This window comes from Camponotus floridanus, unplaced genomic scaffold (genome assembly GCF_003227725.1).
Source record: "Camponotus floridanus strain SB8 unplaced genomic scaffold, Cflo_v7.5 scaffold2, whole genome shotgun sequence".
NCBI lineage: Eukaryota > Metazoa > Arthropoda > Insecta > Hymenoptera > Formicidae > Camponotus > Camponotus floridanus.
The window spans coordinates 1,247,309-1,378,890 of record NW_020229325.1 but is presented as its reverse complement, the minus strand read 5'-3'; the positions used below and the strand labels follow the sequence as shown (position 1 = coordinate 1,378,890).

Here is a 131,582-nt window from a genome sequence, read left to right as displayed (position 1 = left end):
TCGATTTGTTTTATGCTCGCGATATATACTTTAAATGTTAAAATATTTACTTTCATTAATACAAGAAAAAAATATATGGAATAATCGTCGTTATACACAAACAAATACAACAATAATAATCAACATCTAAATGAACGCGCTATGTTTATGATCACAATGTTACTCTGTATAGCAACTTGGAATAATTTTTTCCGTTAAATATTGAAAATTACACGCAATTCGGCATCTCTAGCAGCAATGTAGCGATATAAACTTCGCAACAATGTTCCTTACACATCGCACTTTAACATCCAATGTATTAATGATGGCGTAACTTCGTATTTCTTTCACTCATGTGAACACCGGTTGCTTAACAGTATCACAACATGTAATACAGCGATATTTGGACAACTCTACTAGATACATTGGATAAATATATTGTAAGTCATATATATAAGTTATATGACGCGCATATCATAATATTGTACATATCTTCTCCATGGAAACATTAAGAAAGGAAGTGTAAGTAAAAAGGCACTATTTCTGGGTATGGGAAAGAAGTTTCTTTAGGCCTCCCTGACTTCTATCAAAAATCCCTCCGTGACATCACAGACCTCACATTGACAGAAGTTACGCCGCTGCGAAACGTGTCACCCTCATTTCACACACCTGCATACTTATAAAGTCTTAATCCATTATTCATCCATCACAGAATACATATCGATTTTACTAAAGTAAATTATAAATACAACCCCATTCTTTTAAATTCAACATGCTCAAGCATACCCAACAAATATACTGGAAGCATAAACTTATTGTTAGTTGGTTTATAAACTAGACTGGAATTCAATATATGCTAAAAAATGATGGAATTTTCTCTTATTATCGCATACAGTTGACTAGTCATTGGGAAAATTATTAATTGGCAAGAGAATGTTCAATTGTTTTATGCACAGTTTCAGCATGCCATTTTTTTAGTCACAGTGAATATCAGCTTGTTGTAATCGCATATGTAAAAACACCGGTGTTACTTTATATTGACTGTCGAGGATGACATCGATTTGATAATCCTTCCATTAAACAGGTGTTTCATGATCAGTCTCTTCAATTCTTCCCAATCTCCAAGCATTTGGATCTCCTGCCGCTGTAAAATAAAAATAAATTTTTTTGAACTATCTTATAACATATTGTTTACCATGTAAAAATCACATTTAAAAATAGACTTGTTTGAGATACATATTATATCATAGTTATATTTCCTTATCATAAAGAAATTGTACAAATTGTACATTATTTTTTAAGATCGACATTACATAGATAAAACAAGTCTTTATAATATTTTTGTGTTAATAAAAAAAAAATAAAGAAACTAAAAGATAGAGCAAAAATCTAAATACTTTAATATAATTTATTCTTCTTTTTCAATATTACTAGTATTGATTTTTAAAATTAAATATGCCTTTAAAAATACTATTATGTTTAATAAATCTCTTTTATAAACATTGTTTTTCTCATTTATTATGGACAATAATTTTTGAAAATATAGAAAACTCACCTTTTAATATGATATCCAGGAAGAATAATAAATGATGTTACTCTTTGACATTTGTATAATGTATACGCATCCATTGCAGGAACATAACATGTACAGCACACGATTTGTGCTAGATTGCACAATTGGTAGGCAAGGATATTACAGTGAAGTCTGAACATTGTACGACATAGGATGTGAAGGGAGTGTATAGGATGGTACACGTAAAGGATTTGTATGGTGTAAGGTATTATTCAATACTTCTTGGCTCGTGTATAGTAGTGGCATTCTCTCTTCTATTTCCGAAGCAAAATCGAAATTGATGCAAAATTAATAAAAAAGGTGCATATAAATAAATATGACAACACGTATTTACAACACGTATTAATCATTACTATTTCAATTCAATGACAAAACATTGTATTACTTTGAAATAAATATGATAATATATTTCATAAAATGCTAAATATAAATTTAAAATAAAAAAATAACTGTCTTAATAATTTTTTTCTTAATTATTTTGTATTTATTCGATTTTAATTAATATAATGTATTATGTAAATAGTCACTATATTGATTGGTGCAAATTATAACAACATAATACAAATTAAAAAAGAAAAAAAAAAAAAAAAAAATATATATATATATATATATATATATATATATATATATATATATATAACGAATAGAATTTTATTTATTATAGAAATTATATTGAAAATAAAGAAAGAACATAAAAATGAATTAAAACATTGGATGCACATAAGACATGCTCATGCCTGAATTCTAAAGAATGTGCATTTTGCAAACTATAGGGAAAAGATTGCTAATAAAAACTAATAAAGAAATATACAAGGTATAGATACAGTTTCTTTTTAAAAAGAAAAATAGTGTCACACAATATATAATAAAAAATATTGATAAAAGCAAAGTTCAAAGTAATACAAAAAAGGAAGACAATTTATCATGTACATTTTTGGTTAAATTCTTCAATAGCAAGAATAAAAATCGTAGGTAAAAATGAACATACATACCTTGAAGTTGACGACTAATGAGAGCAGTAATGCCTTGACTGTCACCAGTCTTTTTTACAACAAAAAGTTTCGTATCAGCATCATTTTCTAAGGCTCCTATTCCACCCAGACCAATTATCTGTCCATTTTGCTGCTGATGATTGCTAGCAGCCATTGTTTCACTGACCTATTACAAGTAAATATAGCAAATACAAATATACAAATATATTTGTATTTTTATATATTTTATTTTTTGTATATTACCGGTTTTTTTTAACAAATGATTTATTTTTTTTTAATTACAGAGCACAAAAATTGCTCATTTTTTATGGTTTTTTAAAATAATTCTATATATTAAATATATGATAGTAATTATATATATTAATATTTTAGTTTAATATACAATAATAAAATTGTACCTGCATCAATTTCTTAACTACATCTCTTCCCAGGATGTGATCAAACACTGCCTGCAGGAATTGATCGCTAATTATGCTTAATTTTAGTTTGTCCCTATGCCATAATAATATTCTCGATTCTTCCATAGCTGTTATGGATACCTAAGTAAATATATAATGTTTATTTTAAGTATTTATATCGACATCTATTGGAAATATTTGATAAGCCTGTTGAAGAAGCACTAACTATGGAATAAAAGAACTTGCTGATATGACAAATACATATTTTATTTATATTATATATTTATTAATAAATTTGATTAAGTTTGGTAATTTACCTGGAAATATTCGTCTGTCGAAACACCAAACCATTCTGGAGAATCCAGGAACTGATGTGGGAAGACAATATGCAATGCTCTCCCACTTTGTGAGACAACTAATCTAAATAATGAAGATAAAAAAAAATATATATATATTTCTAATATCTAAAGAGCTTTTATAAATATACCTATAAAATAAATACATTTAAAGGATTTAAATAAGACTTAAACAATGCATTCTTACTTTCCCGACAGCACCAATGATAAAGAATCGACTTTGGTCACTTTTTCTTGTGCATAAACCTCTTGATACTTCAACTGGCGAATGACCTTCATGCAATTTAATACTTTTTTGAATTGATGACGAGAAACCCGTAGTGGCTGGAACACTGCAATGTATACCTATGTAAAAGAAGATGATTGTTGAACATTATTAATCCTGATTATTTGAAATGTGAAAATAAATTTAACATATTGAGGGGATGATTTGCATTATTAAACTACATTGTAAATATATTAGTGGTTATATTGTCGTTATTGGTACTTGCTTATTATTTAGAAACAAATTCTATCACATCTAAAACAGAATTGATAGCGATTGATCTCAGCCACTAAATTTCATAACACTTGATCAACAAACTTGATTTTAACAGGCGCAAAAGATATATCATTTAATAATGTATTTGTAATAATGGTGCAAAAATAAATATATAAAAAATTATTGTGTATAATACAAATGCTGCAACCAGACAAGAAGCAAATTACAGAGGTCATCATGTATTTCACTATTTTTCAAGTTCTTAATATATCTATTTATATGATATACAATAATTAAAAAAATTCTAAAGAATATATAAATAAACGAGAATGTTTCCACATTATCTAATTCTATATGTTATATTTTGAAATATAAATTATTTTATGTATAATTTTTATTGTATTAGCATTGCAAATTATTAATATAATTAAATATATCAGTATTTTATACAAGATATTATATCTATAATTAAAAAGAAATAAACATGCAAATTATCTATAAGCTGGAGAACTATAAATATATATATGACACTCTACAAATTCATTCCTCTAATATCTCTAAAAGGAACAAGATAGATTATTAAAAATAAAAAATCGTAAATATTTATGAATCTTAAAAGAATCTAATATGATTTTTAAAACCAGATATTGACACATTATCTTTTAAATCATCGTCTTCTACTTGTTCTTCACTTACCTCTTCAATTTCCCTGGTAAACTTGATAGGCCTGAGCTTGTAAAGAAGCGTGCATACATGGACGAAGTTGATGGCAACAAAGAGAGCATTCCAGAGAGCAGCATCCAGCCAGCAAGCTATTGTCCAGCCCCACAAAGCAAGAAAGGCACAGCCCACGAGTAGAGTGCACCTTAAATAGAGTACACCATGTATGCCGCTTGGTGCAAGGTGAGACAATAGGAAGAAGGCATTTGCGAGTTGAAAGTAGATGTGGTTCACGTAAATTCCTTGATAGGGTTGGCAGGTAAGAGCTCCGTACAGAAAAGTTGGAGGCACTATCGGCGAATGAGGATAACCGGATCCATGGCTGACCACTGACAGTCCAGTACCTGTACAAACATGACAGCAACATATTTCGCCGATAAAATAGTCGTCGCAAATCGAAATTCATCCTTCGGATTAATTGCAAACGATGAATTGTCAAATGTACCCTCTCTATTGTCAGTGGTCACATTCCTGCATTCGTCGTTATCGTGGTGTGCCGACGCTGGTAGCGATACCTCCGACGTGACGGTACTATGTGGGACATTGGACGCGGCTGCATTTGTTAAACTGGCATCGATGGTAATGGAGGTCCAGTACAGAAGCACAACAAATGAAATGGAAGTACCCCAGCCTACTCGGCTTTCTGTTGGGTCGAAGCAGATCCACATCCCCGCATTACCACCAAGCTGGACCGATTTCGTTTCGCTCTACAATTAGAGAAATCATTTGCATATTGTAACTGTATCATTAGTGTATTAATAATATTTCTGTTTATTTAAATATATATTTATTAATATATATTTATTAAATATATATTTATTAAATCAAATCGAAATTACATTTTTCCAAATTATTAAATACTTTTTTATTTAGCATTGTTGCACTTACTTTAAAAATTATTAATGCATATTAGAGAAGTGTATGTTATTTTAATTTTACATATATGATAATCTTTTCAATCATATATTTATATTGCTTTAATTTTTATTAAAATGCAAGTTAAGTTACTAGTAACAATTGCATTTCATACTTATTCATAAATGATGTAAAAGTGAATGCTCTGTGCCATTTGTGAATATGCAGTCACTGCTCACATTTCTATATTACTCTCAGCTAAAATTGGAACTGGATGACGAAAACCATCTTGCAGATTTCAGATCAAGGAAGAATATTTGCATTACCAGTGGCTCTAGGAAGACAATATTAACATCTGTAATTCAAACAAATAGATGCTTAATTAATATATACAAATAAAAAAAAATATATATATATATACGTATAAATGAATATATTTATATATATACACATACATACATACATATATAGATGTGTGTATGTATGTGTAAGAGTATATCTCATAAAGATATGAATCACAAAATCATATTTTAAAATTACTAGTTATTCTTTTTTTATTATATCTTTTATAATATTTGAGTAATAAGTGAGATAAGATTATACATATTATTATTAGTGCAACGAGATTGTTTTCAACAAATTATCAGTATGTAACAAATATAAAAAACATAAGTTAATTTGAAAAATACAGTTTTATTACTAGCTAATAAATATCCCCTCATCCTGATTCGCAGAAAATCTAATTTATCGCTTATCTAGAAAAAAAATTGATATCTCAAAATTAAAACACCTGCAAACAAGGTGAAAGATAAAGATATTCAACACATCATTGTATCACAAATACAGGAGTGCAACAGTAACTTCAATAACATTTAAAAACACGCATAGAAACGAAAGGAGGTGATATAGTCGCTCATTCATACTCATCCTTATAAGGACTCGAAGGCAGTTTAAATTGCCGGGGAGCACGCAAACAATTTAATCCAGTTTCCACGATCCCATTCCCTGTTTCGCTCGAAGCAAAATACGTGATGTATGTATATAAGTACTCTCTTTGACCTGCCATTTTACACAGTCTACATTTCTACATTTCTACCCAAGATATATTCGGCTACGGATTTCGAGTAGGAAAGCGCACGAGTTTCGATCCGCGAGCGTCGTTACATGAAATTACACACCGGACGGCACGGAATGTCTCGTTCGTGCTCGCAAGCTCTTGACAGTCATCGGAGGAGGGGAAAAAAGAAAACTGGAGGTCGTCGTCACGCGCGTATTATTAAGAAAGTATGTCCCTTTTGAAATCAATAAATAACTTACTCATGGAAAATCGGTGACGGTGGGGGCGTACGCGAGGCATACAGATGAAAGGGCGAACGGTGGTGCGACGGTCGTCCTCGTCGTCGTCGTCGTCGTCGATCGCTCGCGAAAGAAGGGAATCGTCGTAGTTGCCGATGCTCCGAAGCTCGCCGTAATCGGGAGAACGCGCGCGCGCGCGCTACGTACGAAATAAACTGCGAGATCGCTACCGTTGACCGTTGACCGTTGACCACGATCGCCCACGATCTCCCGTCCACTCGATTGTAACGGAAAACGTCAGACTAGCGCCGTTGGGAGCGCGCGACGTTACGAATCCGATTGGCGAGGGGGGAGGGAAAGCGAGCGAAGGGGGAGAGGGAACGAAATGACATGAAAGGGCAACGAAGGCGTCGAAATAGATTTGCCGCTCTCTTGAGAATAAACAAGAGATTTGTTTTTTATTCTCGAACTGAATACTTCCGCACTTTTTGTTTCTCCTCTCTTTCTCTTTAATTTCTAAGTAGATCTATTTTATTTTTAGCATACATTAGTGCAGAAAGTTCAGGTTCACGCAAAACCTAAGTACATAACTTGAAGTGACAGTTCAGAAATCCATTCGTCGCGGCAGAGTACGATCGACCAATCAGAACGAAAGGAGCAAGGATCTCTTGGCTCTGATTGGTCAATCGAACGCTATTTTATTTCGACCGTGATTCCGACGAAGGATCTTCGAACGCAACCCTGTCAAGCAGGAATTTTGAATCAGAGGCGGTATTTATTTTAATTACATTCTAACCATATCTAACATTTTATTTCGGATTTCTTCGAGAGATATTGCGTGAAATACAGCGTGAAATGGCAACGGAAAAGGATTTAATTAATGGTACATAGCTATGTAAATGTTGCATATTATAAATATTACGAATCGAATATTATCGAGGATTGTTTGACAAGTAACCTTCAATTTCTCTCTCTACAGTGTACATTTATTACAGCAGAAGAGATTTCGGATATTTTTGCACGTTGTATTTATTATTTCTTATTATTATCTTTATTCAAAACTACATGATATGTATATGAGATACTTTATTTACTTTAATGACACGTGTTTAATTGTTTTCTATATAATTTAATTTTTCAAGAACACAAACATTAACAGCAAAATTATAAAACACAAAATAAATATATTTACATTTTGCAGCTGTAAGGGACTCGCTAAAGGCTGAGGGAGATCTTAATCGTATAAAAGCAGAAATGCGTACAGAAGTGATAAAGCTATTAGATTGCTCCAGTAAAGAGAATAAGTCAAAAATTGTTAAACCTTCTCATGACATTATATTTCTCAATGAACTTGTGAGAGAATATTTGGATTGGATGGGATACAAATATAGTTCTACTGTGTTTATCGCAGGTATGTTGCTAGTTTAGAGAATATAATAGCCATATATCATCATATTAAAGATCACAATAGAAATTGCATTAAATATAATGTATTTTTATTAACATCTTACAAGTAAGAATATAAAAATGTTATTCCAGAATGCGATCTCCCAAAGCATTCTTTGGATCGTACGCTTCTTGCACAACGTCTAGGAGTAAAAGACAATGAGAAGAGCAGGAACTTACCACTGCTGTGTGGTCTTGTGCAAACATTCACTAATTTGAAAAATACCTAATGATAAATATTCCATATATATAAATTATTTAATGTCCAATCGCGCTTTTTAAATGCTATTTATTTATTTCAGATATATGTTACATATAGATCATTTAGATATATCTTTTTATATATGCAAATACATGAAAATGTATACACAAATTGAACTGTATACAAATCATACTCATTGCAATAAAAAAAATAATCTAAGGGAGACTGTATTAAAGTCTCACATTTCATTATATATATATATATATATATATATATATATATATATATATATATATATATGTGTGTGTGTGTGTGTGTGTGTGTGTGTGTATATAGATTATAGTCTCCTTAAAATATATTACAAGAAAATTATAATAAACAATAAACTATGATAAAATACGATTGGTTTGTTTTGACGAGATAAAGAAAATATTAAAAGAATTTTATTTTTTTATTTCGTGACGTTTTTTTCTTACATATTGACATTAGATTATGAAAGTACAATATAATGCTGAGAGCAGAGATCTTAAATGATATTGTTCTTGATTCATTATATAATTATGGATTTTAAGACTTATATATGTATATATTTTTCGATAAAATTATATCATAAGGTACACACATGAGCTAACAATGTACATTACTTATTGCAATAATAAACTTACATACATTATTTTAATATACCAAACCGGAACGTGATAATTATGCAAAGGCCATATAATGTTACCTGTTCCTCTTTTTAAGTTAGAGAAACTTTTCTCTATATCTTATATATGTATATGCTGCTTTTTTTTCTTTTTTTTCTACTATTTCATTCATCAACCCACTTTGTCTCACTTGTCAAAAACATTTTATTTTTTTTTCACGCCAATAAATAATCTACTGCTAGAGATTATTCTTGTCTAAAATAATTTTATGTTGAACTGGACAATATTACAAGTACAAAATAATCATTATTCTATCTGAAAGATATGCGAATAATGCATATATCATTGATTGCATAATCTATTCATAGAATTGATGAAAATAAAATATCCTCATAATATTTGAAAGCGCTCAAAGAAAAGAAGCTCTTGTTTTTTGCGCTTTTTTAAAATATGTTTTTATTTCTCAGGTAAAGTGTTTTTTGATGAAGCATAAAAAATATCTAGTGATGTCATTTATGCTTAGATTTTTTCTTCTTCTTCGATTGCTTGCTCCTGCTCTTTGATTTTTTTGACTTCTTCTTGTGTTTCTCCTCGTCGCTACTGCTGTCAGACGAGTCCGAATAAGTGTCCGAGTCTGAGCTACTATCTTTCTTAGCTGACTTCTTTTTCTTATGTTTTTTATGTTTCTTTTTCTTCTTCTTATGCGACTCATCGCTACTGTCCGAGTCGCTGCTTGTTGTGTCGGAACTGCTGGATGTATCCTCACTACTACTAGACTTAGATCGCTTCTTCAAGGACTTCATTTCTATCTCTTTGTCTAATTCCGTTTCGTCCAATTTCAGTTTCTTTGCTGGTTGCAACCCTTTCCCATCCTCACCATCTGATTCCGAGTCCGAGGCAGAGTAATCGGGTTCGAAACTCGCCTCGTCAAGTATACTACGCTTGCGATCGGATACCAATCTTGGATTCTTTCTCTGTTTCTTCAATGACTCTGCCAGAGGCGGCTCGATATTCTCGTAATTGATTTTGGTCTCGTTGCCATCTGACTTTCCATCTTTTGAAGTTGCACCTTCCTTGTGCTTCTGTTTCTTTTCCTGATTCTTATCTTTGTCTTTCTTATGTTTCTTTTCTTTGCGCTTTTTGTGTTCTTTAGATTTACTTCTGCTACGATGTTCCTTTTTCCTCTTTTTCTCTTCTCGCGGCTTCTTATCACGTCTTCTTTCTTCTTCGTCATCTTTCGATTTTAATAAACTTATTTTCGTCATATCCGTTCTTTTGAAAGCGCAAGACGGAGGAGGCGTTCTACCTCTGCGTTCACGATCTCGCTCCTTATCGCGATCTTTTTCCACGCGTTCCCCCTTCATATCATTTCTATTTGAGCGAAAATCTGTCCTACAATCAATTCTACTCTCTCTCTCTGACCGCAAATCGCCACCGTGCCTGTCGCCTCGAAAATCAGACCTTTCCTTCGATCGGTCGCCTCTATCTTTGTTGTCCCGTTTTCTCTCATCCAGATATACCTTTCGTTCGCCGCTTGTAGCCAAACCCAACGAAGATGGCTCTACACGTCGTTCTAGAAGCGTAGGAGAAATCCTCTTCTCTCTTCTAGGTGATCGACTTCTCGACTGATTCTCACTTTTCATGTCGCGCCTCTCTAGAAATCCTTTTACAGGGCTGATCTTTCTCTCTTTACCCTCCTCGATCTTCTCACCTAGTCTTTCTTTGGCGGACAGCCTGGTTGGTGAATAAGCTGTCTCTGGAACGGGCTTGAACTTGGTACGGTCAAGCTTAGCTTTCTTTACTGGCTCTGTGATCTCGACATTTCTCTCGTTTCTGCCAACATTAATCGTTACATTGACGCTCTTTCGCGGTTCTCGGTTAGGGGTTGGTTCTACCGTTTCTAATACTTTAGGTTCGGGATTTTGATATAATATCTTCCTACTTTCGCTAATCTTCTTAATCTCGATTGGTCGAATCGCATTGATAGCTTTCTGAAATATGGCATTTTCTGCTCGCTTTAGAACCTCTGAAGTAACCATCTTCATTGACTTCGGTTCGTCCTCTCTCTGTATTTTCTCCGTTGGTGATTCACTCGTATTATTGTCATCGGGCTTTTCAATTGTGTCGTCTCTCTCCCACTTGGATAACTCGGGTATGGGAGCCAGGAATTCATCCTTTTTCGGGGATTTTTCTGTTGATAACATGGTGGTTACTTCTTTCGTCTCAGTCTGCGAATGTTCCGATAATAGAGAATACTTTTCTGTGATCACAGTGTTGATCTCCGTGTCATCCAGTCCGCCATAGAGACTATCAATTGGTTTTATGTCCGATTTAAGTTCTGGAATTGGTTTGAAATTCGGATTCGGTGGATTAGTACCAAATTCTGCGCGATCAAGACGACCACTGCCGGGACTGAGCTCATTGAATTCTGGCGGTTCTGGATTCATCGCCAGAGATTTATCCTCGAATTCCTCTTTGATTGGTACAATAGGTGCCTCACTCGCGATACATTCTATCCTGTTCTCAATGTTGTCCTCCTCGTTGCATGTTTTCACAGCATCAAGTTTATTAAGTGGCGAAGACGAGGTGTCATTTGTCGTTTTATCTTCGACCAATAGTGCATCCTCCATCTTGATCGTATCATCCTTGGGTGTTTCTTTCTGGCTAGACTTCTTGTCCTTCTTCTTTTTCTTCTTTTTCTCTTTTTCGTCACTATCTTTCTTCTTTTTCTTTTCCTTTATTTTCTTTTCTTTCTTCTTTTCTTCCACTTTTTCCTCATGTTCCTTTTCCTTCTTCTTTGTACTTCGCTCTGGCGATAAATCCTTAGGATCGCCTCTGGATTTCTGCGAATACGGGCTTAAACTCTTTCTGCCCTTCTTCCGCTCTAGCGAACGTCTTTCGTATCGCTCGTGACGATCTCTATCCTTCTCCCTTTCGGATTCGTATTCGCGCTCGCGTCTTTCCTTCTCTCGCAGTCGGCTCTTATCATCTTGTCTATGGCGATCTCGATCATCTCTGTAACTGTAGCAAAAAAAAAACATGGAGATATAGATAATATATATTTCCAACAAAGAAACCAATTTAACAAATTGCTATTATGTCTTTTCATTAAAGTTCATATATAGTTTACATATCAAAATATTTAGTGTATTGAAATTTTTAATTTGATTTGATTATTTAATTTTTTTAATTAATTAAATAATATACGCATTAATTCTACTTGATTATTAAAACGCACCGATCTTTATCATAATCCTTCTTCTCAATGTGTCTATCATCATCTCGACGATCGCGAATATGTCTATCATCTCGTTCTTTTTCCTTTTCTCTCCTATCACGTTCATCTTTTTCTCGTATCCTGTCTTCGTGATCTCTCGGCGGGATTTGTCTATCGCGATCCTCGCGATCTCTGTTCACGATTCTACGATCTCTGTCATCTCTCTCGCGCATACGATCTTCACGATCGCGACCCCTTTGAAACATATATAATATGCATGTCACAGATACATCCCTTCAAAATAAATTCTTTTAAGATAAAAGATATCCTCTTTTTAAATGATCAAAGCAGAACAATATTTTTATAAAATAAAAGAGTTATTTCACTTGACGCAATATTTAACATTATATACCTATCATCTCTTAATCTGTCACGCTCTTCATTGTCACGATCCTTTGACGAATGTTCTCGATCTTCTTGATCTCTCAGGGAACGCTGCCGCTCTCGATCTTCCCTCAACGATCTGTCGGAATGCTCGACGCCCGGTGGTGAGAGATCGTAATAGCCTTCAGTACCAGGTGGTGCGACATCTTCGAATCTCTTATGAGGCGGAGGATCCCTCAGAGGACTACCGAAACGCTGTGAAGGAGGTGGTCCAGAATATCTGTTGACAGAAAATCAGTACAGCGCTTGATACATCGGTCGTATAGCAAAAGGCATAACTCTATCTGCTTTTCTTTTTTTTTCTTTTCTTCAATACATAGTGCGATTTTATAAAACTGGCATAGCGCATATACAGAATAGTTGTTAGTGACGAAAATTTTTTTTGGAATCCCAAGGTGTATATCGAGAAAATTAATCGTGTTAAGATACTCGTAGAAAGAAAAGAAACTTTATTTGCCTTTCAAATTTTCTTTCTTACTTCTGTTAACGAGGCTACTTGCCATACACATGGAAGACCTATCCAATAAAAATTCAAATAACTGGGGCAAGAATGTGTCAATATTTTAAGACAAGTCAACTACTTGTAATTTCTTTAAATAATCTTCGTACAAGCTGAAAGAATAGAACATCACAATCACCTGTTACCCAGACTTTGTTAAAGTCATTAACTAAAATTATAAAATCATGAAGAAAGCAACATTTGTAACTTTAAATGATTTTAAAGTATAGTGAAAAATATACATTCTCACAATTATAATTATATTAAATATTGAATAATTACATTATAAACACAAAAGCTGAGAAATTGTCAGAAATTATAGTCTGTGCAATTTATGTTTAATTTATTCATTGACGTGATACATTTTCAGTAACACGTCCTTGTACTTGAATAACAAAAAGTAATTTTGTTTTTATTACAAATGTTGATTTGGCCCTGAATTCACCTGATTCAGAAACCATGCAGACGTGTCAATCAGCTGGCTAGCTTCTGCAGTCTCCACGATGGGCCTCGATACTCTTCCTTGTTTCTCTCTTCTTCTTGCACTTTTAGATTACTACTATATTTCACATAATGTAATATACACATTATATATAATATATAATATATATATATGTATAAATAATACACACAGAGTATATGTATCACTTGCATGCAATTTACAAAATTATATATTCAATAGTATTGTGATAATATTGATCATATAAATAAAATACACTTACTGTAGTAATAATGCTTATATAAAATATTATGTCATATATAGCAAATAGTAAAACTAAACTTAAATTAAAAATTTTTTACAAGAAGACTTATAATTATTATATTATAAGATTATTAAATCGGAATAAATCTAAACTTAAACTACTATTTATCTGATATAATAACATTATCAAACATTGTATATAATAAATGTAACAAAGTATAAAACAATGTATATAACAAGTATGTATATAATTTAATAAATATTTTACTTAAAAAAAGTATAACTACAAATAGCATAAATTAAAATATTATAAAATAGCACTATTAAAATATAAGTATTAAAATATAAATATATATATATATATATATATATATATATATATATATATATTTCAAACTATTATCAATATTATGTTATATTTAGATAATTATATATTCTAACACATAAATAAATATATATATATATATATATATATATATATATATATATATATATATATACAGGGTCTACCAAAAGTGTGGAAACCCCTAAATATCTCGGAAAATATACGTTTTACAGAAAAGTGTTTCCAACAAAAGTTGTAGGGTTTAAGAAGATCTATATACTGATTCTATCAGTTTGACCTTGGATGGCGTCGTCAAGGTCAGGTCAAGGTCACATTGACTTTTTTAAATGACACCCCCTACATTTGATTGCATATTCTTATAGCTTAATTCAAGAGCTTTCCAAAACACTATAATAATGTTCATTTTTATTAAGTACTTTGCGAGTTATGAGGGTTGAAATAATTTCTTAATTTTACATAAACCATAAAATATCTAGTAAACCATTCATTTTTCGATTATCTTACCTTCATACTTTTATGTACAAATTAATGAGAGGAATCAATTGGTGTAAAGAAAACACATAGTTGTTTCTAAGAAAAAATATGTAATTTGCAATTAACAATTGCATATTTTTTCTTAAAAACAACTGTATGTTTTCTTTACACCAATTGATTCCTTTCATTATTTTGTACATAAAAGTATGAAGGTAAGATAATCGAAAAATGAATGGTTTACTAGATATTTTATGGTTTATGTAAAATTAAGAAATTATTTCAACCCTCATAACTCGCAAAGTACTTAATAAAAATGAACATTATTATAGTGTTTTGGAAAGCTCTTGAATTAAGCTATAAGAATATGCAATCAAATGTAGGGGGTGTCATTTAAAAAAGTCAATGTGACCTTGACCTGACCTTGACGACGCCATCCAAGGTCAAACTGATAGAATCAGTATATAGATCTTCTTAAACCCTACAACTTTTGTTGGAAACACTTTTCTGTAAAACGTATATTTTCCGAGATATTTAGGGGTTTCCACACTTTTGGTAGACCCTGTATATACTCAATAATTACATGTATATTATTATATAATTATACAGATATATATTATTATTAAAAATATATTATACGTATTTTCTTCATTACAGTATATTTCTTAATTTATCTATAATTAAATATGTCTTATAAACATTCTTACGAGTATATATACAGATACAATTCATATTAGTATAAACTGCATATATAGATTAAAATACAATAACTCTCACATATAGTTTCATTAATATACATCTTTACTAAGTAATTAGGAATATCTTTAAATAAATATACAAAGTACTTATTGTTGAATTAAAATAAGTACTAATACAATACTTATAAAATACATACACACATACATGCATATATGCGTACGCACACGTACAGTATATGTATTAAACACATAATAAAAAAATTCATGAAATAAAAGAGAATGTAAAATTAGAAAGAAATGTTAGCTTTCATTTAATGGTCAAATATTAACTTTCATCATTTAAAAAGTACTAATATATTCATGATATCACAACAAAAATTTGCTAATGTAATCATTTAAAAATCTTCCATATTTTATGCCATTATATTCCATTAATATTGTTACATTGTCAATAATATTTTTTATCTTATTTTTTATTATTTGCAATAATTTTATACAATATTTCCCAATTTGTATATATTTTAAATTACATATTAAATTATCATGCAAAAAATAAAGAAAAAGAAATATGCAGAAATCTAAAAAAAGTTAAAAAATTTTTATAATACATTGATTTCTAGTACAGAAAGAAATAAATATCAATTGTAGATTCAAATTTAATTATGTTTGCGCCAAAGAAATAATCTTAAGAACAATAATCTCTTATTGAATGATTATAATAATAGCAATAAGAAATATGAGAATTAAAGACACAGATCTATGATGAAAATAAATTTAATGAAAGAGATATGAATATATATGAAAGCCTCGTATATATATATAAATCACACACATATTCAATCATATAAAATCAATCAGTCGCACACTTAAGTGTGTTATTGCTTATTCTTCTATCACTACTCTTAAATATGTATTCATATATAAATATTTAAATTACGTATTAAATTAATATATATATATATATATATATATATGTATATATATATATATATATATATATATATATATATATAAAACACAATTAATATAATAAACAATACTAAACAAATTAAAATTGTAATGATATTATCATTAACAATTATAATTAATATTATTTTGTATATTATTTTATTGATATTATTTTATGCTTTAAATTTTGATTAAATTTTATACTTTACTTATTAACTAAATAGAGAAATCTCTGTAAAACTTTTTGTAATTTAAGTAATTTTACTGTGATTATATGGAAATCACAATGAGATATGTCTTATTAGAGAAAACAATGTAAAAATTTGTACATATTTTTTTAAATATATGTAAATATATATAATGTGAGACACTTAAATATAATTATTAATACATAACTTTTTAATAAATTTAAAATTTAAATATTAAAATATAGTATGTATAGTTTATATATAAAGAAAATATATTAAAATAATGTAAAAGAATAAATTACTATATATTTTAGATCTTTATATTTGATCTACTTTAAAAAAGCTTTTCTCTCTTTCTTTTTAGAGAATTATTATTATTAATTCTTTTAATTATATCTCTTAATACAAGTATTTTTATTATTTTTAAATAAAAAAAAGTGTACACAATTCTAACATATATCTAGAATTATGTTTGTTTTATATATGTATGTATGTGTGTATGCATGTGTATATGTAAGCATGTATGTATATTATGTATGTATGTATGTATGTATGTATATATGTATGTATGTATGTATGTATGTATGTATGTATGTATGTATGTATGTATGTATATATGTATGTATTGCATGCATGTATATATGTATGTATGTACATATACACATAGATTCATATAATTTATTTATATTATGATGAATTATGCGAGTATTATTCGAAGTAATCTTTAAAGTAATCTCAAATTTCGATTTAAAACTTGTAAAAGTCAAAATGTTCTTTTCAGATGTAAAGTCTTATTAAATATGCAGCTTTATAAAAGCGCAACTCTTTATAATTCAGTCTTTTCTTTCATTTTCACAGATAAAATCACAAGTTTATAGTAGAGATATATCTCGATTCTCTTAGATACAATCATATATCGCGAGATATGAATTAATCAAACACAACAATATCATAGCATACAATTTCCAAACTATCATTCTTCAAAAATTAAAATATTGCTACGGTAAATATGGCTTGCATAAATTTGACATACAACTAAAATTCCATATGTACACGTATATTTTATTTATATATTACATATTTTTGTGATTGAATATTATTTTTCAATTATTTTTCATATTTCCAGGTTTAAAATTTGCTTAATTGAGAAGAATAGAAAATAATGAAATTCAATAAAAATTATAGAAATAAGAAAAAATAAGAAAAAAAAAATATAAATTAACATTCAAAAATTTTTTAATTTTAAAATTTATATATATATATATATATATATATATATATATATATATTTATTATTATAACAATTTGTTTTTGTGTGCAATATATTATGGATGCTTTCTAATTGTTTAACATACCTTAACACCAATTTATACAGAAAAGCACAAAGTGGTGTACACGATTTCATTGAAACAAAATGTGTATATTGTACATCTGTATATTCATAATATCTATATTGTATCCATATCTTAATATTTTTTAATTCATGATGGAAACTATTTCCGCCTGCATATATTTCAACAAAAACATTAGAATTCAAATTATTTATTATCTCTCAATAATACTCTTAATATTTCTGCAAATTTGGGTTTTTTGTTGAGTAAAAGAAAAAGTAAATTGATCACTCTTTTATAGCTGTTGTGGCTAGTAACTATTATTTGTTACTGGGAAACACAAGCTACACAGCCGACTAGTAACCCTCGAGCTGAATACGAATGTAGTGTTGACAATTATGGCAATTGGAATGCAATTTGTATCACTGTGTGCACAAAAGTGTCTAGGAATATTGCAATTGGAAAGTATCCAATGAGTTATGTGTAACAGTACATTATTTATTAGCAAAATCTTCTTTCCTACAAAATTGTGATAGGAATATATATAGAATGGTGAATACTGATTGGAAATGAAGAAAATGCTTATTGTCAAATTTATGCAATAATTATACATTTAACTTATATATGCAAGGTTAAAATGACTTTTAGAGTCATTTTGGTGCGCACAAATTTCTTGCTAATAAGACAATAAAATCTTTGTACTATGTCGCTTTTATATAATTTATCAGTCATTATTTCAGAGTCTTTATGCTTAACTAAACTAGTGGTATAAGTATGTCGATAGATTGTCTGCTTAGCGTGTACATGAATGAAAATACTATTGAGGCGAAAATACCTGTTGTAGGAATCATAATAGTCTTTCCTGTCCGTAGGCGGAGGTCCCAATGACATAAGCGGCGGTGGTGGATGACCTCCAGTGACTAGATGTGACATCAACGGCGGTATATTATGTTGGGACGGCTGGTTCCTTATGGGATATCTCGGCAATGGCCTCTCCCTAGGCGGTAAATCGCGCTCACGATCACGGAATTGATAATCATGAGCTGGTGAATCGCCATAATAAGTACCGTATCCATCTCGAGGCTCACGTGATCGCGGCCTATCTCTCTCACGATCCCTCTCTCTTTGAAATCTAAAAAATTTAAATAATTGACATGTTAATATATTCCGTATATTTTAAATGCATTTTAAAAAGTGTATATCTTTTCTACGATAGATGAAGATATTATCGAATACATACCTGGGAGGTGATCTAACTGGCGATCGATATCTGGGCAACAAGTCACGATCTCGATCTCGCTCGCGGTCTCTCTCGCGATCACGATCTCTCTCTCTGTCTCTTTCTCGATCTCTGTCTCTTTCCCTATCTCTGTCTCTCGATGGAGATAGCCTCGGCGATTGACTGCGAGAGTATGATCTAGATCTGTAACGTCAAAATCAAGAAATTTGATGAATTCAATGACAACAAACATCGCATATTCTTTTTAAAAGCATTCTTTAAAAATACCTGCTAATGGAGAAGCTTCCGCTTCGTGATCTACGTTTAGGAGTACGACTACGTGGTCTAAGTGGCAATGGTGATCTCGATGATCTTCGTTTCGACGGTGGACTACGTGATCGACTAATACGAGACGCAAATGGCGATCTGCGACTGAAAGAGCGCGATCTCGATCGAGTGTAGCTACGAGATCTAGATCGTGTTCTACTTCTTCTTCTATGTTTTCCCAAACGCCGATCTCTTTCGTCCTTCTCTCTGAGCATACGCTCAAATGCCTCCAATGGGTCATCGATAATACTAAAAAAAATAAAAGTGTATCCATATAGACAATGACTCAATAAAAATATTTAATAAAAATATTTATATTTGCATTGATTAACATAGAAAATTAATTTACCCAGGTTGATTTCCATTATGTATGCTTCTACCTAAACCTGGTGGTGGTGGTTGCAAGTTTCTATATCCCACTGAAACAAAATATATTCAAATATATACTAACTAAAGATACAATATAATCAAATATATAAAAAGAAATAACAAATTATATATAATAAATATGAGTGATAAGAATAATTATTTTAAAATTTTAAAAGTAAAAACTATGAAGATATATATATATATATATATATATATATATATATACACACACACACACACACACACACACACACACACACATATATATATATATATATATATATATATATATATATACATATATACATATATATATATATATATATATATATATATATACATATATAATCAATAAAGATTATAAATTATGAATTCATAATTAATTTCATAATTATAAGCATAGTTTACATATTGATATTTATAATGACATCAAATACTTTAAGATATAAATCAATTCCAATGATACAGGCAAAAATTATATATACAATATGTACAATAACTTTTGTTTTCGATGAAACAAAACTTTTATTTCTATATTCTGTTAAAAGTAAAGGCCTTAAGTTTATTTATATAATTTTATACATTTTTTAAATAAATTACACTTACTGTGATGCAGCCCTCTCATTGGCCTTGGTGGCCCGTTATAATTTCGAGGTGGCTGAGACGGTCGATATCCTTGCTGCTGGTAAGGAGGTCTATCGTATCTCGGCGGTCCATAATGAGAGCTCTGCTGATGCGGATATATCGGTATTCGATGATTTAAATACGGATCCGGCAAAAGTGGGGGATTGTGCGGAGGTACATTCGGCGGTGGTTGATTGTAATTCGGTGGCGGGATACGGTCCTCGCCCGGTGGAAACGGTAATAACGGTGGTTGATTGCCGGATGTGGGAACATGCAAATGCGGTTCATCGACCTAAAGATCACCGAAGCATGCGATAAATGAAATTAATGCATATATTGAAGAACAGTTGTGATTATTATCCCATTCGAATGTAGAGAATACTCGCTTACCGTTGGAGTACCCGCGCGGTCTTCATTAGATCTACGTATTCCGCTGTCATAATGCATAGCAGGCGGATAATGTCCATCGTCCGCTAGATGACCTTGATAACCCTTGGAGGGAGGTGGGTTCATTAAATGAGGCAACACCGCACTCGATGACGATGGATATTCACCGTGCTGGGAATGTCTAGGTGACAGGGATCGATTTCGGCTGCGATTCAATGGACGTAAATTCTCAATCCTACGACCACGTTCTCCACTTCTAAATTATAAATGTACATAATTTAGCCATTCGATGGCATATTCCGATATGAATATTTGAATCATAATGTGTTTCTTGTATTTTTTTGAAATACAAGCTCACCTCTCACGATGTCCATCTCTGCTAAAGCTTCGTCGACGCTCCCTCGATTGGCGCTCCCCGATGTATTCATTTTCCCGTTCTTTCTTATCACGACTAGGAGGGTCACTTCGTTCGCGTTCCCTCTCCGGCGAGCTTACGATAGCAGGAATCGGAAGTAAAGGCTCTGTCCCTGGAGGAGGAGGCACCTCAGTTTCCTCGTCAGTTGTTAGTTTTGTTACCGAATCACTTTGCAAATGCGATTCTGAAGTGGATTCAGGCAGAGCTGTCAGAAGCACACATCACGTACGATTAGTCGAGTCAAATCGGCGATTAAAGTCCGCTAAAGAGCGGATTGCGATGCGTATAATGGCACTTTGTATTACGGCACATAAAGACGTACCACACTGTTTGAGGTTATGAGCTTAAAATTGTCAGCTGGCCAATACAAACTCGAAATATATCGTTGGCGATGTATGTTATAGCACGAAATTAAGCAGCGATCGAACGCATTTCATCGCAATGAAGCCATGTTTCTAAATATTATGCGCCACGTGAATCAAAAATGCCGAAGTTAAATTAGTTACATATCCAATATAATGGCGCCTGTCTCTCTCTCTCTCTCTCTGTCTCTGTCTCTCTTCGGTGTTTACGAGAAATATATCGTACGGATAGACAGAAAATTCAATATTGTAAGAAAGAGATTTGTAAATATACGCGATGTTAAATATTATATAATGTACAGTTTAGTTTTATTTATATATGAATAATAAAATATCAATTCTATATACTATTCTTTTTGTCTAATGTTTATTTACATTAGCTCTTTTGAATAAGGAAATTTTTTTCTTCTTTGTATTTTATGATGTAAATCAAGAAGTTTAGAATATACATCAATATGTTTGTATTATCCGAATATGAGTAAAATTATTGAACTATATATTTATATATTTACGAATATAATTATATATTTATATATTTACGAATATAAAAATTTATAAATAACACTCAATTAATAATTTATCATATATATATATATATATATATATATATATATATATATATAAATATGTTTATGAATTATTTTATATTTATACTGTATGAAATTTATATTTTATGAGAAAAATAAAGAAATTCACATTTTATATATCTGATTAAATTATTTTAATTAATAATAATGCAGTAATTTTCTGTAATTTTGAAGTGCTAATTTTAAATATACAAACCTTTTGAGTTTGTAGTTTGATCTTATTAGTAATATATACAAATATATTGCTGCAATATATTAAATATTGTAAAGATAATGTAAAAATAATATTAGAGAAAATCTTTAAAGTCAATAAATTCTTGCATGTTGTGTGTGTGTGTGTGTGTGTGTCTATATGTTTCTGTAATCTGTTCTAATTTTCATATAGTTAAAGTGCAATATACTTTCTATTTCTCTGACTTTTATAAATTAACATATCACACAAAATATTACAAACAAATATTTGATTACAAATTTTTGATTGAATAGATTTTTTAAATAAAATATCTTTTCTCTGCTCATTGATATAATAAAATATTTAACCTTTCTGTCAATGAATAGGTACCTGGATACCCAAAGCAACTTTAATGATAAAAATCTTTATGTTAATGTTGTCCTTCCAAACAAAACACAAATGGTCTTTGTACTCAGAAACTCCCTAAAATATGACAGGAAGTAATGTTTGATTCTCAGCAGCTGTTATAAAGAAATTGTCATAGTAAAATGTCAAAAATACAGAAAGTATGCTAGGTACCTATATATTGATGGAAAGGTGAAAAATTATGCATTGACAGAAGGGTTAAATTTTAATGTATATTTATCATTATATTAAACTTATTACAAAAACCCTAACATGATTAAATATATAAATATATTATTAGCAAAGTGACACATGCTGTCACACACTGATTTCACGCTAGGGCTCTATATATTATTATAGCAAATTATAATTATTGAACATAAAACTTTGTACAAAATATAGCCATTTTAACTGCATTGTCATTAATATATTATAGAAATATCTATTATTGTATTGTATATTTATCTATTTTTATTTTAAAATTATATACATCAAAACACTAACATCAGTTAGTAAAAAGCACTTACTGGTTGATGTCTGTGGCTGCAAACCAGAGATGGCAGTTGGAAAATGTTGCGAGGCAGATTCGAGATTAGTGGATTGTGGTTCCACAGATTCTTGTGATGGTACATTAGGAGCAACAGACGGTTGTATTGTTTGAGCTTGAGAAGATACTTGACTCATTGTTTGTTGTACTTCAACTTTTGATTGATCTGTTGGTGCAGCAGATTGTCCACTACTTTGAATAGGAGGCCGATAAGTCTGTCTTTTGGCATAACCAGTTTCATTTTTAAAATTCATTACTGCATTACGTAGGAATCGATTTGGAATAAGAGTTTCTGGTGATACATCTTTTTCATTACAATCTGGACATTCATGTTCTTCAGATTCTAATAGAAATGTGCGAATACCTATTATATATAAAAAAAGAGTATTTTAGATATAAATAGAATAATCTTATGTAGATAAAAAAAGTTCACTTTAATAATCTATAATTTATGATAAAAAATTTACATTCATCACAAAAGGAATTTCCACAACATGGAATCATCACTGCATCTGTTAGAAGGTCTTTGCATATATTGCATAATAAATCTTCTGGTATTTCTGGTTTTTCTATCACAGGTTCTGGATCTTGTGAAAATGGTGGTCGTTCTTTTTTGCCTTCTTTATAAGCTTGACTAAAGACAGAAAAAGCAGTGATGAATGTATCTACATTATGTATTATGTGTATGTGTAATATTTTCTAGAGAGATATTATAATATATATTTAAATTTTTGTAATATATAATTAAAGCTTACTGATCAATAGCAGGAACAGCATAATGTCCTGTAGGTGTCATCATAGCACCAGGTACTAAAGGCCCCTCAACAGGTACCATAAAACTTCTGGGAATACCCGTGCTTTTCTTAATTTCAATCGGTTCTTGATTTGTACCCAATGGACAGTTTTTTATCCAGTGTCCAGGTTGATGGCATTTATAACAACGATAATTTGCAGGTACATCACCAGTCTGATTGGCTCCACGAATTTTCATATAACTTTAAATTATATATATACATATTTACAATTTTGTAACAAATTGGGAAACAAATTAATTAAAATAATAAAATATATAAAATCATATACTTTGAAGGGTCATAGTCTTGAGTCGATTGTGTCATCATTGCACGAATTTTATCTTCTTCTGAACCATCTAATCTTGTGAGATCTACAGCTCTGTTCATATTAGCTTCATCTTTTAAATTACTAAATGGAGGAGTTTCATTTCGATCCCAAGAGCGTTTTTGTTGTATTGTTAATGGAACTCTTGCAACAATAAGGCTAGTATTTTTAGCAATTAATGCATTATCATCCGTATAATCTATGGAAAATAGTATGATAATTAAATATTATCAATATATTATTATATCGATTATAAAATATATTTATATAATTTTATAAGTATAAATAAAAAAGAAGTCATTTAATAATAAAATAAAATATTTGCCTTCTTTTGTTTGAGCATTTGTAATTTGTAAATCAAAATCTGTATTTTTGCCGATACGTTTCTGATGAAATATAGCTTTTTTCAAATCTGCCACTGAAATATGTAGTCCATCAAATGATACAGTGTCATAGTCCAAAGTAGATTTAAACTTGTAATGTACAGACATTGTTTCTACTTAAACAGCCTGAAAATATATGTATATAAGATTATAATAATTACAATAATTATCATTAGAAAATAATTATTATTAATAAGACAAATAATTGCAAAAAATATATTACATAAGAATTTTATTTTATTCTCCTCAAAAATAAATATGATATAATATTTAACATAAAAATTGAATTTATATTACTAATGTAGAATCTTGGAACAGAAGAATAGAGAAAAGCATAACAAAAACACTATAGACATAAAAATGTACATAAAAAAATACTATAGACATATTATGTGATGTATGTATATATATATATATATATATATATATATATATATATATACATAAATTTTTAAAAAATAAAATTTCAATCAAGAAAATACATATCATGATATATTTTAATTCCATATAACACGATACACATATCACAACACTTGCACAAGGATCGTCTTTCTCTCTCTCTTTCTCTCTCTCTCTCCACATCATTATACAATACGCACACGTACAAACACTACACAACGTACCTCCTCAAGAGAACAGGCAACAATCGCAGGTAGACGATGCATACGGATCAAGTGAACTGCGAGTCACGAGAACGAGAGAAATTTTTACACGAGAAACAGATTCTGCGGAGAAATGCACGCACAGCGATTAGGTTAAATTGAATCAGCAATGACACTCGATCGCGGCAACGCGGACTCCCAGCGACCGCGACGCAACGTCAGCGATCACCGCTGTGCGAACTTGGTACAAGTGGGTACAAGTTAGTACTCACTGCGTGAAGACGCCCAGCGGTAGCCTCGCGGCGTCAAAGAGTAAGCGGCAACGGCAGCTGCTTTGACGACGTTGCGAGCACAAATAAGTGCAAATATCGTAGGTGTCGAGGGTGCGTTCGGAAATCTATTGGCGAAAGTAGAGCTCTATTGACCAATCAGGACAGAGAGAACCAAAGTTTCCTTGTTCCGATTGGTCAACGAAGTGGTCCCAAATTACACGGTGCAGAGCCTCTTGACAAATTATGGGTTTTCGTTATAACCTGTGCAACTTGGTTTATCGGCGACGACGATGATACTCGACTCTGGATAAAAAGACCCACTAAATTGAAATCGCGTTATATTACATCTTATAATTAATTTACTACTTTTTATAATAATTGAGTCGCTATTTTTTTATTTGCCAATTGATGCAGATTTCTTTGTTCTGATTGATCGATCAAACACCTCCACTTGTAAAGTCAAAATAAACGTGGCCCGATATCTTAGATGCATGCTTGTATATATATATAATATATAAAATTTAATAGATTACAATATAATGTTCTTCAAAAGATTCTTTCATTTATATTTGCTACGTACGATTAGAACAAGACAAAGCATTTCTCAACATTTATATTGGAAGTAAAAATGTTTATGAAAAGAAAACATTTTTTGAAATCTTTAAATATATAAAACTATAAATATATATACCTAAGGTTTTATATATTAAATATATAAAACTAAAATGGAGAAAAAAAGCTCGATTTTAATAATTGCAAAATAGAATTAATTATATTCAATCTCATTAAAAATTAGACTTTATTAATATTTCATTATCAAATTATTATATTTATATACTTGTTACCTGACTGTGTAGAATCAAAATCAATTTATTAGTTTTTATACGAAATGTACAATTTTAATTGTAAATCTCTATTATATCAGCACGCAAAGAATTTATTCATATATGTATATATATAATCTATCACTTCATTCTTATTTATTGGTATCACTGTTATTTTAGCTTCTTTATTTTTGACAATATTTTTTATTTTTCTTTTCATCAGGCTCGACCTGATCAGGAATTATCACAATGAAAGTCGCTCCTATGCGATTCTCTTAACACTACACTATATTTTAACAATTAAATGGAAGCGTTAAAAAATCATGAGTCACTGCAGTCAGATAATACACATACATATGAATATCTAATTTCTTATAGATAAACATCTGCTTAAATTTAAGCATTTGTTTAATTCATAGAAAGCAAGAATATATTAGTAATACATGTGCGTCTGTTGAATATTATTTATATATTTGAAATGTAAAAATTTTATAGTTGATAGGTAATGCTGACACAGAGGAAATTTTTAATTTTAGAAAGAGTATATTTATATAAAAAAATTTATCAATATCATCAATATTTTGTTTTTTTATACAAGATTGATTAAATATACATATATATTCATATAATTTAGATGTAAAAGATAAAATTTAAAAGAGAAAGCCTGGAAGAATAATCACGTAAAATATAATAAATAAATATTCAATAATAGAATAATCACGTAAAATATAATAAATAAATATTCAATAATAATTCAATATATTCACATTTCAATATATTCACATTTATATATGTGCAATATATAAATTGTAATTTAAAAATATATATCGCGCACGCATGTATACTGCGCGATATATATTTCATATCAATCTCCTCTGCGTAAGCATCATTTTAAAATCTAAATCGTACTTTCAAGCCTTGGTATCTATATATTGTACCTGTTTGATCAGGTACTGCGGACAAAAGGACGGTGAACATTTTCAAGCATGATACTTCTGATAAAATATCTTGCAAAATGTCGATTTTTTTTCATTCAGGCTCATATTGGGATAAAAAATTATAGAGATAAGATCGCAGTACAAATATATATCTTCTTGTTGAAGCCATTAATATCTTGATTTTCCATTAATTTCTTTCAATACTAATTCGATAGAAATCTCCCTGTTGTTTCAGAAAGACATGGCACTATATACATGTATATAGACAACCTCTCTATCTCTCGTATGCTCACAAAATGTAAAAAGAGCTTCCATATTTTCTCTTAATCTACAAGTCACTGCGTATCATTGTTCACTAATACTCAGCTAATATCCTTCCTTTTCTCAGCACGTTATCAAGGCTTTTTTCCCTTAAATAAAATTGAAAGAATGAATAGAATAATTAAAATTAAATTGGTACATTTTCCATTGTTTGTAATATTGTTATAAATGCTAAAGTTGCACTGAAATTTATAGCAAATATATCTTGTCACATTAAATGTTTATACAAGTTTGGAAATTAATGCGCACATACACATCCCATACTAATTATATATATATATAGTCAGAAGAAAATTTTTGAATCTTTATATAATAAGATATTTCATTCTTCTTTTGTTCATGTTTAATAGTATTTTCAAAAAATGTAAGAAATATTAATGCATTGGAAACTGTATATACTTATGCACACCGTATCACAAATTTGGATTGTGTGAGAATTCTTTTTAAACTTGTCCTTATGCAAAATTACATTTTTCATATTTCCCTGCACAAATTCCTTTGAACAGAATCTTCTCAAGATGTTCATTGTATTTTTTCGCAAGAAATTTTAATTTAGAGAGAATTTATATTATAGTAGAATTATATATTTCTAGTAAACATTTTTTTATGTGAATAGTAACACATCAAAATAATATACAAATATTTTGATCTATGACTTATTATGTTCTACAATAAGTAATTTTATGTTATATACATAAAATTGACAATTTGATAAAATTTCTCTTTAGCTGCATAAAATTTCAAATAGAAGAGAAACTATAGTACCAAATACATATATTATTATATCGTTATAAACTAAAAACAAATTAATGCTTATTATTAGATCAATATTTATCATTTTTTTCATATATCCAATATTTATCACGTTATTATCTATTAACAATATTTGTCTTTTTTTAAAGCTGCAGTTTTTTTATTACTGTATCAAACTTTTTCATAATTTTTTTATACCTTTTCTAGATTTCTGAGTAAGATGATGATTATGTAAAAAGATATTGATATTTATAATTTATAATAATAATGTTAAAAATATTTCAATTTTTATATATGATTTTGACTTGTCCTAAAATGTATGCATAGTTAGATATTATCATGATTAAACAAAATATAAAAATACAATTTTATGATAATAAATGTATACTTTGTTTTTATAAAAAAAATACATAATATAACTTGCTGCCAGTATATTAAAATTAACAATATGGAGATTTCTCATGTATCTTTTATATATATATACATACAGGGTGTTCCAGTTATCTTCCGTCATCTTTCAAAGACAGATTCCTGGGATCATTTGAAAACGATTTTTCCTCAACGAAAATCGTCTTCAGATGATCCCAGGAATCTGTCTTTGAAAGATGACGGAAGATAACTGGGACACCCTGTATATTATATATATATATATATGACAAGACAATTAAATAATATTACATTAAATAAACTCTATATATTTACATTAGGAAAGAGAATGCTAAATATAAACAAAATATCGCAAATATCAACAAATGTAAGATTGTTTAAAAAATTAAAAAAATAATCAGGAATACAGCTTCCTCGATTATACTGATAAGAATAAAAAGTCGATCTTTCTTAGAATAATATCATTTAGACGATCCTGTTCAAAGGTCGGATTTAAGACAACAATATTTTTCTGCTTCATTGTTATTTTCCTTCAAATACAAACATTAATCTTTGTCAATAGAAGTATTTTTCATAATATCATCTTTAGTGATATTTTGGTTCATTTGGTCATTTTCGTACTCCACAAAGTCATCAAACAAGCTTGGCCATGCTTCTGCATCATCGTAAGCACCAAGATCATCACCAATGCTTTCGACAAAGTTTAGAAACATATTCCAAGTATCTCTAGGTATCCCCCGGATGTGATGACATTTGAGGAAATTAAGCCATCTCATCAAGAGCGGAGGTTCACGTATTGTGAAGACAAGTCTCCAAAGGACGATTGCCATGTCAGCCGGTAAAATTCTTTGACCAGACGTCACGTCGAGGCCAAATCGGAATGTGAATCGATAGAGATCTTTGAATGAATCACTATTGACCGTCAATTCCTGAACAATTTCAGGCAATCGTGCCTGTATACCACGTATACTGTCGACCTTCATAGCTTTTAATCCTGTGATAAATTCTTGGCGTGTGAATTGGCACATTTGCTCTGCATTTAACTTCCATGCAAGCACAAGAACTTTAAATTCATCAGGTGATAATTGTAAATCATCACAGAGTCTTTCTATGCCATCAGCTAATATCGCATCTTCATGAGGATCCTTAAAAATAAATATGTAAAATCAATATAATTAAATTGTGATTAATAGTATCTATGTTATAACTCTTTCTTTTTTGTAATTCCATAAGTTATATATAATATATGTAAAAATTATTACCTTAAAGTAATCTATTATGCTTTACATAAATTTTTTTTGTCATAAAATATAATTTCTATATATTTTTGTACAAAAAGAAACACATATCTCTTTTACCTTATATTGGTAAAAAAGTGCATTTAATTTGCTCTCCGATGGTTCCTTTTGTTGCTTAGATTCGGTAGCTAAATTAAGACCAGATGATGTACCAGATCGTCCTAATGGCTGTAATCTCGCATAAAATCCGCGTGATAAGCGCAGATTATTTTGTACACTAGGCACAGAACCACAATTATCTGAGCCTACATTATTAAATGTAGATAGTGTACTTATAGATTTCCTATTTCCATTTACATGTGTTTCAGGCACAAAAGGACCAGATTGTTGGCAAGAACTTGGGAACAAACCTCTGAGTTCCATTGTTTCTATAAAATATAATAGAATTTTAAATCTATAAAGTTATATAAAAGAGTTATATTTCTTTTGAGAATTATAAACAGTTAATCTATTATATTACTTTGTAGTTTCCAATAAACAACCCAGAATGTAATTATATAAAAAAAAATTAAAGTTATTACACTATTATCTCTCAAAAATAATAAGTAGCATTGCAATCTTATAATATGCAATATACATAAAGTCCATATGATTATAGCATATTAAACGTATTAATACAATTAATTGATGTAAACATATTAATACAATTAATTGATATTTACAACAATATAGTAGTACTAAACATACCTTCTTTATGCTCCAATGCAATTGATTGTTCGGTATTGGTTGATGGTGGAAGTGGCACCTTGAAGCACGAGAAACAGTTTCCCATTGATGCTGACCGTACTTGACATCAAAGATGATTATCCCATGCATCAGTGATTCAGTCTTACATTGGCAGTCTTGATGGAAAGCTGAAGAACAATACACGTAATGCATTATTGTTGCTCTTATCACTTACAGTCTATATTAAATTCAATACTTCTGCTTTATTATACTGTTAATAGTTTCATTTTCAATAAACATATGTATAGTGTAACATTTAGATATTAGAATATATCAATATTAATGCAAAAATTATATTAATGTTAAAAACGAGATAATCAAAGACATGATAATTCAGCAAATCGCACAAGAGTTTCCTGTGAAATCTAAGAAAATCTCGATGACGATTTTGATGCGTCAAGTATGTACTTGTCAAAACATGACTACAGGGGAGGAGTAGGAAAATCGTGCTAGCGTCTCGTAAGGCAAACTTCGTCGAGAGTAGGGAAATGAGTCACGCGCGCGAAATCGTTGATAGGGAGAGGGAAAGCAGAAACAAACTAAAGTAGAAGAAAACTGGAAACTGAAGATAGTCGGCAGCGATACCTTATTATTATAAGACGGTTCTTCGGCCGATCCGGGCGTCGTAAAAATGATTGTTACTTCTCAACCAAGACCTGCCGCAAAACGATACTTTGCCTCGATCGCGTTCATCGATCCTCGCAGCAGCAGCAGCAAGGAAAAACAGAAGGATGCTCCCGGATGTGTTGTACGTGCGTACGTACGTATCTGCTTGTGTTTAACGTTTGTTTTCTGCAAAAAAATCGCCAGAATCAACGGGAGGACGCCGCGATATTCGTCCCGATATTCCCGGACATTTTTCCTACGCGAAGACGAACGCCCGGTGGTAGAATTCGGCTTAGCAGCCGAGTCTGCGTCATTTGCGACGATGCTGCAATCGCGTGTGACCGCGCGACGTCGACGATGACGACGACGACGACGACGACGACGATGTCATTCCAGGCGCACAGCGTTCATCCGCGATTCTGATCACAGCAGTCGACACAACACGCTCACCATTCAACACCAAGCGATCGTCCCGTGAAAACACTGCGATGAAGACATTCCTCGTGTTTCAGTGTGTCATCGACGAACAGAAAAATCCCTTGGTCGATTGACAAGTTACCGTGGCTAGAGTCATTCGTCTCGCCTACGTTGCACATACATGAAACTATCAGCTGTTATCAGCTGTCAAGGCCGCAGCACACACTTTTGCATAAGCGCATAACCGTAAGCGTAGGAAAATTGATTGGTTCATTTTCTTATGCATATACTTGGGGACCAATCAATTTCCTTATGCTTATGGTTATGCGCTTATGCAAAAGTGTGTGCTGCGGCCTTCATCAGCTGTCATCAGCCAATTGTCAGCAGCCAATCGGCACATTGCAACAAAGTTGCGTTCGAAAATCTATTTATCAGACTAAAATAGCGAGTAATTAATCAATTAGAACAAAAATCCGTATCAAACTACGCAATAAAGATTAAAGATTGAAGATTAAAAATTGGAATTTAACCAATCGGAACGAAAGGAATTAAAATTTCTTTCTTCTGATTGGACAATTTTTAATCTTGAGAATCTTCAATCTCAACTTCAAGATAATCTAATATGGATTTCAGAGACCATTAAAGATTGAAATTTAATCATTCAAAATAAAAGCAAAATGAAATTTCTTTTTTTAATTGATCAAATTTCAATCTCAACCCAGACAGCACACATGTCCAAAAGATATCTAAAAGACGACTTAAAGACATCTTAAATCCTTTAGATCCTTTAGACTTTATCTTTAAGACATCTTTTGGCCTTTTCGTGCTGTCTGGGAATCTTCTGTAAATAGCCAAATAAAAAGGGAGCAAAAGATTCCCTTGTCCTGATTGGTCAATGAAATGTTACTCGACAACTTGGGTCTGTTCTTTTTAGCTGCACTGCTGCACTAGTGCAATTAGTTAGAGTGAAAGAAAGTATGTTTGTCTCTTTCTAACTTATTGCACTAGTGCAGCAGTGCAGCTAAAAAGAACAGACCCCTTGTTTTTTGAACGTAATTAAAATAGCCTAGGAACATTTTTACGCGAACCTAGTGTTTATTTTGCCTTATGTTATCATTCGTGATGTCAATGATTCGAATCGGCAAAATCGTGACAGTCGCACAGTGCCATCGGTGAAAGTATAATCGTGTTGCGACGAGAATTACATTACGAGTTGATCTTTCCTACATTGTTTCGATAATTGACAATCATCGTTACGATCTTGTTACGAAGGCATCTTTTGCTGAAGTTCCTTCTTGGTATGTAAATCGATTGAAATACGATTATTGTTTAATGAATGCATCTCAATGTCCGCAAATTATAGCCCAATGAATAATAGTGGTGTATGAGATACATCTTAAATACTGAAGAACAATAGTTCTTCATTAATTTATTTCATCGTTTTATATATGTGCTTTTATTTTTAATATTTCTTTTATTAAAATTTTATACACATAAAAAAATATATCTTTATTTCGAGAAATTTCAGTTTCCTTTAGGTATGTACATACATACACATTGCATTATGTCATGTAATACATTGACTTTTGCAAATATTTTACATAATTTCATATATATTACAAATATTGAAGAATTTTATGATTCTTTGTAAAAAATATGTTTCTCTAACATTATTTATTTATAATAATTATATATATATGTTATTTAATTACATATATCATTACATCATAATTACATATATTATTTTGATATCAGAAATCATACATAAAGAGCATATTGTAATCCTAAATTAGAATCTGACAGTATCATAGGTTTCAAAACTTTCATAACAGGAATTGTTAATTAGAATATTAAAAAAAGTTTTGTCTTTCAATTTTTACGTAATTTAAAATTTAGATTCGTGACAATTTGATTTGTTATAATTTGTTAAGCATCTTTTATGATTTGATTTTCATAACCTATCACAAAGATTGTTTTAATAACCATAAGGAAACCCATGATTAATTAAAGGCACAAAAGAAAATCATCCATTTCTTAAAAAAAAGGAAAGAGAAAAATAATTGTTATATTACTTATTATTAAATTCATTTACTTAGATCAATTTTGAAATAAATAATATAAGAAATTTACTATATTATATATTGTTATAACTTAATAAATTATATTCAATCTATCTATAAAGTATATTATAGTACATTTTCATTATAAATAATATTTCATAAATTATATATATGTTCTATTTAATATTAAATTTAATTAACAGGTAGTACACAATGTCGAAATTACCACGTATTACTAGGTCCTTACGCATGTTTACTTCTCTTGAACGTAGAGGAGAAGCAGTAGATTTTGAACCAAATGATTTAATAAGAAAAAGGCAAGAAAGACAAGAACGAGCAAAAGAAGTAAAAAGGTAAATTGAAAATTAAGAACGTAGATTCTGAATTTGAAAGAGCATTTATATAGAGAATGTTTAACTCTTTTGGGACAATTATGGTATATAAATCATGCAATTTTTAAGTTTTGAATATATAAATTTCCTTTCCTTTCATTTTAATTATTGTTTTAATTTCAAAACTAAAAATAAGTAAAGATAAAATTTCAAAATTGTTTATTTTCTCTTTTTATCAGGTTATCATAAAAATGTGGTTTTATAAAATGTGGTTTTAAAAAATGTGGTTTTATAATACTTTTAAAATATAATATGTTTTATGGATTTAATTATATCACATTTACTAGTATAATATAAATGTAAGATACACAGAGTTTGCACAATTCTTCATAATCTTATATTTTCATATATATATTATAGCACTCTTGATTGGCATGATATATACAGAAGTGCATCTAAAGATTTTATGATACATTTATCAGCATTGAAAGATATTGTGCAACAAATTTTAGGTGAGTAATTAAATAGTAAAGATAAAACATATTTATCTCTTATTTATAACAGATATATTTTTGCAAATTAAATTTCAGAAATTAATGAAATAATCTATTTTTCCTCACATATTTGTATTCTTAATTCTACATTTAATATTGCAGAATATGAATGAAGATAAGACATTGTATTTAATAAGAATTTTTTAGTATATTGTTTTATTGTAAATAAGATTATAATTTTTATTCATTTTTTTCAGTTGATGCTCCTCCAGATGCCATAAATGAATTCATAGTTTATGCATTACGTTTATTAATCGAAGAGAACACCTTAACGCGAGAGAAATATAATATGCTTGGGCAAAAAGTTGGATGTCTAACATTTCATTCCGCAAATAATATGATGCAAGTATGTATTCCTATAATTTATATCAATATTTGTTATACCATATCCTATTTAATCATTTTATATCATTTGATTTAATTCTACTTAGATAGTCAAAAAAATTCAGGAAGAATGTTATGAAGAAGCTGTAACATTGTTATCAGAATCTAAAGAAAATATGGATGATTCCAATATGCGTGTTTTTGGTAGAAATATTCCCTATAATCAAGCAAGAGTTGTGTGGCCTAACACCAGTGGACTTCACAATATGTCTACACAAGGGATAAATTCAAGTACTGATAAATTTACAATGATGATACATGACACAGCATCTTCAGTACAGAAAAAATCTGTAGTGAGTAAGATATAGATATGAATTAATTAATCTATAATTAATCTTCTACAATTTTCTCTATTTTATTAATTGCAGTTTGACAAAGCAACATTTATAAAAGAATTAAAAAATTGTTGTAAAGTTGTTGCAATGTCATATCAGGATTTTGAAACGGTCATAGTGGATAAGCTGAGGAATGTACAAACCGAAAATATACAAACCGAATTATTCGATATGTTAGGTTTTGAACATTTAGAATTTATTGAATATATTATCGAACATCAGAAGACTATTGTATCGACATATTCATGTTCAAAAGTGCCCAAGAGACAGCAAACAACTGTAAATGGACCTATAATTAGTGGTCAAGTCACTGTACAATCCGAACTAGAAAAAAAGTTATGTAAACAAGTACGTAAAGAAGAGAAAAAATTAACCAAAATGGCGAACAAACGAGATGTCAAGTCGGAAATTGAAGAAACTGAAATTATTCCAACCGAACTCCGACTCAAGAGACAAGAGGCATTGATAGCTAGGAATGCACCAATATTTCCTAAAAAAAATACATTGAAAAGAGGTACACAGGAAAAATATCCATTTGTATTTGATTCTAAAGCTAACGCCAATGCGAGTTTTGTGTCAGGGCAAAAGTTAATTCTAGCAGAAGATGTTGAGAGAAAGAATAATGATCTCTGTGAGGAAGTGTATATACCGGCACCAAAAAAAGAACATATTGATGTTAACGTAGATACTGTATTAATATCTTCCCTGGACGAAGTTGGTCAAATGGCTTTTAATGGCATAACGTCATTAAATAAAATTCAGAGTATAGTCTTTAATGCGGCGTACAATTCCAACGAAAATCTATTGATTTGCGCACCGACCGGAGCTGGAAAGACAAATGTAGCAATGTTGACTATAGTACATCAATTAAAACAGAACATTCAAGATGGACAATTGCAGAAGAGTCAGTTCAAAATAATTTATATCGCACCTATGAAAGCCTTGGCAGCGGAGATGACAGCCAATTTTAATAAAAGACTCAGTCCTATGGGCGTATGCGTTCGTGAGTTAACTGGCGATATGCAGCTGACAAAACAGGAAATTCAACAAACTCAAATGATAGTTACCACACCGGAAAAATGGGATGTTGTCACGAGAAAAGGTACAGGCGATATTTCTCTCACTAGTATTGTGAAATTGTTAATCATTGATGAAGTTCACTTGTTGCACGGTGATCGAGGACCCGTAGTGGAAGCGTTAGTCGCGAGAACTCTGCGTCAGGTGGAATCATCACAGAGTATGATTAGGATAGTCGGCCTCTCCGCCACATTACCAAATTATGTGGATGTTGCACAATTTCTTCGTGTCAATCCTAATAAGGGTTTATTCTACTTTGATCATCGCTTCCGACCAGTGCCCCTTAGTCAAACTTTTATCGGCGTGAAAGCTACCAAACTGCTACAACAAATGAGCGATATAGACCTCATGTGTTATAATAACGTTATAGAAATGGTGCGTCAGGGCCATCAAGTTATGATATTCGTGCATGCACGAAATGCCACTGTAAGGATGGCAAATGTCCTAAAAGAAGTGGCATTAAAGAACGATACGCTTAAATATTTTCTATCAGATGGGCAAGCGAAACACATGAACAATGCCTTTGCCAAATCGCCTAACAAATTTCTCAGTGAATTGTTCAATAGTGGGATATCGATACACCACGCCGGTTTGCTGCGTTCAGATAGAAATCTGGTTGAAAAATATTTCGCTGATGGCCTGATTAAGGTCCTGGTGTGCACCGCCACATTGGCGTGGGGTGTGAATCTGCCTGCTCACGCAGTTATCATAAGAGGAACTGAGATCTATGATTCAAAACACGGTTCGTTCGTAGATCTGGGGATACTGGATGTCTTACAAATCTTCGGCCGCGCTGGTAGGCCACAATTTGACACATCGGGTCATGCGGTTATTATCACATCGCACAATAAATTATCTCATTATCTGTCACTGTTGACGAATCAAATACCGATCGAAAGCAGTTTTATCACGTATCTGGCCGATAATTTGAACGCTGAAATAGCATTAGGCACCATATCAAATGTGCAGGAAGCGATCGAATGGTTGAGCTACACTTATTTATTCGTACGAATGAGAATAAACTTTCAATCATACGGCATGGTTTACCAAGATATCGCGAACGATCCCCAGCTTCAGAAGAAACGAAAAGAGCTCGTGGATTTCGCCGCAAAGAGGTTGGACAAAGCACAGATGATTAGATACAATATACCTACCGGGGATCTTAGTACGACTGATTTAGGACGTATCGCGAGCCATTATTATCTCAAATATGATACGATCGAAATCTTTAACGAACTTCAGAAATCTATCATGACCGAAGCCGAAATTTTGGCTATGATCACGCACGCCCAGGAATTCAATCAACTCAAGGTGCGAGATGATGAAATAAAGGAATTGGATGAGCTGATGGAGCAATGTGAGATGGTGGCAAAAGGCGGCGTGGAAAATGTCCACGGGAAAGTCAATATATTATTACAGACATATCTGTCCAAGATTCGTGTGAACACAGCATCATTGATATCCGATATGGCATATGTCACGCAAAATACTGTGAGGATAACCAGGGCATTATTTGAAATTATGCTTAGACGGAACAACTCGATAATGGCGGGACGACTGCTGGAGATGGCAAAAATGTTCGAAGCCCAACAATGGAATTTCTTGACGCCGTTGCGCCAATTCGATTGCTTGCCTATGGAGGTCATTAACAAAATCGAGCAGCGGGATCTCGGGATCTATCGATTGCAAGAAATGGACGTGAAAGAAATTGGCAGTATTTTGCGAGATCAACGAGCAGCGATACTAGTGAAAAAATGCTGCGACGAACTGCCTGTATTAGATATGGAATATAGCTTACAGCCTATTACGCGTACCGTCTTAAGAATACGTCTCACGCTGAATCCGCAGTTTCGTTGGAACGACAAGATTCATGGAAAAAGTTCGCAGGCCTTTTGGATTTGGATCGAGGATCCAGATAATAACTTTATTTATCATCATGAGTACTTTATATTGACGAAAAAAATGGTTTATCAGCAAATCGAACAGGAACTTGTGATCACTATACCGTTACTCGAGCCACTGCCGACTCAATATCTCGTAAAAGCCACAAGCGATCATTGGCTTAATTGTGAAAATACAATTCCATTATCCTTTCATGATCTTATCTTGCCGGAGACTCACCCGCCGCACACAAATCTATTGGAATTGCAACCGTTATCGATAACCGCTTTGAAGGATCCATTCTTCGAAAATTTGTACAACTTTTCTCACTTCAATCCCATACAGACACAGATTTTTCATTGCCTATATCACACCGACAACAACGTTTTACTCGGTGCACCGACAGGTTCGGGGAAAACAATCGCAGCGGAGATTGCCATGTTTCGTGTCTTCAAACAATATCCTGATCAGAAAGTCGTTTACATAGCGCCCTTGAAAGCTCTGGTTAGGGAACGTATAAACGATTGGAAGATACGGCTGGAGGAAGGTCTAGGCAAGAAAGTGGTGGAATTGACCGGAGACGTATCGCCCGACGTTAAAATTATAGCCGGTGCAAATGTGATTGTCACGACGCCAGAAAAATGGGATGGTATCAGTCGAAGTTGGCAGACACGAAGCTACGTAAAAAAAGTGGCGCTCATAGTGATTGACGAAATACATTTACTGGGCGAAGATCGCGGACCGGTGCTCGAAGTGATCATTTCTCGAACCAACTTTATATCGTCGCACACGCACAAAAAGGTTCGAATTGTCGGACTCTCAACTGCATTGGCCAACGCAATAGATCTAGCCAATTGGCTGGGCATCGATGAAATGGGCCTCTATAATTTCCGGCCATCTGTGAGACCCGTGCCGCTAGAAGTTCATATTAACGGATTTCCTGGCAAACATTATTGCCCACGAATGGCGACCATGAATAGACCGACTTTCCAGGCGATCAGGCAACATGCGCCTACTAGTCCCTCCCTCGTATTCGTATCTTCTCGTAGACAGACGCGTTTGACTGCTCTGGATCTAATCGCCTATCTCGCAGCAGAGGATAATCCCAAGCAATGGTTACACATGCCGGAAGAACAGATGAGCGATATTCTGGAAAATATAAAAGACTCAAATCTAAAATTGATGCTCGCCTTCGGAATTGGTCTTCATCATGCTGGTCTCCAAGACAGGGACAGAAGAACTGTAGAAGAATTATTTGTCAACAATAAAATACAGGTATTAATCACTACGGCAACTTTGGCTTGGGGCGTTAATTTTCCTGCGCATCTAGTAGTGATAAAAGGTACAGAATATTATGATGGTAAATTGAAACGTTACGTGGACATGCCAATAACAGATGTTCTACAAATGATGGGACGCGCTGGCAGACCGCAATTCGATAACTCTGGCGTAGCAGTTGTTCTTGTGCATGATATAAAAAAGAGTTTCTACAAAAAATTCCTGTACGAACCATTCCCCGTGGAATCTAGTCTAATGGGAGTATTGCCCGACCATATTAATGCCGAAATCGTTGCTGGCACTATCAAAACGAAACAAGAATTTCTCGATTATTTAACATGGACATATTATTTCCGAAGATTGATGAAGAATCCGAAATATTACAATCTGGATTTTTTGGAGCCCGATCACATCAATGGATATCTTTCAACATTAGTGGAGACGACCGTAAAGTCATTAACCGATTCAAATTGTATTGCTTATGATGAAGACGAGCAGGCTCTAATTTCACTGCCAATGGGAAAGATAGCGTCGTTTTATTACTTATCGCACAATACGATGTTGAAGTTTACGCAATCGCTGAAAGAAAACTTAACATTAGAGCAATGTCTACATATACTTTGCGATTCATATGAATATAATGAATTACCTGTGAGGCATAACGAGGAATTACTAAATGAGGAATTGGCAAAATTATGCCGTTATTCCGTGGATCAGTATACCTATGATTCTCCGCACACAAAAACGTTTCTTTTGTTGCAAGCGCATTTTTCAAGACTGCCATTACCGTGCACCGATTATAACACTGATCTGAAATCAGTGCTCGATCAAGCAATCAGAATAATACAGGCAATGATTGATACGGTCGCAGAACGTGGCTGGTTGACAAGCACGCTCACGATAATGCAATTACTTCAAATGATCATTCAGGCACGATGGATAGATGAATCCGCAATCACAACATTACCACATATAAAAAAGGAAGACTTATCTTTATTTTCATCATTATCAATGGCTTTCCCGATATTATGTTTTAGTACGCGCAAAAATTATAACAAACTTGCAAAGGTTTTGTGCAGAGAATATTCAGAAGAACAAATAAACGAGGTAATAAATCTTATTATAGCAAAATATCAATTTTTTTCACTATCTGTAAAAGGCATTGTTATTATACTTATACTACAAAATCTATATCATGTTTTTTTTCTAGATATATCAAGCAATTAGAGATATGCCAATAATATCTGTTGATTTAATGCTGGAGAGTTCGTGGGATATTGACGCTGAAAAAAAGAAGATAACATTAAAAGACAATAATGTCGATTCTATGATTGTTCGACGGAATGAAGAATATACGTTAATCATTGGACTGAAAAGATTAAATAATTCCAAAACTTTGAAAGCGCATTGTCCAATGTTTTTGAAGGGAAAAGATGAAAGTTGGTTTTTAATATTAGGTGATATTCCAAACAAAGAATTATGGGCTCTAAAGAGAATATCTGGAATAAATAGTCAGCAAAGATATCACCAATTGCAATTTACTGCACCTAATAATTTGGGTAAATTTCACTTTATATATATTTGTAATTCCATAGTTTTCTTTTTTGCTCAAGTTTTTTAAACCAAAAAATTGCCAATTTTTTTCAGGAATGACAAAACTAACATTCTACTTGATTTCTGACTGCTACATGGGATTGGATCAACAATATAATATTTATTTAAATGTAACTTGCTAAAAATTTAACAATAATCGAAGACCTAAGACTGAATAAGACACGGGTGATATCGTATAATTGAATAATTATCGCAAGTTTTTATTATATTGTTTAATTAACACAATTCTTTTTATATCGATAACATAAAAGACAGCATGAAGAAAAAATTATAAGTTTAATATGTATATTAAAATGGTGTCAAAAAGATAAAGTAGGTATGTGCAATGTAATTAGGAGATATATTTATCGCAAGTTGTATATTTAGAAACACTTGTATATTTTTTCTTGCATAATTTTACTACACGTCTATGAAACAATATATAGGTTTAGATTACTCTACTTTTTTTTTATACAAATATAAACCTTATTACCTTCAGTATATAAAGATAGAAAAAGCAACATGTGCAGGATCAGTTGTATAATTCCATACAATCTTCTTTTTTCTTTTTGCGTTACGAACGAGTTACTTTACTGTGAAACGTAAAGCGATTACCGTATACCATCTACCTTTAGTTTGTTCGAAATTGGATTTTCTGTATCATAAATTTATAATTTGAAATCGTAATATATTGTTTGATGCAGAAGTTGAGTAATGTAAAAAAAGAAAATAAACACACGTCATGAGTTTGAAGACTCACGTATACATTTCAGTTACATATACTGACCCCATTTCAGACTTACATCATATTATACAATAATACAATAGATTATTCGATTTAATCTCCTATGCTTAGGTAACAATAGATTGTAGAATAGGAAGGATATGAGATCATTCCATTGCTTTGTATAAAAAGAAAAAAAGAGAACATATAAATATATATTTTAAGTCCTAACTCTTGTATTGATATATCGATATTACAATACAAATTGATACAAGTTGTTCATACTAAGGGCACAAAAGAGACTTTACAGAAAATTCACAATTTATTAACAATTCAAAATAATTTAGAACTTCACAGTAAAATAAAATAATGTAAGCAAAAAATTCTTCTCTAATGTATTATATAAACTTAGTTTGATTAAAAAACTTAAAAGAAATTGATTTCGATTTCTAAATTATATAACTTTAAAAAGTAACAATATATGCATAAAAGTCCACTAATAATATATCTTTCTGGACTTATAATTTAAATTAATCTACATCAACCTAAAACATATTTGTTTTTAAAATTTATATATATATATATATATATATATATATATATATATAAATTTATATGTAGGTGTATATATATATATATATATATATATATATATATATATATATATACACACACACACACCTACATATATAATCTAGACATAAAATTTAAGCACCATAAATTGTATTTTCACTATAAGGATCATTTAAATAAATTTGTAAATTTACATAAGAAATTAATAATTATAATCTCGTTTACAAATAACAATATTCTCTTTTGTGCCGGTAGTTTGAAATTTTCTCTTTCAAATGTGCACATATGAGAAACACATTTCACTACTATATATCTACCATATATGTAGCTGTGTCAATAACCAAAGCAAAGAAATATTTAAGCTCCTTCCTATATATTGAAATCTGGAAGTACTGAATATCTCTTGTAAGTAATAAACCGAAATGCATTTATACAAATGGTTTCGATAATGGTACAGTTTCCATCTGTTACATATAACGCAAGAATTAACACTTGCCCCGACACCTGTTGTATAATAGCCACATAATACAAATAATATTATAAATTACAGCAGAGTGTTAACTTCAGTGTTCCCCTATCTTCTTTCTGCATTACAAAACCTCTCGACGTTCTGTGCCTCTATAATCTCGTTTAATAATTTATAGAACCTTATTATGTCATGCCAACCCACTTTAAGAAAATGTTTATATTCAGGCTGGTCAATGATCATATGCTCGAATTGTATATTTTTATCACTCGAGAACTAGGGAAGCACTAGCATAACTGACAGAACTGTCATTCATATTATTACATTGACTACTTTGAGCATATTTCAAAAATTTCAGATTCATTCTTTGACCATTTGTATTTCCCTTGAGACTGTGAATGGCCTGCAAAGATAAAATATATACAATATTTAGTAAAATTAGATACTTTAAAATTTTTATACAGATATCTGCACATATAATGTTTATACCTGCAATAAAACACCAATTGGATGTCGGCCACATATAGTATTACCATATTTCTTAAGATATTCAGTGAACATTGCAGGATTTAAAGTTTCTATAATGTCCATACCCTGACAAATATATGCATGCATTTAATAAATTTTCAATATTCTTAGATTACAATAGGAAAACAAGATAGGGAGATTGTCTTCTCCCCATCTCTCAAAAATAAATATATATACCATTTTATCAAGATTTTGAATAGATCTGTGGATAGGTCCACATGATCTATCATAGTAAGTATAGCGAAAACGTTGTCCCCAATGGCAGAAATCAGAAGAGATGACAAATAATGTTTGCGGATCAGCCATGTAGGGTGCTAACAGTCTCCCATAAAGCGCTTCTCTATCCGGACTCAAGGATCCCACCAAAATTGGGATTATGGTAAATGAATCCTTAAATCTGTGTACACATATAAGAGACATGCCCACATGAGTAATGTACTTACTTTTATTCATAATAAAAAGAAATAAAAGAAATTGTACAACTCTCACTTACTCTGCATTATATTTCTCATGAATATAATTTTCCATATTCCGATTATATATAATCGGGAATTAATTTATTTCTAAACGTACCCTTCCATAACTTTGGCGATGAACGGCAACTGCATCTCAATACTATGTTCTTCTTCATCTGTGTTCAGATCCATGCATTCGAAATGACCAGTTTCTTCAAGTTCTCTTCTCACTGTTAAAATGTATGCACATTAAACTTTTTTTAAGCGCTCTTTATATAAGAAGCGCTTATAAATAACATGGTTAATATTTTTATATCCGTCACATGAGAGCTAAGCATATATTTTTTAATAAGCAATATTGATGCAGAAAAATAAAATCTGCATATATGCACCTTGTTGATCAATATGTAGATCATATAACGGTGTTCGGTAAATGGAAGTCGAAGATAGGGCACAGCCTGGTAATCTCACATGATGAGAAGGCCCTAGAATAAATATCCTACGGCTGCATAACAGCACGTTGCACGTTTCATTTGACTGAGAAATTTGAAAAATTACAAACTATACAAATATAAAACTATACAACTATACAAATTACAAATTACATATTATAAGGGCATATAATCATAAAATATGAAAGTTACTAGTTACATTATAAGTTTACAAGTTTATATTACAAATTCACAAGTTTACATACAAAAATGCAGCATAATGAATTTCTTTATTAACCTATTGTAATTAAAGAAAATCTTTAATATTTTGCATAAGACATTGTTACAAAAAATATATAAGTGATAAAAAGACAATATTATATTTTAAAGCCACAAGGCTTAAATGCTTTGTCTCTTTCTCATATTTTTATAAAAACCATAATAAATTGTTAATTATTAGAATAATTGAATTGATATAATCTACTTACACAACTACAGGACTAATTTGCCGATAAGCAAAACCAGCACATGCCCCACAATAACTATATCCTGCATGCCTGCAAAATTAATTATACAATTATATCATTTTTACATATATATATATAGCGAGGAGTTTTTTAAGATATATTTATATTTTCTAAGTGATTACTAACGGGGCAATGATTGCTCTTGCAGGTCCATGAGATAAGTCAGCTGCACCTAACCAACCTTCTAATTGTTTACTCAACTCTGGACCTATAATAAAGAGTTATAATTTTAATATTACATAAATATATATGAATAAAAATTTTTTATCACAAGCATATCTTTAAAAATCTTTAAACAAATATATATATTTCTATATGTATGTAAACAAGATATATATATTTCTATATGTATTACGTATACTAAAAAAATATTTTTATATATATTTTCTGTAATATATTGCATTTCTACAGATTTTCATCAGATCCAATTTTAGCTTCTTTGGATGACACTACATTCTATTATTAGTAACCTATTTTTATTTTGCACACGATAAATTAATAAATTGTTTAAAATTTCAATTTACAATATTAACATTTCTCGCAAATTTATCCACGGATACTTTATCAAATAAACAAAGTTGTCGACATGTACGAGCAATAAACAAAAAATGAAGTACATTTTTTACAAATGTTCCTTACCATTGTCAGAGTACCAACTACCAGCGTGAGAGGCTCTCCTAATTAATGCCATTTTTGGACCGAACGCGCTTGTCTCTTTTCTAAAGCGTGTCTTCCTTGGAGCTTAACGCTTAACGGCACTTCATCTAATGTGAACGAAAGCTCGGCGAGATCAGGCGTGATAAAAGTGACTTATATCTTAGCCGAGAGTGTGTAAAATGTTTATAAAACGCTATCACAAAACCTTGACTATTGTCCTTCCATAGATTATTCAGTGAATATTCAAGTTGACCCACCGATACGCGTCGACTTGAAAACAAAGAAGTGCAACATGACAGATTGGTAATCTCTCCTCAGATCGCGACGCGATGCGGATGGGCCTTTAATTTACGATCGAGCTCAATTCGCGTTTAATTTGACATTACGAAGGCTTCGAAGCTTTTGATCGACCAATCAGAGCAAAGAAGCTTTTGCTCCGTTCGTCTTGATTGGTCAATCGAACAGTACAAATTTTGGTAGCATTAAATGGAACGTACTTTCGCCCGAGAAAAAATAATATCCGCAAAAATACCCTAGATTCGTAGGACGAGGAATCGCGCATCCTTAGTCAAGTTCGAGACTGTTGCATTTTCGCCGAGACGACGACGTACTCGACGATACTTTAACGATGCGAAAGCATACACGAGGTGAAAATATCCTCGAGGGATTTGTTACGCGCGATGTCAGCCGCGTACGAGATCCATCGATCAACTCGACGCGCGTCTCGGGTCGTTCGTTCGAGTAGCGACGTAGAAATTGTTAACATGGCAGACGTTCGTGCCTCTAGTGTTGTTTAAGTTCGTGAAACTACGAGTGACAAAACAGTAGGTCCTGTTAACTGAAGGGCACTGTGATGTGTATGAAATCCCGATCGCCGCGTGCCCCGATGTCCACGTGTGTGTTCGCACTTTAACGCGCGCGCGACAAAGTGACAGTTTCGGCCAGTTTGTGTTCTCCGAGTCGCGCGAAGACCCCTCGCCGAGAGTCCACCGATCGTCGCCACCACCGCCACCGCCAGAACCTCGCGACCGAGAGTCAACATCTCGACGACGTTTTCGCGTGTGTGTATTTTTTCTTTTTTTTTTTCTTTTTTTTTAAACACTCGTCCACCTCGTCCGTTCGTCGCGAGCACGATGGGACTCGTCGCGTCGTGATACGCAGCTGGTGGCTGTCCCGTCCCAGGTAGTGTCGCGGCGCGCCGCACTTTTTCCTTACGCTGCTTTTTGACGTTTCGCACACCACTTTATAACCTTTTGTCCCTTTTGTGCCTGTCTCTATCCGTTCCGATAGTGTCAACAATATCGTTGATCAGTCCGTGTTTACTTACTACTACGCGCGACGATTCGCGCTTTTATTCGCGGACGGACCTTAGGTGTCTCTCTCTATCTCTCTCGCAGTTTTTGAGGGAAATGCGCGGAAAACGAGTATGCCAAGCCACTATTATCGTACATGATCTCTTTACAAGATAGAATTGACATTAATGAAAGATAAAATTCATATATACAGCTGTGATATTATAGACTTATGAATCCTACGATTTTTTTTAATGTGCTGTAAAAAACATAAGATAGAATTAGATTTGGCATTGTTAAATGTATGTCAAAATTTTAGAATTTAAAATGAGATTTTTCGTCAGTTTTTTTTTTATACATGTGTCTTGTTCTTGATTCTTGTTAAAGTATAAATTTTATTTAACATAAAGTGACATACATTATTTACTGTACTTATTGCAGTATAATGAGTTTACAAAATTCTGTTTATAATAGAATTAACATATATCTGATAGGCAGAGTGATTAATTTGAATTATTATATACAACTTGTAGAATTTTGAATCATAGATACATATTTAATTTTGTTAGGTATAGGTAGCGTATATGTATATATAAATTGCTATACTTTATATATATATAAAAGTGTTAATAATATTGTTTGTTATTACAGATGTGTATATTCTCATCTCTGTGCTGCATTTGAATATAACTATTACTGAGAGGCTGTGATAGGAGAAGGAGGTAAAATAATAATGTATATTTTGATAGCAGCTCGATCAATGGAAAATAACTTGTGATCTCCTTTGTTTCAGATCACAAATTTTTGTCATGGATCATCGGCGATCCCATGAAATCAAAGTGTCTTTGAGTGTTGTATTAGAAAAAAAGAAGTGGATGTGCTAACCAAGTTTTGCAAAACAGGAGTGCTTGGTGTGCCTATTTTCAGGCAAAAACATTTTCATTAACTGTGGTGCCATCGGGCTATGGCCAATTTGAACTTTGAACAACCACCACGCAGTATTGCGAACGCAAGTCTCAGTTCACGCGCAACAGGCGGTGGGGGGGGTTTAAATACATCGACCCTCACGGGTCATGTCACGCCTACCTCGGGCATGTTCTCAGGTTCATCTGCAAGCACCTCGAGTACAGCCAATTCAGCGGTAGTTGCCACTAACGTTTATCCCGGAGCATCGGGCTCTGGCGGCGGACAGAACAGCCATCAACAACAGCAGCAACTCTCTCCTATGGGCAGTAGAGGACTGTTTGGGCAGAGAGCTTTTACCGATAGACGTACGATGCCTGCTCTTGGGTTAGTTCTCTTCTTCATTATGATATTCGTTATGATAAGATTCTGCATCTTTGATATCGCGTCATCGGGAGTGAATTAGATAATCGAATGTAATAATGTAAGGCCCATAGCTTCTTCTCTTTTGCTTTTTTCTTTCTGTCTCTGCAATCATTTCCATCTATATTGCAGAGCTTCAAATCCAATGGGTAGTATGGGCAGTTTCGGAATACCTCCAAGTCGTAATTACGGATCTCAAGGTGCGGTTAACAATTTCCACTCTGTTTTCGGGAGTGGAGGCGGTGGAGATACAAATACTCCCCCTTTGTTAGATCTCTCGGAGTTTCCCTCCCTAACGAATAGAGGTCAAGGTGATTCTATGCCGCAACCTAGTCCCATGCCAGGGAAACAGCCTTATGGTTAGTGTCAAAAGAATGCAAACATGCAAGAGCAGATATATTTTCATTGTCAATTATTTATAATATTATAATGCATCTACGGATTTGAATATTAATCTTCTTTTCTTTTTGCAAGTAGAAAGACTTTCATGTGACTTTATAAAAGCTTATTGTATTTTCCATTTTGAAATAATATTACCGCTCTCGGTATTGAGATATTGAAATTTCAGAATAATATAAAGCATTATTCATGTGTACATATGAAATTTACATATATGTTTAGCATAGATATAAGTAGTTTATGCTAATGTAATTGTCATTCAATGTAATTATATGTTACAGTTGGGATGGTCAAGCAGCCGACATCCGAATCGAGCGAATTTACTATGAGCTCGGAAGATTTTCCTGCATTACCAGGTACGCAGAATCGAGAAGGCCCATCACCTGGTGGTAGTGTGTCTGGTGATAAAAATATACCTGTAGGACTCGGTCCGGAGATCGGACAGGACGTACTACAGGCCAACAGAGCTCCAGGATCTGAAAAATCTCAGTCTTCTAAAAGAGGCATTCAAACATCGCCCGACGGTAACTAAAGTTTCATTAGATCCGTATTTTGAACGAAAGATGCACGATTACTTAACTAAGTTTTTAACGTTTATCTTATAATTGTTGCATGCAGGTAAGGTGACAAACATACCCGCAAGTATGGTGAAGGATCAATTCGGTATGGTTGGACTCTTGACGTTTATTAGAGCGGCGGAGACGGATCCAAACCTAGTGTCACTGGCGTTAGGTCAAGATCTTACAGCGTTAGGATTGAATTTGAATTCGCCGGAAAATCTTTATCAGAACTTTGGTGGTCCCTGGGCGGAAACACCTTGTAGACCACAAGATATAGATTTTCATGTACCACCAGAATATCTTATAAATGCCGCGATCAGGTATTGATTGATTTATTATGCATTTCAATACATTATTCCATATTATTGTCCAATCTGCACTATATCATATAATAAAAACAATATAAAAATATCTATTAACTACATATATCAAAGAAATACTTGAGATGTTGAGAACTAAAGATATTAATCTAAAAGATAGATGGAAATTATATTGATACTTGAAATATGAACACTAGATGATATGATATTGGTACAATGGTACTTGAAATTTAAAGAAAACAAAAATAAAATGGATATAATGTTGACACTTTTACATTAAGATAAATAATTATTTTACCAACAAATATTAACTTTTTTTTCTTGTTTCAGGGATAAACTAGCACCAGTTAAACTAAATCGGTATAAAGATGATCTACTGTTTTATATGTTTTATACAAATGTTGGGGATGTATTGCAATTAGCCGCGGCAGCAGAATTGTAAGTATGATTGATTTTCATGCTAAGAAATATATTTTCGCAAATATGATATTCATATGATATTCATATAATTCTGTATGTGTGATACAAAGGTACAGCAGAGAATGGCGATATCATATGGAAGAAAAAGTTTGGATAACACAGGCACCAGGTTTGGGAATTGTAGAAAAGACGTCGACATATGAACGTGGTACTTATTATTATTTTGATGCGCAAAACTGGAGAAAGGTAGCTAAGGAATTCCATTTGGATTACACAAAACTAGAAAGTAGACCTCATCTTCCCGCGAACTTTCACCAAACTCAGCCTTGACTACAGGTATGTACTTAATTTTCTTTATTTATATATAAATATATGTATAAATTTAGAAAATGTATACAATTATTAATAGAAATACCAGAGAAGAAATTATATATATGTGTAAAATTAATGCTTTTAATATTGTATCAATACTATGGCACTTTGCAATTATCTTCCCATACTCTTAAAAAAAATAGAGATAATTTCCAAAATAATAATCAAAATTATATATTATTTGTTCTAGACTTGTCTGCAGACCATTGTGCTGTCTTTAAGCTGGAAACGAATCAGCTATTGTATAAATGAACAAATTTAATAATCTTTAATAAAAACATAAAATTTGAAGAGTAATAAAGAAAATTTTTTTATCAATAACTTAAGCACCTTCACCTCCATAACAATTATAATCAATTCATTATCATCATCAATATCTTGCCACATCGTTCTTCTGCTCCTAGACATGCTTGTAGACATTTGTTGTATTTCTTCATGATCCTGTCACATTATATCATAATTTGTATTATAAGTAACTCTTAATTTTTCCGCTTGTGCGGCAATATTAATTATATTTTCCGAAGCATTTATGACAAAGTGTTCAATGTAATTTCGACTGTTTTTCTCACATTCTTCTAGGAAATATCTAAAGAGAAAAAGCAATATATAATGAAATTACTTTTAATTTTTTTTAGAAAATAAAATCGATTTTCAAATGTATACCTATAATTAACCATTAAGCTACAGCTATTTGCTACTCCACGCGGCGAAGGATCAGCCATCCAGTTTATTCGCCACATCACAGCTCCATTACGCAAATGAAAATTAGCTGCATAAACGTATACAAATTATTAAAAAAAAATTATATTTTTTCATAAAATATTTTTTAATCATTTATTATTTACAATACTTTATTTTAGGAATATCTATATATATAATTTGTTTTATGATTGATTATGAAAGGAAAAAAAGAGCAACACATACCAACATTATTTAAAGCATAGCCACGTCGTTTTTCCTTATATAAATACCATGTACATGCTCGAAGTAATGGTTCTTTTAAAAATTCTGATAATTGCTTATCATTTGTCCATAATGAAGTCCTCAGAATCTTTTTCAGGGCTAATACCACATCTTTTGTTTTTAACATATCTTTTATAATTTCATATTCTTGCATGGTAAATATGAATGTTATATCTGTGAGACAAATATATTAACATATTACTTTTATTTTTATTTTTTTAAATAATTTACCTTGTTTTATTTTATCGAATAACCATATTGTAAAATTTGGTATTGGTGATAAGCTTGATAATTGGTGCACAGCTGGAAATTCAGTTGTAATCCCGATAGCTACCTCTTTTATTAGATAATTACCAAGCTCAATGCCCTACAAAAAATATTTCTTTATAGCTACATGTAACTTTATCTATATAGTATATACAAAATTATTATATAACACATGTGTGTGTATACATATATATAATTTTTTTTAAATTTGTGATATTCTAAATCAAATGAAATTTTTATTACTAATTACCTGCAATCCTTTCTGTGTAGATGCTATAGAATAAAATATTGCTGCTTTTATTTTTGATTTATCTTCTTCTAAAAATGTTATATGTTTTTTTGCATTTCCTAGGATTCTAGATTCAGCTTCCTCAATACCCTTTACAGAATCTGTAAATCAAAGATACATTAAGATTACCAGCTACACTATTCTTTTTTGTAAAATGACTTCAATTAAAAATTGAAAAACAAATTTCCTTGTATATTTAACCTGGTATAATATCACATAATGCTGTATGCAATACAACAATGGGTTCTCTTGGCATGGATGGATGTGTAAATATGTAACATCTTCTATATGGTCCAACTCTGCGTTTCAAATCCAACCAGTTTCTTATAGGATGTATGGCTTCATAATCAGAAACCTTTTAAGATTTGAAAATAAAAAATCAGAAATAAAAATTGAAAATAAATGAAATATAAAATAGGAGTTATTGTTACCTTTTGCAATATATCACATGCACTTTCCCAAGTTATTCTCTCCATATGTAAGAAACCTATTGAAAACCAGAGCAAAAGCAAATCTCGCAAAGTATGATTTAGCTGTTGTATTATTATACTTTCATCTGTATCTTTTGCTTCTGACATTAGTTCCTAATAAAAGTATCTCAATGGAAATAAAAATCTAGCTTGATATGATAAAGATTTTTATACTTTATAAGAAGAATGTAACGCTACTCGCAATTTATAATATAAATTATATTTTAATATCTATTTACCAGCACATCAGTCCTTAAATCGACTAAAAATTTTACACCATGCTGCAATCTTCCTATGATAAAAAATAACCAATGATAAGCAGGCGTAAGAACATTCTTCAAAGTTCTTTCATGAGTAATCATTTGCCTCTCATTTTCAGGCTAAAACAAAATTAAAATACTATCATCTTGCAACTATATTTTCTAAGATATTTATGTATTTTTTTCTAGATATTTATGTTTATGTATGATAAATCTATATATAGATACATTTCGCAAAATATTACTATATGAAAGAAACGTGCTAAATACATTCATATCAATATATTATATCACAACTTGAAATAAGATTTAATGTATCTTGAATATAATTCGATTAAAATTGACTATCACATACAATAATATACCTCGGTACAAACTAACTTTTTTGCCACTTGACTTATATCATTATGTTGGACAGCATATTGTAAAGCCAATGTGCGTAAAATCCGCTGGCGATTCTCTCTGTTGCTCTCAGTATATCTGACACATAATGCACGTACCTTGTTCTGTAAATATTTTTTATGTAAAAATTTTTGATAGAAAAAATTGCATTTTATATCATAAAATTAAAAATTACAGCAACCTCTATAATCCAGTTACTGATTTTGATACTTTTGAGTTTAAAAATTTCCTGCAGTTCTTCATCCACAGGCAATGTGCTATTTGTTTTGACATGTAATGAAGTTGATGATCTTCTATATTCAACATTCCGCTTCGATATATTAGCAAAATGTATTTTTGTCGTGAGCCCATAATGTCGAGTAATCGGTAGAAACTCGGAGAAAAGTTTTCCCAACATTGTAATCTTTTATGAAGTTTAGTTGGTTTGCAACTGTATATCTATAGCGTCAATTAATTTTCTATAAAAAATATAAACACGAAATCCTTTTCAAGTTTTAATTAAACTATTCTTTTATATTAATGAAACGAAGAGTAATTATAATTTTAAATTAGATTTTAATGAAAAATAAATTAAACTTTAAGATACTTTATTTCCAACAGGTATATCGCATGTCACGTACTCATTACACGTATCAGCTGTATCAGCTGATCACAGCTGATGAGCTGATACATATGATGAATACGTTGTATCAGCTCCTACAGTGAACAGCTGTTATTGAACTGCTGTTTTGTGTAGATAAAAGCATAATCATTTATTACCTACTTTAGATAAAATCATTGTTTAGGAAATATATTACCGATTGTTCCAATATTCAGTTGGCATTACAAATCGCATATTTATTGATCGTTGGTAGATGTGTATTCTATTTGAAGAGCTAAATGGATTATTCTGTGGAGAATTTTGTACTTCGAAGCGAAAATAGCGTCAAGTGGAGCGCACTGTAATATATCAAAATGGTGAATCAGTCAGTAAGAAACCGTCAAGAATTATTGTCAGTGCTCTCGATGAATGTTAAAGTAATTTAAAAATAATTGCGAATGTGACGCGTTCTATTAATAACGTACAGAATGCAAACAGCGTATTTCTATTGCCAATTTATTTGGGGTGTATGGTGTTTCTTACAAGGTAATAATTCGTGACAAATTAAACGTTGCTCAAAGAATGTTACTTTCTGTCACGTTGCGTGTCATATCATTACATTGATACGATAGTTTTTTTATTCTTTACATGCTTTACTGATACGCCCGTAGCGCGTTTCTTGCTTATCTTTGCAGATACTAGGTATTTTTTAACAAAGGACACAATTGACATGTAACACAGAATTACTTCATCCTTGTTGGTTGCTGAGTGTAAACAAGGATGAAATGATTGATTGTGACCTCTGTGTTGCTGAAAAACGCCCATTGTGACAAATGATACATATTGCTTCATGTTTAATCATTTTGCAGTTACTGCCACCGACTATGTCAAACTGTCATATGATGGACCAACTGTTTTGGGTGCTAACATCACTTTCAGAGCAGATTTGTACACAGAGCAAAGTTGGTTTCCACAGAAACAATACAAATACGTTTGGTCCGACTCGTTAAAGAATACATATATGGTTAGAAAATTATGATGTTTTATGATCATTGGAAAATTATTATATATTTGTCGTATATTTTTGATACAGTAACTAAGCTGTTGTTTAAAACTTTGAGTATTCAAATTAATTTATTTATTAACAACTGATTGGATTTTAATGAGTGTTTCTTCTGGTTATATACTTATTTACTTCTCTTTTATCTATATTTGATATTAAATCAATACTTTCCTGTTGTTTTTACTACAAGTGTTATTATCAATTTCATATATTATTATCTTGCAGATTATAACACTAAATAGAACAGTATTTTGGAATACAAGTTATCCACGGGAAAATAACACTTCTGGAAATTACAAGATGACTTTACAAGTCTATAACAAGATTCATAAGTTGTTTCCAATCTGGATCTTTGTTACAAGTGATTCTATTGATTTTGAGATTACTGGTAAACTTTATTAAAACACTTTCTTTCGCTACTTTTTCTTATTCATATATCATTTCTTATATTTATTAATTGTTTTAATTTTAGAATATCTGAATGGTAATATGACTATAAAACAAAATAATAAAACCATAATGAGGGATTATATCTCTTCGATAAACGAAGCAAAACTAATAGCAGATATACATAAAGAAGATTATGACTTTATAATACAGAAGGCAATGACAATATCAACATTTTGGTTTATCGATTGCCAGTATTATGGCCAAACAAATGATTTTACCTTTGCTTACAATTTTACAAATCCTGGGACAACGCATGAAATAGAAGCTTTGGTAATTGCTTCGGACAATCCACCAACGACAACAACCATTTTGCCACCAACTACGACTACAGCCACTAATGTGACAACAGTCCCGCCGAATATTACTACAGCAAGTTTAAATGGAACTCATGTTACAGCTGTAACTACAACTATGTTGCCAACAACTATCGCGAGTGCAAACCCTGCAATAATTGCATCTCCAATCACTGTAAGCATGACAGATGCTACCAATATATCTTTTCCTTATGTTTGTTCAAACATTTCTTTCATTCCACCGGATCCTAAAAAAATATATGGCTACTTCCACAAGAAAATCTACGTTCGTGGTTAGTAAAATATATAATTGATATTTTAAAAAAGATTATTTTTGATTGTATGCAAATTTATATGTATAAATTAATCTTAATATAATTTATAACTCTTTTCATTCTTAATGAATATCTTTAGTTCCTATATCAAACATCTCAGTGGAAGGTACAAACTGGATCCAACCATGGGATATGCTGTCTCTGAATGTAACTTGCAAGGGGTCAGGACCCTTTTCTAAGTGTCTTCAATTCCACCATGGAAAATATAATGTAACAGGAAATGAGACATGCAGCAATGTGGAACACTTGCATTCTTGCAATTTCTCCATTCTTCATTATTTCCTTGAGCCCAGTGTGTACACAATATTGATTATATTGAACAATGAAATTGGTGCACATATTTATCCATTGACAATAAACATTTATAAAGGTAAATTCTTATAAAAAAAAAAGTATCTGTTAAGGATCCTCTCTTAATTCACTGACAATCGCACAATAATATAATGTTTTTATAGTTACAACAAAACCACAATTGTCGGTTATCGTAGTACCAGTCACTTGTTCGCTCGTTGCTGTGGTGCTGATAGTATTTGGTGTAGCATATTATATTCAGAGCAGAGCAAGATTTACAGTAGAAGTTGCGAACTTCGATTTTGGGCAAAGTAATCCAGAAATGGAATACAAAACGTTTACAGAACGTTTACGCGACTCATTTAATAACACTGTAAGACCTGGAAGTGAACGGCCAAATATACGTTATTATGGCAGCATGAATCAATGAAAAATTGTGCAAATTATGTGACTTCTCTATTGCCGTCTAATCTTTCCATTATTTTCCAATGCAGTATGATCTATTTATGTTTGCTTTGTTTTTTCAATTTATTTTTTTATTATTTTCAATTAATTTATTTTTTTCATTATTTCCAATTAATTTATTCACTTTTTTATTTCAGATTTAACTTAACTAAATTGAAAAAAGTTTAGATTAAAACGGCTATGAAAAGTTCTTCTGTTATAGAATTTTTTTCACTTTTTATAAAAAAAAAATTTATACTAGTCGCAGCCACTAATATATAAACTGCTTATTACAGGGATATGAACCGCTTAGCAATTCACAAACACTTCAGTGATGTATGCATTAACAAGAAGCAATTTTCCAAAAAGCGATGTTAACAAATGTTTTTGCGAAGAGCAAAAACAAGGAATTCATCAGAAAAATATTCATCAACAAATTTAACAGTATTGATGATGGAAAGATTCGTCGGATTTTGTTATTGCAGTAATAGATCTCTAAGCGGTTTCGCTTAAAAATCGTACAATACTGATTATGAAAAAAAAAAAAAGAAAAATACATTTGCAATTGTTCTTTGCAAACAATCAAATCGAAAGTTGTACATAAAGACAAAGAAGTAATGTATATAGGCTGTGAATTTAGTATGCAACACAATATATTAGAATTGCTCTTAATATGATGAAAGGAGAATTTGATATTTTTTTAAAATTGCAACAAAAATGATCAATTTATAATTCTTTTTATAATTTAGAAACTATTATGTTGATTACTAATAATTACACATGTATATACACATGTATATTTAAATACTATTATGTTGATTACTAATAATTACACATGTTTTGTGTTATATAATAGTAATGAGTAAATAATTCTATACTTTAAGTTATATATGTATACATATGTATAAAAATCGCTAATATATGAAGAGGCTTTATTTAAGAACAGAATTAAATCATACTCATATTAGACATCCTGTATACATCGCGTTATATTTTAATACAAATAATTTTAGTATAATTTGTTATCAAACAGATTCTTTAAAAATTTTAGTTTAAATAGAGTCAGTTTAGATTAAATTTAAGGAATGAAGTAGATTTTTTAGATGAAATTTAAGAGACAAAATTACGCGACTGCGAGATGTTGAATAAATTAATCCAAATTTGATTTTAAATATATATAATTATCACATGATATTGTGTGATATAAGAGTTTCTCTTATATCTTTAATAAAAAAGAAAATGTTAAGACGCGGGTCTGATTGTTACTTCCCGCATTATTATTCAATCGACCATTAAACTATCGATATAACAGATTTGTATAATAGACTTTTTCTTGTCGCAAAATATGTAATACTTATTAAAAAAAATTATTGTAATATATTGTAATATTTTTTCATTAAAAATAGATTTAACTATAAAAGAGAAAGATATATATAATTTACCAGAATTTTAATCTAGTATTTGCAACTAACAATTTTATAAAAACTATAATTTTATAAATGTATAATTTGAATTTTTTTTAATATGTTCATGACAGAGATAAAGATAAATTTGTAGCAGAGAGAAGACTGAGAGATGTTATGGTCAGAGAGAAGCCTGAGAGTGGTCCTACGGCCGTTTTTCACGGAACGCTTTTTCCCCGTCGTACAGTGGCGCTAACTCGATTCATTTTACGGCCGGCGGAACTACGTGGCCAGATCCACTTTCCAGTGCCACGGTAAAACGATCGATCGAGTCCATGCTAGATCCATAATTGTGGATCTCAAAAGTACGAAACATATCATACATTTATTAATGTTTTATTACATATCATTAACTGCGCGTGATCTTTTTTCACTTTAGCATATATTATGAAGTAATATATACGTGTATACACACACACACACACACACACACACACACACACATATATATATATAATATAGAATTAAAATGCTTTTATTTTATTTCACATAAAAAATGTTTTAGTAATTTCAATAAAAGTATTTTATTGAATTTTATTTTAATTATTTTTATTGAATATTATTTTAATAAAATAAATATGTGTATATTACCCCAATAATAAATACTATTAAAATGAAAAAAGATCATACGCAATAATGTTTCGTACTCTTTGATTGTGAGATTTACAATAATTAATGGATCTAGCACGAACATACGGTCGTTTTATAAAACACACTTATATATGTATATGTATATGTATATGTATCAATAAAATATGACAAATATATAATATATATGTATATATATGGGGCATTCTTTCTAAATCGGATCACCTTTATATATATATGTCATATTTTATTGATTTAAAAATAATTTTATTGGATTAATAAGATATTTGCGATTAAAATAACATTAAGCACGACATAAATCGGATTATTTTTAACTAGATTAACCATATATATTAATTAAAAATAATCCGATTTATGTCATGTGTGGTGTCATTTTAATCGTAAAAATCTCATTAATCCATTAAAATTATTTTTAAATTGATAAAATGCGAAATGTAAAAATTTTATTTTCTGTGGTAAGATGAAATAGGATACGCGAAAGAAGGAAATAAAAAAAAGCTCGCAACGAGACTTCGGAACTCTCTTTGATGTTGGCCATCTCGCTTGTTCCTTACTCGTTCTCTCTCTCGTTTTCGTCGAGTCTCCAGCATCGAAGGTCTTTAAAGAGCTCGCTTATCTATAAAATATAAACATTGAATAAAATCAAAACTAAACTTTTACTTCTGTATGTCTGTTTCTTTTGCTAATATCTCATTGGTAATTTTGTTTCCCGCCTCGATGGGCATAGACCTCTCATGTAGTATCTCTCTCAGCAGGCGCTCGCCTGTCTATCGCGATGCTCAGTCCAGTGTATATGTGATGGCAGCGTACGTAGAAATGGAAAATTTATTCCTCAACATTGGCAACCCTGATTGCAAAGCTTTGCGTTTTCATCGTATGAGGTCTTCATGGTCGATCTAGAATTTAGACTAGAGTTAGATAAATGTCAAATCTATCGATGTGTGAGCCGGGTAAATAAAGGAGCAAGGTACATAGTACAAGATACATATTTATAATATCGCTTTTTTTCGATACAATGAATAACGTATAATTGCGTAATACTTTCTCACGATAGAGGCTTCGGGTCTCATTGTTCCATTACCGCAAAACATCGTTACTCATCGCAAAATCAGCACCATGGCATGGCTTGGTACCATTGCGAACAATGTACTGCGAAACATCGTCTTCTCGGATGTCCCGCCGAATGTCGTTCAAGAGGTTCGACCGGAACAGTACAGTAATCGACGCATACATTCCCGTGAGGATGGCATCGTTCTCTATGGGCCTGGTGAAATAAAAAATCAAGATAAATACGAAATTGTGTTACATAGACCTTGCACGGAGACTTTGCATCAGGCGTACAGGTACATCTTGTCATCGTCATCATTATTTTGTTAGTATAAAATATATGCAGAGCGACCCACTTCTGTATTTATAAATCTTTATATTTCAGAAACTACATTGAATTAAAAAACATTCTTTTAGAGGGCTGAAAGATTTTGAGGCAAATATTGGTGAGAAAAAGTTTGCTAACTGGAATTGTCGAGACAAATTTGAAAGTTAAATGCACTTTTTAAAATGAAATAACTATCTTTTCTTTTTTTTAATATAAAATTTGATAGAGAATTGAATATACTAAAAGAAATATTAGAATACTTATATCCAATAGTGTCTCTGAGATATGCACTTTTAATTCATATTATTCTGCAATAAACCTTGCTAACAAAAGAGATACAGAGAGGAGAGGAAACAAAAAAAATAAATTACTAAAATTTTATTACTACTTCATAGGCTATTGTAGTCATTTAACACTTCATTATTTGAATTGTTAAATAAATACATTGCTGGTCAGCCTCTTACCCTTACGCCAATTATTGATAAACGAGATGGATATCTATAAAAATAATTAGGTACAGAAAAGTATTCATTTTATTTAAAAAGATACATTTGATCTTTAAATTTCCTTAATATTGCCATTTAGCAAACATTTCAAAATCTCTCAAAGTTCTCAATTTCCCAAAAGAATGTTTTTCAACGTAATAACCAAAAATAAATGTTAAAATGGGTATCTATATAATTAAATTTAAAAAAATAATATAAAAAAATAATATAATTAAATTATAAAAAAACCGTTATATGATTTTATATATATATATATATATATATATATATATATATATATGTTAAATTATAATTTTTTTTTACTTTTTAATAATATATGATATTTATATACACATTTGTCTGTAGATAATAATATCTCTGCATTTTTCAACATGTATAATTAACTTTCTGTTACATTATTTTCTTATTAATATTAATAATTAACTTTGAACTTTGAATATTTTTTAAACATTGTTTTAAATGGTTTTGTTTTCAGTTTATTCCGATCAGAAACTCTGGAAGAAGCGGATGCACGATTCTTAATATATAAAGACAAAGTCCCTGTGCTCGTGCAGATAGCACGTGAGGTAGTATTTTTTTTTTATTTTAAACATATTTGTAAAAATAAATTTGTTTAACTCTAAACAGAAATAGGTTTTATTTTCAATATATCTCTCTCTGGTATCTTTTATATATAAATTAGAATAAATTTAATTATTATATATCGATTTATCATCTCATTTAAGATATGCAATGTTGGAAAAATTCAAAAGCTCTGCGACACTTTGGTGGAACATCCGGCTTGGACTCTGGCGCATCTAGCGGCCTACTTTGCACTTCACGATGCTTTTATGCACGCCGCTGTTAATAGTCAGCTCAACAGTGGTGATTTGGAGACTGGAATTTCTCCTTTACAAGTCGCCATACAGACCAACAATTTGCGCACCGTCGAATTGTTAATAGCATCCAAAAGTTCGCTAGAACACCTAGACCACAATGCGAATACGGTCTACCATTACGCTGCTACATCTACCAAAGAGATCATTCTTGCTCTGGGTTCGGGTCTTCCAAACAGTTTAAACAGCCGTAACAGCAACGGTCACACTCCCATTCATGTCGCGTGTCAAAATGACAAGCCCGAGTGTGTCAAAGCGCTCTTGCTGATTGGCGCCGACGTGAATATACCCGCTACTGAGGGCCAGCCCTCGAGTCCTGGCTACGTTGGCGATTTTTTGCATAACAAACCAAACGTGCTTCACGCGGAGGATATGAAGTTTGGAGGTACGCCATTACATTGGTCACGCAGTCGAGAGGTGATCACAGCGTTGATCGATACTAACTGTGATATCGATGCTCTCAACTTTGAAGGGCGCACCGCGTTGCACGTGATGGTGATGCGCAAACGACTCCCTTGTGTAGTCGCCTTGTTAAGCCATATGGCATCCGTTAACATTGTTGACAACGATGGCAACACACCGCTACATCTTGCCGTCGAGGCGGAGACTCTGGCTATCGTACAGACGCTCATTGGTTTTGGCGCCGATATCGACGCGCGGAATTGGAAGTCGGAAACACCCAGACACAAGGCAAACATCGATACCACTGAAGGCAACAAGATAATCTATTTGCTGCATGCAGTGGGCGCAGAGAAATGCCCGGCAGAAATGACGGGCTGCCATCTTGGTTGCAAATACGGTGAAAATTATACGGGTATCGCGCCATCGGAACCTCCGCGATATGTGCCGCGTACAATTCTCGATCAAATGCTTCATGTATCAAGCATGGAGAAAATGGCTGAGCAAGGACGTGATAAGCGAATCAAAGGTGGCAGGCTACTCTGTCTCGACGGCGGCGGTATTCGTGGACTAGTGCTCATACAGACACTGTTGGAAATCGAATCAGTGCTGCGGAAACCGGTAGTACACTGCTTCGATTGGATCGCTGGCACCTCTACTGGCGGCATCTTGGCACTCGGTCTGGCCGCAGGCAAGTCCTTACGGGAATGCCAGGCACTTTATTTCCGTATTAAAGAAGATGCCTTCGTAGGCTCGCGACCCTACAACAGCGAAGGTCTCGAGAAGGTGCTGAAAGAATGCCTCGGTACGTATACAGTTATGGCAGATATCGATAAACCTAAAATAATGATCACGGGTGTGCTCGCCGATCGGAAGCCCGTGGATCTTCATTTGTTCCGTAACTACGAGTCACCCAGTGCCCTATTGAAAGTGCCGGGAAATACGATGTTCAAGACAACATTATCGTCGCGGGAACAACTTCTCTGGAAGGCAGCAAGGGCGACCGGCGCGGCGCCATCATACTTTCGAGCATTCGGCCGATTTCTGGACGGCGGTTTGATTGCCAATAATCCCACCTTAGATGCCATGACGGAAATTCACGAATATAATCTGGCGCTGAAGGCCACCGGTCGCGAGAAAGAGGCGATACCGTTGTCCCTGGTGGTTTCCATCGGCACGGGACTTATGCCGACTACTGTTACGCTGAACGAAATCGATGTTTTCCGACCTGAGAGTCTCTGGGATACCGCCAAACTTGCGTTCGGTATCTCAGCACTGGGAACGCTATTGGTCGATCAAGCGACAGCCAGCGATGGTCGGGTAGTCGATCGCGCTCGTACTTGGTGTTCTATGATTGGTATACCATATTACAGATTCAATCCACAATTAACGGAGGATGTAGCCATGGATGAGAAGAGCGACGAGATTCTGGCGCATATGATCTGGACCGCGAAAGCGTTTATGCACGCGAATCGAGATCAAGTGAAGGAATTGGCAGCTATCATTGATCGTGATACTAATTTAGACAATGATTAAAAAGTCATCGTCGCGCCATGGAAAAGTACCTGGCTGTAGAAGTATGTTGTATACAGTATCTAATATTTATTATATTTCAATGACTTGCCGCTGGTTCGGTTAATTATGTAGTTAGCCTAGCAATTGTCTCACTCGTAGCATGTATATTATAGATATTACTTCACTGCTACTTGCCGTCTCGATGAGTATGATATACTAGTTTTGTTTCTTCGTATAGGTAATTACGTTTGTGATAATTATATTCGCGTTTTTTTCGTGTTTTTAATTCACGATTTAATTTTTTAGCAATATAATAAATAGTAAATAATATATTATAAAACAAGATACACAATTTAATACTTCATATCATTTTTTTTATGAATCTCTTGTAAATTCTGTGTAAAATCTTAGAGCTTTTCATTTTTCTTTTGTTTTGTTTTATATAATTGCAGGTAATCTCGAAGAATATAAATGTTACATGTTAAATCTCAAAGCAGGAAGATAATACATCTGATTTATTTGCATCGTCACAAGATTTATAAAGAAAAATAAATAAAAAATATTACAAAGCAATCGGATATATATCTCATTTTATAAAATAAATTTATCAATTTCATCATTAAGTACAATACACTCGCTATCATTTAAATACTTTACAGAATTTTGATTATGCACACAAATCTTCCGATTGATTTAAATCTTTGATCACTAATGAATGATAGTCTACGTTCAAAGTTTATCAAATTGACAATATCCACATGCGTTATATCGATATTCAAGTGGGAATAATTCGTCTCATAATTCATAGACCGAGAAATGACGCGGTCTTGTTTTTACAGAAACATTGTCCCATTGATCTCCATGTACGTCCGTAAATTATATTAGTAGCTTTCTCTTGGACTGGTAATTATTTAATATTAATATACGCGCCGCGCGCGAAGAGAAAGTCCAGCTTTTCGACTGTAAGAATAGTCTTACATCACATTAACTTCAATAGGTTCGCGATCTATCGCGGTCCCATGTAGTAAGGCGGTTGCGTCATGGATGCCGCCGATATGTAGGGATAAAAGGAGGGATGCGACGATACGGTCTGGGGCTGATAATCATTTTCCTCGTGGACGGTATATCCCTCCGCGGTAGGATAATATTGTCCATGTACACAAGCATAAGGTGCTTTAACGGCAGCTGCGGCGGCGCCGCTCATCTCGGGATACTTGAGACCATCCGGATATCCTTTAGCCTCCGGATATTTGGGCAAGTCGTAAGATTTGGCCTGCAGGTCCGGATACTTGGTGGTAACCGCTGACTCGTGATGATGATGATGATACTTGGTGCCGGTCATTTCGTGATGATACTTAGCGACCTCGTGACATTTTACCTCGGCGTAGCTCCTCGACGTCGTCTCATACGTCGACTTGAGATGTTCGGCAGGGGGATACTTGGCGACTGTTTCGTTGACCCAGACCGGTCTGGCCAGGTCGTAGGCGCTGGATTTAGCCGGGTCATGATAGGTTGTCGGTCGTTCGTACGCTTTCACGCCAGCATCCGGATACAGACGGGTGTAGGTGCAGTCCGAGGAACCGGCCGAGGACTCGAGGGAGGTTCCCGGCGATGCAAGCCCACCTCGGTGCATGATGATACCTATCTGATCGTCCGACTTTGGCTTCCTTCGACGTGGCTGATACTATAAATGGTAACACACTCATTAAAAAGTAAAAAATCAAGTAGATCTCTTCCTGAATTATAAAAAATTCAATGCTACAGTGAAGGATCATTTAAAAAGGATAAATGAACAATATAAAGGATTGTTTACTTAGAAAAATTAGACATCATTTTTATTACGAAAATTATACGTTTTGGAGATGTGGTCGCTCAAGGATTAAGCACAGTGTCTTATCGTAGTGATCTCGTAAATAGAATATCGCGACAGGAGTGGATAGCTTGAACAAGCACAAAATTGCTCTTTAACAAAACCGGTGAAAGCTCCACTTTTTTTCTACGATCTGCATCTCGTTTAACGCCGTCCCATCGCCGCCGCTCGACTTTTTCACTCGTGTAGAGCGGCGACACGGATGGCTTCATCGGAGAATCCATTTCCTCTTCTCGTAAATCATCGCCAGGGCGACGCGGCGGGGCGCGGCGGGATTTAAATCGCGCTCCGACGATCGGGCCTCGATTAACCACTCGAGCGCTTTGAAACGAATGCGTATTGCACGCGCTAATTCGTTTCGCTATCCCGCGCGAATCAAGAGATCGATCTTGCGTAATTTCGTAACGCGCGTGAAACGTTCCTCAGATTAAAAATCTAAGAAACGATGCGCCATTACGTCGCCTCCGTCCTCGTTTTCATACGAACACGTGCTCGCTCCCCATTATCTCTGCTAATTAATTAATTAATTAGCTACCTTGTAGTGCGGATGTTGCTTCTTATGCGCGTTCCGTAGTCTCTCGGCTTCTTCGATAAACGGTTGCTTCTCGCCGTCGCTCAAAATCCTAAGGCAGACAAATCGCAATTTTCGACATTGCTGCTGATCGAAAAAATATTTAAAAGAACGAACACTTTAAAAGAAAAAATATTTAAAAGAACGAACGCGATTTTAACGAGGCAATTTTATATAAAGATCGATTATTGAATATCAGTATCTCTTCTTTTTTTATGACACTTCTTCATATTATCTGATATAATTGTTACTCGCAAACCATAACATTTTTTTCGGAAATAATGACAATTATTTAACACTTTGAAAATTAAATGACTTTTGCTTGTATAAATCAATATTTAATTTCTTCGAGATTGAAAAAATACTCGACATCCGTTTGCACATCTATATATTAAATTATATTAATTTAGTCGAAGTTAGATTACCTCCACAATTTTCCCAGCGTCTTTGACAATTCAGCGTTGTGCAATTGTGGGTATTGGTCGGCGAGTCTTCGCCTTGCTGCCTGTGCCCACACCATAAAAGCATTCATGGGACGCTTCACGTGAGCGCTTCTTCGTCCGCCAGCGCGCGAAGTTACCGGAAGTAGCGTCCAATCATATCCTGTAAAAGTAATAGGATTCATGATAGTTGTACGAAAGTTTCAGAAAAATACTAAGGCGTGTAAACCAACATGAATATCAAAGAAAAAAGGAAACTGCTCTATCTGATCTAATAAATTATAAAAATTAATTTATAACTCATGGGATTCAATAAAACAAATAAACTTTAAGTTTTCTCAGAAAAAAACGGATATTTCTTTCAAGTAATTATAACATTAGTTATTAATCTGTCTGGTCGAAGAAAATTGAGAAAGAAATCGTGTCGATTTTTTGGATGTCGAATATATCTTTCGATCGGAATTAAATTAATCATTTGTATAAAAAAAATGTCATTTTTAATTTTTAAAGTATTGAATATTTTCGTTGCGGTATAATTATAATTTTCGTCATCATATTTCATAATAAAAAAAATTTAATGAAATATTAGACATGATATATAAGCGTCAGTAGATATGATAGTGTTGAAATTTATTACGAAGTAATTAGGTTTTTTTTATAATTAATTACGTTTTTTTAATGATTTTTGTGATAGAGTCGAAACATTAAATGATGTAAGTGCTTCGAATCACCGAAAATTCCGCGCCGCCTAATAAGGATTCGACTCCGGATGTTTTCCTACATTTCACTTCGTGGGAAAAGAGTTCTATGAGCAAGCCGCGGTGTCGTAAAACCTTGTCTCCCTTTGAACAAATGTTATACCGACCAATGTAAATCTGTCCTGCGCACTCTTACCACGATCTCCTAAATCTTAATTCCTTGGCTCGAGAGCAATGCGGGAGAAATATTTGGAGGAAGAGGTAGAAATGTGCAGATGCGTAACTAGGAAGACTTGGAAAATTAATAGTACTCCATCTGCAAGATTGATGAAACTCACCGACGGTACTATAAATTCATCCTTCAATTTAGATAATGCTCTATTTTTACAATGATATGTTTTATTTTTATGACAAAAGATTATCTAGGATATTCAGAATAGTTAGAAAAACAGTCGTCTTGTGTACTCATATTTAAAATTTTGCTTGTTATTTTAATTATAAATTTATTTTATATTTTAATTGTAAATTATTCAAATTTTTCATAATCGAAAACATCTACTGTATAAAACTAAAGAATGTGCATTCATTCTTATCATAAATTTTAAATCTTAATCCACCTATATTACTATCAAAATATATTTGACTTACGTAACATCGAGTCAAAATGCTTAAAAAATATATATTCGTGTTTCTAATTGTCACTGATCATCAGAGCACAAGGGGAGAATCGGGAAGGAAGGAGGACAGGGGTAAGCCTCGGGAGGGACGGTGCACGTGACGAAGCGTCAAGTCGGAGTTCGGAAAGCTGGTGGGAGCTAATTACCGTGGGTCCATGGTCCACTGACGCGGCACTTGTGTCGGCGTCTTTAAGCGGCCGGGGGAGGTCCTTCGTCGACGCCTGCGCCGATAGCCACGATGTCGAAATATAATTTTACACGGAAACGCGGAAGGGCTTTGCGGAGAACGCGACAGGAATAGAGGAAATTTCACGCGAATCGGCCGAAACACGACCCTCCGTGCTCGATTAGGCATGCAAAGAGCATCGGACCCTCTCCTAGGGAGCAGTCTACAAGGTCGGCCCTTCTTTGGGATTCAATGGTGCAATATAGACGATTTAATTAAAAAAGCTACACGTAGAACTACTGGAGGAAATATTTTGTGTATTTTTTTTTAGAATAATTTGATACGAAAAAGAAATTTATATTAAAAATGATTAAAAATTAAAAATCTTGTTTTCATATAAAATTGTTCTAAAAAAATATGTAGAGAAAATATTTGTTTCACCTAATAAAACAAAAAAATTAGAAATATAACATTATAATATAATTATGAGAACCGAAGATTAGTAGTATAATAAAGGTTTCGTTTTGAACAATATCGATGTATCGGTCAGAAAATTCAATCTTTGGCGTCAAACATGGCTGTACCTGACGAAAACTAAGCAATAAAATCAGATAAATTGCAGTTAGCCAAATCGCGCTTAATCTTGATCTTTCTGCTCTTTTATCTATTTTGATTTGATTAATTACGAGTATAACGACTCAGCGAATCGGTGAATTGGCGGCGCACGCGAGTGACCGAGAACTCGCGCATTTTTCCAGGATTGTGAATGGCTTTTGAGTGGAGATCAGGACCGTAGTTAGCGCATCCGTGCCGGGTCACAATAGGCGGGTTGTGTGGCCTGGTGAATGAACCGGTGTGCTCGGGCATGCCGGCCGTCAATGGCGACCTGTCGAGACTCTTGCTACATTAACTCCTTTACAAATCCGCCTGTTACGAATCCCCCGGCCTTTAACGAGGCCCTCTTTAACGCTTCGACACCTTGTCCCGTCGATGTTTGACATTACGTAGTCCGTTGCCACGTGCTCGACGATGCTCCGACTCACCGAAAGATACAGGGCGAGAATTTATCTTTATTCTAATAATATTATGATATTTAATACAGATCAGCGAAGTGTGTTCGCGGATTAAATAAAAAATGAGATGATATTAAAATTTTGATTAAATAAGACTGACAATTGAACTTTAAAAATAAATTTTATCCAAAAAATTGCGTATAAAATTAGAAAATGATGTATGCATATTCATTCATACAAGATATATTCATTTTAGATCGGATGGATATAGCAAGGGTCACCTGTATTTTCATCACGTCGATATTTTGTAATGAAATGCGTATCGCTTAGCGCCGCTGGAGTAAATATTTACTCGACGTAGACGCAGGCTTGTCTCTCTTCTTGAGCGATAAACCATTTGGATTATACATTCCTGTGGTCAGCCTACGAGCATCTCGCGCGTGCCATCGGTTTTTCAACCTCGATCATCAACGAATTCAAGTGTCCATCACTCCGCTATCGCCCCTGGTGTATTGCATCATATAGATAAATACTTTTTGAATTTAACTTTAAAATAGAAACAAGTCGCCAAAAATATGTAAGATGTATCAAAATAATAGAAATTTATTTACTGAAATTATATGCACAAAGAAAACACATTTCAGTATTTCAATTTGTGAAAATTATAAGGGAGAATATTTAACGAGGGTTTATTTAGTTTTCGTCAGATACAGCCATGTTTGATGTTGAAGATTGAATTTTCTGATAACAGATACATCCATATTATTCAAAACTAAACCTTTATACTAATAGCTGGATATTCTAGCATCTTGCGTCTAGATTTCGCTCAAATATCCAGCTAGATTCGAAGAGAGCGATATTATCCGCGACTCTTCCTTGTAATCCATTGCATCGACTAGACCTCATTAATCCTTGTAATTATTCGCGGCCGCAATTGTCTAATATTTAAGCGTGGGGATAAAATTAGTACGACAGAGATATCATCCCTCGGCGATTTCCACCTGTCTATCTGTTGGTCCCCGACGACGACGTACGTCTGGCGAAACTTTGTCGTCTCGAAGACTAAGTCTCGATGCGCTTCATAAATCACGTCTTACGGTCCACACGTATCGCTCCCTTCCCTCCCCCTTCCGCCTTCTCCTTTTCTTCCGCGCAGCGCGCGCGACGATCTTTCAGATTTAATTCGGTACTAGCATAATTAGTGGCGATGGCAGGCGCGTACGCCTCGTCTCGCTCTGTTCGCAGCACCTGCCATGCTCTCGAAATTTCTTCGGAGGAATCATCGTCTCTCCTCGCCAGACGATCTCTTCAGCTATATTTCTCCGGCTCGTCCGACTCCATCCGTTCGCCGTCTTTCTCTCCCTTCGAATTTCTACCCCTTTCTACTCCTGCGAATATCGTCCGGATAAATCTGCGAGTGGCCAAATGGAGAAAAGAGTAATGTAGCTGACGACGCAGGCTTTCAGCGCCTATTACCAGTATATGCCTTCTCTCCTCCCCCCCATTCCTATCTTTCCCTCTTAAACAACTCGATAAAGACGGCAACGGACGAAAAAGAACGAGCAGCGAATGGACGCGCGCGTCTCGCGCGTGCTATTTTGGGAAATTGATATTTTTCGACGGCCAATTTCGATTTAAATGTTTCATCGACACGGTATAAATCGTGTTCGAGATGCAAATTATTTTATAAATGTATTTTAATAATTTTTTCTCTCTTTCTCTCTCTCCTCTTCTCGAGATAAAATAGTTGTAAAAGCTAATAATAAAATCTCAATAATAAATTAAAATTGTGTGAACTTGATTACATAAACAAATCTTGAAGGTATTAATTTTCTAATGCCTGCCATTTTTAAAGCTGCTCATTTTTCTTTTATTATAATTTTCTATATATAATTGATTGTAGATGATTTCCTATGTATGATTGATTCTGTTTATAGTTGATCGAAATTGTCGCTCTTTGAAAACACACAATTATCATATGAATTTCGCTCCCTCTATTTTTTAAACTTATTGCTTATTTTGTAGTACTTGAAATATTTGTTTTGATTTTTGTTCATCATTTTTTTTCTAAGAAACATAATATGCTATATAATTATATAAAATTTAATTATACAAAATGCCAAAGTTACATACGCATACCTTGCAACAGCTTGCCCACAGCATCGTCCAAAGAATTATTGCCACCGTGTTCGTTGCTCGATGAGCTGGCCTTACTTTCCATCGAAGACAAATCGTTATTATTGTGGTGGATATCCATTTTTATTCCTATTAAATTCACGACAAAAACACTTTCTTCACTGATCGATATTCACAACAATAAACTGAAAATTATAGATGTCAAAGATTTGCAAATTCAAAAAACATGTTTTCGACATCGAAAATGTCACTTAAATGTCACATAATCGATGATAAATCTAATAGCAAATTTCGTCGAGATATAAAACGCATCTCGTGGATTTTTTGTCGTAGATAAGAGATTCTCGGTAAGAGATTTCCGTCGCAGGAAGAGAGAGGTTCGATAATTAATCGAGGGTTATCAGGGCGCGATTTATCGGGTCGAATAGGTCGCCGAATCTTCTTTATGGCTACTTAGTCGACCCTGTGTCGACCTCATACGCATTGGATCTTTTTTTCTCGATATTAAACCGATTCCTACGAACTCGTAGATCATCCAGATATTCTTCGTTATCGGCTCCGGGAAATATTAAACAGAAATCGATGCGGCGATGACGATGTGTTGAGAGAAGAGGTATACTCTTCGAAACCCTTCAGATTATAATCCCTCGACTTGTCTCTCATCGAACGATCCGTTCTCGAGTATATCGATTTTACGCTCTTCTCATATCCCGTATACGCGAGACGTCTCTCGAGGGTCAAATTGTACGTTATTTTGGAATATCAAATCGAACGAAAAATGATTCGTCCTGATCAACCTCAACATCGTCGAGTCGTGTCATAGTTCAGTTAAATCCACGTCTCATCTGCCGGAAGAGATATCTTAGTTATTGGTTATCCTTTTCTCTCTCTCTTTCTTTCGTTATCGATTATCGAAAACGGAAAGTGTAAACTCTGTGACGCCGTATGTCGTTTCTCGTACAATTCTAATCGCGTCATCGATAGATACGGAGATCGAGAGACGTAACGGCACGGGCAGCGGTACTGGCGAATCAGGTAAACTCCGATGGCCGACTGATCGGCCGAGAGGAGAGACGCGACGATGGACCCGATGGACTCAGGGAGGCGAAGGAATCGTCCGCACGGTTCAACCGCACAGGTTGGTCCACACGGGTGGAAGAGGCCGAGGCGAGATGAGACGAAACGCACGTCTGGCACACGCACCAAAACCATCAGGCGGATGGCAGACCGTCCGCGGAGGCGGTTCCGTGGACCACCTACCTCTGGTGGGGAGACACGTAGCATCTTCCTCCTTTCTCTTCTTCAGTCTCTTTCGTCTTCTCTCTTTCTCTTCGTCGTCATCGTTTCCTCGCACTCGTGTCAACGTCGATCCCTGTATCCTGTGTACGCGATCCTGTCTCTTGCATCCTTATGAACGATCGAACCCTCAGTGTTTCTTCCTTGAAAAATTGCGAAATCGCCACGCAATCTGAAATTTTAATAAGAAGTCGGACTAGAGTGAATATTTCTCCACTTTTCTCTATTTTCTCTATTTTATTAGAAGATGAAGAAAAAGTTTATGTCATTTTAATGTACCAATTTTCTCAAAAAGACCGAATTTTCTTTTAAAATATGAGAGATTCCTTGATTAAAGTTGATTTTTCCTTACAATTAACAGGAAATATTAAAGCATTAATAATTTTAAAATTATGAGTGGAAAAAAGAGGGGCAGGAAAAAGAGAAATACTTCGCGAAATAAATTTTAATGAGTCAAGTAAATAATAAAGCAATGTTTTCTTATTAAAATTATTTAAATTAAATTCTTATTTAATTTAAATAAAATTTACTTATTTATAGAATTTTAATTTAAGATTTAAAATCATAAAGTTTATTAAATAATAATATTAACTTTATTAAATAATAAATAACAATACTATAAAAATATTTCTTGAATTTGCATATTAATTAGTGTAGTAATGTAGGATCTACAGATCCACGCAGATAATATACATCCGGTTTATGATACTCATTTCGCGAGTTATTCGCGACAAAGCATCGACTAATTATCGTCCGTTTGTTGTCGCACACATGTGTCTTGTATGTGAAAGGTCGCTGGCAAGTGGACCTAGGAGTTTATTGATCGTGTCTGCGAATAAATGATTAATGACAAAGACCCGCGAAAGATACCCACTCGCGTATTGAACTAAAAGCATTGACTAAAAGCATTAGATATAGCATGATTGATATAAAAAAAATCTTTAAGTTACACATCTATTTATATTTTTATACATACGCTCTTATACAGCGATCATCACGTTCCTGCTGAGATAAAGCATGATTTTTAATTCCACTAATTTATTCTTGTGACATTCTTCGATACATCTAGAACGTAAATTCGAAAATAATCTTCCCGCATATCGCTCATGTCTCGCATCGAGATGCTGGCTGTCGCGCGATCGGAATGCGAAAAAAAGTACGCGCGACAAAATAGAGCAGTGCGTTTTACGCATGGGGCAAAAGCACCATCGAGCCCCGAAGTTGTTCCCTCCTTCGTTCCAGCGAGCCTAATTATACAACGAATTTAATGAATGAGTGAGCTAGCAAATACAGTGGCTCATACAAACCACAGGCATATATAAACCACGGTCAATGCCGTGTAGCGGCTTTTGTGGAAAGATCAAAGAGAGCATCTTGCTCGCACTTTGCGGGATTAACTCTCGTTGCCGGCGCGTAAACGCACGAGTGCGTAAGATTCTCAGGACCCTCACGGATTAAAGATTACATTTTTACTCGAATTTATATGCCAACAGCACAGAAACCTTTCTAACGAGAATCATTCCCAACTAATTTCCCATCTTATGTATGCAAGTGAATGATCTATATTGAAAGTGCTGGAAATTTCGCAAATTTACCGATTTAGAGTTATTTCTTACTGAAAAATAAATTTTATAATTTAGATTCAAGATGTATCTTCTCCTTTTTAACTATCGAATTAGAATTAACGATCTTGTTAATGCATATTCTATTGCGTATTCCATTATTTCTAGCTAAAAATGTGCAGTCGAAAATTAATATTTAAGATTTCTAATTTAATAGAAATAAAAATTATTAAATAAATTCACATATTCATAATCATTAAACAATTCATATTTTTCCAATCTCAGTTCAACAGGGGTGATAATATTAATAATTATTATATTATACAACGAAATTAAATCATCTCAAGAAGAGAATAATAATCTATCTTAACAAAGTAATGCTTGATAAAAATAAAATTAATCTGGCGAGACTTATAAATGATAGTAATAAAATAAATCGAGCTATCGCGATAAATACTTCTCATCATTGTTCTGTGTTCGAAGATATATATTCGTTCGTTCGTTCGTTCGTTCGCAGATTCTCTAAATGTCTGTCCGGACGTGCGCTCGCATTATGCGGCGACCGCGATGCGCCGGCAATGCAAATTTAGCCCGACGGGAACAATAATATTGATTTCACGAAGCCGGAATTTTGCTCTTGCCGGGATAAACATCCCGGCGCGCGCGCACGTGGCGTCAATATGCGTCTTTCGTTTCTCGGTGTACGTAAGCGAGAATTCGTTTCAGGGCCGTTCCTGAGACGCAGCCTCGAGAGGAAACGCTTCGCGTTTGCGTTTCTTCATTTCGAGACGATTAGTGCATCCCTTTAAATAAATATTCACGAAACCGCGTTAATGGACAATCGTACAAGATATAATTTTGAGAAATATAATCCTTTTGGAAAAATCATGTTGCAGATGAGAGATGTAAATGATGTAACACTCTGCATTTTTCAATTTTGAATATGAATTACCTGGATATTTATTTAAGATTTAAAAGTACTACATGTTATATTTTGTTGTAAATTTTATTTTAAAATGATGGACAGAAAATAATTCTTAATTTGAAAAAAATTAGGGAATATTTCATTTATACTATATTACTTATTACAATCATAAATATTGACTATGAACGTTATTAATCATATATAATATACGTGTAATTGGAAACAATGAGGAGAATTTTCGCTGAGAATCCTCGATGATGGATGTATCGAGCGAATCGAAGGTTGTTATTGAAACGGGCGATTCTCGCGCGCGATTCGCCAGGATAAAATAATAATTCCAGCAATTCCTGGGGGTCGGCGGCGTGCCGTCAGGCACTTGAAAGGATCCTGAGGGCAGGGAAAGGGGAGTCGATCGAGCCGGGTACCCGACACATGTAGCCCCCCCGGGTGGCAAGCACCGCGACCCCCAACGGAGACACGAGCTTCGACACATTCTGCGTCGTCATCATCGCATCCCGGCAACGTCATTGCGTAGTACACGAGGCCGATAACTACACGTGTACGAGAGCGTACGCGCGTTCACTCGATTTCTCGCGAATCGCGATTAAAGCATTCTTGCACAAGAATGTTGCAAGTTGCAAAAATTGTCTCGCGAAAAAGAACAATAAAAATGAGGTAATCGCTTCTTGAAATGATTGATTTTGTTGCAGCTAATTACGTCTTCAATAGATTCTAAGTTTTCTCTTAAATTTAGAAAAGCAAATCTCCAAATTTGATTAATATCTCCCCGAGTTCTTGAAAGATGATTAAAGTATTATTACAGTCTGAATTATATGCGTCAAGTCTAGTCAGTGTCATTAAAATGATACATTTGTGTAAATATATATGATAGATTATAAAATCAATTATTTATTTCAATGATACTCGTACGCAAACAATAAATCTATTCTTTTTGGAGAAATATTGAGTATAGATCTCGTTATTGAAAGGTATTGAATCAATCATTGTCGATTATCTTTCAGAATGCGTCATGTATGCATAGAATGCGGTGTCAGTAGCGCAGATATGAGATTATGATGATTTACAAGTCAAATCATTTTTTTCAAATCTTAATGGATGTAAGTGTAGCATTTAATGATATAAAGATAAAACAAAATAAATTCGAACTTAAAATAAGCTTTGAAAAGCTCAGTTAATACACAATTTTCTCAAAAAATGCTTCCTATTTGCCTTCTATCATTGTTTAAATAGTACAATGATCTTTCAATGAATAAATTATTGCAAATTAGTTGCCAGAACCTAGAAGTTTCTTACCAGATTTTCTTCGTATTACTTTTAAAACTTATCACAAGATAAGATGTTATCTATTCTAGAATACACAAAAGTTGTACATTTTATTTACGAAAATTGACCGTAAGGCAGTTTTGTTCCGCTTATCGCGAATCTTCCTCATCTCTACACTTAATTTTCGTTGCGAAACTAAATTCCTATAACTTTCTGATTAATTCGCTCGGAGTGAGGCTTATGAAATCGATAATTACAACCGACATGATTAATGACTCGAGCCGCGTTCCAGAGACACAGTTGCCTGAGTACTAACATATATCAAGATTTATGCGTGTTAGAGATGCACAGATGCAATTTTGTAATGTACAAAAATTTGGACGAATCTGAAGGAAGTTTGTTATATATCGTGTTATATATCGTTTCATAAATGATACTTTCGATTCGACAAAACGTCGAATGTAAAGTGCGTAACGTTAGCGCAAATGTCCGATCACCGCGAGAATCGATCGATAAGCGCAATATGAGTGCAACCATGAGTGCAATCGGCTTGCTGCAGCGTGTTCTCTTCTCGTTCTCTTCTGACGTCATAATTGCATCCGACTGGCGGACCAATCGAGGGGACCGGGTGGAAGAAAGAGATCGCGAACAGAAACGACGAGCTGCGAGAAGGGACAAAGAGAAAGAGAAAGAGAGAAAGAGAGAGAGAGAGAGAGAGATAAAAGGGGGGATGAAAGAAGTGAGATGAGACGAGAGATAGGTGGAGCAAGCAGAACTCGATTGGTTCTCCTCCCGGAGGATATCGTAGTCATGGAAACTCTCTTGTCAGAGTGGCAAGAGTACCGAAATATAAATGGAATGACCGGCGATCCGACTGCATGAAGGAGGAGGAAATGGGGGAGGAAGAAGAGAGGATGACCTGTCCAAGAACGAAAGGGAGATCGCGATATTATTACTCATTGTTGGTCGGCTGATAATCTCTCGCGTTAAAAAATTTCCAGAATATGACAATGTTGCAGTCATATGATGCAATATTGTTGCAACGAGGGGTTCTTACTTTGCCCAACAAAATCAAACTTATTTCCATCTTTGATACATCATCGATTTATCATTAAGTGTCAAAAGAATTTTAAAGAAATAAATTGTAATATATATTAATAAGAATCATATTAGAAAATTAAATGGACACCGAAAGGTGATTGAATGCTTGGCATTACTGTAAGCATAGTATTTTTTTTTTACTAAAGTCTCTTCAATATACTTTGTATATATTTCATTTTAAGATATATATAATAAGTGTAATATATATGATTTTAGATTATATATATCTCCTACAATAATGAATTTTAATATAATTTCATTTATTAATATAACATGATTTAATTATGCAGTATACTTGTTTTTTATTATTATATAAATTGATTTTTTTATTCTTGATTACAATAAAAATTTCAATTTGAATTACTGACAGTGCGGTACAATACGAAGAAGCTAAAAGTGTAGCCGAGTCTCCCTCTCGTGGAGGTACTGCCTTATTTGGTCGCGGTCCTCGTCGCTTACAGAGTCTAACGACGACCGCAAGATACGCGGAACGAATGCGTCGCGCGTCTCTCCTCATCTCACTACCACCGTTGCCCCACCGGAGTAGGCGATCTCCCTCCCGGTGTACGCGACGGACTTGCCGAGACTTTCGGAGCAACAAGTGTTACCAGCACGCTGCCTTCGCCCCGCCCCCAAACGAACCAGCTGAGAAACGATGTCAGCCTCGTGGTGGAAACTGCCCCGAGGCGATGCAACCACCTCACTCGAGCGCCGATCGCGCGACAAGCATCCACGAACCCCGCTTTCAACTCGGCGCGAGTTTCACGCGAACGCGAAAACGTCCGGCTTGTCCCGGCTCGAAAGAATTTCAAGACGAAAATTTCGGATCACTCACGGTGTCGATATGTGTATTTGAGCACCCACGAAAGAGACTTTAAAAGAGTAAGAGGTGCGAGTCGAGCAAGTTCCATAGCCTTGCCAGGCTGGGCCAGGACTGGTGGTTAATTGTTTTTCACAGCGCGATTGAACGCTTGAATCTATTAAAACTCTCCGTCATATGTTGCGGAGGATCTTGTATGTACTGGAGAACAATTTTGTTCTCCAGTGACGTTACGGACGATTTTACGACGTAACAATACTTAAATGTGTAATCATTGTCCTTTCCAAAGAGACCTTCTACGTCGAATGGTAGAACGATCCATTTAAACGTCAGTGGCATCTAAAGAACACGTGCTACCCAATCGGGGATAGCCGCTAACTCACATCATCGCTGAAGCAAGGTACAATATGATCCACCGAAAAATATAAGAACACCAACCATCGAAGGATGTAATTAGCGCGCGACTCACAGTTTCACCGTTCAAATTTATCTTCTCAGGAAAGAGACCAAGTGCGAGACTTTCAACCGCCGAGATACACACAGACAGAGAGAAAAGATAAGAAGTGACGGAGTTGAATCAGGACGAGCAAAAAGACGAGTAATCAAGAGAAGATACGCATATCGAATCACGCGCGAGTTGCGAGTTAATCGCGAGCGAAATTAATTAAACGTGCCAACAATCAACATCAACAGTCGAAACGTGATTTGCAAAAGAGAAGGAAAAAGCTATCGGGGTCGATAGCAAAGAGAGAGACAGCATCGGCAAAACCAACCGAGTGAAGGAAAAAAGACTGACACACTCTCGTCGCGATGATAAAGCGATAAGGCAGCGATAGCGATACAGCAGCAACGATTAATTGATCGACGGCTGTTTTTCGAGACGAGATGAGCGTGTTTTCCGCATGTTGCGCGTGATAAATCGGCAAGATTAATTGCGCGACTACTCGATTCGATCCTCGCTCACATTGTTCGCGCGACAAAGGGGATGAAGATGAACGACGTCAAGCCGGAAAGCTCCAGCACGTCCATTTCGTCGCCAGGTGGAAACAATAATAATAACAACAACAATAATAACAACATCAACGGTAATGGTAAAGCGACAGCCGCCGCGACGGTAGCCGCCAATGGCGGCGAAGGGATCAGCGCCGCCGTCGCCAAGGTTCTCCAGGGATACGACTGGACTCTGGTACCCGTTGCTACCAAGTAAGTGTATCACGTGGCAAATTCATATTTTTCTCCCCCCCCCTTGTTTTTTTTTTAAATTATTATCATTCTTTTCGAGCAAATATTCCGTGCAAAATCGCTCGTACTTAGAGTGATTTATAAGCTTCTTCGCTGCGAATTATTGTATTAATTGAAGAATGATGGAAAGAGGGACGAAAAAATTTGACAGACAAACAAATTCTGAAAAATATTGACATAGGTAATGTTTGCGCAAAGTTAGACTACTGTTTGACGAGTGGAATATTTTATAATGATATATGATAGTTCAACATTGTGTATTGCTATTTTATATTTCGCGTTGATATATATTCTAAAATGTCGATATATTTCATTCTTTTGTCCTTAACAGAGAAAAGTTAATTAATTGCTTAAACAAAAGCGCGTTTTGGAGACCTATCTCTCTTTCGTTTTCCAGCTTCTTTGTATCTCTTCACATTTCGTGAAGCATTTTAATCACCGCGAGTCGTATTAGCGACGCGTTAACATACATATACACAGGTATACACGTGGCTGCCGTTAAGACCCGTGGGCTTCAACCGTGCGATGGTAACATTAAAGCGAAAGAAAGAAAAAAAAGAGAAAAGAAAGAGAGGAGGGACGAAGAAAAACGGATGCGACGAAGTTGCGCCGGGTAGAGAAGAAGAGGACGAGGAGGAACGTGGCGCGGTCTTAAAAATACGTAACGCTAACTCAATTATGACGCACTCGTTTCCCCGGCCTGGGAAACGCGCGCCTCGCGGGAAAATGTCCTCGGTCGCCAATTAACGCAAATTGGCTAATTAATGCCCGATCGCCGCGTCCCCCGCACGACTGCTGTCGATCGTGGGAAGGAACCCGGTCCTTTCAGTCGAGATAACTGATAACGGTCGGGAAAAAAGAGGAAGAAATAAAAAGCGATTTTTTGCCATGATTGCGAGACGCGTCATCGCGATGTGTCCTCGGCGCATCGTGCTTGCGTAGAAAAATTATTAGATCCCGACAAGCTCGATAAAATCATGTGCGCGACCTCGATACGCAGAAAATTGTGCCGATCCGCGATGTAATGCCCGCCAATGCTGTGATTTTATATTCCTAATTGTGCTGTTTTTCTATTTTTATAAAAATGAACCGATGATTTAATCTACAAGAATCTATAAAGATTTCCTGCTTATTAATTTCTTTATCTCAATGTCATTAAACGCGTACAGAGATCTTGCGAAAGATCACGGCTGTCGCGTGCGAAGATAAAATGCGGAGAGAATTCGACGAGACAGAAGAGCAATTATGCTAGGTATGTGATATTTGATTGTAGAGGAAAGCATGCTACAACGGAAATCACGGACTGTGTATCGCGCTTATCGCTAACCCTCAATTACAGGGTTATCTCGGGGTAGAGCTGTAGGGTGCGGTGTTTATTCCTGGCGATAGAGTCCGATAAAATACATCAGTTTTTAATAAGCCCATGGATTCCGTGGGAGCATATCGCGCATCTCACAGAAGCTGCGAGATTATCTCTACTTCTGGAATGTACGATATTAATTTGTAAGCGCAATTATTACGCAAAAATTTTCAGATATTAATTAAATTTAAGACGCATAATTTTCTTATTTGTCAATTCAATTATTACAAAAAAAGAATTATGAGAGATTCTCTTTTTTTAATTTTGCTTAATTTATTTTCACATCGACACTCCGCGTACGAGACCTAGGCTTTCGATGTTTCTGTTGTAAAGCTGCACGTTCGTGCCATTTTACGCAGCACCACGCCTACGTCGAGTCGCGCACGTAAGCGTTTTTTGCGCGTATTCAGGTAAAACACGCGCGCCTCATGACGCGTACATCGTGTATGCCGCGTTCATGTCGAGGAGCGCCGTGAAAACCCTCGTTAGTGAGCCCACGCTAATTACCAACGGCTCCACGGGTTTACACACGGATTTAACGCCCCTCTCATTTCAAAGAGGCCGAAATATACGGAGGAAGGGAGACCGCTTTCGAATCCTTGAGACGCACGCCGGAATCCTTTTCACCCGTGTTACGCGCATTCGCCACGCTTATCCCCATGTAATCCACGCGCGAATCGAACGCTTATAGGTCCGATTACATAAGTTACTATAACTAGACGTTATTCTTGAATTCTGTTTTCCTCGACAGGATTTTAATCAATCGTAATATTCTTTTTTTATATCATATATAAATACACGAAACACATATATTGACTCAATATTAAAATTATTATTCTGCATTATTCCTTCTGTCATATCGATTTTTTACAATATTTTAGAGTGCAAAAAGCATTTATTTTTTATCCATGGATTTCTGATAAAGAATAATCTCGTATACCGTATGCCGTCCGTTCTTCGCGCATCATGATTGTTCACTCGGGACCGCGCGAGTCCTTAAAGAATCCTCGATTAAGGGCAAAAAGAAAAACAGGAGGGCGAGGATATCTCTCCGACGCGGCAATCACGTCAGTCACGTCGATTCCCGGCTGGACAAGGCAAAAGTTTTATGAAGTCATCTTCTCGGAAAGAAAGGGATACGTCCATTCCTATATACCCGTCACACGTCGGCAGCCACGGTGTTATTTTAAGGCCGGTTTTAAACGCTCCGCACGCTCGCCAGGATGACCCGGGGGTAGCCCGCCGCGGCAAAACTCGATACGGATATGTATATGTGTGTAGATGTGTATATACGTGCCGTCTCGCCTCTGGTTATTTTCTTCTGCAAGTCACCAGATTATCTGCCAGAATAGTCGACGAGGTAGAGATAGATAGACAGATAGAGACAGAGCGAGAAAGAGAGAAAGTTCCTATCTCCGTAAAATTTCACTTTTATTTCTATCAGCGATTGGGCGATCTAAAAAAAACCTCTATCATCATACGTAGTTTGTAAACTCACTAACAAGAATATCTGCAATTTCGTGAAAGTTTCATGGAAAATGTTTAATAAAATAAATCTACCATAGAGATGTCAAAATTACGTTATAGCGTATGTTATATAAAGCGTTAAACGAATTACACATATCAATTGTACATTAATTATTGAGGTGGCTCTATTAATAGTGACCACAATAATTAGATGAATAAACGTATTTTCTTGACATATAAATACAAGAAAATCGATAGATTTCTAGCGATTAATATATTTGTGTGCACTTACTTAAGTTTATAAAGAGGTATCGTTTCCAATGAAGATAATGTCTTCGAATTACAGGGGCTCCGGCGACAAAAGGGCGGCCCACGTTAAGAGGCCCATGAACGCGTTTATGGTGTGGGCCCAGGCTGCGAGGCGAAAACTAGCCGATCAGTATCCTCAACTTCACAACGCCGAGCTGTCGAAAACGCTAGGAAAATTATGGCGGTGAGTGTCGTGATGTTCTTTAGCCTTGCATCAATATTTTAGAATCGTCAGACTGCAACAGTAATATAAATTAGTATTATGATAAATTCTATTCTTAGAAAATACGATGTTTAATTATTTTCATTCAGATATACATAATTTTAGATTTTGCACATTATATTTTTATTACTAACAATTGATTAAAAATTTATTCTCCTCGCTTCGCTTTATATTTTTTTTTTCTAGAATTGTATGATAAAGATCAATTATGTGTGTATAAATATGACAGAGATAATTATTTTTTTTATTCTTTCTTTTGAGATTTGCATTAGATTATACATATTCAGATTAAAATCTAATAAAATTACAATCGAATAAAATTGCAAAAAAAAAGATTAAATATTTGTTTTAATTTTTTTTATTCGATTTAATCGCATTGTTTCGATTGTATAAAAATCGTGCTTGAAGATTAATGTACACTCGCGAGTGCTCAGCCGAATAATGTTCAGCGGTCTCCGCGCCTGGCAGAAAGACACTGTTTCGATAAAATTAATCGGTACCACGTGTCTTCAATCGGGTGCTTCTCCGTTTTCTTCATCTGATAAGCTCGATTCTCTCACAAATACGAGCTTGCCAAGCGGCGGATCTCAGCCACGCGAGAGAATCGCGCTCGTTGATCTTCATTCGCGCTCGCCTCGTACGGAAAAAAAATCGGATTGCGAGCCGCACGGAAATCTGTTGTTGATCGTTTCAGCTGTCGTTGATTCGAAGCCACCTGTGCGTTTATCGTCGATTTAATGCTTTCAAAGCTCGCGCTTTGAATTCGAGGAAGCAAGTATAATCTTGACCAACAAGATTGGTGCTATTACAATTTAACTGTATTAATATTAATATGAATGCAATATAATACAATTTTAATAAGTAGTAATAAACCAAAAGTCTTTTCATGCGCGTTCTTAATTGCAATTGTTAATTTAAATGCTGAAAAATACAATTTTTTTTAACTATTTCCAATAAATTTATTAGATTTTGTGCCATATGAATTGTTTTTAAAAAATTTTTAATTTTTGTCTTGCAGTTAAATTTAGTGTGATTTGCTAGTTGTTAAAAAATAAAGAGAGGAGAATGTTTTGTTAATGGTTTCGTAATCGTACGGTTTCTCTTATGTAAGACAATACATGTGATTTCGATCAAAATCGTTGGGCCGGAAAGAGTCAACGTCGTCTATAATGATTGCGTGAAAGTTCGGAGTCACTGCGTTCCAATTCCCGTGACCACTTGTTCATGTACGTAACCCGTTCTATTTTTACCAACGAATTCGCGAATGCTCCTTTTTTTACTTCAGCGGCACGTATATTAAACACACTCGTACCACACGTGGCGCCTACGCTACAAGTGTTCCTGCTTCACGAGACCCATGAACTCGGGTCGCACATATGTAACAGCGAAGAACACACTTTGCATGCTGTTGCGACCCTCCGTTACAATCAGATTCTCCCTACTATTCGAGTCATTTTTAATATTTCATATATCGCTTAAATTTTTTTAATTTTTCCACAATATTGTACTTAGAAGAAAAAATTAGCAATAAAAAAAAATAGAATAAAACATTTTAAATAAACAAAACGTGCGCGCAATGTTCCTTAAATTTTACAATTTAAATTGTAAAATGTCAATAATTAAAAAAATTAATAATAATAATTGATAATTAGAATTATTGTATTTAATAATAATTGATAATTAGAATTATTAATAATAATTTAATTTAATAATTAGAAATATTTGTAAAACACTTTTTGCTCAATTTTAATACTATTAGAATACTATTTTTCACTATTATAAATAATACTATAGCAACATTTATTGATAAATCTTTCCATTTAAATGTTATAGCGTCTTTGAAAGCTTTCAAGCTTTAAAAATTATATTTAGCTTCCTAGAATTAAAAAAAAATGATTGAGAAGAAAAAGGGATATAGAGTATCTGACTTTTGACACACCCTATATACGTAGGCTTCAGGATGACTTGTGGATGATTCCGTTTCCTGGTTGGAACTAACGAGGTGCCCCAGTGGGCCATATAACGATCATCAGAGGACGCGCCGACAAGGACCCCCGTTGCGAATCATTTAATAATACCGGTCGCGATCGCGATTGCTCGCCAAAGATCGACGATTGATATCCCGACGATTGTCACGGCGGAGCTTTTGCCGAAAGATAAAACGCTATCCAGCATTAAAGATCAATCGATTTTTTCTTAACACCATATCGAGAGTCATTAGCAATCTCTTGGTTGCGTATCGATGAAATCAACATTCGATAAAAACATCCGTGACGTTTATTGTTCGTATATTTGAATCTTTATCTTTCAATGAGGACATACAGGAAAGATAGAAAGGAAAAGAATATTCTATTATTTGTCGGAGACGAAACTTAAACATTAAAAGCGAATTTTCTGATTGTAATTTGGAAGAAGCAACAGTCGTCCTTGACAGGTACCTTCATCTTATACGTTTCGGCTCTTAAAAAGTCATTATTTAACACCTTTTCGGTATGGACCTAGTATCAATTACCACTCTCGTCCGAACACGAGATATTTTCATGATTGCGCCAAAGCTCCTTGTAATAGGCGCAAATGAACTAGCCAAATCGTCTCTAAGCTCTCTCGTCGTACGCAAAGAATTTACATTTGCGCAATTGAGAGACACATGCACTGCTCTGACGTTTTGATCTATCTTACGTGCCGAAACAAATGATACAGTCATCTTCGGTAATGAACACAGTACTAGAGTGATTGTTACATGGAGGTTGCTTACGAATTGATGAAGCCGATAAAATACGAAGTTCATATCAATGTATAGATCGCGAAATGATGGTTTATATACGAGGCTTTGCTCATAAGAGATGAATAAAGGGGATGAGATAATAAATAGATAAATGGATAAAGAAACAATTGAATTACAATATATGATCTTATACATACAAAGAAATGAAATTAAATATAAAAGATATAAAAATTAGGGAAATTTTTAAATCTACAAAAATATAAAATTAAAAAAAATAAATTTGATATAAATCGAAATTTATGATAATGATCGATAGATTGAAGCGATAAAATGAATTTTGTCTAATGCTTTTGGCACAAAAATTCGTGATCGTGTCAGTTAACTCGTCGAATCCTTGCGGACGCCGACTTGTCTTATAACGATTTCGATAACAGGGCCAGGTGCTAGAATGCCTGGAAATAAATCTTTTTCTCTCACTTTCTTTTTCTTTCTCTCTCTCTCTCTCTCTCTCTCTCTCTTTTTCTCTCTGTCTCTTTACGCCGTCTCTCAAGACGTATCGCCATTCGGATATACCAAACGCGACGTGTTTGTCGACAAAAGAAAAACAGATATCCCCTCTGGTTCATCCTTGGCGCGTGCTCGCAGCTGCCGGCCGGTTCCTGCCGGAGATAAAGGGGCCCCCAGGGACCACAATAGGTGCCTTGTGCCCGTCAGGTGAATTTTTCCGACCTGCCCTTCTACTCCCCGGATCTGCCTGCAAATAGCGTGAACGTATACGAGAACAGGTAAATCTGTCTTATCTCCCGGAAGGAAAGATTCTTCCACATCGGACTTCCTTCGAACGTTCTCCCCTAGAATCTTGCGGTAGCATTATCAGCGCTAACTAAAAGCGTAAGTCATCCTTCCAGCAATGATCAGAAATTTTATAATTTCATTGTCGCTCAAGTGCGTAAGTCGTGCTTGCAAAAATTATACAGAATATTTCTCTATCTTTATAATAAAGTTATTATTAATTTTTAATTTTTAATATTTCTCTATCTTTATATAAAGTTATTATTAATTGCTATTTTTCAATATTCCATATTCAATATCTCAAAAACGACTACTGCTTTGACACTTTAATTAAGGAGCGTTTCGAGAAAGTAGAGCAATTTCGACGATTTGTCGATTATTCGAGATGACAGGCGTGATAATTGAATTAGAATGATGAAGAGATCATCGAGATTGAATTACGCGTCTTTTGACCGTGTGAATATATTTCCTACTTCTTTACGCGAGGTAACATATTTACTGATATATACAAGTAAGAGATACTAGTGACAGGCAGCTCTAAAACTAAATTGGTTGACCCTGTGTTGCATCTGGCGAGGAAAAAGGGAAGCCGCGACTATCGTTGGCATCCACTGGTGAAAAAAAGCTCATGGCAAGTCCATTGACCAGATGGGCTTTCTTTTCGTTCCTCTCTTACTCTCTATTCGTCTTCCACTCCATCTATCTCTATCGTTCTCTCTTCCCTTCCGTCAGTGACAAAACAGCGTCTTAAGCTTAAGATACGTGCCCTCAACTCGTTTGAGAGCTTAACTTCTGTCGTGGAATTTAAATCCCACGAGCTTGCAAATATTCCAGATAACATATTAAAAGTTTCCTCACGATTCTTAGGAACAGTTTCTTTTTTATTTCCTATATTATATGAAATATATTATTTATAATACATATTGTGAAATTTTAGCAATTAAATAAAGATATTTGAAAATAAAAACATCAGATTATCAATCAAGAACTCAATACTTCATATTCAAAATGAAGGATATCATAGACAAAAAAATGCAGTTCAGTCTAAGATTATTCTGCAATTACGAAATAAATTGATATTTATTATTTATTGATATATTGATAACACGTTTGAAGAATCGTGACATAAATCATTAGTAGCGAAGCGTGATGGAAATTCTCGAAATCTCTCTTCGACGTTCTCTATTATACCGGAAAACCTTATCGGAGTTTACAAACCTAGCGAGAATATATAAACACAAAGCATTAAGGACCATAACCGGGCAGCGAGAAAGTCCGCACGTCGACCGCTGCGAAGCTGACTAAGTCGACGTGTCAGTTGTGCACGTCTCCAAACGCCTTAACGCACCCAGAAACACTAACCAGATCCCCCATTTCGACTCTTCGAGAGTGTATCAGATGCCGATGGAAACGCTCTTGTTCAAGCCTCTTCTGATGCCGAGCGAAGCGAGGAGAGACGGTCGTTCGCGTGTATATGTACGTAATACGTAAGCGCGAGAAACATGAATCACGTCGATTCGATGACAGATTTCACGTATGGTTGAACCTGAAAATTATTCCACAATATTCTAATATATTATATGTATATATGCGCGTAGTATATAAAACTATATTATATGTATATAGGTGCGTAGAGAAATGTAAGAGCACATATATTCAAATGCAGTTTAAAACGCACTATTAGTCTTATTATAATGCAATTTATCTATCAAAAAATAAAAAAATAATTTTGTTGTTTACTCCGATTTATTTAATATTTTATTTTTATTACCACGACTGGTTGTAGGCTCCTGTCCGATAACGATAAGAAACCCTTTATCGAAGAAGCTGATCGCTTGCGTGTTATTCACAAACGCGAGCATCCCGATTACAAGTATCAACCCCGACGTCGAAAGCAGAACGGGCCTTCTTCCGGTCGTGATAGTTCACCTTCGAGGAACCAGAGCAATGTGACGTTTAGCGTTTCCAGGTCGTTGAAACAGGAGGATATGAGTCCCAGGGGTGTGCAAGGGCCTAATTCACCACAGAGTGGCGTGAGCTCTTCGCCACCGACAACTCCCGGCCAAGGTCTCTCACCGCCGACACCCCCTACGACACCCAGAGGACAGCATTATGTCAATCAGGTATTTAATTCTTGTTTTAATTCTTGTTCATATTTCTTTCGATTTTAAATTTTATAATTTAATGAAAAAAGTTGATTTAAATAATTAAATATTTATGTAAAATATATCAAATAAATATATCAAATCATAATATTATTAAATGTGAACGTAACAACAGTTGTAATAATAATAAACAATGGAATACATATATTAGAATGAAATAAATCTATGTAAATTAATATTCATATTACTTCTCTTTTCTCTAATCATTATATTAAAGCGAGAAGGGAGAAAGTAATCGATTCCACAAACATAATTATCTAAGACTATATCTTTTGCTTGATAAATTTAGTTTGCATCTTCGATCATGTCTAATCATGAAGGTCATGCGAAATAAAAATGCTTAATGTGCAGACCAATCAGCCTCCGCAAAACAATACCGTATACTATCAGGAGTTAGTTAGCAACACACCATCAAGCGATTCTTCGCATCAGCAGCCGGCGGTCGATCTTCGATACATCGAAGTCGGAGACAGCCTTCTTGGCGAGGAAAACCAGCTGAACGGCCTCGGCACTTTGGGCGGGCTCGGCCTGAATCTGCCGGTGAACTTCCAGGAGTGCGAGGTCGAGAGCAACGAGCTCGACCAATATCTACCACCCCAGACCACGCCGATACATCAATATCCACCTGTGCAAGTCACCACCGCTTCGCAATGGTTACTTAACAGGTATAGAATCGTCCATCTTACTTTCGTTTACAAAATGATGACACTGGAAAGAAACGTGGAATTAATTATGGCATTCCTTGAATCTAAATCTAAATTAAAGTGATTATAGGATACATGTACGAAAGTAATTCGCGAAAAAAATAGGTCTGTACAAATAATGTCGATATATTTCGAAAACCCAATTATAATAAGTCCGATTAAATAATTTCATAAATAATTTCTATTTTCTCCTGAATTATCTTTGCTACTTTTTTATACAATTTGTGAGATGTCGAGATACCTCTTGTTTCTAGATATGAGGAGGAGATCGAGAGACCGATCAAGCGCCACTCGGAACAAGCGATCGCGGAAGTTTCATGGGAGGATAGGACCCAGGAGATGGTCAGGTATCACGAGTTGCAGCCTCCCCTTCCACCAGTCCAATACATATCTGCCCATAATACACATCACTCGCATGCGACCGCGCAGATGAGCCATCCGCACGTGTCCACGTCCTATGCGCAATATGCTCATCGTTACGTACCTGGTATCGAGACGTGGCCAAATTACATGTAGGATCAAAACCAGGTAAACACGACGATGGTCTATCATTTTTATGGAGCACTATGATGTGCCGTGGGAAGTATCATTGAATATTCGATTTACGTACAAGAATAAGCGAATAAAGATTCGCATAAATCGTCCCAGATTCGCCGAAAAGTATTTCAACAACATAATTTCGGAATTTGATGTATCGATTTTGTCTTAAAATATCGACAGATGTTATTTTTGATTCAAAATTTTCATTACAAATTTCAAAATATTTTATTACAATATTTAAATAAATTTTCCACGCGTCAACATAAAATCATACTATAATTGACATCGCCTTGTTATTTAGGAATCGAAGGTTTGTTGTACGAAGAGAAGCAAAGGTTTTGTTTACGCGTGGAGACGGTTTTATTTTTAATAATGTAATATATAATTAAATTTTTTATTTTTAATAATATAATATATAATTAAATTTTTCACAGAAAAAAATTTCGCTTTTTATTAAGAAAACATCGGTATTAAATTTTCAAGGAACGCATTAATATTTTTAAAATATTTTTTGGTAGATCAAGAGAGTAAATACTATTCAACGGATATATTTTTATATGAAATGTATTAAACGACCCGTTAAAGACACTTCATTTTTTTATGTCGATGATGTTATATCGACGCAGAGTTACACACAGACGCAGATTGTATAAACAAATTAAATTCATCACCGCGGTGTTAAATTCCTGCGGCGTTGCTGGGCATCGAGCCTGAAAGATAGCCAAATACAATGTAATTAAAGATTATAATTACAGAGACGAATTATATTAATAAATATATATTTACCGCGAATTTAATCGCGAACTGTATGCAAAATGCGCGAGCTTTGTGTGATAAAGTTTATAATATTAGCGTACATAAATGTTTCAGTTATTATTTGTAGATCGATCTTAGGAGAGTGTTCCTTTCTCAGGAAGGAAATCCTAATTATATTTCTAATGTCTAATAGCATTGCGAATATAGAAAAAGAGAAGTACAATAAATATAAAAAAGTTACATTTATATATTTTTTTTCTGAAAACTTACAAATTGGAATTAGAATTTTATTGTGTTCTAATTCCATGTACAAATTTTACAAACACTTACATGCATAATGTATCTGCCTTAAACTAACTAAAACAAGCAATACATAAGTTAAACAAGAAAGGATTTGTCGTACCAAGTTGCACCTTTTGAAGACCGCAAAATGTAAAGAGCGTAATATATATAACATTTATAATATTGTGAATACTTTTAAAAAAACATTAACAAAATTCATCGTTAATTTTTTCTCCCCACTTAATAAAGAATGTAAATAAATATACATATATGTAAATCGCAGAGTGTGGTTGCACTCTAATCTGTTATAGATATATCTTTAGATACTAGAGATACTCACAAGTCAGAGATTGGCAGAATCAAATCTTTTGAATTATATTTTTCAATGCTTTAAGATAGGTACACAGAATTATATTTCTTGATTAATTTTTTTTCCTCGATATTTATATTTTTGAGAAGAATTCTTTTATAGAGGGAGAATATATCTTTGCTATAATATTTAGTTTTACGTCTAGCGAATTATTAGGTTGTTACAATCGATATTGTTATGTTTTGAATTGAATTTTATAAAAGAAGATTAGAGGAAAAGAAAAATTAAAGATTTGTTATTTGTTTTTATTATTTGTAAAGGTTTCCTTCTTGAAAATAAAAAAAATTTATAACTTTTTCAAAATACCACTATTCTTCTCATTTAATAATTTTATTTGGTATCATTATATATTTTATTTGATATAATTTATTTAATAAAATTACTTATAAAATTATTTTATCCGAGAAATAGTCGTGTTACATACTTTTTGCTCAATACAAAAATGGCAGATTAGCCATTCTCTGGCTTGAGAGTCTCTACTATGTGGATGAGGCGCGGCCACGATACTCACCATGACATCATTCCATGACAGCCGGCCATTCCAAAGCGCAGAATTTCAGGCCAAACAAACAGGCGGCCGCTCGATATATACGGTGCCCAACGGCGCGTACCAAATGTAATAATATATACTATATACTATATATATATACATATATACGCGAGACGCTATAAACCGTCGATCGGTTTGCCGTACGCTCGCGTACGCCTCGTTCAAATAAACGGCTGAAATACGATCGAGGGTGGCAACAAACATACGTTTGATGCTTTTTATTTAATGATCCAAAGCATTTCAGAATCTGAAAATCGTCGCATAGCAGAAACTTGCCGATCATCTCGATTTCAATTATGTTCAAACCTTCTTAAAGAAGAAATTAATTGCGGAAATAAAAAAAATTGAAGATATAATATTATAAGAAATTTCTTCTCTATGATTTGAAAATCACAAATGCAATTCTGAATTAGTTTGAATTCTGTAAAAGAATCACTATCCCGGAAATAACCGATATATCGAGGACCGATTAGCCTGGATATCGAGCATGCAACTAATATAAATGAGCTTGCAGCTCCGTACTAAAACATGTAGATTGCGTATATTATTAACACTAGTTATATTACGCTGACAGCCGTGCTTTTGTACTTAGATATTTATTCACAATATTACGAGAATCGATAGAAAAAGCGTAAGTTAATGTCTCGCTATAGTTGTACACGTTGGAAGGCGAACATTAAATTGTAATTTATAAGTGAGATGTACGCTAATTTGTAGAAATAAAACAAAAAGAAACTAAAATGAAATTGTCACTTGTTAATTCCTTTCGTTCCTAATTTCTCATATTACACATATAGATCTGTATATTTTCTATCACACTTTTAAGTATACGATTCATATATAATTTTATAGAAATATTTCTTAGTATCGTCTCATCTTTTTCATATTTTATTCTGTATAATAATAACGTGTGCTCTAAATACACAATTCATAGATTTATTTCTGGAATATATGAATCTGGAATTTTCAATCAAAATTATTTTAATTAGTTTCAACTTTATTCTTTTTTAATTTATAAGAAAAAATGTAGATTCTTAAAAAAATTTTATTGTGGCTTAAGTTTTCTCGAATTCAGCTGTATTGACGTAAACGTAGGAGAACCGTGTGACAATTCGGTGACCTCAATGTGGAGCCTCTTATTTTTATCTCTTTTTTTCTTAAATGATATTTGCAACGATATATATATATAACGAAATAAAGAGAGAATAATATAACATGCGGACTAGGTCACACGCGGTAATAACGCGTCTCAAATATTTGTCGAGTCCTTTACTTCCCTTTTTTAACAGCCCAAAAACCGCGAATAGACTGTGGGTCGACGTCGAGCAAACATGGCGCTTATCGAAATCCACCCGGCACGAGGGACGTGGGAATGTCGCGACTTTATGTCACTTATCCGCATCTAGGAGATTAAAAGGAGCGCAGGCGCACGCACGTGTAAACGATACGACAGTTACACGCGTATATGTACTTTTGACATGTGTACTTTGACACTCATAGCGTTCAATTCGAACTCGAATGTTCTAGATTTCCGAAAAATTCGGCGATGTATGAATCATTAATCTAAGCTTCAATCGCATTTTTTACAACTTTTTTTAAAATGCATTAGACATCACAATTATTTGTTGTTCATCACAAAAGACATCCTTGAATTTCTCTTATCATGTGTTTAAAAATTCTATTTGTATATATTTCTTTTTCGATATTTATATTATATTTGATTAATTTTTCTTACTGAAGTCATGTGTGTCTAGTTTAGAACTACGACAGATCATTTTAATAAAAATAGCTCGATAATTCTTGCGGCGATCGCTTATGATGGGTTTTGGGTTAGATCAACTCGGTTGGCCTTTTTTTTTCTTTCTCATAGAAGAAAGAGTTGAGCTCGATGAGGTTGACGAGAGTCAGCCCTTCGTATAATCGTATGGCTGTCCGATTTTTTTTCACATCGTTGTCAGTCATCGAGATTTCGATAAAGTTTCGACGAGGACAAACAACGGAACGAAACAAACGACGGAAATCGTGCCTGAGCTCTCTTGACCCTTTGGCATGATAGGAATACGTGGAAAGGACGAAAAAGTATAGCGAAGCACGTCCGAAAAACAATCGTAACGCAAACGTGACAATACTGTTCATTGAAGTACGGCTGCTGGGTGTCGGAAAGAGCCGCTATTTACGCTTTATCTATTTTAATTTCGTCGCGTATATTCGATTTACTGGAAGGCGGTCGTTCTTTAACATTGAATGACTTCCGGGTGCTGGTTCCTGGAAATCACGGAATCCTCGTTTATCTCGAAATATCCATATCTCTTTTCAACTTTATGCATATAATGATAAAAAACTTTATACATATAATATTATACATATAATGAACCTCAAAAAACGGTGTTTTGCTAGTTTAAGCTAATAAAATTTTATCAATAAAAATTTAAATAATTTTACAAAATTTTACAAAATTTATATAAATATTTGGTGTATATTTTTCGATATATTTTCTTTAAAATGATTTTTTTAAACGTTTTTAAAAGTCTGACTTTTATTTGTTAATATAATAATGATATAAAAATGTAACGTAAACATTATTATCAATTGTTATCAATATTAAATGTATAATGGAGATATGAATATTTGTAACTGTACATCTTGTTGCTATGATATCGTGCTGATAATGTAGATGAATTTGTATTGGTTTAAAATGCTAATCGAACATTATATTTGCGTCTTCAAATCAGGATATATCTTCTCGAATATCTCCAAATAATAAGGACATTCCCCTCCTGCGAGAATAGGACCGAGTGCGTTGACATTTCGTACGATGATTCAATATTTGAGCGCTTAGATATTTGATAATATTGATAAAATTTTCGACAGTTCGAGCATTCAGTATCCTACAGAATAAAGAGTTGTAAACTTCTTACAGCTGTTCAGATTGCGCTATGCTATCGGCTAGTTATACATATATTCTTCCTACTATCTATCCATTCATCGAAATCTCGCCTCGTGGCACGCGTAGGCCATTGTAATCGAAAAGCTTGGAATCGACAATTTCAATCATATTTTTAGCAAGAACAATTTATACAACATCGCATTGTGAATTTGTAAAATGCAAAACAGCGTAAGAATATTTTATTTTTGATACCGTATATAATTATTTCAAATTTTTATTTAATAAAATGATGTGTTATTGTGTTTTGCATTTTATATAGCTTAGTTTAGATCGCGATATTTTATAAAAAATATTTGCACGATTGTCATGAAACTTTCGTTTCGATCACTCGGTACATACATATGTATGGCAGATATATAGGGATCGAAGAGTTATCGGCCGATACGATGATAGCTCTAATTAGTCCGGCAATTAGGCCGTTTGAAGAATCGCTCTAAATAGTCGACATAAAAGTTTCGTCTATTTCGTCGCGCATCGAGATTATCAATTAATCACCGAGAAGTCGCGCGACGCGTCGTTTTCCGGTGACCAAAGAAACATGTCGCCTCTTCCTTCTTGTTGTTCTTCCAAGCGGAAAAGTAGAGCCAGGATCGCATCAAGGCAATCTAATCGATCGCTCTCTTTCAGTACACATTAAGCAGATCCACCACGTGTGAAACTAGATGGGACGACATACCCATAGAGAGAGAGAAGGATTTACCACGTTGGATGGTCAACAGCAAGTCAAATACGAAGTAGCGTTTTATCGTCGCGTTGCCATGGTAATTACGCAGTAGATATCGATAAACTGCACACCTAGGTACATAGTAGTGTCAAGATACAAGTTTATCAGTAAGGGGGTTCGCGTTTAAGAATTTTAATCTTCAGTCTCTTTTTGACGCATAATAAATTTCGATAGATTATGATAAATCGTATATTGCCACGAGATCTGTCTCAGGAGATTTTTTTCATTTTTTAAATTCTCAAGTGACTTTTATTTTCTACGTTCATAGAAAAAAATTATTTTATTTCGTAAAAATAAAAAGATCGTGTCAATTGAAAAATAAACTTTTAACGAATAATAACATAATATTTATGTTTCTTTGAAAACGAGAAAATGATCTGTTGGTTGAAGCTAAATAAATTTTAAGAGAATCATAACGTATTACATTTTCCTATACCTACTTTCTTTTCACAAAGATGCAGATAATTCTGAGAAAAAAATGCATTACAAATATATAATTAATGACACTTTATCATAGCATTATTTCATATTTATTATTTGTTATGAAAGATTCGGCTTATTTATTAATGCAACAAATATAACGCGCATGCTCTGGGATTTAATTGACATTTCACGAGCCCACGTTCTCGTTTCGACGAAAATGAAATACATGCACTTCTTCGTCCCTTGCCAGCCGATTTACACCGCCTCTCCTCCCCCCGGTCCCGGTCGTTCCGCGAGCGCGGCACGTCTTAATTGCCAGCGGCGAGTAAAGATAATTGGCATTTGGCAGCGAGTGATCCGCGATACGATGGCGGGATGACGGTAGCTTCTTCTTGGAAAGAAGTTTGTCTGTTTGTACGTTTTATAGGTCTTGAATTTACCGCAGGCGTCGCCGAGACCGCGGCCGCGTCGTCTTCTTCGTCCAATGCCGATGTTAGATACGGGAAGACGCCGTCTGAAAGACGGGAGGGCCCATCCATCCCTTTCCTCCCCAGATCTCTTCTGTGCTCCGCTTTTTTTTTTGCATTTTTCTTCTCGGACGGTTTTCTCCACGGCACTTACTGACGTCGATGATGCATTAATGTAATTGCGCTTGCGTTTCGCATGCGAGATAAGACGACGAATCTGCCGAAAGCCCGTCTTTCTTTCAAGTGTCGACTGAAAATTCGAGAGGCTTGCTTCGAAAACTCACGTTGTTTAATAATCATAATAATGCGTAGGAAAATTTAAAATTTACTTTGGAAATTCATGAGCAGTTATGCTTGTTTTGCGCACTTAATCTTTTAATTTATGAGAAATGTAATAACTATATTCTTTTTTACTCAAAATATAATAATTATCTATAAGTATTGCAATATAATTATCTCATGAAAATATAATTTGTTGTTAATAATAAATACGTTTATGAAGAAAATGAAACATTTACTTGTATTTTCTACTTAATAATAATAAAAAAATTCCATTCATTATTTCTAACTTGCATATTTTAATATGTTATATAAATTTATAAAAATTTTTATACAAAACGAGTTTCTCTCTTTATATCACATACTTTCAAATACGCTTTCTTTTCTTTACAATCTTTAATATTTTCTCAGTATTTTCTCAATTTTTTCCACTCGTCGGAAAAGTCATTCGTCATAACTTCTTAGTCTTTTCGAAGGTCAAAATTCTCAGGAAAGGAAAGGATTTCGTTGCTTTTGATCCGAAAGTTATTCGCAACAAGTAGAAAAAACTATAAATGCCGCAACGTCACCTAAGGTGGAGGATATAAGAGGAAAAAGTGAGAGGAGAATCGAGGCCTTCTGCACTGTCTCAAGCACTCTCTTCGTGAGTGACTCTCGACTGGTATGGCTGACAAAGAGTGAGAATATCCACCAGTATCGAGGTACTAGAAGCTCCATGTGTACAAGTGTACCCGTGAATTATCGGCTTAGCGAAATCACGCTGCGCGAATATTCGCATTATCGCCGTTAGTCTTTAACATTCCGGCAGGAAAGAGGAATCGCGATATTCGACAGATACTATACAAAAGTAGAAATTTCATTTATTATACATTTATTATACATGTTAGTAAGTCTATTAAAAAAATTAAATTTTTTTTCCGTTAATTATTTAAAAATCAATTATTAAAGGGAAAAGTTTTAATAATAAACTATTAAAAATTTTAATAATAAAAATTTAAATATTATGTGTTACGTTGACAGTCAATAGGTAGTATAAATTACATAGCTAGAAGGGGGAGTATTCGTGTGATCAATTTGTAATTTGTAATGTACGTATTGCTGCCTCTATGTTTTCTGATTCGGAAGAGTAAAGACGTTATAATACTAGTCGCTATTTATAAATGGGGAATTTTACCCTTTCTTTTGATTCTTTTAACGGGCGACTTCGACGCACCGTAATCATGACACGCAGCAGGTACGTCTCACTTCTCGGACCCGGTTTCAAGAAGCTTTTGAAATTCGAGAGGCGACACCGACACGTGACCTACTGATTCGTTTCGTGTACAAGTCCTTGTAATCAAGATCTACGAAATATGTCGATCTGCCACTACGTTAATAGTGTTTAAAATTTGACGATATAATAAATATACGTTAAGAAAAAACAATAAGTTTTACGACTTTTGTTTTGACATTTTAGCAATTTGATATTTTAATAAAGCTAAGATAATTATGACAATTAAGTTCATTTGTCTTATTAGTAACGCAATTATTTCTCGATTATTTTAAATATTATAAAAAAACTAGTTATATCAAAATATCGAATCTTCAATTACAGGATTTTTTGTAATCTTTGTACGCAAGCAAATGCTCGCTACATTTGTGTCATTCAGTCATAAAATATCTTTAATATTTTTAAAAAGCTATCTAAACATATTTAAAAGTGAATCATATATTGAATATCAAGTAATTTAAATAATTCTTCATAATTAAAGAAAAAATATTGAAAAATAAATGGACTTTTCCAGCCAGAGAAATTTTTTCTAGTATTCAATATATTGAGCAAGATGAACAGTATCATAAATAATCATTCTCTTTCCAAGACGTTCTTAACGTTCGGTGTCCTACAAGTCGTAATCATCATTAAACAAATGGATAAAGAAATCTGTAAGTTTTTTTTCAAAATCATATGTAGATAAACGCAAACATTCCTTCGAGTGACACAAACGATCAAGCGAGAAGAGGGAGTTTCTATCGGAAGTCGCGATGAAAAATTGTCGCGATAACAGTCGAACACAATAAACCCGCTCCCCACTCAGGTCGCCCAGTGGCGACTGAGACTAATTGCAGCTCCGATTACAATGTCCTCGGCTATTATTATAATTTATAACTCGGTATTATTGTTAGCTCGACCACGTTATCGGCGATGCGACGCGCACATGCCTTTCCATCGACGAAGCCAATGAACGAAACCTGTTGGGTTTTCATGAATTTTTTTGTTTTGAGTTTATAGGGCGGTAAAAAGCCCCCATTAGTTTCGAAGGCAAGAACTCAATTATTGGAAAGATTGTTAGCATGATTTTTAGGTTGACTTTTAAGCCAGATCGTAAAGAGTTGAATCGCAGTGTTGTGGTTTACAGGCGTCAATAAAAACGACCCTAAATTGAATTTCACAGTAAAGTGGATCGCAAACATAGTGTTTTACCAAGTGAATACGATCAACAATTTTTATTTTCTAAAATTGAACAAATTATGAATTTGTTGAGAAATTTGACTAGAGATATCTGTATCTATCGATTTGAATTCATCAAATTTAAAAATCTTCTCTTCGAAACTTTTTTCGGGTCATCATTAATTATCCAACATGTAGTAAAAAATATAATTTTATGCTGTTTATAACGCAATAATATAATGATATATATCTTCGCAATATTAATAAGAGATTAAAAATATTACATATATTTCTGCATTAAATTTTTTGAAAGATGTGGATTTTTTTATTCAGTTTTCATTGCACCTTTATATAAAAATTTAATTATGTAAACTATGCATATTTCATTGCCATTAATTAAATGATTATAATTGTTGAATTGCCAAAAAATAAGATAAAAAGATTCGTCCAATCATTTCGATCCAATTTTGTCTTACGACCTTCCCATTAAACAAATAAAGTTCATAATTAGAACGCCAATGCAGACTGTAATGAGCAAAATAAATGCAACATTAATGACGAACCGCCGGTGATTGACCTCTTTGTGTGGGCCTCGCACGTTATTCTAACGCGATAACCGATTTGATAAGAATTAGTATGAAAAAAAATTATATGCACTTCAAGCGTTTTTTTGGATTTAATCGTGGCAATTAATCAAGACATAATCGGTTAAAGATTCAGATGCATTATCGCAATATGAATAAGAATCGATGTGGATATCGAGTCATTAAATGCGGATACGCGGTCTCATCAAAGGTTTTTATCGTTGTCCCATACGCGAGTTTTTCCCGATTTCCTCGCTCATTCTCTTAGCGAAAAAAAAGGAAATTATCGTCGCGTATTGTCTGTGAGCGTGATAGAGAGGTCTTTCGGGGTCAAGTTGCAAGAGCACGACGCGACGTTGCCGTTGTAACAGCTGGGTATAGCAGAGGCTCGATCCATTTATTTGTTTAAAAATTTATAAATAAATTCAAATAAGATATGTGCTAATCAGACATAAGCGCAATAGATAAGGCGCAAATTATGCCTTAATAATTGCACTTGGCTCTCATTTTAGCCCATGTCTTATTTAAATTTATTTACTTATTTATTTACTGTTATATATTAGAGCTTTTCGTTTCTTATTTGTAATTTAAATAGTTACACGATGGAATCTATTGTGTAAAAAAATTGCCACATTTTGCGATAAATAATCGTTTTTAAATAATCGAAACTTAAATTCACAAAGTAATTTGAAAGGCAACAATTAATAAATGTTTCCAACTATTGCACTGATATTATTTATGATTATAAAAATGTCTCTTTTCTTATCAAGTTTAGCATACATCTCTCCACATCGTTAATGGATTCAAAATAAAACCAGCACCACTTTTTCAGTAGTCAACGTCGGAAAATAAAGTTTCCACCGCACGGCCTGATCGCCTCTTCCGCGTTCGCTCGCAAATTCCGTCGACCGCGAACCGTCATAAATTTATTACCCGCCTCGGCCACCCGCCTCGGTCGCGATCCTCAAAGCTCGCAGGGCACGCACGCAAGGGAGGACGAAGGCGAGAGCGTAGCCTCAAGGCGGGACTTTTTGCTCGGCACACATGTGGCCGAGCGGCTAGCGGCGATTCGGACCCGATAAAAGCTCGGATCCCCGAGATGATGACGGCCGAGAAAGAGAGATAGGCGGAAAGAGGATGGGGCGGATGAAGAGAAAGAAAGAGAGAAAGAGAGAGAGAGACACAGTCGGCTGGACCTCGCTGTCCGCCAACTTGAGCGAATCGCATGTGCGATGGTGCGCACATCCGCGAGCTCGGACAGGGCGAAGGAGAGGGAGGAGGAGACGATGGGGAGAGAGAGAGACGCGCGTACGCGTGCGTGCGCCGTGCATTATGCACGTGCATCGCTGGTCAGCGATGGCGGACCAACCGCGACCGGCAAAAAGAGCTCTCTCTCCTACGGCCAGTGTGAGAATGAGCGCGGTTATCGATTATGCGCGACGGAGAACGCGATGCGATTCATTAGCTCCCTTTGCGGTCCTCCTCCATGTCGGGTGACTTACGAGAAAATAGGGGTATATTATTGCAATCTCATATTTTACTTGACTAAGTTTTATCGATGCATGAATGGTTCGACAAGAGAAAGATGAAACCGATCGATTTGGGAAAAGTATAATTTATTTAGCATTCCTTTGCACTCGCATGTTTGGGTTGTCAGTGACGCTTTTCGACCGGAATAATCATGCGAACGAGAGAGGTACAAGTGGTTGCTCTTGCACGGAGGATTTACGAGTTTTCGAGAAAATCATGCCAAGACACATTTTTACGATGTCATTTAAAACTCTCCTTAACGGTGATGAGGACGATGGTGACGTCGATGATGACGACGCTCGTAAAAATCCCTTTTGCCACAATGGTATAAAAATTTTGGACTGATAAGACGGAAATTCGATTCGAGTGCGGTTTTTGAAAAATATCTCCGGCGCCATAATATATTCAATTTTACTGTATCACATCCACTTTATGACATTTTTTAATATTTTTCTTAGGAAAGTTCATTCGCTTCGAATAATAAACAGTAACTCGAACTAACTCGAAGTAACTGTAGCGAATAATAAACAGTTAAAAATGTCAACGATATAATCTCGTTGTGTGGAAAAGATTATTCTCTATTTCTCGTGTTACCCTAAAGTGCTATTAAAACTTAATTATTACTGAAAATCAATTCCACATTCTAATTTTTGTTAACATACTATAATCTAATATCATGAATAAAACTTGTTAAAAAAAGGTTTAAAAATATTTTCGATTCTCTTTCAAACATTTCATGTGTATAGTAAAATTCTATAATGATAATAAATAGAAGCAATAATATTAAATAATAATTAGATTAAAATTGATTATTCGGTGCGCACTTTTCATTGCTCGTTTCATCTCATTCTAAGGATTCTTCTCGCTCTATTATATATATTAAAAAATATAACATCCATAAATTGGAGTAATGGAGTGTTTTTGCGACTAGAAATAATTTTTTTTTTCGAACCACAGAATCTAAGGTTTCTCGATTGCATTAGATCAGAGAACATTCTCCGAGCCTTCACGTTTACGACAGTGGATCGTGCCCCAGTGGCACGCTCCGGGTCGCGAGCGGTCGTAAAACAGCGAGGCCTTGTTTCGTCTAATAGCTCAAAACATCGTCGCCAGGGTTGGCCAACGAAAAAGTGCCACCACCTTGCCCCACGTCCTCTCCTCCTCTCCTTTCTCTTGTCCGTTACGCGCCGATAAATTTCCTCGCGCGCTTGTCAAAACGTTGGTGGGACCATAAATTTCATCCGGTCCCCCGAACCGGAGCGGGTTATTAACGCGCGACCGACATTTCGCGGCCACCAACGACCCCCGCAATAGCGTTACTTCTCTACCGGCACCGCTAGTTCACCGTCTCACCCACGGCGAAACACGAGCGGCACATCGTATATCACCTCGGTCTCTCCAATTTGCCAGGTGATTTTTACGAGCCGCCGCCGCCGTTGCCGCCCGCAGCTTTTACCGGGAAAATGTGACGAATCTATACCGCCGATGATGCCGTACGAGCAAATCTGAATATATTTTGTGTATTTAAAAATTAATATAAAATAATACACAAGAGCAGATGAAAAATGTTTGATTAATCACAACTATTAATCTGATTAGAAAATAAAAACAGAGAAAGCTTAACGCTTGCGTTACCTCTAATATACATCGTATTCATCGTAAAAAGTTATCCACTAGAGAGATCCGCAGAAGAGGAGAGCGCGCGCGTCCTCGAGGAATGCGAAGGATGCGCCCAGCGTTCGGAGAAGCCGAATTTGTCCGGCTCGAGGACCTTAGTGTAAAGACCCGAGAGACGGCCGGGTTCTTCAGGCTCGAGGACACTCGGTTCCCTCGGAGCTGTCATGCGCCTGACGCGAGGCAAGGGTTTCCAAAGTGCCCGATAGCGTATCCGTCAAGACTCGAGCGTCGCGAGATGCCGGTGTTATTATACGGACACCGTATAAAGTTTCCTGCCGCTCGCGTCCGGCTGCTTTTCGTCAAAAAGAGAAGCCCGCGACGGCCGCGATACGCGCCTTTAGGACTTTTTCTTGCGTTCGGCCCGTTTGACACTTGATAGCGCCAGGCGGGCATATTAGGCGTGTATTAGAATATCTACGCGATGCGTACGTACCCTATTCATATACACACGCGACATACGTGCACGCGTGTATAGAGATACAGGATGACGTAGCAGACATGGACACGTGGTGCGGGCACGCGGGTATGGGATACGAGACCTCACCGAGCATTCTCCTTCTTCTTCGTCTTCTTCTCCTATCTTTTTCTTCTTCTCTTCTTCTTCTTCTGCGTCTTCTTCGACTTCGAGGAGTCGTTTCTTGCCGCCGTCCGCGTCCGTCAGATATGATCTTTCCCGTTTGATAAATCACTACCGGAAATTCCGACAAAAAAAACATTGCGTTCTCTCTCCTCTCTCTCTCTCTCTCTCTCTCTTTCCTTCGCGCTCTAAATGTTTAATTGGTGAGTATCCATTAGAGCGTTCTTTTCCTCGCGAGGGAAAACGTTACTTTTAACTGATATCGTAGTCTTACTTGTGTATTATTCTACGTTGAACCCTTTGTGTACCAATTTACCGTATGTAGTATAAGGGTGTATCTTAAATAAAAATGTGAAAATATCTTAAAACTATATTCACGATATCGCATTCACACATATACTTGTCATTATAAAGTCATTATATTTTTCGCTTTTCATTATCTCATGGTTTTGTGTCAAAAACAATAAGATCTCGGCAAATTTGCATAAAACATTTTTAAATTTCTTTTTATTTCTAGAAAAAAAAATGACATTTTTGCGAAGATTGCAATAATCATTCTATATATTTTATTATATATAGTTAGTGCATATATTTATACTTACTTATATTAATTGCACATAAATCCATATGTAAGTTTTATTTAAATAAGTTATTCAAGTCCTCTTTTGTATGTCGACATAGCTGTATAGTAAGTTAATATTAATCATACATTAATCATACATGTATTGTTACGTATTTTGATTTCCTCAAGACTTACTATTCGTTGCTTCCGTCTTTGTTCTTCGAGTTTAATACCAAGGCTTGTCCCGTTGATACTTCAACAAAATCAGCTTTCACAATGATCTCAGAATCATATCTATCTGTCAGTTCATTGTGAAAACCAGTTTTGTCTTAATTGCCGGCGATGACTCCAATTTCATCGAAGCTCGATAGTATCATCCCAATCCGTAAGATATATTCTAAGATTATATTTATTAATTAGAAACACATGCTTATACGATATGTTAAGCTTGATAATCTCGGATTGCGCAAAGATTGTTGGGAGATTTTCTACAAGAGTGCGTTCTAATTGCCATTCTCCATATTCCTCCATTTTTCGCGTCTGTCCGAAAAACGATCCTGAAAATAAAAAAAAAACGAATCAATTGTGATAAATTAGAAGAAAATAAGAAGAGAGAGAGAAAACAAGAGAAGAAAAGAAAAGCAGAAAGGGAACGTCTTTACGTCATTCTCCGCGGCTTTCACTTCTGCGGATTTTTTAAAGTGGGGCGCGACGGATGGCCGATGCCCTCGGGAAAGAGACGTTCTTACCGGGCCTCGAATTTCTGTGAACATCCTAAAATAACAGGCAGACGTGTGCCAGACGTTGCCGAAAATCGTAATTTCGAGAATCGGTCACCCTTCGTGACCGCCGCCCTACTCGTTGCCTGTTTGTATCTTAGGTTCCCTTTCGATGGGAAAAAGAAGAATGGCGATGCATTTGTTACAAAAGGGATACACTCTAATGTGCGTTTCTCCAAATATGTAATGTTCCTCAGCTTTATTGCGTGCACACATCTGATAACGAACCAGCTAAAGTTTTAAGAGATCCATAAAAAGCATAGGAACTAATGGATTGTATTAGATTTAAGTGGATTGCTCTGTGCGAAAATATTTTATTTCATACTTTATAAATTTTCGCCTCTTCGAGGTTCGAGCAGAAGGCAACCGAGTGTTCATCCATCATTTTCGAAAGATTATTATATTAAAAAATTATTAAAAATTTTTTAATTATTAAAAAATTTTAATTATTAAAAAATGAATCGACAGATCAATAATGTTCCCTTCAAGAATCTGACGAAACAAATTCTACAACATTATTAAGTTTGGAAAAAAATCAAAATAAAATTAATTATAAATGTTAGACATAGTAATAATTAAAAATATAAGAATGAAATAATTGAAGATCGCATCGCTCGTCGATCTCAACGTAAAGAGAGAATTTAAAAATCTGTGTACTTATTTATTATCAGCAAATTTTTTTATTATTAATCCGCATTGTTACCGAGACAAGTTTTTTACATCTTTAATGAAATTAATTTATTTGTGCTTTAAGAATGAATTGACGTTCGGAGTGTGAGACGCACGGAAACCGGTGTCGCTGGACAGGTCAAACATCACACGGACCGAACACGATGACCTCGAGGAATGCGGGGAACGATGATCAGTGATATTTAAACTCTCATCGATCCTTAATCGACAGATCTACTTGGGAGGTTTTCATCGTACCAGCGGGGAGAATGTTATAAAGCGATTTAAAAGACCGATGCTTAACATCCTCGCGCGCAGATGAATAAACGTTTCTTACATAAACCCGCATTATCGCGTGTCTGTTAATTCCTCAAATGTTCGCAGCAATGCGGCACCTGCGCATTCTTTAACACGGTGGTTTCTCTTGCTATTTCTCAATTCAATTGTAATTATTTCGTAATCGTAATTTTCATACAATTAGTTTTATCGCAGAACAAATTTATGATAATTATAAATTATAATATTAAATTTATCTTCTTGATACGAACGGTATAATAAAGACTATTTAAATGGATTAATAAATTAGCCAAATTTTAATTCTTTAAAGAAAAAGAAAGATTAATCAATTTTAAAGGCTTAAATTTTCGCACAGATACAAAGTAAATGCGACTTTAAGATTCTTCGCGGCTCCGCTATTGGACAGTAAATGTTCGTAAAGGTCCATCGCGGTATATATATTATTTTATACGTGCTTTATCAGTCTGCCGATAACGGCGCAGTGGCAGTTACACGGAGTCCTGATAAAGATACGGCGCGACCTTATGACCCGCTGGCTATATTCCATGGAAGAAAACGTCAGCGAAAAGAGAAGGAACGCATACGAGGATTCGGTCTTCGTTTCCTTCCAGAAGTACTTTCCAAAGAGAAGCGTCATCAGCTAGTCTTTAATTAATAATGATTTCGTTATCGTTGCATCGATAATCATTAATAATTATAATTAGTGATTACTGAATCAACACTGACGATTTTGAATTAAATAAAGATGTTAATAGTCGAATCTTTTACAATCGACTTTAGCAATCGACGTTATCTTTTGATAAATTTAATATAATTTTTTATAATTATAAAATTTTTGAGAAATTTAATATAAAGTTTCAAGATGATCCATATTCTCTTTCTTCTCTCTAAAGAATATTTTATAGTTTTTCGCGATTTCTTTTTTGAGGAAGGAAAATTAATTTCGAAAATCTTGTAAAATCTACGACTGGGAAGACTCGACTTTTGGACTCCAGGACATTTACGCTGGTTGATTCGCAACGATCGAGCTTCGAGCTGTCAACCCGTACATCTTTCTTGAACGGTGTTCACTGTTTTCCTCCTTATATATCTGGAATAGCATTAAAAAGGAGGGAAGTACGACGCATCGTAATGTCGATATCTCGTAATAGCATGCACCGCCGACCGGTTTGCTCGCTGATTACGCCGCGCGTTGGATCCTTCCGAGAATCCGGGCGCTTTTATCTAATTAACGCGGCCAGATTGGCCGCGACGGTTATCCGACGGTCTTGAGCGATCGTAAAACTTAACGAGCGAGGATCGGAACATATCGTAATGTACGCACGCCAAGTTGCCGGCTGTTATCGAGATTGCGCGTTATCTCGTTGCGAAATGTTGCCCGATAATCCGTCTTTACGGATAACGTAAAGGATCGAATCGCAGAACGGTTATCGGAATCATTTTTTAACAAATATCGAATCAATGCATCGCAAATTAAATTATTCGGATGGATAAATCTATTTCCTTCCACACTTCTGCTCAGAATAATTGTTAATAATTTTCACTTGAATAAAATAAATTGAATACAATAAATGTAATGACACTTGTAAAATGCATAATGATCTATTCGAACAATGATAAAATTATGTAAGGGATTGAATAGATATTCACTTAAAAAACAATGGAAAAAACATGAGATAAGTAAAAAAGAAAAAAACGCATTTAATTACTATTGTATAATAAACGCGAAAAATTTATATGTCATTATTATTATTTGCATAATAATGTATTTTTATTAATGGGGAGAGAGAAAAATAAAGAAAAAAATTAAAATATATTTGTTTCTAGCAATTATAAAATATAAGTTCGTTCAAGAACTCATATTCATATAACTCGTGGCTTTTATTAAATAATAATAATAAGCGACCGTGTCGATAATTGATCCCAGGAAAGACACAGTCGGTACATTTAATAACATATCTAAAGATACTTATACCGATAGAAGCTACTGATGCAAGTTACCGGTTGCAAGTAACATGAAATTTCTACATGACCATCAATCATATGTTCCTAAATTCCCTGCATTACCGACCAAATATTCTGCATGATCCAGTCAGTATTTAAATACATGTTTGCTGTAACTTGCATGACAAACTTATTACGTAAGTTTGTCAAGTGATTTTTTGTTAAATGATTTATTTCCTCAACATAAATTTTATATATATATATATATATATATATATATATATATATATAAAATATATTACAATCTGAAAAAAACACAGAATCAAATTTATATTAAATATTTCATCTAAAAATATTTTTATCACAAAATTTATAAAAATATATTATACATAAGTATATTTATACATTTAAGTATATTTATACATTAAAGTATATTTTTCTTCTTCGAAAATAATTATATTTTTCAGGTCGTTTTTTTCTTTACGCTTCTTGGTAAAAATACGAAAGACTCGAGTTCAAATCTCGACACATTTTACTCCAGACGAATATATAAAAATAATTCTTACATTTATTCATGATAAAATGATATAAATGATTTTAATGTATTTTGCGTCTCCGCATCATCGAGAGCTGAGCTCACCGAAATTTATACCGGTTTTTAATCTCGAGGCGCGAAGCGCCTCGTGCGAAAGGGCGTAGTAAGCGGAAGAGGCGTAAAAGTCATTCAGTCCAGCGGCGAGCCATTGATAGAGGCGACGAAGCGAGGTCAGCTATTTGTACGCGTGACAGACCCCTCCGGAGAATCTCGCGCACGGACGAGAACGGTGGCGCACGCACGCACGCACGCACGCACGCACGCACGCACGCACGCACGCACGCACGCACGCACGCACGCACGCACGTATGCACGCACGCACGCACACACGTAACACACATACTCGTCGGGTCGAGTGTATATGTGTGTGACACATCCGCGTCGCGTCGCGTAGCGCGAATCGATTCCGGAGTTCGATACAGTGATCGAAAAAAATCCCACAAAAAAGATATTGGGAGATTATCTGCGTCTCGTTAGAGCTTGGTCGTTATTGATCATTCGATACATCATGCGTCTTCTCTTCACGATAGATCGCTTTACACGAACGTTTACACAGCTGTCGGACCGCATTGATATCTGGCAGGAAGAGATTCTCGCTGTCTCTAGTTTTTTTCCTAACTTCATATTACAATTATGACTATTCTGCTCGTATATAGGTATAATATTTGATTAAAAAGTATTTCAATTTTCTAGACATATTTTTTAAATACATCATTTGCAATTGTCATTTTTTGTTAACAATTTTTATGCAATATTTTGTATAAAATTCGAAAATTATTATTCATATATCGTACTACTATTTTTAACTGTACCTGAGAAATCTCGATTGACAAAAATTAGCCGTACAAGGAAATTATTACGTTATTTGTATTTTAATTTATAATAAATATAATGTAAAAAAAATTATATATAATTTTTTTAGCAAAATAAAAATTTTATACTTTGACGATATCATAAACTTGGTTATTCACGGAAAAGTATGATAATAACAAGCTATGCGAAAGATTGAGAAGGTTTAATCGTAAAACTAATGTTCCAAGAACGAATGTGTTTTTTTCCTCAATAATAAAAATTCCATTTTATAATTTTTCTTCGTATAAGACAGATGGGTATCACACATATTATCAAGATTATAATATATATATAACGTGTGAATACTCCTTAATTTTTCTATCGAGACCGGACACACACAAGGCGAGGCAAAGGTCGATATTTGAGCGTTACAGTCTCGCAAATGTGACACGTCCCGAGATCGATTTGCATACAATGGAAGCGCTGGGCATTCAATATGGTTCGGAGAACATCTCGCGCGGCAAGCATGCGCGGGTAACGAGCGATTAAAGAAACATTAACGCGTTACAAAACCGCATTGAAAAAAGGCGGCGGCGGCGGCGGCGCGTTGATGTCATCGCCGAGTCACGATCGTGAATGCCGATTAAACGAATGCCGCGTGCGTATGGCATACGATCATGAGATGGGGATGGACGACCTGGGGTGGTGTACATACCACCATACATACCACGAGGCAGATGTTTTCCATGCAAGTCCTATCGCGCGGAGAAGAGCACCTTGACAAGGTTGCCGCTCTTCTCCAATTTATTTCTCACGTAAGAAGTTGAAAATAATTGAAGCAAATGAATAGGTATGTATAGTTGTTTCCGTATTTATGGATTTCTTGAGTCAATTTAAAATTGAGTTTCTCTTGCTATATAGACTGAGTTTCTTTTAAAAGGTATATATTGAAAAATTTTTGTAAATTATCTTTATCGTAGCACGATATAAAAAATTGATACGATTGATACTGATATATTCTAATTGGACATTTAATACATATTTCATTTTCAAAAATCGACTTTACGACTTATGACAAGAATTGATAATGAATTATGAAATGGAGGGCTTGAATTTTAATTTGATTTGTAAAAAAAATTTGAAGTTAAATATCAAAGTTGAGAGATAAGTCTAATCAAGCATTACAGGCGTTAAGTTAAATTACTCTTAGATTATGTTCCAATGGAATACCGATCGGTTGATAACACAAAACGATAAGATATCGATATCAAATATTTTATCTTTCTTCCTTCCTTTTTCATAATTCATTCAATTATTGCGAAACGATACCGTTGCAATCAAGTCGATAGCTGCCCGCGGGGGCGTCATGAAGAAAAGCCTTCTTCCCGATTGACGTAATTTGTTCTAAACTAACTCACGATCAATAGAAACTTCGCTGCACGAAGGCCGAGATATCGAACTATGTACGCCCTAAAATTATCCGCTGTACGAAATAAGCTAAAAAGAAAGTCCAATTAAACTAAGTTTTTTACTATACGTAACGTAAACGAGTGCGAAGAAAAACAAACTATCGATGATTGATCTCAATGGAGCTAACTTTTCTTTTATCTTTATAATGTCGATAATTATTGATCGTTAGATAGATGTTGCATATTCTATTTTATTTCCTGATTTGAGCAAACTTTTGGGCTACAATTTCATAAAATTTGCAATTTGAAACTTTTGCGAGAATCATAGCTTATATTTTCATTTTTTCCCGATTTCAGAGATATGTATCTGTAAAATTGTTGAAATATAAATGCTTTTATTACTGTTTTTTTCTTTTCATAAATCTATGATATTTCATCATACAATAAATAAATAGAACTACTGTGTCGAACTATCTGGTCCGATATGTGCGTGAATCATTCGGAATGCTTTTATTATCCTGCAGTAAGAACAGTACAAGCGACAATATGGAGATCATTCTACGGGACTGTCGAACTTTTCGTTTAGTGTGGTCGTCGCTTCGTGTTTCGGTAACGATGGGGTGACCGCTACTTTCGTGAAAGTTTGCAAAACTTTCCAATGTATTGTCTATGTATACATAAATTAAATATGCACAATTACGGGATAGAATCTTTACGTATCTTTCTAACACGCGCTAGTTCATTTTTATGAAATTTTTTTCTACAGACCACCCCTTTTGTGTCTTTTCTTTTTTTAATTTCAATTAGCATTAATGATGACGTCATTATCTTTACAGTTTTTCCTTAAAACTTTCAAGTTTTTCCTCGTATTTTTCCACATGTGTGATTCTATATCTGTGATTACCACAATAATTTCCTCCAACTTTTCCGCATTTTTTTACGACTACTCCGAGTCGTTTTCCTGTTTAATAGCGCGATAGAGGAAGGCAATAACATTGCGCATCGGCTATGCGAATCGTCATGAGGAACGCATGCAGCTCTGACACACACATGATACCGACGTGACGCGTCATCTTTCTATTCTCGGAGCAGCTAATTGTTCTAATTAAGAGGATTGCAGCTCCGGAATAACTTGACGGGTTTATATTTGTCCGACGACACGACCGACGAGAATCGTTCCCATGTCGATTCACGAGAGCTTTTCCACGATCCGGTATTATTTCGAGAACGACATTGAATCCTCCTTAACCTTTGTAATGGAAACTCACTGGAGAGATAAAGATAGATATATTGATAGTATTTATTCAATGCAAAGTACACGATAACTTTGGACTCGACTTCTCGTTAGTAAAAAATTCATTCTCAAGATTGTTTTACACATGCAAATTTTAAGTGTCTTTAACCATAATTTGCCCAAATATTTTAGTAATGAACTAATGTTCTGAAACTCGAACTAATGTTTGCCAAAAACAGTTCATTATAATATAAAGTTGCTTTACATTCCGAGCCATATAATATCGTTTGCTGTGGGAAGTCTCTTCGGCAGAAACGAAGTATTAGAGCGGCGCGGTTTCTTTTCTTCGTGTACGTGGCGATCTGGTTACCAACGGGGAGTTCGAAGAGAAAAATAGACGAGATCGCGGACGAAGTGCGAATGACCGCAAGGTGTCCACGGAGGAGACGGACTAATGAAACGAGGCCGAGAGAAGGGAGGATAGAGAAAGCCGTAGGAGATTGTACACCATCACTCCACAAAGTGTGAAGTACAGTGCCGCTCTTGAGCGAGAAGATAATCGAAGCATGAAGCAATAGGAAGTCGAAGGAAGATGGCGAATGCGATGAACAGGGGGGCGACATCCCATCTCTCTCCAAGGACGAATTCCGCGATAAAATGGAAATGACTCGCGGAGAGATGAGACTGTTCGCGCGGGAACGACTCGTCGCGAATTTCGGGAATTTCGCAAAATGTGTGCGGGGGATGTCTTCATTGCGAGGATCCCCCGATCCGGTTGAACAGGGCGCCAAAATAAAACGGAGAGAAGGAGTAGGGCAGACGAAAGGACTGCCTATCAAGAAGGACTCTCCCTACCTTTCTCTCTCTCTTTCTTCGTGGGAAGAAAAGAAGAGTAGGAAGCGGAGAAGAAGAAGAAGGAAAAGGAGGAAGAGCGGGACGACCACCTATACGAAGATCTACACGGCCAGTGGGAATGGAATGCAGGTACGAGTCTAGTCCTCTGCTTCACTCCCGCCTCCTTACCTTCTGACCAGCCACCCTTCCCCGTCCTTCCTTCTTCTTCCCGTCTCCAACAGGCGTTTCTTCTTCTTTTTCCTCTATGCCTCTCTTTGGCATCCACTGCCGACCACGATGTTGCTCACCGAATCATCACCGTGTTCTACCTTCTGCTGGCTTAACCATTTACTACTACATTACTGTGCGTGCCTGTTGGACTACTACTACTATTACTACTGCTTTCGACTGCTGTTACCGCTACTGCTGCTAAACTGCTACTATGTGCGCACATGCGATCTCGTTACTATTTGCTATCTTCGTCTTATTTTCGATAAGTCACTTGAGAATTAATTACTATATTTTATTTATATTAAATAACTATAAATTTATTTGTGATTTGAAACAAGAGATTTTTGTAATTTTCCTAAAATCTAAATTATCGAAATCTCGAGCATTTCGAATCGATTCAATAGTTTAACAGGGTTTGATCATTAACTTGAATCGCTCGAGAACAAAATGTTCGACTCTTTCTATTTCGATCATACAATTTATTCGAATCTGAGCTTTGCACGCTGTACGGCCCGGAATGCGGTCGATGTGCGGCCCTGTCGAAGGAAAGACGTAGAAGCAACCAAGACTCGTACTGAGCATCAACGCGTCTCGTTGCGCGCTCATATCGCATCGTAGCTTGTTAGTTTATAGCCTGTGCCAGTCCGCGGGAAGTCACAGGTACCTCGTGATCATCGCTGATAACCAACTGCTGATTACTCGCCCCCGAATATTTAAATGCGCCGTATGTTTGGTCGAGAATTCCAAGAAAAAATGACGCACTCTCCGTGTTTACAAGGGCGATCGTATGATAATTTCACGATGAATGACGTGATCGGCGCCACTCAAAATAGTCTGTAGTTGTAGTAGTACCATAGTACATGAGAAGTCACTGCGTTGTTCTTGAACATCGTTCTGAATTTACTGCGCGCCAGTAACGAGAAAGATATTTGTAATTCTTGACAAGATGGCAAATTCAGACTCAACTTTTATAATTTTTTATGATTACAATTATTTTTTTATCATTATTTTATTATCATTACTTATTTTATGATCTATAAGAATATTGTATGAAAATATTGATTACAAAGATTTTTTAATTTCGATAAAATTACATCCGATCGTAAGTCATCGAAATTCATCATACTTAATTTACTTATTAACTTGTTAACTATAAATCGTGAAAAATGCATCTAATCAATTTATAAACCGTAAAATCGCTCAAAGACATCGTGCAAGACATTCGTTTCAAGGTTAAGAAAATTAAGACAATTTTGCCTTTAAAGAGTATGTACTCGCGATGAAAAGAGTCGACGTACGTCAAATGCGAGAGTACTTTTACGATTTCAATCGTACTGAAATATGTGTATTTTCGAGAACTCGTCGCGGATTGCACCGATAAAGAGGTCATGACGAAAGAATGACGAGATATCTCGCCACTCGCTCATTTAGAATGCGTTTCCTGGTGCGTGCGTCTCGCATTTTATTGCAATTGTACTCGTAGACGGCGGTTGGACACTCCAAGGACCGTCAATCGCGCCTCGTACACAGAAAAAAAGGATATTCTTGTTTTGAAGATATATTTAGTTTTAACACGGAAATCTTAAAATGAGATTATATTGCATTAATTAAAGTAAAATATAATTGCTTGAATAATTGCTTACTTGAATGAAGCCATTTTATATAGTTCAATCGAGAAAAATATATTCTTATGATTTGAGATTAATTTTCTTGAATGGAAAAAAACAATGTTAGATAGAAAATAACATTTTTAAATCAAAGATTATAATTTTCTTAAAGTAGAATCAAATAATTATACATTCATAGAGTGACAATTACAATATTAAAATAAGACTATAATATTGTTGAAATTTAAAATTATTAAATTCTTCTAAGAAGATTATAAATTGTTGCGTATATACGAAACAATGCACGCGTTAGTTTAAGTATATAAGTTTTGATTTGACACTTATTTTTTTTTGTGTAGGTATCACGAAAGTGCTGTACGAGAATCGCCAAACACGGATGAGACATTATGCACGTGCGAGATTAACTGCAACAGGATGCCGACTGACCAGGACTCGTCTCTGTCGGGTTGCATCTGATTATAATCCTCGGATTGTTACATTGCACTTGTAAACGACCGAAGCATACTGAATTATCGCGCGTATGAATGTTATTGCGAAACAACTTTGCAACTTGTACCGCATCGATATCATCCACTCGATCAATTGCATGGGGAAGACTTGGATTTACATGCTTGAAGTATAAAAGATATTGTAAATTAGATAGAAATTTATTACGAAAATATTTGTTACGAAATAGTCTACTAATTTATACGTGCCTCGAGAGCGAATTCTCAGATTTCAAGTTACAGCTTTGTATATTTTCGTAGATAAATAATCTTTGTCTACGCAACCGAAAGTACCTGCGGATATTTTTGGAAAGCACACGTTTGAATCGAGGTCTGTGGAACACGAAGACAAAGTAACATTTTATTTCGTCATTGCTATGTAGTGTGATTATATATAAAACTAGGTAAACTGCCGAGGCGCGACATTTATTCGGCCTGAGAGATTAAAGCGTTGAATTAAATGTAAAGCTGAGAAATACACGTGGGTCTCATCTTTATTCGTGTTTTTTTAGCGTCTATGCATTTCGTATTCTGACGTAATAATGCATAGTTATCGCTAGCTTCACTGCCTTATAAGCATAAGCCGCCATATCTTTGGTATAGAAAATGGACATCGGTAAATAATACCTGGAAATTGAACAACCTAGAGGATTCGGAGCTTCAATTCGATTCGTCGTTATTATAATTTATCGATAATCTACATGAATAATGGGACACGCTCATCTTCGTGTACCAATATCTATACTAGTCAGTCACTGTCAGTCTATGCAACTTTTAAAAGGTAGACGACGGTAGCTACATAATGGATTAGATCCAATACTCGGACCTTGTGTTTCTATTGTACTATTATATTTAATTTTGTACGCTTTAATAATATTTTGCAGAATCATTCTTTTCGCTTGTCTGTTAATATAGAAGCGCAATAAGTTCTTTAAATAATATCACTCATTTTTTTTCTAATAATAGAGAAGACGATATATATTGCGTAATATTCCATTTTTGCAACTAAAATTCCTTAAACCGTATTTTTCTTCTATTATTCGCAATCTATTATTCATGACTTCTTCGAAGAAACGAATATTTTCAAAGTCACCGACACTGGCAACCGAGAAGACGAGATAGAGCAGAACGAGCAAAAAGCTTGAAACAAAAAAAAAATGAAATCGTTCTCGTCTTGGATATGATAAAATTCTGAAGAACTTTCACGAAGAGAGGTCTTCGACTTCTTCGCTTGCACAGCACCCCGGATCACGAAGATCGATCGTTGCTATTCGCGATCGTTAGCACGGGTCACTGCATTCGGGTCGAAGGAAGTCGAAGTAGAATCGAAGTAGCCGCAGAGGTTCTCAGAGCGCCGTATCATTTTGCTCTCAGATTTATGAATCAATGTCGCGATAGACTTTAAACGATTGTGACATCGTTTGGTTAAAAAAAAAATAAGGATAAGTAAAATATAAAAATTTTGCAAAATATCTTTTTGCGAGATTTTCATTTTTGGAAGTCTACATGTTAGAAATTCAACCATCGTTTATATTTTCGTTTCTTCGCAGATATTTTTTTCCAAGAAAAAGAATTTATAATAAAGCTAGATAATAAGTATATTTTATTGATACTGCGCGTAAAAATTTGCAAACAACCATGTGGCGTTTCTAGATTCGAGGAGAAAACGAACTGCGGGACCTTGGCATAGTTTCTTCTGTTAGGTTTGCTTTTTTATAAGACGGATGTCGAGAAATGACCTGATCTCTTCTTTATGTAGTAATAAGGTTGTAAAATCTTTCGTTTGTCAACTTTCGTGGGAACCTGATGATATCTTTTGTAGAGCAATAAAACATCATTGGTCTTCGCATTCAAGTAAATTTTATACGTATATATCAACAATTTTATGGGGCATAATTTTTACATTTAGAATATTAAAAATTTTCGACAATTAAAGTTTATTTTCAATATTTTTAATAAAATAAAATACTATTAATATCCTCTTGATATAAAAAAAGAATTTTTTATTTCAATAGAAATTTAAATTTAGAATTTAATTGTCTAATATCAATTTTCCGAAGATTGCGATAAATAGCGGTAAAAAAGTTTCATTAAGAGAAAATTAGCGTCCAAAAAAATGCTAACGTTTATAAACAGGAACATATAAGCAGGAACATTATTGCTTATATAAACATGCAAAGTGTAATCACACACGGGTAAAAAGTCAATGCGGGTATTATTTTATGATTGCCAGCTCTTTTACTACAATTCGCTATATCATGACGATGTTTACCGGAAACTTTTACCGGGTACCTTTTAATCATTATCGACAACAGTTTTTCAATTATTATCATATATATGGAGGTACCCATAGTTTCAAGTAATGATAATAATAAATAATAAGTTTCTGACAAGTGTCTTTTTCTATTTTTCTCTCAATGACAAAGAGAACAAAAATGAGGATGCATTCATATTCCTTGACCAATTTCACGCGATTTTATTTTACATTTAGAATTTAATTTGAGAGAATCACGAGGGTGTCAAATCTAAGTTTCAAAAGAAAAAATTAATGATTAAAATCATGGCCTTTAATTAATATTAATAATTTCATATAGTCTTCATTCCATCAATATTTTCTTCAGGCTTAGGTAGTTGGAAAAAAGAATCCAAGCAGTTAATAAAAAAAATGAGCAACGTTATTGTCAAAAAAAAAATTCCAAACTCTAGCTAAGACAGCATTAAAAAATAATGTGATGGAAGGGAATTTTCCGTCTCGTAACCACGTATATTTCTCGACGAAGGAGGCTTTCGCGTTTAGGATGCACGCACGAGTATCGCCGCGGGATCACGGTGCGTATCGACAAGCGTGGTGTCGATCGCGTAATGGTATCGGGCAGGAATGCGCTCTCGATATATCGCGCGTAATGTACATACACGCGCGTGTGTAAAACGAGGCTTCATTGTAGGTGTATATGCGTGACCGCATGTTAGTGCATCAGTCTATCGCCTGCTTATGTATGTGTGTGTATTAATGTGTATACGCCGTCCATAGTTCCCGGCGTGGGACCAAAGCGACTCAAAAAGTCGCACGGCGCGCAGCGGCTCTCAGACGACGCGACGTAAAAGCTCGCCTTTAGGCATACACGGGAACTGAATTGAAACTCATTGAAGACGAAATGTAGAGATATTATATCGCGTCTCTTGGAGAGACAAAGTCGCGTAATGAAAACGAGGCGTGTAGGATCCACTATGTGAAATTAAAGGGATTTTAATTTCCATGAATTCTAATTTTGATTATATCTTCGAAATATATGTATTGAATGTTATCGAGAGTTTCATATTTTACTGCAAAAGATGTAATTGGGTATATTTTTTTAAATAGGATAAACACATGTACGTTAATGAGCCCCAAGAGACTAAAAGATCGGCGATTTTCGGTCTGTCGTGTATTAATTTGTCATACGGCGGTCCCAAGGCTTTCAATGTCTCGTGAGAAACATCCCACAGTGTGTGCACTTTGTTAGAAAACTTGTCAAAAGTATCATTTTCATCCCAACTTAAGCTAGAAAGCGGTCAGAAAAGATGGCGAACTTTCCACAAAATACTCAATGCATCGCTAATGACGTTTGCCCTTTCGAAAGAATTGGACATGGCATTGTATAACTATGTTTTTCTAAGATTTCACGAATACGATCGATATTAATTCGTTCTAGTCTAATCTCTCCATTTGTGCAATTTTCTTATCAGTAACGATTTTTTGATAATGATCTAGTATGCCAAATCTCTATAACTGCATAGAGATATTTGAGAAGTGTAGATCATTAAGAGCAATTTGCAAGGATTTGGATTTATTTGTGGATTATAATTGTAATACTTTCAAGTACCAAAATATTTGTATAAATATAAATTTACATTCGTATAAAATTCAATTATTAAATCACACAATAATTATGAAAAGTGAATTTTGCAGCACGTAATTTGATATGTTTGAAAATGAGCAACTTGATAAAAAGTGAATTATTTTCATAAACAAAATTTATTTTTAGGTGAATGTATTTATAAGCAAACTTATCACAATTCTATAAAACAATCCAAACACATCAATCATCGTCATTCTCAGAAGACTTTTATATGGATGATTTTCGTAAAATGGATTTACCTAAAATTTTTAAAAAACTGTTTCTGAAAAAACAACTCTTATTATTAAAGCTAAATTTTTTCCACGTATGCTATAAAAAAAAAGAAGTAAAGAATTTTCATTTTTACGAGACGGAACAACTCCGTACTGAATTAAAGAAATATTAAAACGATCTAATAAACATACGACAATAGAATAATTGATTTGGGATACGCTTAATTTGCCAATGGAGATTTCGAATAGTCTCCGGATCTGTGATTTTTTTTCGTAGGGAAGAAAATCACATCACTTGTGTTAAAGATAATTATTATATTCAAACCACAAATTACAGGGAATTTGAAAAAAGCTGCTTGAAAATGTGATATCATCTACTGGTCACTCATATTATATATATCTTGTTCTTATTAATAAAGATAATTTTAATTCTTATTTTAATTCCCCTGAATTTTGCATATTAAAATTCCCCGAGACAAACGCCGGAAGACGGCATCCTCTGATCGGTAAAGATTCGCGCAAGATCTCGTTGCGCAAAATACAATGGACGCAACGGACTCGTTGTTACACCGGTGCGAAATCCGCTGTACAACGAGAGCAGCTGGTGCGTCCCTTCGAGCCGAGGAGAAAGAAAGAGGCACGGGCGGAGAGAAAGGAAGGAAGAAAGGAAGCGGCGTGACGCGAGGTTCTACTACGCGAGGAGACCCTTCCTTTTCGGCGGTTTTCCCCTCTCGTTCCTTCTCGAGGCGCGATACGAGCGAAAGAAGAAAGAAGAGGGCCAGGAGGGTCCGAAAAATGGGAACTACGTCGCGGGCACGTGTCTCGATCAGGACATCTGCCGCTGAAAAGGACCCACTGTTACGTCCCCATTATATCGTTTACCTTAGCAGCAAACCTCCCTTTCTCGCCCTTCTTCTTCCTCCTTCTCCTCCTTCTTCTCTCTCTCCCTTCCCCATTTTTTCCAACACTGCTCGCTTGCCCTTCGTCTTCTTGTGTCTAGGAACAAACAGCTGCCCTTTTTCCTTATAAAGCGGACCTAAGCACCTGCCCTTCGAGGAGGATGACTGTTAACCGGTCTCGGGATGATCATCGTGACGTATTGCCGACGAGAGAAAAAAGTGGGGTAACTTTACTATCGAGATGATGCAATCGAAAGAAATGCTACGATTGTCCGCGTTCGATCTTAATAAGGACACTGCTATTTTAAAGAAACGCGATAGAACGTGATGACGCGAGGAAAAGGAGCGCAGTGAACAATTATCCCATTTACGATCATTAGATTTAATACGAATCACACAAACCAGTCTCTAAACCACGTAATGACAATTTTCCACTGCAATTCTATGCGCGATTCTCTCGTATAAAAATAATGAGGGTTCGTAATCTCCAAAATTGTGCTGCCAATGCGCTTTCTATGATTGGTAATGTTGATACAACGATAAAGGACTGCAAATCAATGATTTATACGATAAATAACAAAAGTAGCTAAGTTCTTGAATCTCGCAAGGAGTTTTCGATAACAAAATTTTCGAGTTTTATATGTGTACAAATATATCTATATGTAATTCAAGGATTTTTTATGCGACCGCGTCATAAATCAATTCTTTAACAACGATCAAGCAAAAATTTTGATCAAAATTTCTAATTAATGATCACTGATGCTTAATACACCGAAAATATGACATTTTTTTATAATAGTATTCTCTAGAAAAAATTACGTTAAAGAGAGAGGGGGGTGCAACAAATAAAAGTCCACATGTGTCTAAAGTCATATCTATGATTCAGAACAGAGAATTCTATTTATAATTTTGTGTCGTATATATAATATAAAAAATAAAAGTAAAATACATATCAGAACATATACATTATGCGGTATAATGCATATCGCATGTATAAGATACAAAGAAATTACGAATAAAATTATAAATAGATTCCTGTTTTGAATTTTATCACGAATTAGATCTAAAGCTTTAAATATGTACGTCATCATAATTATTTTGCTATCTTTTTCTCCTTGATATTTCTCCACAAAATATTGTTTATAACAATTATTGGTAAATCATCGTTTTGTCGATCTGTCGTGTAACAGAAAGTCGCAAGACTCAGCAGCATGTTCCATCAAACGCGACACTTTCGTAGATGACAGAATATAACGAGCATCGCGCTAAGTTTATTCCGGGACGACGGACGTCGACCCGCAGACAGCTCCCAGACTATACGTAATAATCAGGATGAGGTGCTAGCGAGAGCCTTTTCGAGACACGGAGCAAATGAGGGAAAGAACGGATGAGAATTTTATCCGTGATCCACGTCCGTTGTTAATAATTTATCCGTGTCACATCACATGCATAAATCGCAAATATTGAGCCTTTTGATTCTTCAGACAATATTTTTCGATAAAGCATAAATTAAATTCATTTCCGTGACAGACGCATCCAAGTATATCTATATATTTATAAAATTTAGTTATATTATTTTTTTAAAATTTTTGCATCATATGATGAAATGGTTCACATTTCCAAAAAATTGGATAAACTATTAGAAAATTTTAATATATAAAATTGACGAATTAGCAAAAAAATTATAATGATACATTAGATATTACACAACACATATTTAATTAACCATTATTTTTCATTTATTCGATTTTGGTTAATTAATTTTAATTTCTAATTGATAAGTAATTATTATTTCTGAAATGTAATTAGAATGAGAAACAAAATTATCATTTTATCCCATTCTTTTATTTATATAATTAAAATCTTTTATATCTTAAATAAGATAAGAATATAATTACTGTAAAATCTTTTATATCTTATATCTTTTGTCTATCTTTTTTAAAAATTATATTTGATATATGATTGAATATATTTTAATTAAAGAGAAAGGAACACATTATTTTTACACATGAATCACATTGAAAGGGAAGCGCAAATATAATAAAAGCTTAACATTAATTATAAAATCCATGCATATTAAAGATATCACGATCATATCAAACTTATTGGGGTCAAGAGCATTTCATCTCGGATAAGAAAATATTATTTATAATAATCTGTATCATTATCATTTGTATCATATATATCATACAATGCACGCATAATCATGCAAAGTGCGCGCACGCATTATTATGATTTATTACATTATACTAGTTATACTAGTTATTTCACAGCATTAATGCTTATTATTATCGTTCGTAACTAATGATTATTTAATTTGTATGCATGTTATTAATGGTTATATAATAGCTAGCTATTACAAATGTATTATATCGAAAAGATTTTGCGTCAATCTATTTATTATAACTATTTATATATCATTATGTGTGTCTTAAACACAGCAATTTAAAATGCAGATAATCTCAAGCAAGAAACGTGAAATTATCGCAATCACCCTACTTTAAAATAATGGAAGTTTCCAAAACATGACTCATGTGGGTCACGTGTGTGGTACATGTGTTTTTGTCTAGAAAAATCACTTGGAAATAATTAATATGTAAAAGAAAAATAAGACTTACCGCGTAAGGTCCACGTTTGAAACTGCCAGTAGGCTTCTACGCACGCACGTTACGTGCACAACCTGTAACCAGAAAAAAAACAACAATTAGAACATAGAAATTATTATGATTGATGAATATGATAATTTTTTGCATTGTGCATACAACGCCTTGCGTATTAAGAGCCTGCTACTATATCGAGGGGCGGCATTGTCATTAGGATTCTAACCGAGCTCGTCCGCTTTCGAATGAACGACCCCTCGACAACGAAACGGCCGCGTTCACACATACAAACATAGACACACATGCACACATTTATGCACGAAGTAATGCGCGCACGCACGAACGGAATACCTTGTAGGTACGAAAGGAAGCGAACTTCCTTCCTACGTCCGATGTCACGCGCACCACCGTTTATATAATCCATCCTGTGACGTCATGCTGTGTTTAATCCATTCATTACTGAACCGGCTCTCTGTCTCCGTCAGAGCCTGCCTCTCCGTTCCCGCTCCGGTGCAATAAGCACCGTGCACACGCAAAAACGGACATCGACAAAGATAAAAGTAATGATACCGTGTTTCTTTCGACGATGAAAAAAAAAATTGAAGAATTATGAGCGAATCACTTATCTTGAAAGTAGTATAAATATAGCTTTGCAAATCTTTTTGTTCTGAGCGCGTTGCTAGAATTCTTAGAATGGAAGACACTTCGAATACTATTTATATCCTATGACTTGTAATAATTTACATAGAGAATAAATCTTACATTGTAATAAAAAGATTTGATATATGCGGATGTATATGAAGTATGACATATCTTTTGCTGATGCTATGTATTAGCGTGAAGAACAAGCCGTTCTGGTAGATGCATTCGCACAAAAAGCGAAATTTTTCGCCTCGGTAGATAAACATGAGCGATAATGATTCTGATGCAAACGGAAATCGATCTGCAAAACGAGATCTTTTTCTTGTTGTTCACTTTCATTGTTCGAGAAGAGACTTTAAGATCTTGAATCTTTGATATCAATGTAAATCATAAATGTTTACATTTCCAAATAAAAAGTGATAAATGTTTTCTTTCATACCGGATTTATTTAAATGGCGATTATTTTTTTTTCTTATACTGTTAAATTATATAATTTGTAGAATTAATTAAATTATGTATTTTTTAATGCAATGTCTATATATTCCGTTAACTAATACAAATGTAATGATTATTCATAAGCAACCCAAATTTCGGGTCCATGTATTGCGTGTCTGTGTGTTATCTGATAAGTAATAGTGTGTTAATTAATAAATTTTATAATATAATTAACTTGCAGATTTTAAGATTCAATTATTCCGCACTTTAATTCTTTCGTTTTCAAGTACTTTCTAAAAAATCAATATAGTAGGTTGATTTATATACACCTTCTGCAATTGTGTTGTGGTAAAATTTGAAAGTTTTGAAGTTAGATTTATATTCATACATCATATCACTACTTATATACGACAAATAAAAACCTGCAACATTAAATATATACTTCTTAAAAATATTAATAATAGTATTATTATTAATAATAAAACGCATAGCAATAAATAATCATAACTTTATAAAATATGCTTTATATCTACGTAGAGAAAATATATTGAATTGCAACAATGTACTAAAGAAATTCAAACAGGACTTTACGATACGAAGAAAAGAATTTAAAAGAATGTTTGGTAAGAAGCGCAATTCTATTTTCAGTATAGCTGCACTTGCTAGAGTATGCGTGAGGAATATATTTACAAGCTCCCAATGAAATAACATATTCCGTGTCTTCGCTCTAGCATCACAACCTTTACTTACAAACATTATTAGCTCTTATGCATTGCACAGTCATTGCATGAACGCCAGCATTAAACCACATTCATACTACACAAAATAATCTTTATTGTATTCGATTAATTTGCTATTGCGAAAAATAATATTTTAAAAAATGAAAATATAAACAATTTTTTAAAATTTTTTCTTGCGATTTATAATCAAAAGTACTCCATAATTAATCAATATTTAATTAGAGCAAATTAAATTCGCCAGACATAGCTTTCGGCCACGTACAATTTTAAGTTCGTCGTTTATGATCACCCAATTGTAATCACGTCGCATAGTGAATGCATATTATGTAGATCGTATTTTAATACCTTACTTTATCATCCGATTACGACACAGTGTGTACGCAGCTTGCGACGGTGATGGCGACAATGTGTGCGGTAGGAGGTAGTGGGCGGATACCGTATGGCAAATAATTCCGATAGAAGGCACCGATTCGCGCACACGCAACGAAATTTAACCTTACGTACGTTGAAAGGATAATTGAAGCGATCGGACAAAACCGGAAAAGGAAATGCTCCAATAACACGCCAATAATCTAGGAAAGTTCGCCCTCAAAGAAAACCGAGACTGCGATTATTCGCTGCTCATGAGTTTATTTCTTTCGCTTTGATTAAACGATAAAATATTCAATCGAGTGGAATCCAATATCCTTAAAGAGTGCAAACAAAATGCATAATTATGATTCTGCAAGTATTCTGTTGTAGAAAGTCATTCCCTTGCTCGACAATTTTCCCGTTTTTCTCATGTCAATATTTCTCTTCTATTTAATCGATAAAGCGTTATCTCTGAGCATATATATATATTTTTTCTCAAATGACGCAAAAAATATTGTATCAATAAATTCATTCATAATTGTATGTAAGTTTGTGAGAAGAGAGATAAAAATTTGGCTCAGAGACGCATGATTAAGAATAAAAAATCTGTTTTTTTTTTTTATTAAATTTAGCATGCTATTATCATGTATATTTAAAATCCTGAAGTACAGGCGCATTCACAGGAACACAATAATTAAGCGATATCGAAGTACGCGTTCTCCCTCTTCGCCTTGTCCGTCATGTGTCGAATAACAACAGTTCGGGATTAGCCCGTGTCGTGACCTTCGTACGATCGAAAAAGCCGCCCGAGGATATCGGATCGCCGCGTCGGGGGCGACATCCGGTCGATTGTCGACGACGCGGTGAATGAAGCTCGGCCTGGTGAACGCGAATGGGGAACACGCGCTGGATGCATGCGTTTAAAGAGACCCCGGAGCCACGGCGTTAACGCACGAAACGACACAATCGTGCGTGTGCAAGTGATAGCGCCGCGACGTTCACCGAGGCGCGATAACGCGTCGTTGAAGAATTGTTGACCGTCTTCGTAAGCGATCTCCACCGCCAGTCGACCTCTTGAATGCGAATTTTATCACATACCGACGTGTTACCGTAGTAATTTCTCGTAGATTTTATCGCGAGAAATTAATTAGTTTTAATAAGATTTTTTATTTTTAAAAGCGATTTTTAAAAGGACTTTTTTTCATTTTTCAAAGAATGCAAATGCAATCTTCTTATACAGAGTATATTTTACAATAAATGTATCGCGACTTCTTTTTTTTACATCGCGAAAAACGAGATAAGAGAAACGATTGCACGGTGAAACTAATAATCAATCGTAACTGTAGATTGAAGCAATAAGAGAAGAAAATGGGAATGACTGCGGGAAATCGACAGTTAACGAATCCATCGCACGTGCTATTTACGTTGAAACGGCGAATTAATCTTACATAAAATAACTCTCAGAATTAAATTTCGATTTCGCGTGTTAATGAGAGATTTCACTATATTTGTGACGCTGTAATAGTATCGAGGCATAATTATAATTAGTAGTATCGAGTGTAATTATAATTAGCAGCAACGTTCCGCTCGCAATGGACAATACATTTGCCATTCCCGCGTATGACGTAATACCCGAGTGTTCCCCGGCAGTCGATAAGAATTCTGACGCTTCCATTCAACGACGAGAAACGAAAGAAGAATGAAACCTTCGGAGGCGAATAAAGTGAGCACGGGAGGCGAAGGGGTGGGCAATCGAACACACTAATACAGAAAAACGAGATTACGAAATCGAGAGCTGCGAATGTGCGATTTTTCTGCCCGAGAAGTCTTGTGGCGCCTCAGATAAGCAAATCTTTTTTCCTGCCATACACATGCGAGGATGTTATCGTGATCGCATGAAAAACGCAAGTCACAGTTCAACGAGTTGATTTTAACGCACGGACATTCGGCTTTTCGTATTAATATAAGCACGAAGCGGAAGTACTTATATGTATGTATGTATGCATGTTGCGTGTGTGTGTGTGTGTATGTGTGTGCATGTGTGACGTACTATTTTTTATATTCATAAATCCGTAAAGAGTGCTTACTGGCATTATATCTTCGTTTATCGACTATTTCTTTACGATTTCATCTATTAAAGTACAATACGTAAAGCTTCAATTAACAATTAATACATATTAAAGAAAAAAATGTTTGGGAAATTTATCATTAATTTATCATTAAATTTATCATCAAGAACTTAGAATTTAAAACTACTTACAATTTTACATTATTTATTTTCGACAAATATATCATTTTCATGAGAAAAAAATAACTCTAAATTTAAATTGTAAAATCTAGAAATTTTAATCTCAAGCTTGAATCTATCAATTAAATTCATTAAATTCTGATTTAAATCTACATTTATCTACATTTATTAATTAATTATTTTTACTTAGCAAATACTATGTTCATTAAGAGAATTCTGAACCCTATTCTCTTTCAGGATTTAATACACTTTTCTGATTTAAAAAAAATTTTTTTCTTTAATTTAAACGATAGATAACGTATCAGCTTATAAGAGGGACAGACTCGTAATTCTAAAAACTTGTTTAATCGCGTTGTACCTTTATGAGCGACGGAATAAATACCCACGTTTGCATCTCACGTTACGCAATATTGTCTCTCGACGACTCGTGCGCGAGCAAATTTACGACAAATTCCCTATATTCAACGCACATGCATACATGGTTCACACACATTACAAGTGTATTTACGCAACAGGCCGTGCATATGCCTGACGCAGGTGGCGCTATGACGCAAAACGTTTTATCGGTTATTCGGTTATCCCTTGCTAGATAACAGAACCGACGATCAAAATGCGGACGCTCGAGTAAATTACACATATCATACATACAAGTTTTTCTGTCATACATGATTATTCCAGATGTGCGTTTCCCTCCTGCTTTCCTCTCACCACGTTATTCTTAAATATTCATCAATGAACGATCACCGAAATTTGAGATAATTAATATACAATATATTAACAGCGCAAATCTCTTTCTAATAATATCCCTCTATATTGCTAAAACAATGTATTATTCATCTCCGTCGAGCTGCTTCCTGATTTATCAGTGTGTCGTAGGCGAGCCGGAAAGGGTTACGAGATTGGTAGGAGTCGATATCTCTCTCAAGCGCGCAGACAACGCGCCGAAACTAATTCCCGACTCGGATGTAGGAAGCACACACAGACTTCAAAAACGTCTCGATCTCATCCGGTCAACCCCCTTCGGTTCCTCGAATATCGTCGTTATAACACGGACAATGCGCACTACACCATGCATCTACTTACAATGGAAAACGGATCCTTTCTTCGGCGCAAGATCCACGAAACATTAAACGAGATTCAATCTGGCTTTAGTAACCGTAAAATAAAAAATAATTAATGACATTTTTCCATTTAAGTGAGTTTTTCATAACGTTTAACGTGTAATAATATACATTATTATCATTAATTGTCTCTCTCAATCAAGTCTGAAAATATATAACTTTTATTACGTTCATTCCAAAGCGATGAATGTTACTGTCTGAGACGTAGTTGGCAAAGAGAAATGATGTCACGACCGGAAACAGAGCGCGCTTGTATGTACAATATAGATTCATAGAGACACGAGTGCGTGACCTAATTATAAAATAACAAAAAAAGCATCGTATAATCGAGTAAAAGGTTTGTTCATCTTGCTTTTTTTTAAGAAAAGCGCGATAAAGAACTAATGAATATAATTTAATATTATCTCTCTTAATGTGTGTATGTATGCGTGTAAAATTGCGGTTTATGTTATATCCTCTAGTGCGTAATCAGGTGCTTAACCACAAATTTAATATTGCGAAGTTTCATAAACATAATAAATAAAATTGCATATTGGCCTGCATTTTTTTTTACCTTTTTTTACACACATACGCATGATGTTCATTTATATTAATCTAAATAAGGATGTATGAGATTCATAATTATGCGTGGTTGACCACGTGTCGACAGTTGGTAGAATCGTCATGATCGGCAGTAAACATCGATGAATACGATTTTAGTGCCTTTACCCAATCATGTTTTGTGGTCAAATAATAATAATCGTTCTTACATTATTGCCTTTAAATAGTTTCAATTTTATCGAAGTCATTTAAATAATATTTGAATTCTTAGAATACTCGATGTTTAATACAGCTAAAACATATGCAATGCATTTTTATAAAAAAACAAAATAAAAATAAAATTATTTCACATATTTACGTACATATAGAATCTGTTTTTTCAGTTATTATAAAAATTCCAGACATCTAATATTACATAATAGTTTAAGATTCTCGCGGTGTACATGAATATTAGAATTAACTTCCGAGTTTTAGCGGTATAAATATTTATTTGATTCTAATAAAGAATCAAAGAATTTACGCGACTCAAAACCGGAAATCTATTCCCATACGTACTATACGCCAATTCTAATACGTATAATAATTATTTTAATTGTAACTTTTCTAAATAAATCTTATTCAAATTATGTGGGAAAAAGAGAGGCTTTACTTACAATTAGTAAATAAACGATGATATTTATAAAGATTGCTAAAGTAACTGTCATATAATATCATTAAAATAATGTTTTTGTATGTCAGTGTTTCGTATTAATATTAAATTTACGCGAATGCAACATTATCATAAAATCCATATAAAAAAGATCGATGAGACAGCGTCGATCTTTGAAGGATGGTTATTATGGCATTAAAGTGTGGGAAAAAGCGCTCGCTATATAGTAAGAATGAAGAGTCTGCGGTTCATTCATGGCCAGTATCTGAATGGAGAAAGAACAAGAAAGAGAAAGAAGAGGAAAAACAAAGAGAGAATAAAATCTATGGTGCATGATTGTATGTACACATGTACGTACATATTTATGTACAAATATTCACATGGCAGTAGCATAAATACTCGTGCACATGTGTAAATATAGAAAATCGATTTCGAGCATATCAAAGAGAAGCGATTCAACTACACATTATTGCCTAAATATAAATTATTATTTGAATAAACGACATATTTCTTCTAATTTTGTATTTTAAAAATCATTCACAATATTTACATATATTTATACATTATTATAAAGAAGCATGACTATTGCATGTATTTCATTACTTGTATTATTATATACAGGATATATTAACATGTGTTTCTCACCGTTCTCATGATTAAAATAATGTAAAATTCCTTCATTAAAATTAATATAAACATTCTGACATATCTTGCATATGCACTTTCTCTTTTCTTCTCTCTTTCTTAATTAAAAAACATAGATATTTCATAAGAGTGTATTTAACATTTGACAATATAATTAAACAAAAGAAATTTAGATATTTAACACTTTTCTCATAATTTTCTAATTTTCCAGTACAGATCGCGTAAAGGATTTTAAAAGAATTTTCATTTTTCAATATAAGTGCTAGTTTATTTATAATCAAATAAAATTAATGGACATATAATAGATGGATATATAATAGAATAATTAACTCTTAAAAGCAATTTTGTTAAATTGCTCCTTTTAAATTATTCTTGCTTTTATCTTTATAGAGAGAAAAAAGCTTTATTAAGCTTCTTCTTGCTTAAATTGTATGAAGTTTCTAACTTGCATGAAAGCTTTTAAATTACAATAAAAAAATCCAGGAAAACTTTAAGCAGTTTTTTTCGCCACTTGTTGATTACTTGCTGAAAGCAATTTTAATCATAAGTAATCGAAGAAAAAAGCGCGAACAGATTCACCTGATGTGTCGGAAGCCTTAAACAGCGGGAAACAGTCTGCGCACGCTGCTCATTATATAACGGCGCGTATGTAAAATACTCACGCATTCGATATACACACACTGCCGCTTAGATACTCTACAGGACGTCTGTAAAAACCCATGTGATGGCGCATTGTGAAGCGAGCCAGCTATAAAAAGCGCCGCTAAGCCGCTCGTAAAACACGGCAAAAACTCGCCAAATAAAGTACGCGGGAGAAGCGGGGAGAGAAGAAGACGAAGGAGAGATATACCTACGACGTCCGGCCTCTCCGACTAACCAACCACCTCTCATCTCGTCGGCGGCGAGCACAGACCCGAGGAAGTTTGACCTCCATTATTTCCCCGCATTCCACGAAACATTGACCCATCATCCTCGCCGTTTCCTATTGAATCTCGCGTTAAAGATCCTGATGTTATTTTCATTCAAGGTAAGGCGTTCAGCTTTAATCCTCTTTCCTTTCACGCGATCTGCTATTCATTATATTCAATATATTTCTTTTTTATATTTGTGCAAAAAAATAGAGTATATCGCTTTTATTTATTACACATATTTTATGATTGCAGTCTCCGAATAAATAATTTATTCGGCTAATATACGCGATATCGAGTTAATCTAACAATTTCCACAGCAAGAACCGAGACATGGGGCCGCGGGAACGCGAGGTGGCTTTTTATCGTCAATGTGTTCCTAATTAATCTCCGCTCGACTTTGTGCACGTATTTGTGGAGAAAATCGCAAAATTAATGTGCGAACTTCGACAGCGCGCTGTTCATACGGCAAATCGCCGGATTTGAGACTTTAAAGCGAGAGAGTCATGCGAATTTCCGGCCAACTATATTTCGGGCCGATTGAGCACCGCTGCGTGTGCCCCGAAGGAGTTCCCACGTTGCTTCGCGTCATACACAGCTATATTGCGGATAGATACAATGATTCGTCGGTGCTGGTCCACGAGCCCTAGAACTGTGTTGATTGGATGACCCGAGAATTGATTACGAGGAAAAGAATAAACGCGCTATTCGTGCATATAAAACTTGTTTTTCTAATGTGTGCGTGCTTCTATTATTCTCTCGCTTGTTGCTATTTCCAAGACGCAATACTAACTGTACCATACTAACTATGCCAACAGATTCATGTCTTTTCATGCTTCTTTTTACGTCTTAGGAAAAAAATCGATATAATATCAATTCATATATTTTATCATGTAACCACAAACATAAACACAACAAAGTGTATTAATTATCGTAATTTTACTATCAGATAAATTACTTTTTTTTGGACATAAAAATTATTCTTTCGCGCAAAACTTTTTAAAATTACATTCCACGTGACTATGAATAATTTTCTGTTAGGATTCGACTGATATTGCAAATGGTTATGTAAGTGCTAAAATGACCGTGTAAGCATCCATTGTTAGCGCTCTCCATAGTAGTCGTAAATAACAATGTAAAGGATCACAAAATACGAAGGTCTGACATCTGTACAATACAGAAAATACCGGTTAGAAGATCTATACCTCTAGAGTTACGAAAATAGGCAAGTTTCAAACAACGATATATTATAACGTATGTGGGAACTGTGTTTTCCTCAGTTATCTTAACAGCAGTGATACCATACGACCG

General features: G+C 34.2%; 12 protein-coding genes across 25 annotated transcripts; 6 read left to right on the top strand and 6 right to left on the bottom strand.

Annotated features, from left to right (window-relative positions):
* Positions 1–1,014: 1,014 nt before the first annotated feature.
* Positions 1,015–7,043, bottom strand: LOC105258311 (blood vessel epicardial substance). 4 transcript variants are annotated; one of them, XR_889740.3, is made up of 10 exons: positions 6,672–7,003; positions 5,594–5,709; positions 4,945–5,206; positions 4,476–4,843; positions 3,486–3,643; positions 3,260–3,362; positions 2,943–3,083; positions 2,545–2,710; positions 1,535–1,806; positions 1,015–1,123 (listed from the first exon to the last, which is right to left on the bottom strand). XR_889740.3 is itself a non-coding variant. In XM_011269497.3 (9 exons), exons 3-9 carry the CDS (start codon positions 5,165–5,167, stop codon positions 1,056–1,058), a joined length of 1,227 nt encoding a protein of 408 aa, XP_011267799.1. In that variant the 5' UTR covers positions 5,168–5,206; positions 5,530–5,709; positions 6,672–7,043; the 3' UTR covers positions 1,015–1,055. The 4 variants fall into 4 exon arrangements, 1 of the variants encoding a protein (XP_011267799.1); XR_889738.3 differs by having other exon boundaries at positions 5,530–5,709; positions 6,672–7,000; XR_889739.3 differs by lacking the exon at positions 6,672–7,003 and adding an exon at positions 6,533–6,578 and having other exon boundaries at positions 5,530–5,709.
* A 185-nt stretch (positions 7,044–7,228) lies between these two features.
* LOC105258309 (lisH domain-containing protein FOPNL) lies at positions 7,229–8,400 on the top strand. Its single transcript, XM_011269495.3, has 3 exons — positions 7,229–7,533; positions 7,852–8,061; positions 8,190–8,400. Exons 1-3 carry the CDS (start codon positions 7,506–7,508, stop codon positions 8,324–8,326), a joined length of 375 nt encoding a protein of 124 aa, XP_011267797.1. The 5' UTR covers positions 7,229–7,505; the 3' UTR covers positions 8,327–8,400.
* A 693-nt stretch (positions 8,401–9,093) lies between these two features.
* Positions 9,094–25,670, bottom strand: LOC105258329 (E3 ubiquitin-protein ligase RBBP6). 2 transcript variants are annotated; one of them, XM_011269537.2, is made up of 16 exons: positions 25,330–25,670; positions 24,649–24,832; positions 24,288–24,522; positions 23,960–24,199; positions 23,672–23,838; positions 23,185–23,568; positions 21,075–21,336; positions 20,720–20,972; positions 20,312–20,621; positions 19,686–19,755; positions 19,298–19,585; positions 19,031–19,213; positions 18,626–18,922; positions 12,575–12,826; positions 12,184–12,417; positions 9,094–11,966 (listed from the first exon to the last, which is right to left on the bottom strand). In XM_011269537.2, exons 2-16 carry the CDS (start codon positions 24,812–24,814, stop codon positions 9,455–9,457), a joined length of 5,853 nt encoding a protein of 1,950 aa, XP_011267839.2. In that variant the 5' UTR covers positions 24,815–24,832; positions 25,330–25,670; the 3' UTR covers positions 9,094–9,454. The 2 variants fall into 2 exon arrangements, with proteins under 2 accessions (XP_011267839.2, XP_025263765.1); XM_025407980.1 differs by having other exon boundaries at positions 25,581–25,666.
* A 3,523-nt stretch (positions 25,671–29,193) lies between these two features.
* LOC105258308 (DCN1-like protein 3) lies at positions 29,194–32,046 on the bottom strand. Of its 2 annotated transcripts, none has more exons than XM_011269493.3 (4): positions 31,413–32,046; positions 30,789–30,955; positions 30,162–30,469; positions 29,194–29,948 (listed from the first exon to the last, which is right to left on the bottom strand). In XM_011269493.3, the coding sequence occupies exons 2-4, from the start codon at positions 30,871–30,873 to the stop codon at positions 29,349–29,351; spliced, it is 993 nt and encodes a 330-aa protein (XP_011267795.1). In that variant the 5' UTR covers positions 30,874–30,955; positions 31,413–32,046; the 3' UTR covers positions 29,194–29,348. The 2 variants fall into 2 exon arrangements, with proteins under 2 accessions (XP_011267795.1, XP_011267796.1); XM_011269494.3 differs by lacking the exon at positions 31,413–32,046 and adding an exon at positions 31,175–31,256.
* Positions 32,047–32,996: 950 nt separating this feature from the next.
* LOC105258306 (activating signal cointegrator 1 complex subunit 3) lies at positions 32,997–41,800 on the top strand. The gene is made up of 8 exons (XM_011269492.3): positions 32,997–33,148; positions 34,114–34,263; positions 34,663–34,754; positions 34,994–35,142; positions 35,228–35,473; positions 35,549–40,858; positions 40,962–41,310; positions 41,399–41,800. Exons 2-8 carry the CDS (start codon positions 34,124–34,126, stop codon positions 41,485–41,487), a joined length of 6,375 nt encoding a protein of 2,124 aa, XP_011267794.1. The 5' UTR covers positions 32,997–33,148; positions 34,114–34,123; the 3' UTR covers positions 41,488–41,800.
* A 1,251-nt stretch (positions 41,801–43,051) lies between these two features.
* Positions 43,052–45,975, bottom strand: LOC105258305 (protein MEMO1). Its single transcript, XM_011269491.3, has 8 exons — positions 45,688–45,975; positions 45,175–45,256; positions 45,010–45,078; positions 44,483–44,595; positions 44,209–44,320; positions 43,813–44,032; positions 43,597–43,701; positions 43,052–43,510 (listed from the first exon to the last, which is right to left on the bottom strand). The coding sequence occupies exons 1-8, from the start codon at positions 45,737–45,739 to the stop codon at positions 43,373–43,375; spliced, it is 891 nt and encodes a 296-aa protein (XP_011267793.1). The 5' UTR covers positions 45,740–45,975; the 3' UTR covers positions 43,052–43,372.
* Positions 45,976–46,292: 317 nt separating this feature from the next.
* Positions 46,293–50,734, top strand: LOC105258304 (CCR4-NOT transcription complex subunit 2). 2 transcript variants are annotated; one of them, XM_011269490.3, is made up of 9 exons: positions 46,293–46,766; positions 47,649–47,719; positions 47,791–48,287; positions 48,456–48,682; positions 49,004–49,246; positions 49,341–49,602; positions 49,933–50,040; positions 50,133–50,358; positions 50,585–50,734. In XM_011269490.3, the coding sequence occupies exons 3-8, from the start codon at positions 47,962–47,964 to the stop codon at positions 50,350–50,352; spliced, it is 1,386 nt and encodes a 461-aa protein (XP_011267792.1). In that variant the 5' UTR covers positions 46,293–46,766; positions 47,649–47,719; positions 47,791–47,961; the 3' UTR covers positions 50,353–50,358; positions 50,585–50,734. The 2 variants fall into 2 exon arrangements, with proteins under 2 accessions (XP_011267792.1, XP_011267791.1); XM_011269489.3 differs by having other exon boundaries at positions 46,293–46,887.
* A 54-nt stretch (positions 50,735–50,788) lies between these two features.
* Positions 50,789–53,725, bottom strand: LOC105258303 (malonyl-CoA decarboxylase, mitochondrial). Of its 3 annotated transcripts, none has more exons than XM_025408047.1 (11): positions 53,666–53,725; positions 53,227–53,503; positions 53,009–53,149; positions 52,623–52,763; positions 52,345–52,497; positions 52,115–52,268; positions 51,875–52,014; positions 51,589–51,724; positions 51,319–51,531; positions 51,058–51,163; positions 50,789–50,980 (listed from the first exon to the last, which is right to left on the bottom strand). In XM_025408047.1, exons 2-11 carry the CDS (start codon positions 53,440–53,442, stop codon positions 50,839–50,841), a joined length of 1,542 nt encoding a protein of 513 aa, XP_025263832.1. In that variant the 5' UTR covers positions 53,443–53,503; positions 53,666–53,725; the 3' UTR covers positions 50,789–50,838. The 3 variants fall into 3 exon arrangements, with proteins under 3 accessions (XP_025263832.1, XP_019885276.1, XP_011267790.1); XM_020029717.2 differs by having other exon boundaries at positions 53,227–53,483; positions 53,632–53,719; XM_011269488.3 differs by having other exon boundaries at positions 53,632–53,717.
* A 255-nt stretch (positions 53,726–53,980) lies between these two features.
* Positions 53,981–57,289, top strand: LOC105258302. 2 transcript variants are annotated; one of them, XR_003122701.1, is made up of 7 exons: positions 53,981–54,171; positions 54,495–54,649; positions 54,914–55,076; positions 55,161–55,724; positions 55,846–56,136; positions 56,222–56,550; positions 56,798–57,289. XR_003122701.1 is itself a non-coding variant. In XM_011269487.3 (7 exons), the coding sequence occupies exons 1-7, from the start codon at positions 54,114–54,116 to the stop codon at positions 56,834–56,836; spliced, it is 1,479 nt and encodes a 492-aa protein (XP_011267789.1). In that variant the 5' UTR covers positions 53,982–54,113; the 3' UTR covers positions 56,837–57,283. The 2 variants fall into 2 exon arrangements, 1 of the variants encoding a protein (XP_011267789.1); XM_011269487.3 differs by having other exon boundaries at positions 53,982–54,171; positions 56,222–56,430; positions 56,798–57,283.
* Positions 57,290–59,440: 2,151 nt separating this feature from the next.
* Positions 59,441–63,808, top strand: LOC105258301 (85/88 kDa calcium-independent phospholipase A2). Of its 3 annotated transcripts, XM_011269485.3 has the most exons (5): positions 59,441–59,540; positions 59,686–59,916; positions 60,930–61,020; positions 61,180–63,305; positions 63,696–63,808. In XM_011269485.3, the coding sequence occupies exons 1-4, from the start codon at positions 59,461–59,463 to the stop codon at positions 63,262–63,264; spliced, it is 2,487 nt and encodes an 828-aa protein (XP_011267787.1). In that variant the 5' UTR covers positions 59,441–59,460; the 3' UTR covers positions 63,265–63,305; positions 63,696–63,808. The 3 variants fall into 3 exon arrangements, with proteins under 3 accessions (XP_011267787.1, XP_011267785.1, XP_011267788.1); XM_011269483.3 differs by lacking the exon at positions 63,696–63,808 and having other exon boundaries at positions 61,180–63,565; XM_011269486.3 differs by lacking the exon at positions 63,696–63,808 and having other exon boundaries at positions 59,455–59,540; positions 59,628–59,916; positions 61,180–63,564.
* Positions 63,809–63,821: 13 nt separating this feature from the next.
* On the bottom strand, positions 63,822–72,089 carry LOC105258300 (transcription factor SOX-14). Of its 2 annotated transcripts, none has more exons than XM_025408005.1 (4): positions 70,812–72,089; positions 66,110–66,287; positions 65,649–65,736; positions 63,822–64,927 (listed from the first exon to the last, which is right to left on the bottom strand). In XM_025408005.1, the coding sequence occupies exons 1-4, from the start codon at positions 70,933–70,935 to the stop codon at positions 64,250–64,252; spliced, it is 1,068 nt and encodes a 355-aa protein (XP_025263790.1). In that variant the 5' UTR covers positions 70,936–72,089; the 3' UTR covers positions 63,822–64,249. The 2 variants fall into 2 exon arrangements, with proteins under 2 accessions (XP_025263790.1, XP_011267784.1); XM_011269482.3 differs by having other exon boundaries at positions 63,823–64,927; positions 70,818–72,085.
* Positions 72,090–77,666: 5,577 nt separating this feature from the next.
* Positions 77,667–89,704, top strand: LOC105258299 (transcription factor SOX-9). Of its 2 annotated transcripts, none has more exons than XM_020029729.2 (5): positions 77,667–79,005; positions 82,236–82,364; positions 87,707–88,043; positions 88,437–88,750; positions 89,044–89,704. In XM_020029729.2, exons 1-5 carry the CDS (start codon positions 78,788–78,790, stop codon positions 89,303–89,305), a joined length of 1,260 nt encoding a protein of 419 aa, XP_019885288.1. In that variant the 5' UTR covers positions 77,667–78,787; the 3' UTR covers positions 89,306–89,704. The 2 variants fall into 2 exon arrangements, with proteins under 2 accessions (XP_019885288.1, XP_011267783.1); XM_011269481.3 differs by having other exon boundaries at positions 82,218–82,364; positions 89,044–89,703.
* The last annotated feature ends 41,878 nt before the right edge of the window (positions 89,705–131,582 follow it).

Excerpts from the sequence above, each read along its gene's own strand:
- LOC105258311 (XM_011269497.3), bottom strand. The coding sequence starts at position 5,167 with ATGTGGATCTGCTTCGACCCAACAGAAAGCCGAGTAGGCTGGGGTACT. Across the intron at positions 3,644-4,475 it reads TTACCAGGGAAATTGAAGAG|GTATACATTGCAGTGTTCCA; the intron begins GTAAGTGAAGAA and ends TCTTTTACATAG. Across the intron at positions 2,711-2,942 it reads TAGTTAAGAAATTGATGCAG|GTCAGTGAAACAATGGCTGC; the intron begins GTACAATTTTAT and ends TACTTGTAATAG.
- LOC105258309 (XM_011269495.3), top strand. The coding sequence starts at position 7,506 with ATGGCAACGGAAAAGGATTTAATTAATG. Across the intron at positions 7,534-7,851 it reads GGAAAAGGATTTAATTAATG|CTGTAAGGGACTCGCTAAAG; the intron begins GTACATAGCTAT and ends TACATTTTGCAG. Across the intron at positions 8,062-8,189 it reads TTCTACTGTGTTTATCGCAG|AATGCGATCTCCCAAAGCAT; the intron begins GTATGTTGCTAG and ends ATGTTATTCCAG.
- LOC105258329 (XM_011269537.2), bottom strand. The coding sequence starts at position 24,814 with ATGTCTGTACATTACAAGTTTAAATCTACTTTGGACTATGACACTGTA. Across the intron at positions 21,337-23,184 it reads GCAGCCACAGACATCAACCA|CTCTGCCTGAATCCACTTCA; the intron begins GTAAGTGCTTTT and ends TGCTTCTGACAG. Across the intron at positions 19,214-19,297 it reads GGAAGCTTCTCCATTAGCAG|ATCTAGATCATACTCTCGCA; the intron begins GTATTTTTAAAG and ends TTGACGTTACAG.
- LOC105258308 (XM_011269493.3), bottom strand. The coding sequence starts at position 30,873 with ATGGGAAACTGTTTCTCGTGCTTCAAGGTGCCACTTCCACCATCAACC. Across the intron at positions 30,470-30,788 it reads TGCATTGGAGCATAAAGAAG|AAACAATGGAACTCAGAGGT; the intron begins GTATGTTTAGTA and ends TATATTTTATAG. Across the intron at positions 29,949-30,161 it reads CACTTTTTTACCAATATAAG|GATCCTCATGAAGATGCGAT; the intron begins GTAAAAGAGATA and ends TTTATTTTTAAG.
- LOC105258306 (XM_011269492.3), top strand. The coding sequence starts at position 34,124 with ATGTCGAAATTACCACGTATTACTAGGTCCTTACGCATGTTTACTTCT. Across the intron at positions 34,755-34,993 it reads TATTGTGCAACAAATTTTAG|TTGATGCTCCTCCAGATGCC; the intron begins GTGAGTAATTAA and ends CATTTTTTTCAG. Across the intron at positions 41,311-41,398 it reads TACTGCACCTAATAATTTGG|GAATGACAAAACTAACATTC; the intron begins GTAAATTTCACT and ends AATTTTTTTCAG.
- LOC105258305 (XM_011269491.3), bottom strand. The coding sequence starts at position 45,739 with ATGGCATTAATTAGGAGAGCCTCTCACGCTGGTAGTTGGTACTCTGAC. Across the intron at positions 45,257-45,687 it reads TAGTTGGTACTCTGACAATG|GTCCAGAGTTGAGTAAACAA; the intron begins GTAAGGAACATT and ends TCTTTATTATAG. Across the intron at positions 43,702-43,812 it reads TTCAAAATCTTGATAAAATG|GGTATGGACATTATAGAAAC; the intron begins GTATATATATTT and ends TATATTTGTCAG.
- LOC105258304 (XM_011269490.3), top strand. The coding sequence starts at position 47,962 with ATGGCCAATTTGAACTTTGAACAACCACCACGCAGTATTGCGAACGCA. Across the intron at positions 48,288-48,455 it reads CGTACGATGCCTGCTCTTGG|AGCTTCAAATCCAATGGGTA; the intron begins GTTAGTTCTCTT and ends TCTATATTGCAG. Across the intron at positions 49,603-49,932 it reads CTTATAAATGCCGCGATCAG|GGATAAACTAGCACCAGTTA; the intron begins GTATTGATTGAT and ends TTCTTGTTTCAG.
- LOC105258303 (XM_025408047.1), bottom strand. The coding sequence starts at position 53,442 with ATGTTGGGAAAACTTTTCTCCGAGTTTCTACCGATTACTCGACATTAT. Across the intron at positions 51,725-51,874 it reads CTACACAGAAAGGATTGCAG|GGCATTGAGCTTGGTAATTA; the intron begins GTAATTAGTAAT and ends TATTTTTTGTAG. Across the intron at positions 50,981-51,057 it reads AGCTTAATGGTTAATTATAG|ATATTTCCTAGAAGAATGTG; the intron begins GTATACATTTGA and ends TTTTCTCTTTAG.
- LOC105258302 (XM_011269487.3), top strand. The coding sequence starts at position 54,114 with ATGCAAACAGCGTATTTCTATTGCCAATTTATTTGGGGTGTATGGTGT. Across the intron at positions 54,172-54,494 it reads TGTATGGTGTTTCTTACAAG|TTACTGCCACCGACTATGTC; the intron begins GTAATAATTCGT and ends ATCATTTTGCAG. Across the intron at positions 55,725-55,845 it reads CAAGAAAATCTACGTTCGTG|TTCCTATATCAAACATCTCA; the intron begins GTTAGTAAAATA and ends GAATATCTTTAG.
- LOC105258301 (XM_011269485.3), top strand. The coding sequence starts at position 59,461 with ATGGTCGATCTAGAATTTAGACTAGAGTTAGATAAATGTCAAATCTAT. Across the intron at positions 59,541-59,685 it reads CGGGTAAATAAAGGAGCAAG|CACCATGGCATGGCTTGGTA; the intron begins GTACATAGTACA and ends TCGCAAAATCAG. Across the intron at positions 59,917-60,929 it reads ACTTTGCATCAGGCGTACAG|TTTATTCCGATCAGAAACTC; the intron begins GTACATCTTGTC and ends TTTTGTTTTCAG.
- LOC105258300 (XM_025408005.1), bottom strand. The coding sequence starts at position 70,935 with ATGGATATCCACCACAATAATAACGATTTGTCTTCGATGGAAAGTAAG. Across the intron at positions 66,288-70,811 it reads CAAGCTGTTGCAAGGTATGC|GATATGATTGGACGCTACTT; the intron begins GTATGTAACTTT and ends TTACTTTTACAG. Across the intron at positions 65,737-66,109 it reads ACGCTGGGAAAATTGTGGAG|GATTTTGAGCGACGGCGAGA; the intron begins GTAATCTAACTT and ends TGTCTGCCTTAG.
- LOC105258299 (XM_011269481.3), top strand. The coding sequence starts at position 78,788 with ATGAAGATGAACGACGTCAAGCCGGAAAGCTCCAGCACGTCCATTTCG. Across the intron at positions 79,006-82,217 it reads CTGGTACCCGTTGCTACCAA|GGGCTCCGGCGACAAAAGGG; the intron begins GTAAGTGTATCA and ends TTCGAATTACAG. Across the intron at positions 88,751-89,043 it reads TCGCAATGGTTACTTAACAG|ATATGAGGAGGAGATCGAGA; the intron begins GTATAGAATCGT and ends TCTTGTTTCTAG.